Raw genomic sequence first — 122,108 nt, 5'->3', positions numbered from 1 at the left:
TGTAAAGAACACTACGTTGCACCTGAGTAGCTTTTGCACCTCTCAAAAAGACTTGTATGTTTCGAGCCTTGAAAACTCTTCCTGAAACTTGTTGATTGCTGAAACTCAGTCTTTGAAGCCAACTACAACCTTATTTGAACTGAACGAACTTAATGCTTCTTGCTCATGGTCCCTTGTGTACTGAGTCATGGCTATACACACTTGAGTTGTCACATCTTTTATGCCAATCTTTTTTGACAAACTCTAGTGGTAGACCACTCCCAAAACCTTTCCCTCCTTTTAAGCTTTCATTGTTTGATGAGTGAGGCCTTTTTCGGAAAGTCTTACATGTGCATAATGTTGAGAGTATCGGGAACGACAATGCTTGATCTTCATTCTTGCTAGATTGGGCACTCTATTGTCTAGCTATAGGTGGGGGGTGAGTGTTGTGATTATGATTTGGGAGAAATGAAAAAGGAAAAGAATAGACTTTTTGTGCTTAAGTGAATTGTTTTATTGGGATAAGTAGAGAAGCCTCTAGCTCAAGTTTTGAAAGTCTTGGCCCCCAGCCTAAAAAAATAAAAAAAAAAGGAAAAAGAAAAAAAAAACGAAAAAAAAAGAGAAAAGAAAAGGAAAAAAAAGAAAAGAAAAAGGGGCTAGCAAAGTTGTTAGGAGCTAAGAAATATTTTGAGGTTCTGAAAAAAATCCCTTGTAGATTTCAAGGAGAAGGAGTTAAAGTTCTTAGGATCTTTTGGTGAGAGATGTGAGTTGGGTTTGACATTTGGGAATGATTGTGTAATTGTATGTTTGGGAAAAGGGTAGAACAATGGAGATTGAGCATTGTAAGCATGAGTTGATCCCTTTCTTAGATATATTATGTGCAATGTCAAGTCTACTTGTTTCGAGAGTAAACCACCTTAAAGATCATATGTTTTGAACCTCTTGAATCACTTGAATAAAAACCTTCTCTTACCCAACCAAATGATTTGGACCAACTGACCATTTGCAAGAATTCACCTAATGTTTTGTGCTTAATGAATGTGAGAGTTGGTTGATTTGAATGTGTGGATGCTTGATGATGAGTGTAAGAGCAAAAAGAGTTGAGATAGGCCTAGAGAAGCTAGAGTGTAATAAGAGAGTGTGCTAGTTGTGTTTCTTTTGGCTATGTGCTCCCACCTTCAACCTCTCTCCTTATGAGTTCTAGAAAGTTCACTTGTGGACAAGTAAAAGAACAAGTTTGGGGGAGTTGATATCTTGCATATTTACATTGTTTTATCCATTCATCCATGAGCATTTTCATCATATAGATTAGGATTTAGCCATGTCTAGGTTGCATTTTGCATTCATTGTCCTTATTAGGTGTTGGAGTGTGCCATGGAGTGATTTGAGATGTTTGGGAGCATTGTGATCCAAAAGGAGGTGAAAGATGAGCATGGATGGAGCCTTTAGAGAAATCTCCTGTTGCTAAGATTTTGTGGAGACACAGAAAATTGAGTTAGCTTTCTAATGGAAGTGGTTTCAAGTCATTTGGAGATGTAATGAAGGAGTTATGATCAATTTACTAGAGGCATATCCATCCTGGTCGAGCATCGCAGAGTGACCTCTCAGAGCGACCTACCGAGGTCGCTCCCAGCCAGAGCGACCAGCCAGAGCGACTAGCTCAAGTCACTCCCAGCCAGAGCGACCAGCCAGAGCGACCAGCTCAAGTCACTCGCGTTTTGACGCGCCGAGACACGAAAAAACGCGTCGGGAGTGACCTCCTGGAGCGACTATGCTAGGTCACTCCGGGTGTTTTGCTTGGACGATTTTTTATGTTATTTCAGGGACCTTTTGGTCATTTGTTTTGATGTTTTACACTTTCTAAACCTAAGTTAAGTACTTTTGTAAGCCATTGGAGGCAAAATAATCTCTTTTCTAGAGGAGAACTAGTAAAAAACCTCTTTTGATTCAGATTTCATTGCTTTCATCTTGTGTTCTTGTTGAATTCTTATCTATTTCTCTACATGGTTAATCTAGAATCCAATATGGGTTTAAGAGGAATCATGGAGATTAGTGAGTAATCACCTTTTGAATTCATGGGTTAGGGAGATTAAGGGTGATTAGGTTAGAGCTAGGATGTTTTAGTGTAGATCATTCATATTTCCTTGCTAGTAGAGTAATCATAATGCATCTTCTGAGTTGGCCACTCAGTTGTTGATCCTTAGGCATTTCTCACCCGAAAGGTGTTCGATGAAATGCCCGAGACAACTCTCCTAGGCTTTTAGTATACTTTGCCAAAGACATTTGTTGTTAAAGGTGCTAAGATAGCTAATAGACTTGTTAGTAATGATTGCTTTCATATTATTCAACCAAAGACATTTGATGTTTGAGATGTGTTAGCAAATGAGCATTCATCTAGACATAGAGCTTGCTTAGAATTGTGTCTAGGCTTAAGGTTGATAGTTTGATTGATCATTTGCCATCCTTAGTTCGCTACTTGATCACCCAAGGTCTAATTCCTATGCCCATGAATTCTCTTTTCCCTTAGTCAAGAAAGTATCATTCTGTTATCGCTTTTTAGTTTTATTCATAGCTTAAAACTCATCTAAATCATTGGTTGCACTTAGATTAAGTGAGTACTTGCATTCTCAGTGCTTTGATATCCCTCAGAACTGGTTCGACAATCTTTTATACTACAACATTTGTCTTAGGAGCCTTGAAAACTCCTAACATCAATCGTCCAAGTAATTTATATGCCAGTTCCACAAGATGTGCTACGGGCATCATCACAACAGCAGGTATCTTTATACTTGGCCTGCAAAATTATAATATAGTATTTATCTGAGACGAGGTAAAAAAATGCTACCAATAGAAAGAAACATTAATTCCAAATGTGTTTTTATATGTACTTGCTAATCTCTTTGGTAAGAATTTTTCTTTGTAATCTACCAAAATAAATTTCGGAGAAAACAAAAATTCAAATTAAGAAACCAACTTCTATTAAGTTATCAATATGCATAAAAATTATATGAACTGAGTTCATGGGGGAACAAATGAAATATCTAACTAGGACTAACCAGGGGAAGAACCTTTTTGTAGCCTGTTTTAAAGAAACCTACCTCTCATAGCCAAGTCCTTCTAGAAGCAGTGACATAAACTCCCAAAACTTAATTGGCTCCATGTTGGTAATGAAGTATGCCTCCAAAGCCATCTTATCTCAATTAAGTTACATCATAGCCGAGTCCTTTTTGTAGCTTGTTGCAAAGTCCTAAGTTCTAGAAACGACCTTGCAAGTGCACCAGGGGAGGATCACGCACAGTTTATCATGTTTTTGTAAAAGAAAGTTGCCGGTTTGAGATGTGTTGGATGTGATTCAACATTGAGAATCTTTGTATCACCTGCATGGTTCCGTAATATTCAAGATACATGTTCTAAGGAGTGGGCAACAAAACCAAACCGACCCAACCGAATTCAAACCTACCCAAACCAAAGTATACGTCTAAACCATTTGGTTCAAAATTTTATCAACCCAAATGGTTCAGTTTGGTTTGGTTTTAAACCGAACCAAATCAAAAAACCGAAGTATTTTTTAATTAGATTAAATATATTAATAATATTAAAATTTAATATATTTAACCATTAACCTAAACAAGTAAACATAATTTTATACATTTTATTTTTAAATAAATAGAATAAATACAACTAAAAATATGAATCTTATACATTAACATCAAAACCAAAAATTACCTATGATATTTATATTAAGTTTGAAGATAATAATATAATATTATTGAATTATATATTATATATCCAAATGTAATGTTTGACTTTACATTTAAATATGAAGAAAATATTGATTTAGTGTCCAAATATGATTTGTTTATATTCCTATAAATTATATTTTTGTAACTGATCACGAAAAAAACTAAAAAATCAACCCGATCGAATAAACAAACACAAACAAAATCATATTAAATCAAACCGAACTAAAACCAAACCTAACACAAACCAATTTCTTTTTGTAGCTTGTTGCAAAGTCCTAAGTTCAAGAAACGACCTTGCAAGTGCATGAGGGAGGATCAGACACAGTTTATCATGTTTTTGTAAAATAAAGAGGCCGGTGTGAGATATGTTGGATGTGATTCAATATTGAGAATCTTTTGGAAGTGGACTGAAGAATGCTCTTGACAAGAAGAAGTCACGAGACTACTAGCTAAAGTGGTGGAAACATTCTTGGTGGAAAAGAGGGTTTCAAAAGAAAGGAGGTGTGAGGAGAGTCAGGTAAAACGACGTCACCGGCTTGGACTTCGTCTCACTCGTTAACAAAACCAGAAGAGAGAGAACGAGAGCCGTCTATGTCGATGAGTTCTTGAGCAATTAAAAAACAGAGATTGAGAGGTTAGAGAGTATAGAAAATGTTCTTCTAAACCGATTGAGCTGTAATCGTTGGTGAGCGAAAGTCTTTGTACAACCACTCCGGAGGTGATTTCCGTTTATCTATGGAACGTACTAACCGGATGCACCCATTAGTTAAGACAGCCAACTGGGTTATATTGTGTGTGTTCTTTGATTCAAGCTCAAGAAGAGAGGTTCTTGAAAACTATCAGTGGCGATCAAAAGGGACTTTAAAAGGAGACAAAGAGCTTAGAGTACACATGATTTACCCGCTTGGCGTCACGTAGAGACAAGCTTTGTACAAGTTCAAATTTGAGGGAAACTCGAGTTTAAGTACTCACATTCAACACAATCGTTGTGCTAAATTCGAGGTTGTTTTCGTGTAGTTTCATTTCAAACGCATCTGACAGAAATTACAAAGCAGGCAGTAATGAGAACGAATTCATCAAGTAATCAAAAAAAAATAAAAAAAATTGAGTACTGGAGAAGAAACAAAATATATTTTAGGAGAAAGGACGCCGTCGAGAGAGTGATAATGTGAGAAAATGCTTTTAGCCACCAAAGCCCACATCGGTAAAAAGAAAAAAATTCCTTGTTGTATATATAAGGTTTGCTCACAAGCCCACGTGGACTTGTGATCCGAGTGGAGACGATAAGTTGTACCAATTTATTTGGACCCCATAGTATGTGAGGGTATATATTCTGGGTAGCCCGATTCCAAATTGGCTGCGCCATTGTCTTCTTTCGCATGAAGAAGAGGGATCAATCAAGCTGGTTTCAACTGGACCATCATCTTTTAAAATTGATTTTGTTATGTTACATGGGAGTGTCAATTCGGGCTGGTCCGGTCAAGTCTAAACCCGCTAAGCCCGTAAATATTTGAGTCCAGTCCGGTCTGGAAATATTTTAGACCTAGAATTCGAAGTTCAGCCCAGTCTTTATAGGACTCTAAGGCTTTTTGGGTTTTTTTGGGTTTTTCTAATAATAATTTGTCATTATCATTTCTATCGTTTTAATACATGTAAATTTTCATTAAAAAGGACATTTTAAAATTTGTTTATTTTAAAATATAAAGTGAATTTAAACTTTTATTCTTTGTCAAAAATATTTTACTTTTTGTATGCTTTAAAAACATATTATATATAGAATAAGACTTGGGTGAACCTTTAAATTCACATGTCCACTTATTACCAATCAAAATGCCACCTAAATTAATAATAAAATAGATTAATTTTATTTAAAAAATCTGAAATAATTGAAAAAAAAAAATAATGCCAATTTTAATGATGCTAACGCCACTAACTAAACTCTAAACCCTAAACCCTAAACCCTTAACTCTAAATCCAAACGATAGACCCTAAACCCAACCCCTATATCCTAAACCCAAATCCTAAATCCTAAACCCAAACCTTAAACCCTAAACTCAAACTCTATATCCTAAACCCAGATCATAGACTCTAAACTCAAACCATATATCCAAACCTAATCCCTACACCCTAAACTCAAATCGTAAACTCTGAACCCAAATCCTATATCCTAAAGATTTGGGTTAATGTTGACGTTTTTTTAAGGTTTAAGATTTGGGTTTAGAGTCGAGGTTTGGATTTAGAATCTAGGGTTTGAGTTTAAGGTCTAGGGTTTGGGTTTAGAGTTTACGGTTTGGGTTTAGAGTTTAGGACTTAGGTTTAAGATATAGGGTTTGGGTTTAGGGTTTAGAGTTTGGGTTTAGAATTTAGGGTTTAGGGTTTAGATTTAAAGTTTATAGTTTAGAATTTAAGATTTAGGGTTTAGTTAGTGGCGTTAACGTTATTAAAATGCGCATCATTATATTTTTCAATTATTTTAGAGTTTAAAAAAAAATAATGTATTTTATTACTTATCTAAGTGGCATTTTGATTGATAATAAGAATGGGAATATAAGTGTACTATTTTTTCATATAGATCAGATACTGTCAGATGGAAATGTTCCTTAGAGATACGTCTTTTCTGATCAGAACTTAGTCTAGTAATATGGTTAACTGACAAAAAAATACAAACTACATTATTCCTTAATATCAACAATCTTTCGATCAGCATGGTTCTTTTCGATGATTCTTGGGATTATGTTAAGGCCGCCCTAATATATATTTATTTTCTCTGCCGCTTCGCTGTAGAGGTCTTTCATATGGCTAGGTGCCTCTAGGTCTTAATATAAATTTTAACATCTCTCTTCTTCGACCAGCCAACTAAACGATCATGATATCAGATTCTATACCTATTGAGCTCAGCCGCGTCTCTTACTCGCCATCGAAGAGCACGGTGTGTGGAGCATATTCTCTTTGCCTCAGCATCTGAGTCCATAGAGAAGCCTTCATCGTCTCTAGTAGTAACCCCCAAATTTCATATGAAGTTCCCTCCAGAGGGTATGCCTATCTATCATCTTGATGACCGACAATTTGCATATGGCTATGCCTCTGGTTTGATCTATTTCTATGGTATGTGGACCAAAATGAAGGCTGAAGATGGAGTTCCTGTGATACGTAACCCAAAAACGGGCCGGTATGAGATCTTACCTTATATCTATAGGTACAGAACAACCTAACTCTAAAAAGGTGTTAGCTATGGTACTTTCATCCAGTGGCGGAGCCAGAAATATTTTTGACTGGGGTCATAATATATAAATTTAATATATATATATATATTATTACAGAAATATATATTTTTCTTACAAAATTTAAAGGACATATAAAAATTTATACAGAAATTAGTGGGGTCAAATACTATATTTTAACTAATTATTACAATAATTTTTAAAAAAATACACCAAAATTTTTTTTTCTCCAATTTTAGTGGGGTCACCTGACCCCACACTATCCTCTCTGCCTCCGCCCCTGCTTTCATCCCATATCGTCCAAGTAATTTATATGCCAGTTCCACAAGATGTGCTACGGGCATCATCACAACAGCAGGTATCTTTATACTTGGCCTGCAAAATTATAATATAGTATTTATCTGAGACGAGGTAAAAAAAGGTTACCAATAGTATACTTCCAAATGTGTTTTTATATGTACTTGTTAATCTCTTTGGTAAGAGTTTTTTTTAATAATCTACCAAAATAAATTTCGGAGAAAACAAAGATTCAAATTAAGAAACCAACTTCTATTAAGTTATCAATATGCATAAAAAATATATGAACTGAATTTTCATGGGGAACAAATGAAATATCTAACTATGACTAACCAGGGGAAGAACATTTTTGTAGCTTGTTTTAAAGAAAACGTACCTCTCATAGCCAAGTCCTTCTAGAAGCAGTGACATAAACTCCCAAAACTTAATTGGCTCCATGATGGTAATGAAGTATGCCTCCAAAGCCATGTCATTTCAATTAAGTTACATCATAGCCGAGTCCTTTTTGTAGCTTTGTTGCAAAGTCCTAAGTTCTAGAAACAACCTTGCAAGTGCACCAGGGGAGTATCAGACACAGTTTATCATGTTTTTGTAAGAGAAAGTTGCCGGTTTGGGATGTGTTGGATGTGATTCAACATTTAGAATCTTTGTAAGTGGACTGAAGCATGCATTTGACAAGAAGAAGTCGCGAAACTACTAGCAAGTGGTGGAAACATTCCGGCTGGGAAAGAAGGTTTGAAAGAAAGGAGGTTTAATATACTCAGATGAGTCACGTGAGGAGAGTTAAGTAAAACGACGTCACCGGCTTGGACTTCGTCTCTCTCGTTACCAAAACCAGAAGAGATGTACTCATTAGTTAACACGGCTAAAACTGGGTTATAACGTGTGTGTTCTTTGGTTCAAGCTCAAGAAGAGGTTCTTGAAGACTATCAATGGCGATCAAAAGGGACTTTGATTCTCAGCAAGATGGAATCAATCTTTCTGACGTAAAAGCAGTTTACTTAACTGCTCACTTACTTAATCAAACAACATGATATATGGAACCGTTCTTGTCCAATCCCAGGGGGTAAACATCTGACTCTATAAGCTCTTGAGTCTGTGGTTCTGGCCAAGTTCAAGTCTTTATAACATGAGCCGGTGTGGAAGAAGGAAAGGCCTCCAAGCTTAAAAGGAGACAACGAGCTTAGAGCGCACAGGATTTACCCGTTTGGCCTCACGCAGAGACAAGCTTTGTACAAGTACTAATATTCAACACAACCCTTGTGCTAAATTTGAGTTTGTCTTCGTGTAGTTTCATTCCTAAACGCATAACTGACAGAAACTGTACGCAGCTTTACGCAGTAATGAAGACGAATCCATCAGATTACTAAAAGCAAAGCTGAAATTCCGTGTTGAAGAAGAAACAAAAGGAAATTTATGAGAAACGACGACGTTGGGAGTGATCTGTACGTTGTTTATAAATCACCAAAGCCCACATCGGAAGAAACAAAATTTTCCTTGCTGTATATATAAGCTTAGCTCACACTAAGAGTACGTCGAGCTTAGTAACGTGGGCTTGTGATCCTAGTGGAGACAATAAGTTGATGGAACTTTGGACCAGTTTCTATGAAGCGTACCGGTCTCTTGACCCGGGTGTGTGCGGGGTTATATATACTGAGCTCTTGCCCTCTTCTAATACGAGTGTGCATGCCAGTGTCTTCTTCGCGTACAACTTCAATCTAGCTGGTTTCATTGGACCATCATCTTTTAAAAATGCTTTTGTATCACCTGCATGGTTCCGTAATATTCAAGATACATGTTCTAAGGGGTGGGCAACAAAACCAAACCGACCCAACCGAACTCAAACCTATCCAAACCAAAGTATACGTCTAAACCATTTGGTTCAAAATTTTATCAACCCAAATGGTTCAGTTTGGTTTGGTTTTAAACCGAACCAAATCAAAAAACCGAAGTATTTTTTAATTAGATTGAATATATTAATAATATTAAAATTTAATATATTTAACCATTAACGTAAACAAGTAAACATTATTTTATACATTTTATTTTTAAATAAATAGAATAAATACAACTAAAAATATGAATCTTATACATTAACATTAAAACCAAAAATTACCTATGATATTTATACTAAGTTTGAAGATAATAATATAATATTATTGAATTATATATTATATCTATATATATAAAAAATTGTTGGTCTCTCTCCAGGGCAAGACACGTCATCAAATCGTTTCTTCAGAGTGCGACACGTGGCAAAAAATCGATCCGCTGCGTTTCATTAAACGTATGTAATCGTGTGGGGCTTATGTTATATATGGGCTTTGTGTTAACTTATTATAGTACGGCCCGTTTATTTATCTCCACCTAAATGAAACGACGTGTTTTCATTTAGGGTTGGCCCCATCTTCTTCTTCGCCTGTCCAGAGCTCACGAGGATTTGGTTTTTGCAAGCGATCTTTCATCTTCTTCCTCATAGTGCAAAAGGATAACAGTTACCGAATCTATTAAAACCCTCCATTAATCTATCACCCACGATCTGTATTCAATCCGAGTTCTTATTTTGCAAGGCGGTGAATGTTCAGCTATAAAAAGGTAAGCCTTTCCTACTTTCAGAATCATCCTATCGTTCGTTCTAAACTAACCAGTAAACTAATTCTGTGAACTATGGCTTAAGTTTCGTTTTTTTCTCTCGAATTTGCAGACAGGCCTCTCCTGATTTATGAAAAGGATGTCCTCCTCATCTTCCCTTTTCTTTCTTCCCACCACCACTTCAAACATTCAGATTCATCCATAGCGCTTCACCATACTTGCAGAGTTCGTCGAAGGTACATAGAATCTTAATTTAATACGACTGAGCTCCTTAGGTTCTGTATATGAACAACTCATGGCACTGGAAGGCACTTGAAGATTCCCAAAACAAAACTCTCTTTTCACTCTTGATCCATAACTGGTTAGAACTGTTGTCCAGCTTGCTCTCAATTTCTCATGTGTGTAAATTTACAAAACATAACTCTTTTTTATTCTTCATTAATCTAAAAGAAAGAAAGGAATCTTTGTGATATACAATTGTGATTGATCTTTTGCATGCTAATTTATTTGCATTCATATAGAATTGTTTATGGAGATATGAAAACAGAGTACATGCTTTTGATTTTGGAGTGGCTAGAGTTGAATCTCATAATCCAAAGGATAGATCTACCAAAGGATATGACTAGAGAAACTGGTACTCTCGGATACACAGGCTACGGAGGTAACACACAAACATCATTCTTTTAACATTAAAGCTTGCTTCTTATTATGGTTTCAAAATCTGTAATGCTTACACTTGTGTGGTTAGGTTCTTGATGGTAAGCCATACAATAGAAGATGTGATGTTTGCATCTTTGGGATATGTTTAAGGGAGATTTATTGTTGTGCTATGCCTTTTCCTGATCTCAGCTTTGCTGATGTTTCTTCTGCCGTTGTTCGTCAGGTAATTAAAACTCGATATACATACTTCTTGCATTTTGAAAAAAAAAATCTGGAGGGATGGTTTATCCGACTTATGCTTTGGTTTGATTATCTTTGGTTTACTGGTTTAATTGGTTTTTTGTTTTGTTGGTTTAATAGAAAAACTGAAACGAATTATTAAACCCATTCAAGTTGGAAATAATGTTAAGGTATATTTTCTAAAAATATAATATGCTTTAGTTAATATTGTATTTATGTAATAATGACTCTTAGCTTCGGTTGTGTTGTTTTGTTTGCTAAGATCATTTTAAGCAAAATCTAAAACAAATTTCACTTGGTTTTGATGTTTCAGATTTTAAAACTGAAAAATCAGTTGTTTTACAAACAAATTTCGTTTTGGTTATTCATGGCTTTGTGTATGCCAGTTAATGAGAATCTAAAATTATTTATTTTTGTTTATTTCGTTTAAGCAGAATATGTGACTGAAATACCGAAATGTTGTCCGACAACAGAGTTAGCATGCGGCGATCAATCAATTATAGATAAATTTGGATAGAAAAAAAGAGACCAATTGTTAGAAACCTATCAAAAAAATCACTATCCGAGTTGGAATAACCAGCTTTTGATGTTTGACAATTTATAGAAGTATATGAGAAACAATTATATTTTATCGTTACGACCTTAAAAACAGTATAGCACATGTTACTACTACAAGCAGATAATGAAGTTTGTTTCATAACTTAGCAAAATATATGTTAACCATGGTCTTAGAATATTATTTCAAAGATCAAAATAAATAAAAACAAATTATTTGAACTTCTTTAACAAATAACAAATGTCCCTTATGCAAATCTGCAATTATACCACACACAAAAGACTCATATGAGATACAAGTTCTAACCAAACATGAATGCAACTTTCATACCTTATAGATTAAGAAACAAATTTAAAATATATATTTGCCGTTCTCCTAAGCTATCCACGTGGAAAGTCACTCTCTGACAGACTGACACGTGTCTCTCTTCTGCGAAATGAGACGCATCACTTGAGCTTATCGGTACTGGATTTTATTTCTTTGGCTGGACTTGAGTTTAACTTTTGGCTTATTCTATGAACAATTGACAGGGTTTTTTACTCTTTAATATTGTTGAATGTGTTAATTATTTCTTAATACATAGTACATAAAAAAACACGTTACGATATGGACGTTATATTATCATCAAAGCAATCTTTACCCTATGTAGCTCATCCTGTGATAATTTATAAATTAGCAACGAATCTATGAGTTCAACAAAATTGCAATTACTTACGTTAGAATTTTAAGTATATAAACAGTCAACAGTAGTGTGTTGAATATTATATAATTATATTCATATGATTTAAAAGCCTTTATAAATTTTTATTTTTAAACATACACCAAAAAATTTATGAAAGTAAATATCTATTCAGATTCTCAACCACTTCAAATACCACCAACGCCAAAAAATTTTAATCAAGTGCACGAAAACTATAATATATTTAAAACTACAATAAATACATTAGTTAATGAAAACTCCTTTTAAAAAAATATTATGGATGCATACATAAATATTAGAAGAAATGTATAAAAGGAAATAAAAGTAACAATAACTTGAAAAACAAAATGTATAAGACTGAGAATATTTATGATTTGTGGTCTAAGATATATTCAACTTATTGTCCTAATCAAAGTGGAATAAACATTGAATAATAATTTTTTTTAAAATTATGTATATACATAGAAATATTTTTAGTGGTAGGGTATATTTATAATTTCCAATATTTGGCCAAATAAAGAAAAAGGAAACCTGCATGTATATAACCATGAAAAGAAAAGTACTTTAAATAACTTAATCAAAACAATAACCACATACAACTAAACCCGATGAACGTCCCAACCTCAAAAGAAAGATGTTATAGGAGCAAAAATCCCAAGACATCACATATAGTTTTGTACTAACAGCTTACCAACCAATTTAATTTACATAGTTCATTCAACAATAATCAAAGCAAGCAAATATTCCCAATCAAAACAAATATTGGTAGCTTCATAGTCTATTTAGTATTCAAATACATTAACATGTACAATATTTAACTAATATGTATATTTTTATATGATACAAATTTATATTAAAAATTTATTCTAACTATTTAAATTGTTTTTAAATTTTCATCCCGCCCGTAGGGCGGGCCGATCCTAGTATTATATATCTTAATGTAATGTTTGACTTTACATTTAAATATGAAGAAAATATTGATTTAGTGTCCAAATATGATTTGTTTATATTCCTATAAATTATATTTTTGTAACTGATCGCGAAAAAAACTAAAAAATCAACCCGATCGAATAAACAAACACAAACAAAATCATATTAAACCAAACCAAACTAAAACCAAACCTAACACAAACCAATTTCTTTTTGTAGCTTGTTGCAAAGTCCTAAGTTCAAGAAACGACCTTGCAAGTGCATCAGGGAGGATCAGACACAGTTTATCATGTTTTTGTAAAATAAAGAGGCCGGTTTGAGATATGTTGGATGTGATTCAATATTGAGAATCTTTTGGAAGTGGACTGAAGAATGCTCTTGACAAGAAGAAGTCACGAGACTACTAGCTAAAGTGGTGGAAACATTCTGGGTGGAAAAGAAGGGTTCAAAAGAAAGGAGGTGTGAGGAGAGTCAGGTAAAACGACGTTACCGGCTTGGACTTCGTCTCACTCGTTAACAAAACCAGAAGAGAGAGAACGAGAGCCGTCGTCTATGTCCATGAGTTCTTGAGCAATTAAAAAACAGAGATTGAGAGGTTAGAGAGTATAGAAGATGTTCTTCTAAACCGATTGAGCTGTAATCGGTGGTGAGCGAAAGTCTTTGTACAACCACTCCGGAGGTGATTTCCGTTTATCTATGGAACGTACTAACCGGATGCACCCATTAGTTAACACGGCCAACTGGGTTATATTATATCGTGTGTGTTCTTTGATTCAAGCTCAAGAAGAGAGGTTCTTGAAAACTATCAGTGGTGATTGTAGAAACTAGTGGGCCACAACTGATATTCTCAAGCCCAATATGCAGATCCTGCAACAAGTGAAGATTACGTTATTTCCTTTTATGACAGTGTCGGTCAAATACACAAAGTCATATAGGAATAGGAAATTTGTCTTAAGCCTATTGTAACAGGGAATTTAGAAGGGGTTATATATAGAGCTTTAGGTTGGGGTTAGTCTTTACGGTTCTAAGCTTTCTATTGTGAAGATACAAGCTTAATTACATATTCTAATAAAGAGAATACGTTTTGGTTACAGTTTTTATTCTAAGTTCTTAAAAGCACAAGTAGGTTAATTCCTTACAAGTGGTATCAGAGCAATCCAGGTTTTGATTGCAAGGGTGCTTGAACAAGAATGACTAAACCAAAGATTGAGAGGATCGACATAGATCGGTTCGATGGAACAGGAGATTTTTCGCTATGGAAGGTTCGGATGATGGCTCACTTTGGTGTCCTAGGGCTAAAGGATATCCTAACAGATGAGAAGCTTCTAATGGATTCACCAGTCAACAAGGAAGAAGGTGATGATACCTTGAAGGACACGGAGAAGAAAGAAGCTGAAGCTATCCCTACCATTGATCCCGTCAAGCTCGGGAAATCAGAGAAAGCGAAAGATCTCATTGTTGTGAATGTAGGAAACCAAGTCCTAAGAAAGATCTGCAACTGTGATACGGCTGCTGCGATGTGGACAGCTCTCAACACGCTGTACACGGAGACGTCCTTGCCGAATCGTATTTACCTACAACACAAATTTTACACTTTCAAGATGAACGATTCAAAGACGATTGATGCAAACGTTGATTACTTCCTAAAACTAGTGACAGATTTAAATAACTTGAGCGTGGAGGTTGATGAAGAAGTTCAAGCTATACTACTACTAAACTCAATGCCTCAGCGATATGATCAACTCAAGGAGACCCTCAAATACGGTAGAGACACTCTCAAGATTAACGAAGTAACCGGAGCTGCACGATCTAAGGAGAGAGAGTTATTGGAAAGTGGTAAGCTATCTAAGTCTCAAGATGAGGGCTTATATGTTGAGGATAGAGGAAGATCGTCTAACCGATCAAACAAAGGAGCCAACGGTAATGGGAAAGGAAGGTCTAAGAGCAGGTATGGGAGATCTAAATCTAGGCAGAAGTATGACAAAAACAATAAAGGTTGTTTCATATGCGGCAAGGAGGGACATTGGAAGCGAGAGTGTCCAGATAAGAAGTCATACAAGTCCGCTAATATAGCTGAGGAACCGAAACAACCCTTAGTACTAACTGTAAGTACTAAAGACACAAAAGAAGAATGGGTAATGGACTCAGGATGTTCTTTCCACATCACTCCAAACAAAGATGTCTTGTTTGACCTAGAAGAATTCGAAGGTGGCAGAGTTCTAATGGCAAACAATACACACTGTGATGTAAAAGGTATTGGTAAAATAAGGATCGTGAGACCCGATGGAACCGTGGTGGTTCTCAAGGATGTGAGATACATGCCGACTATGAGCCGGAACTTGATATCTTATGGGATGCTTGAGCGGTCTGGATGCCAATATGAAGGGAAAGACTTTATGATCAGGTTCTACAAGGACGGGAAGGAGGTCATATCAGGGAAGTTCAACGAAGGTCTATACTACTTACAAGGGACCGTATCCAAAGGAGAAGTTAACGTGTCAAAGGCAGAGATAGACAAGACAACTATATGGCATTCTCGGTTATGTCATATGAGTTTAAAGAATCTGAATGTGTTAGTAGAAAAGGGCTACGTACCGAAGAAGGAAGTGGACAAGTTTGAGTTCTGTGAGACGTGCGTCCTTGGAAAATCTCATAAGCAGAGCTTCCCCGCTGCAAAGCACACCACTAAAGGCATTCTCGAGTACATACATTCAGATTTATGGGGAGCTCCATCAACTCCAGAAAGTCTATCCGGAAGTAAATATTTCATAAGCTTCATAGATGATTACTCTCGAAAGGTTTGGATTTATTTTCTTAAAACGAAAGATGAAGCCTTAAGCAAATTCAAGGAGTGGAAAGAAGCTGTCGAAAATCAAACGAAGAAGAAAATAATGTGCCTACGAACAGATAATGGCCTTGAGTTTTGCAATCAGCAGTTTGATAAACTTTGCAAAGACTCAGGCATTAAGAGACACAAGACTTGTCCATATACTCCGCAGCAAAACGGGGTTTCAGAACGAATGAACCGAACAATCATGGACAAGGTTCGGTGCATGCTCGTGGAGACAGGGTTAGGGCAAGAGTTCTGGGCCGAAGCTGCTTCAACAGCCACATATGTGATAAATCGATCTCCTAACTCTGCAATTGATTATGAACTACCTGAGGAGAGATGGACAGGTACTAAGTGCGACCTGAGCAACCTTAAGAGGTTCGGGTGTTCGGCTTTTGTTCATAAGGTTCAAGCAAAAACAAGTCCAAGGGCCATAAAAGGAGTATTTATGGGATATCCGTTTGGTACTAAGGGATATCGTGTGTGGATTGAAGAAGATAGAAGATGTGACACTAGTAGGAACGTTGTGTTCAATGAAGAAGAACTCTACAAACACACGATACAAGATCCTAAGAAAGGCACTGAAGTTGAAGGCGTTGAAAAAGACGCAAAAGAAAAGAGAGTTAAGCGAGTGACGTTCAAAGAAAATTTGATAGACGGACCAACTCCTTCAAATGCCGATGACGAGGAGTTAACAGCTCCAGGTGGAGTATCTATCTTACCGGAAACGTCAAACAGCTCAGACGACAGCATGACCGAGGAAGAAGACGAGACTGTTTCAAACGCAGAAACAAATCTCGATGGGTACATGCTGGCAAGGGACCGAGTTAGAAGGCAAATAAAACCACCATCAAGATTTGAAGATGAAGATTTCGTAGCCTATGCACTAGCCGCAGCAGACGAGTTAGAAATTGAGGAGCCTAAAACCTTCACTGAAGCTATGACGAGCAAGAAACAAAAGCTATGGAAGAATGGAGCAGATGAAGAAATGGACTCACTCAAACGAAATCGAACGTGGATCTTGATAGAGAAACCTGAGAATGCAAAAGTAGTAGGGTGCAAGTGGATTTTCAAGTTAAAACCCGGGATACCAGGAGTAGAAGAACCGAGATATAAAGTGAGATTGGTAGCTCAGGGTTTCTCACAACAAGAAGGGATTGATTACAACGAAGTGTTTTCTCCGGTGGTGAAACATGTATCAATTCGCATAATGCTCTCACTTGTGGTTAACAACGACTACGAGCTCGAGCAAATGGACGTGAAGACGGCGTTCTTACACGGGGATCTAGAAGAAAGAATTCTGATGAAGCAACCTGAAGGCTATGTTAAGAAAGGGGATGAGAAGCAATCACCAAGGCGATGGAATCATAGGTTTGATTGTTTTATGAAGACTCAAAAATTCGTAAGAAGCAAAGAAGATCCATGCGTCTATATGAAGAATGTTAAGACGCCACAAGCTGTATTCTTACTACTATACGTTGATGACATGCTCATTGCCTCAGGAGATCATCAAGAAATCAGAAACATCAAAGAGAGTTTGAGCAAGGAATTCGAGATGAAAGACTTGGGAAAAGCATCAAGAATATTAGGAATGGATATCATAAGAGATAGAGCGAAGGGAACCCTAATATTATCACAAGAAGGCTATCTACGAAAGGTAGTAGAAACCTTTGGAATGACAGATGCAAAGGCCGTGGTAACACCAACTTCATCTCAGTTCAAACTAAGAAGTTTAAAACCAGAGCAAAAGGAAGAGGAAAGAAAACATATGGAAGATGTTCCATACTCAAGTGCAGTAGGAAGCATAATGTACGCAATGGTCGGTTCCCGACCTGATCTAGGTTTTGCTGTTGGATTGATAAGCCGTTACATGTCTGAACCCGGAAGAGAACATTGGGCAGCTGCTAAGTGGGTTTTAAGGTACCTAACAGGAGCAACAGGAAGGTGTCTAACGTTTACTAAAGGATCGAAGTTCAGCATTGAGGGATTTTGTGACTCTGATTATGCTACAGACCTTGACAGAAGAAGGTCAGTCACAGGATACGTGTTTCAAGTTTGGGGAAATACGGTAAGCTGGAGATCGGGGTTACAAGACGTAGTAGCCCTTTCAACAACCGAAGCCGAGTACATGGCACTAACCGCGGCTGCGAAAGAAGCTCTATGGCTAAGAAGACTATGCAAGGAACTCGGTTTTGATCAAGAAAGTGTCAAGATTAATTGTGATTCACAAAGCGCTATAGCCCTAGCAAAGAATCATGTTCATCACGAAAGAACCAAGCATGTTGACACTAAATATCATTTCATCAGAGATGTGGTTGAAGATGGCAGTGTTACTCTATCTAAAATTCATACTAGCAAGAACCCAGCAGACTTTCTAACTAAGGCCTTACCAGGGCAAAAGTTTGATCTCTGTTGTGAACTCCTCAAGATAGCTTGAGAAACCAGCACGGCAGGTAACTTCGTTATCGATACACCTCGCACAAGAAGAAGTAATAAGGTTAGAGCAAACAAGTTACTTCTTATCGATAACAAGGAAGCTCAATGGTTACAAGGAAGTTACCTGCTAGGAAGATGCGAGGCAAGGAGTTCTAAAGGAAAGGAGTTCTCAGCTCTAGGTGGAGCAGCTGAGAAAAGACCAAAACAGGAATGACTAACTAACGACATATGAGAGAACGTCTTAAACGGCAAAGCAAAAGCTGAAGGGAGACGAGTACCTCAAGCGGTAACAAAGAGGCTCGGTGGATCGACGGATAAAGATTAACGACATAGGAATGTCTTAAACAGCTAAAAACAAAGCTGAAGGGAGACATGAGTCGTTGATACAGCAAAGGAGACGCATACAAATTGCGCCTGCGAAGCTGAAAGAAGATCGGCAACACTGAGATGTTACTAAGGAATTTTCACTATCAAAACAGGATTAAAGCAGGGAAACTAAGGAGACATCAGCTAAAATTGAAGAATCGATGAACACTTACCGAAAAAAGGGGACGTCATATTTTCGGTGAAATTATCATCTCCGATGGCTAAAAAAAAAAAAAAAAAGAAAGAAGAAGTCGCGATCTTCTCTCATGATAGGTGAGGATCAGAGTGAGAGGCGCCGCCGAAGAAACCTCGGTGGTGGGTTCACGAGACAGAGATACGAAGGAGCTGAGCCGGAATCCTTAAAAGGAGAGATGCAGTGGTGGATCGGAGAGCCTTGACGAAGGATCTGTACGATTAAATGCCATCATCATTTTGGAATCACCATCATCGTAAGCGTCGCCATGGAAGAAAGAAGAGAGCTCTAGACGACGTCGATGATACCAAAGGAAGGAGACACGAGGAGAATAAATCATTTGGGCCCAAGGTGGAGTTTGTAGAAACTAGTGGGCCACAACTGATATTCTCAAGCCCAATATGCAGATCCTGCAACAAGTGAAGATTACGTTATTTCCTTTTATGACAGTGTCGGTCAAATACACAAAGTCATATAGGAATAGGAAATTTGTCTTAAGCCTATTGTAACAGGGAATTTATAAGGGGTTATATATAGAGCTTTAGGTTGGGGTTAGTCTTTACGGTTCTAAGCTTTCTATTGTGAAGATACAAGCTTAATTACATATTCTAATAAAGAGAATACGTTTTGGTTACAGTTTTTATTCTAAGTTCTTAAAAGCACAAGTAGGTTAATTCCTTACAGCGATCAAAAGGGACTTTAAAAGGAGACAAGGAGCTTAGAGTACACAGGATTTACCCGCTTGGCCTCACGTAGAGACAAGCTTTGTACAAGTTCAAATTTGAGGGAAACTCGAGTTTAAGTACTCACATTCAACACAATCGTTGTGCTAAATTCGAGGTTGTCTTCGTGTAGTTTCATTTCAAACGCATCTGACAGAAATTACAAAGCAGGCAGTAATGAGAACGAATTCATCAGGTAATCAAAGAAAAATAAAAAAATTGCGTACTGGAGAAGAAACAAAACATATTTTAGGAGAAAGGACACCGTAGAGAGAGTTATAATGTGAGAAAATGTTTTTAGCCACCAAAGCCCACATCGGTAGAAAGAAAAAAATTCCTTGTTGTATATATAAGGTTTGCTCACAAGCCCACTTGGACTTGTGATCCGAGTGGAGACGATAAGCTGTACCAATTTATTTGGACCCCATAGTATGTGAGGGTATATATTTTGAATAGCCCGATCCCAAATTGGCTGCGCCATTGTCTTCTTTCGCATGAAGAAGAGGGATCAATCAAGCTGGTTTCAACTGGACCATCATCTTTTAAAATTGATTTTGTTATGTTACCTGGAGGTGTCCATTTGGACTGGTCCGGTTAGGTCTAAACCCGCTAAGCCCATAAATATTTGAGTCCAGTCCGGTCCGGATATATTTTAGACCTAAAATTCGAAGTTCAGCCCAGTCTTTATAGGACTCTAAGGCTTTTTGGGCTTTTTTGGGTTTTTCTAAAAATAATTTGTCATTATCATTTCTATTGTTTTAATACATGTAAATTTTCATTAAAAAAGACATTTTAAAATTTTTTTATTTTAAAATATAAAGTGAATTTAAACTTTTATTCTTTGTCAAAAATATTTTACTTTTTATATGCTTTATTAACATATTATATATAGAACAAGACTTAGGTGAACCTTTAAATTCACATGTCCACTTATTACCAATCAAAATGCCACCTAAATTAGTAATAAAATAGATTAACTTTATTTAAAAAAATCTGAAATAATTGAAAAAAATAATAACACCAATTTTAATGATACTAACGCCACTAACTAAACTCTAAACCCTAAACTCAAATCCTAAACCCTAAACTCTAAACCCAAACTGTAAGCTCTAAACCCAAACCATGTATCCTAAACCCAAATCCTAAACCCTAAACCCAAACTTTAAACCCTAAACTCAAACCCTATATCCTAAACCCATATCATAGACTCTAAACTCAAACCATATATCCAAACCTAATCCCTACACCCTAAACTCAAATCGTAAATCCTGAACCCAAATCCTATATCCTAAAGATTTGGGTTAATGTTGACGTTTTTTCTTTAGGGTTTAAGATTTGGGTTTAGAGTCGAGGTTTGGATTTAGAATCTAGGGTTTGAGTTTAAGGTCTAGGGTTTAGGTTTAGAGTTTACGGTTTGGGTTTAGAGTTTAGGATTTAGGTTTAAGATATAGGGTTTGGGTTTAGGGTTTAGGGTTTAGAGTTTGGGTTTAGAATTTAAGGTTTAGGGTTTAGATTTAAAGTTTATAGTTTAGAATTTAAGATTTAGGGTTTAGTTAATGGTGTTAGCGTTATTAAAATGAGCGTCATTATATTTTTCAATTATTTTAGAGTTGAAAAAAAAAAGAATGTATTTTATTACTAATCTATATGGCATTTTGATTGGTAATAAACAGGGGAATAGAAGTGTACTATTTTTTCATATAGATCAGATACTGTCAGATGGAAATGTTCCTTAGAGAAACGTCTTTTCTGATCAGAACTTAGTCTAGTAATATGGTTAACTGACAAAAAAATACAAACTACATTATTCCTTAATATCAACAAATCTTTCGATCAGCATGGTCCTTTTCGATGATTCTTGGGATTATGTTAAGGCCGCCCTAATATATATTTATTTTCTCTGCCGCTTCGCTGTTTCATTTCACGATATATATATGGTAGAGCCGAGGTCTTTCATATGGCTAGGTGTCTCTAGCTAGGTCTTAATATAAATTTTAACATCTCTCTTCTTCGACCAGCCAATTAAACGATCATGATATCAGATTCTATTCCTATTGAGCTCAGCCGCGTCTCTTATTCGCCATCGAAGAGCACGGTATGTGGAGCATATTCTCTTTGCCTCAGCATCTGAGTCCATAGAGAAGCCTTCATCGTCTCAAGTAGTAACCCCCAAATTTCATATGAAGTTCCCTCCAGAGGGTATGCCTATCTATCATCTTGATGACCGACAATTTGCATATGGCTATGCCTCTGGTTTGATCTATTTCTATGGTATGTGGACCAAAATGATGGCTGAAGATGGAGTTCCTGTGATACGTAACCCAAAAACGGGACGGTATGAGACCTTACCTTATATCTATAGGTACAGAACAACCTAACTCTAAAAAGGTGTTAGCTATGGTACTTTCATCCCATATCGTCCAAGTAATTTATATGCCAGTTCCACAAGATGTGCTACGGGCATCATCACAACAGCAGGTATCTTTATACTTGGCCTGCAAAATTATAATTAGTATTTATCTGAGACGAGGTAAAAAAAGGTTACCAATAGTATACTTCCAAATGTGTTTTTATATGTACTTGTTAATCTCTTTGGTAAGAGTTTTTTTTAATAATCTACCAAAATAAATTTCGGAGAAAACAAAGATTCAAATTAAGAAACCAACTTCTATTAAGTTATCAATATGCATAAAAAATATATGAACTCAGTTTTCATGGGGAACAAATGAAATATCTAACTATGACTAACCAGGGGAATAACATTTTTGTAGCTTGTTCTAAAGAAAACGTACCTCTCATAGCCAACTCCTTCTAGAAGCAGTGACATAAACTCCCAAAACTTAATTGGCTCCATGATGGTAATGAAGTATGCCTCCAAAGCCATGTCATCTCAATTAAGTTACATCATAGCCGAGTCCTTTTTGTAGCTTTGTTGCAAAGTCCTAAGTTCTAGAAACGACCTTGCAAGTGCACCAGGGGAGGATCAGACACAGGTTATCATGTTTTTGTAAGAGAAAGTTGCCGGTTTGGGATGTGTTGGATGTGATTCAACATTTAGAATCTTTGTAAGTGGACTGAAGCATGCATTTGACAAGAAGAAGTCGCGAAACTACTAGCAAGTGGTGGAAACATTCCGGCTGGGAAAGAAGGTTTGAAAGAAAGGAGGTTTAATATACTCAGATGAGTCACGTGAGGAGAGTTAAGTAAAACGACGTCACCGGCTTGGACTTCGTCTCTCTCGTTACCAAAACCAGAAGAGATGTACTCATTAGTTAACACGGCTAAAACTGGGTTATATCGTGTGTGTTCTTTGGTTCAAGCTCAAGAAGAGGTTCTTGAAGACTATCAATGGCGATCAAAAGGGACTTTGATTCTCAGCAAGATGGAATCAATCTTTATGTTTACTTAACTGCTCACTTACTTAATCAAACAACATGATATATGGAACCGTTCTTGTCCAATCCCAGGGGTAAACATCTGACTCTATAAGCTCTTGAGTCTGTGGTTCTGGCCAAGTTCAAGTCTTTATAACATGAGCCGGTGTGGAAGAAGGAAAGGCCTCCAAGCTTAAAAGGAGACAACGAGCTTAGAGCGCACAGGATTTACCCGTTTGGCCTCACGCAGAGACAAGCTTTGTACAAGTACTAATATTCAACACAACCCTTGTGCTAAATTTGAGTTTGTCTTCGTGTAGTTTCATTCCTAAACGCATAACTGACAGAAACTGTACGCAGCTTTACGCAGTAATGAAGACGAATCCATCAGATTACTAAAAGGAAAGCTGAAATTCCGTGTTGAAGAAGAAACAAAAGGAAATTTATGAGAAACGACGACGTTGGGAGTGATCTGTACGTTGTTTATAAATCACCAAAGCCCACATCGGAAGAAACAAAATTTTCCTTGCTGTATATATAAGCTTAGCTCACACTAAGAGTACGTCGAGCTTAGTAACGTGGGCTTGTGATCCTAGTGGAGACAATAAGTTGATGGAACTTTGGACCAGTTTCTATGAAGCGTACCGGTCTCTTGACCAGGGTGTGTGCGGGGTTATATATACTGAGCTCTTGCCCTCTTCTAATACGAGTGTGCATGCCAGTGTCTTCTTCGCGTACAATTTCAATCTAGCTGGTTTCATTGGACCATCATCTTTTAAAAATGCTTTTGTATCACCTGCATGGTTCCGTAATATTCAAGATACATGTTCTAAGGGGTGGGCAACAAAACCAAACCGACCCAACCGAACTCAAACCTATCCAAACCAAAGTATACGTCTAAACCATTTGGTTCAAAATTTTATCAACCCAAATGGTTCAGTTTGGTTTGGTTTTAAACCGAACCAAATCAAAAAACCGAAGTATTTTTTAATTAGATTGAATATATTAATAATATTAAAATTTAATATATTTAACCATTAACGTAAACAAGTAAACATTATTTTATACATTTTATTTTTAAATAAATAGAATAAATACAACTAAAAATATGAATCTTATACATTAACATCAAAACCAAAAATTACCTATGATATTTATACTAAGTTTGAAGATAATAATATAATATTATTGAATTATATATTATATATCTTAATGTAATGTCTGACTTTACATTTAAATATGAAGAAAATATTGATTTAGTGTCCAAATATGATTTGTTTATATTCCTATAAATTATATTTTTGTAACTGATCGCGAAAAAAACTAAAAAATCAACCCGATCGAATAAACAAACACAAACAAAATCATATTAAACCAAACCGAACTAAAACCAAACCTTACACAAACCAATTTCTTTTTGTAGCTTGTTGCAAAGTCCTAAGTTCAAGAAACGACCTTGCAAGTGCATCAGGGAGGATCAGACACAGTTTATCATGTTTTTGTAAAATAAAGAGGCCGGTTTGAGATATGTTGGATGTGATTCAATATTGAGAATCTTTTGGAAGTGGACTGAAGAATGCTCTCGACAAGAAGAAGTCAAGAGACTACTAGCTAAAGTGGTGGAAACATTCTGGGTGGAAAAGAAGGTTTCAAAAGAAAGGAGGTGTGAGGAGAGTCAGGTAAAACGACGTCACCGGCTTGGACTTCATCTCACTCGTTAACAAAACCAGAAGAGAGAGAACGAGGGATCAATCAAGCTGGTATATATTCTGGGTAGCCCGATCCCAAATTGGCTGCGCCATTGTCTTCTTTCGCATGAAGAAGAGGGATCAATCAAGCTGGTTTCAACTGGACCATCATCTTTTAAAATTGATTTTGTTATGTTACCTGGGGGTGTCAATTCGGGCTGGTCCGGTCAGGTCTAAACCCGCTAAGCCCGAATATATTTTAGTCCAGTCCGGTCCGAAAATATTTTAGACCTAGAATTCGAAGTTCAGCCCAGTATTTATAGGACTCTAAGGCTTTTTGGGTTTTTTTGGGTTTTTTCTAAAAATAATTTGTCATTATCATTTCTATCGTTTTAATACATGTAAAATTTTCATTAAAAAAGACATTTTAAAATTTGTTTATTTAAAATATAAAGTGAATTTAAACTTTTATTCTTTGTCAAAAATATTTTACTTTTTGTATGCTTTAAAAACATATTATATATAGAACAAGACTTGGATGAACCTTTAAATTCACGTGTCCACTTATTACCAATCAAAACGCCACCTAAATTAATAATAAAATAGATTAATTTTATTTAAAAAAATCTGAAATAATTGAAAAAAATAATAACGCCAATTTTAATGATGCTAACGCCACTAACTAAACTCTAAACCCTAAACCCAAATTCTAAACCTTAAACTCTAAACCCAAACTGTAAACCCTAAACTCAAACCCTATATCCTAAACTCAAATCCTAAACCCTAAACCCAAACCTTAAACCCTAAACTCAAACTCTATATCCTAAAGCCAGATCATAGACTCTAAACTTAAATCATATATCCAAACCTAATCCCTACACCCTAAACTCAAATCGTAAACCCTGAACCCAAATCCTATATCCTAAAAATTTGGGTTAATGTTGTTGTTTTTTCTTTAGGGTTTAAGATTTGGGTTTAGAGTCGAGGTTTGGATTTAGAATCTAGGGTTTGAGTTTAAGGTCTAGGGTTTGGGTTTAGAGTTTACGGTTTGGGTTTAGAGTTTAGGATTTAGGTTTAAGATATAGGGTTTGGGTTTAGGGTTTAGAATTTAAGGTTTAGGGTTTAGATTTAAAGTTTATAGTTTAGAATTTAAGATTTAGGGTTTAGTTAGTGGCGTTAGCGTTATTAAAATGAGCGTCATTATATTTTTCAATTATTTTAGAGTTGAAAAAAAAAATGTATTTTATTACTAATCTATATGGCATTTTGATTGGTAATAAACAGGGGAATAGAAGTGTACTATTTTTTCATATAGATCAGATACTGTCAGATGGAAATGTTCCTTAGAGAAACGTCTTTTCTGATCAGAACTTAGTCTAGTAATATGGTTAACTGACAAAAAAATACAAACTACATCTAATCTATTAAAAGAGGAGTACAAAAATAGATTATCCCTTAGTTTTCCACTATATTTACAATAGCATGCCACTGAAGTTATTAATTAACCTATTTTTTAGGATTTTTGTCTTTTCTCTTCAATTAATGTATTTCCAAAATCAAATTCTAACTAAAAAATCATGGCAACATTTATATATAAACCTAAATTTTAATATTAATTGTCTTTTTTTTTTATTATACATTATTATTATAGATATGTGTGTTTGAAAATAATTAATTCCATATATACATTTCATAATTACATACATTATACGGTAATTATTTTACTAATTCCACATATACATAGTAAATAGTATACAAAAATTTTATTATACATAATCATAAAATTGTGATCCATAAAAATAGTTTATGCAACAATTTTATTATATATAATCATAAAATTTTGATCCATAAAAAATAAAAATACATTTATGTGACTTTACAGGTCATATTCTAAATAAATAGATGATATAACTAAGGGTTTACATGATAAAATAAAACTACTCAATATAAACTATAGAATTATTGTGTTTAGAAATGTCATATTAAAAATAAATTAAACGGGTAACTTTTAAAATATATATTATCACTTATACAAATAAATATTTATTTATAAAAAAAACTAACACCTGCGCGGGTGCGCGGGTCAAGCTCTAGTTATTCCTTAATATCAACAACTCTTTCGATCAGCATGGTCCTTTTCGATGATTCTTGGGATTATGTTAAGGCCGCCCTAATATATATTTATTTTCTCTGCCGCTTCGCTGTTTCATTTCACGATATATATATGGTAGAGCCGAGGTCTTTCATATGGCTAGGTGTCTCTAGCTAGGTCTTAATATAAATTTTAACATCTCTCTTCTTCGACCAGCCAATTAAACGATCATGATATCAGATTCTATTCCTATTGAGCTCAGCCGCGTCTCTTATTCGCCATCGAAGAGCACGGTATGTGGAGCATATTCTCTTTGCCTCAGAATCTGAGTCCATAGAGAAGCCTTCATCGTCTCAAGTAGTAACCCCCAAATTTCATATGAAGTTCCCTCCAGAGGGTATGCCTATCTATCATCTTGATGACCGACAATTTGCATATGGCTATGCCTCTGGTTTGATCTATTTCTATGGTATGTGGACCAAAATGATGGCTGAAGATGGAGTTCCTGTGATACGTAACCCAAAAACGGGACGGTATGAGACCTTACCTTATATCTATAGGTACAGAACAACCTAACTCTAAAAAGGTGTTAGCTATGGTACTTTCATCCCATATCGTCCAAGTAATTTATATGCCAGTTCCACAAGATGTGCTACGGGCATCATCACAACAGCAGGTATCTTTATACTTGGCCTGCAAAATTATAATTAGTATTTATCTGAGACGAGGTAAAAAAAGGTTACCAATAGTATACTTCCAAATGTGTTTTTATATGTACTTGTTAATCTCTTTGGTAAGAGTTTTTTTTAATAATCTACCAAAATAAATTTCGGAGAAAACAAAGATTCAAATTAAGAAACCAACTTCTATTAAGTTATCAATATGCATAAAAAATATATGAACTCAGTTTTCATGGGGAACAAATGAAATATCTAACTATGACTAACCAGGGGAATAACATTTTTGTAGCTTGTTTTAAAGAAAACGTACCTCTCATAGCCAACTCCTTCTAGAAGCAGTGACATAAACTCCCAAAACTTAATTGGCTCCATGATGGTAATGAAGTATGCCTCCAAAGCCATGTCATCTCAATTAAGTTACATCATAGCCGAGTCCTTTTTGTAGCTTTGTTGCAAAGTCCTAAGTTCTAGAAACGACCTTGCAAGTGCACCAGGGGAGGATCAGACACAGGTTATCATGTTTTTGTAAGAGAAAGTTGCCGGTTTGGGATGTGTTGGATGTGATTCAACATTTAGAATCTTTGTAAGTGGACTGAAGCATGCATTTGACAAGAAGAAGTCGCGAAACTACTAGCAAGTGGTGGAAACATTCCGGCTGGGAAAGAAGGTTTGAAAGAAAGGAGGTTTAATATACTCAGATGAGTCACGTGAGGAGAGTTAAGTAAAACGACGTCACCGGCTTGGACTTCGTCTCTCTCGTTACCAAAACCAGAAGAGATGTACTCATTAGTTAACACGGCTAAAACTGGGTTATATCGTGTGTGTTCTTTGGTTCAAGCTCAAGAAGAGGTTCTTGAAGACTATCAATGGCGATCAAAAGGGACTTTGATTCTCAGCAAGATGGAATCAATCTTTATGTTTACTTAACTGCTCACTTACTTAATCAAACAACATGATATATGGAACCGTTCTTGTCCAATCCCAGGGGTAAACATCTGACTCTATAAGCTCTTGAGTCTGTGGTTCTGGCCAAGTTCATGTAACGACCCGATCCCGGTTTTGGAGTTTGTTAGCCAGCTAAGTCATATGCATTTCCCTGTAAGATAATTATTTGCCTATAAATACCCATCTTCGCATTGATTTCTCCTTTTGGCAACAAAAAAAAAATAAAAATCAGAAGTTAGAGAGAAGAAGAAATGAGAGAGAGAGAGAGAGACTGAGAGAAAGAAAGATAAAAACCAATGCATTTTGCCACCAGAGATCGCCGGAGCCACCACACGCCAGGACATCGTCAAGCTCGTCATCACCGTCAACCGCAGCTTAGAATCGCCGGAAACCGCCGCCTTTTAAGCTTTGTTTTCGTCCGTTCAGTAAATCAGCTATATCTCCATAACCGTTGAGAATCTCTCGCATGCAAGACCATCATCGTGTTCCTCTCGTCGAGACGAAGCCGTAGACACCGACCACGCCGCAATCGGAGTTCAGACGAAGCCGTACGCGCCTCGAAAAGTTACGCCGACTGCGCGCGTTTTGTCCACGCGCCGCCGCCGGATATCGCCTCCGCCGTCGTCCGCCACCGTCCTCCGCCGCATCTCCGCCGCTGCCAGAAGTTGCCTCCGCCGCAGCTCCGCCGCCGCCGGGAATCGCCTCCGCCGTTGCCGCCGGCGAACTTTCCGGTAAGACGCCGCCTCCCTCCGCCGTCGAGACCGGTGACCGACACCGGTGACTCGCCGGTGACTCGGTCAACTCGGCCGAGTCAACTCGGTTGACTCGGTAAACCGGTTGGTTGACTGGTTTGACCGGTTTAAATTAATTTCGATTCGGTTAAGGTAACTGGTCGGTTATGTCAAATCGATTTCTGGTCAAGGGTTGACCGGATTGACCTTTCACCAGCGGGTTGACTTTTCCGCAAACCTTGACCAGTTCCGTTTTTTACCGTTCGAAAGGCGTTCTGACTCAGAATTTCGATCTGATTTCAGATATGGAGTCTATTTGAGCAGCTGGAGTTCATAGATACCACTTTTCTATTGCTAAGGTGAGGGTCTATTCCCGAACTCCTCTTACACGGCTTAGGACCTCGAATAAGTATAATTTATTTCTAATGTGTTCCGTCTGCTTGAAATCGAGTATGTCATTGCTTGTTTAGTTATTAGGTTCTTTGCATAAACCGGAATTAGGGGGCTAGATGATTCAATATTGACTGCTTCACTTAAATGTAAAATCTTAGCTAGAATTGTTTGAGACGGATACAGAGACGGACTTCTGTATGCCGGATTGTATGAGAGGCTATGGCCAGTCAGTCGACCGGCTGGACCGTAGTCTGGTGTGGTCGATAAAGCGTCTGAGGGCGGTGACACCGAGCACTCTCTCGGAAGTGTTGTTTGGCCTGTTAGTGGGCGGCGAGTGTGCACCTCGTTAGGACCATTGTTTGTTGCTTGGGTACTTTAGGTACCGTGTTTGACATGCATTAGAATTAATTTATATTTATTCGGAGTGCTATGTCCGGGTCCATGGATTTCGGGGTAGCATCCCCCATACCTCATTGGGCGATTCACCTATCGCTCACCCCTCACTCTTCCCCTTTTCAGGTGAGACAAATAAGTATGTGATATTTGGACGGACTTGGTGCTACTGGACTTTTCTTTCGGATTTTATTTGGGCTTGGGTGAGCGTTATTGGGTTTATGGGCTTTTATATTATGGGATATTGTTGGTGGCCCATCGTCCTTAGTGAGAAGGAGACGGATGTCACATTGTTGTATGATGACGCGTCGGGGGTGACACGCTGTCCTCCAGATAGGAGGTGACGGGTGTCGCAATTTTGGTATCAGAGCGGGGTTCCATCCCGGTTCCGTCCGGGATGGCGGTCAGGGGATTCGGTTTTCAACGTTCTTTTTTGTTTAAAAAAAAATATATTTATTTATATATTTCGAAATTCTTTTAGCACCATTTTGTCCAGTAATTACTAACTCAATGTCTCTTTCTATGACGATGTGTAAAATCATCGTCATTCGTCCTTCGACTGTCAGAGTTCTCGCCAGATATTCAGCAGTTGGGTGATGTCCAAGTTCGTCAGTTTTCTCAGGAGTTATCAGTTTCTTCGGTCATGATTTCGAGGTTATCCAGGAGTGGATATGTGACGTTTCTGCCACCAGCCCACTTCAAGCAATCGTTCCACGAGTTTTGTTACTGGAGATTATGTGATGTGAGGTATGAGCCATTGGTTGGCATGTGTACGAGTATATTATCTATTTTGGAGGTATATTTGTCTTGTGAACTCGTGGAGATCGCTTTTGAATTGGGATGCGGCAGCTTGCGTTGTGTGGATGTTGGAGTGTTACACTTGGTATGTTGCCAATTGTGGTAGTGTTGATCGTTCAGAGATGTGCCGGTTCGGATAGCTGACATATGACACTGGGAGCTATTTATATTCATGGTGTCGCACCAGTTATGCTTGGTGGAGTCGAGTTATCTGGAGCCCCTCAGAGAGATGGAGCAGAGTTTTATGATGTTATTGTTTTTTTTTTTTTGGGATGGATTGGTTGTCACGACATCGAGTAGTGTTGGATTGCCTGCACGAGTTTATATTGCTGGAGCAGATGGAATTTTTATTGCATGCATGCTACATACTGAGGAGTTATGGAATATAAGAACAAAGAAATTTTCGGCAACCATTTCGATGGTTAAGAATTATGGACAGCATGAGCTGCAGGATCTTCCGATTATTGCAGAGTATGAGGTTATATTTGTGACCTTTGGAACGGTCACTACAAGACACATGAGACGCTCTTGCGAATTGTTTGGAGCAAACATCAATGGTTTCACGAGTTTCTTATCATCTATCACGAGCAGGGATGACCGAGTTGAGAAAGCAATTGGAGGAACTCTTTGATAAGGGATTTATCAGATTGCTTACATCACCATGGAGAGCATCATTGTTGTTGTAAAGAAGAAAGGTGGGAGTTTCAGATTTGTGTATCGACTACATAGACTTGAACATGGTAACCATCGTATTGATGAGTAGTTATATGAGATTAATGGAGGTTCATCGTTCTCGAAGTTTGTCTTGGCATCAGGATACCATCAGTTTGCTATAGCTGAGGAGTATGTATGGAATGCAGATTTCCATTATGGATATTTTGAGCTCGTAGTGATACCATTTGGATCGACAAAGGGCACCGTTACATTCATGAAGATATGAATGACGTTTTCGTGAACATTTGGATAGGTGTGTGATTGTATTCATCAACGACATCCTGATTTATTTTGGAGTATAGAGGAGATTTGTGAGCATTTAGCAGATTGTGTTGGATAAGCTTGAAGAGCATCAGCTGTTCGCTAAGTTGAGGAAGTGTAGCTTCTGATAGAGGAATGTTAGATTTTTGGGTAACATGGTTTTGGAAGCAAAATTTTGATAGATCCAAAGAAGATTAATACCGTTCCGGGAAGGTCGAAACTTAAGAGCACTACAGAGATCTACCGTTCTTTTTGGGTTAACAGTGTACTACTAGAAGTTCATCAAGGGTTTCAACGTTATAGTAATGTTGAAGATACAGTCTACATGTAAAGACGTTAAGTGTGGTTGGATAGATTTTTGTTTGAGGAGTTCACTGAATAGAAGCACAACTAATGAAGACACCAATTTTGGTTCTGCAGAGGCTGAGGCTTACTCTGATGTGTCAGATACTGGCTTGGATTTAAATTGAGGTAAGAAGATTAAGTCATTCATATGCATCACGCCAGAGAGGTTGTAGTGGTAATTACGTTATAGTTTTGGAGATCGTAATTGTACGAGAAGGAAGTCCAGATTCTATGGGATCATTAGAGTCTGACATTTATCTACACATTAAAAATTGCAATTTGGCAGTGCAGTCGGAATGAGTTTGTAGCAGGCTACAGTTTGGATATCGCATGCCATCTGGTAAGGACAACCAGGTGACAAATGTCTTGGGTAGGCATATGAGCGACGTATTTGGAACAAAGGAAGGTCAGGAGTTTACTGGGACAGTTGCTAGTCTCAAATTGTGTGTCGTATTGTCAAGGGAAAGACATATTGCCTTGAGGATTGGAGCATGCAGTTTTGCTATGGAGGATACACCATGCGCAGGTTAGCGTTATGGTTTTCGTTGAATAGATCGAGATTGAGAATATTGGAGATCATACAGCTTTGAGCAGGACGTACCTATATCGAAACCGAGTTTGTGTGTTGGACGATAAGCTGTTAAGAAAAGGGATCTTACAGCAAACACATCACTTATGTTACTCTACCCATCGGAAATATTAAGGAGTTCAAAGATATTAAGCGTTACTATCATTGACCTATTATGAAAAGATTGTAGCCACATTGCGTCGCAAGGATATATAAGTCAGATAGTTTTCCATGAGGATTATATACGGTTCAGGTTATTGTTGAGCATGCTTTTGACAGAGTGGAATGAGACATGGTGATTATGAATATCGTTACTGGATTTTTAAATCACCGTATGTGGAAAGGATGCCATATGGGTAGTCATGGATAGACTTACCGAGTCAATCCATCTCCTAAATAATTTAGAAGGCAGAGAGAGCTGATCAGTTGGTGCAGATTTTCATCAACATGATTTTGAGGTTGCATGAAGCTCTTGTCAACATTGTATCGGATTGGGATTCAAAGTTCACCTCTACATTTTGGATTCATTCAGAAGGCGTTTGGGACAAGCGTTCACAGGAATACAACTTATTATCAACATACAAATGGTCAGAGGACTACTCAGAACTTAAAGGATATATTCAGGGATTGCGTCTTCCAATGGGATGGAAGTTCAGAAAGCATCGACCTCTAATAGAGTTTACCTATATCGACAATTATCATTCAAGCATTGAGATGGACAGTACGAGGCTGCTTATGGTAGGCTTTATCGTATACCACTTTGTTGGACCAAAGTGGGGGAGCGACATGAGTTAAAATTATTAATGGTTCAAGAGATGGAAGAGCAAATGGACATGCTCAAAGATTGGCTTTGGGAAACCAATAGCCGTCAGAAGATTTATGCAGCTAAGCGCCATAAGGATTTGGAGTTACATATGAGTTATCTAGTACACATGAAAATAAGGACATTTCAAGAGGGACCTAAAACTCAGAAGCTAAAGGAACCAAGGTACATGGGATTGTATCCTTCGAAGGAGCGGATTAGAGCAGTTGCTTGCAGCTGTTTTATTAGCAGTGTATCAGATTTTTACAACGTGGTTCATGTGTCAGCATTGAGAAAAGTTGAAAGAAGACCAGAATTATTTTGCAGCAAACGCCAAATCACCGCAAGAAGATTGTACTCGCCTTGTCAGCTAGTGTAGAATTCAGATCATCAAGCGAAAGCAGTTTAGAGAAAATCGACTGTGTTTGTCAGAGTATGTTGAGAGTGAGATGAGACCTGAAAAACCGAGCATATTGATTATTCAAGTTCGTTTCAATGATGTTGGGGAATTAACGGACGACTCGAATTCGGGGACGAATTCTTTGTAGTGGGGGAGAATTGTAACGACCCGATCCCGGTTTTGGAGTTTGTTAGCCAGCTAAGTCATATGCATTTCCCTGTAAGATAATTATTTGCCTATAAATACCCATCTTCGCATTGATTTCTCCTTTTGGCAACAAAAAAAAAATAAAAATCAGAAGTTAGAGAGAAGAAGAAATGAGAGAGAGAGAGAGAGAGAGACTGAGAGAAAGAAAGATAAAAACCAATGCATTTTGCCACCAGAGATCGCCGGAGCCACCACACGCCAGGACATCGTCAAGCTCGTCATCACCGTCAACCGCAGCTTAGAATCGCCGGAAACCGCCGCCTTTTAAGCTTTGTTTTCGTCCGTTCAGTAAATCAGCTATATCTCCATAACCGTTGAGAATCTCTCGCATGCAAGACCATCATCGTGTTCCTCTCGTCGAGACGAAGCCGTAGACACCGACCACGCCGCAATCGGAGTTCAGACGAAGCCGTACGCGCCTCCAAAAGTTACGCCGACTGCGCGCGTTTTGTCCACGCGCCGCCGCCGGATAACGCCTCCGCCGTCGTCCGCCACCGTCCTCCGCCGCATCTCCGCCGCTGCCAGAAGTCGCCTCCGCCGCAGCTCCGCCGCCGCCGGGAATCGCCTCCGCCGTTGCCGCCGGCGAATTTTCCGGTAAGACGCCGCCTCCCTCCGCCGTCGAGACCGGTGACCGACACCGGTGACTCGCCGGTGACTCGGTCAACTCGGCCGAGTCAACTCGGTTGACTCGGTAAACCGGTTGGTTGACTGGTTTGACCGGTTTAAATTAATTTCGATTCGGTTAAGGTAACTGGTCGGTTATGTCAAATCGATTTCTGGTCAAGGGTTGACCGGATTGACCTTTCACCAGCGGGTTGACTTTTCCGCAAACCTTGACCAGTTCCGTTTTTGACCGTTCGAAAGGCGTTCTGACTCAGAATTTCGATCTGATTTCAGATATGGAGTCTATTTGAGCAGCTGGAGTTCATAGATACCACTTTTCTATTGCTAAGGTGAGGGTCTATTCCCGAACTCCTCTTACACGGCTTAGGACCTCGAATAAGTATAATTTATTTCTAATGTGTTCCGTCTGCTTGAAATCGAGTATGTCATTGCTTGTTTAGTTATTAGGTTCTTTGCATAAACCGGAACTAGGGGGCTAGATGATTCAATATTGACTGCTTCACTTAAATGTAAAATCTTAGCTAGAATTGTTTGAGACGGATACAGAGACGGACTTCTGTATGCCGGATTGTATGAGAGGCTATGGCCAGTCAGTCGACCGGCTGGACCGTAGTCTGGTGTGGTCGATAAAGCGTCTGAGGGCGGTGACACCGAGCACTCTCTCGGAAGTGTTGTTTGGCCTGTTAGTGGGCGGCGAGTGTGCACCTCGTTAGGACCATTGTTTGTTGCTTGGGTACTTTAGGTACCGTGTTTGACATGCATTAGAATTAATTTATATTTATTCGGAGTGCTATGTCCGGGTCCATGGATTTCGGGGTAGCATCCCCCATACCTCATTGGGCGATTCACCTATCGCTCACCCCTCACTCTTCCCCTTTTCAGGTGAGACAAATAAGTATGTGATATTTGGACGGACTTGGTGCTACTGGACTTTTCTTTCGGATTTTATTTGGGCTTGGGTGAGCGTTATTGGGTTTATGGGCTTTTATATTATGGGATATTGTTGGTGGCCCATCGTCCTTAGTGAGAAGGAGACGGATGTCACATTGTTGTATGATGACGCGTCGGGGGTGACACGCTGTCCTCCAGATAGGAGGTGACGGGTGTCGCAGTTCAAGTCTTTATAACATGAGCCGGTGTGGAAGAAGGAAAGGCCTCCAAGCTTAAAAGGAGACAACGAGCTTAGAGCGCACAGGATTTACCCGTTTGGCCTCACGCAGAGACAAGCTTTGTACAAGTACTAATATTCAACACAACCCTTGTGCTAAATTTGAGTTTGTCTTCGTGTAGTTTCATTCCTAAACGCATAACTGACAGAAACTGTACGCAGCTTTACGCAGTAATGAAGACGAATCCATCAGATTACTAAAAGCAAAGCTGAAATTCCGTGTTGAAGAAGAAACAAAAGGAAATTTATGAGAAACGACCACGTTGGGAGTGATCTGTACGTTGTTTATAAATCACCAAAGCCCACATCGGAAGAAACAAAATTTTCCTTGCTGTATATATAAGCTTAGCTCACACTAAGAGTACGTCGAGCTTAGTAACGTGGGCTTGTGATCCTAGTGGAGACAATAAGTTGATGGAACTTTGGACCAGTTTCTATGAAGCGTACCGGTCTCTTGACCCGGGTGTGTGCGGGGTTATATATACTGAGCTCTTGCCCTCTTCTAATACGAGTGTGCATGCCAGTGTCTTCTTCGCGTACAACTTCAATCTAGCTGGTTTCATTGGACCATCATCTTTTAAAAATGCTTTTGTATCACCTGCATGGTTCCGTAATATTCAAGATACATGTTCTAAGGGGTGGGCAACAAAACCAAACCGACCCAACCGAACTCAAACCTATCCAAACCAAAGTATACGTCTAAACCATTTGGTTCAAAATTTTATCAACCCAAATGGTTCAGTTTGGTTTGGTTTTAAACCGAACCAAATAAAAAAACCGAAGTATTTTTTAATTAGATTGAATATATTAATAATATTAAAATTTAATATATTTAACCATTAACGTAAACAAGTAAACATAATTTTATACATTTTATTTTTAAATAAATAGAATAAATACAACTAAAAATATGAATCTTATACATTAACATCAAAACCAAAAATTACCTATGATATTTATACTAAGTTTGAAGATAATAATATAATATTATTGAATTATATATTATATATCTTAATGTAATGTCTGACTTTACATTTAAATATGAAGAAAATATTGATTTAGTGTCCAAATATGATTTGTTTATATTCCTATAAATTATATTTTTGTAACTGATCGCGAAAAAAACTAAAAAATCAACCCGATCGAATAAACAAACACAAACAAAATCATATTAAACCAAACCGAACTAAAACCAAACCTTACACAAACCAATTTCTTTTTGTAGCTTGTTGCAAAGTCGTAAGTTCAAGAAACGACCTTGCAAGTGCATCAGGGAGGATCAGACACAGTTTATCATGTTTTTGTAAAATAAAGAGGCCGGTTTGAGATATGTTGGATGTGATTCAATATTGAGAATCTTTTGGAAGTGGACTGAAGAATGCTCTTGACAAGAAGAAGTCAAGAGACTACTAGCTAAAGTGGTGGAAACATTCTGGGTGGAAAAGAAGGTTTCAAAAGAAAGGAGGTGTGAGGAGAGTCAGGTAAAACGACGTCACCGGCTTGGACTTCGTCTCACTCGTTAACAAAACCAGAAGAGAGAGAACGAGGGATCAATCAAGCTGGTATATATTCTGGGTAGCCCGATCCCAAATTGGCTGCGCCATTGTCTTCTTTCGCATGAAGAAGAGGGATCAATCAAGCTGGTTTCAACTGGACCATCATCTTTTAAAATTGATTTTGTTATGTTACCTGGGGGTGTCAATTCGGGCTGGTCCGGTCAGGTCTAAACCCGCTAAGCCCGTAAATATTTGAGTCCAGTCCGGTCCGGAAATATTTTAGACCTAGAATTCGAAGTTCAGCCCAGTATTTATAGGACTCTAAGGCTTTTTGGGTTTTTTTGGATTTTTTCTAAAAATAATTTGTCATTATCATTTCTATCGTTTTAATACATGTAAATTTTTCATTAAAAAAGACATTTTAAAATTTGTTTATTTAAAATATAAAGTGAATTTAAACTTTTATTCTTTGTCAAAAATATTTTACTTTTTGTATGCTTTAAAAACATATTATATATAGAACAAGACTTGGATGAACCTTTAAATTCACATGTCCACTTATTACCAATCAAAACGCCACCTAAATTAATAATAAAATAGATTAATTTTATTTAAAAATATCTAAAATAATTGAAAAAAATAATAACGCCAATTTTAATGATGCTAACGCCACTAACTAAACTCTAAACCCTAAACCCAAATTCTAAACCCTAAACTCTAAACCCAAACTGTAAACCCTAAACTCAAACCCTATATCCTAAACTCAAATCCTAAACCCTAAACCCAAACCTTAAACCCTAAACTCAAACTCTATATCCTAAAGCCAGATCATAGACTCTAAACTTAAATCATATATCCAAACCTAATCCCTACACCCTAAACTCAAATCGTAAACCCTGAACCCAAATCTTATATCCTAAAAATTTGGGTTAATGTTGACGTTTTTTCTTTAGGGTTTAAGATTTGAGTTTAGAGTCGAGGTTTGGATTTAGAATCTAGGGTTTGAGTTTAAGGTCTAGGGTTTGGGTTTAGAGTTTACGGTTTGGGTTTAGAGTTTAGGATTTAGGTTTAAGATATAGGGTTTGGGTTTAGGGTTTAAAGTTTGGGTTTAGAATTTAAGGTTTAGGGTTTAGATTTAAAGTTTATAGTTTAGAATTTAAGATTTAGGGTTTAGTTAGTGGCGTTAGCGTTATTAAAATGAGTGTCATTATATTTTTCAATTATTTTAGAGTTGAAAAAAAAATAATGTATTTTATTACTAATCTATATGGCATTTTGATTGGTAATAAACAGGGGAATAGAAGTGCACTATTTTTTCATATAGATCAGATACTGTCAGATGGAAATGTTCCTTAGAGAAACGTCTTTTCTGATCAGAACTTAGTCTAGTAATATGGTTAACTGACAAAAAAATACAAACTACATTATTCCTTAATATCAACAAATCTTTCGATCAGCATGGTCCTTTTCGATGATTCTTGGGATTATGTTAAGGCCGCCCTAATATATATTTATTTTCTCTGCCGCTTCGCTGTTTCATTTGACGATATATATATATGGTAGAGCCGAGGTCTTTCATATGGCTAGGTGTCTCTAGCTAGGTCTTAATATAAATTTTAACATCTCTCTTCTTCGACCAGCCAATTAAACGATCATGATATCAGATTATATTCCTATTGAGCTCAGCCGCGTCTCTTATTCGCCATCGAAGAGCACGGTATGTGGAGCATATTCTCTTTGCCTCAGCATCTGAGTCCATAGAGAAGCCTTCATCGTCTCAAGTAGTAACCCCCAAATTTCATATGAAGTTCCCTCCAGAGGGTATGCCTATCTATCATCTTGATGACCGCCAATTTGCATATGGCTATGCCTCTGGTTTGATCTATTTCTATGGTATGTGGACCAAAATGATGGCTGAAGATGGAGTTCCTGTGATACGTAACCCAAAAACGGGACGGTATGAGACCTTACCTTATATCTATAGGTACAGAACAACCTAACTCTAAAAAGGTGTTAGCTATGGTACTTTCATCCCATATCGTCCAAGTAATTTATATGCCAGTTCCACAAGATGTGCTACGGGCATCATCACAACAGCAGGTATCTTTATACTTGGCCTGCAAAATTATAATTAGTATTTATCTGAGACGAGGTAAAAAAAGGTTACCAATAGTATACTTCCAAATGTGTTTTTATATGTACTTGTTAATCTCTTTGGTAAGAGTTTTTTTTTATAATCTACCAAAATAAATTTCGGAGAAAACAAAGATTCAAATTAAGAAACCAACTTCTATTAAGTTATCAATATGCATAAAAAATATATGAACTGAGTTTTCATGGGGAACAAATGAAATATCTAACTATGACTAACCAGGGGAATAACATTTTTGTAGCTTGTTTTAAAGAAAACGTACCTCTCATAGCCAACTCCTTCTAGAAGCAGTGACATAAACTCCCAAAACTTAATTGGCTCCATGATGGTAATGAAGTATGCCTCCAAAGCCATGTCATCTCAATTAAGTTACATCATAGCCGAGTCCTTTTTGTAGCTTTGTTGCAAAGTCCTAAGTTCTAGAAACGACCTTGCAAGTGCACCAGGGGAGGATCAGACACAGGTTATCATGTTTTTGTAAGAGAAAGTTGCCGGTTTGGGATGTGTTGGATGTGATTCAACATTTAGAATCTTTGTAAGTGGACTGAAGCATGCATTTGACAAGAAGAAGTCGCGAAACTACTAGCAAGTGGTGGAAACATTCCGGCTGGGAAAGAAGGTTTGAAAGAAAGGAGGTTTAATATACTCAGATGAGTCACGTGAGGACTGAGGAGAGTTAAGTAAAACGACGTCACCGGCTTGGACTTCGTCTCTCTCGTTACCAAAACCAGAAGAGATGTACTCATTAGTTAACACGGCTAAAACTGGGTTATATCGTGTGTGTTCTTTGGTTCAAGCTCAAGAAGAGGTTCTTGAAGACTATCAATGGCGATCAAAAGGGACTTTGATTCTCAGCAAGATGGAATCAATCTTTATGTTTACTTAACTGCTCACTTACTTAATCAAACAACATGATATATGGAACCGTTCTTGTCCAATCCCAGGGGTAAACATCTGACTCTATAAGCTCTTGAGTCTGTGGTTCTGGCCAAGTTCAAGTCTTTATAACATGAGCCGGTGTGGAAGAAGGAAAGGCCTCCAAGCTTAAAAGGAGACAACGAGCTTAGAGCGCACAGGATTTACCCGTTTGGCCTCACGCAGAGACAAGCTTTGTACAAGTACTCACATTCAACACAACCCTTGTGCTAAATTCGAGTTTGTCTTCGTGTAGTTTCATTCCTAAACGCATAACTGACGGAAACTGTACGCAGCTTTACGCAGTAAGTGAAGACGAATCCATCAGGTTACTAAAAAGCAAAGCTGAAATTCCGTGTTGAAGAAGAAACAAATGGAAATTTATGAGAAACGACGTCGTTGGGAGTGATATGTTGTTTATAAATCACCAAAGCCCACATCGGAAGAAACAAAATTTTCCTTGCTGTATATATAAGTTTAGCTCACACTAAGAGTACGTCGAGCTTAGTAACGTGGGCTTGTGATCCTAGTGGAGACAATAAGTTGATGGAACTTTGGACCAGTTTCTATGAAGCGATCCGGTCTTTTGACCCGGGTGTGTGCGGGGTTATATATACTTAGCTCTTGCCCTCTTCTAATACGAGTGTGCATGTCAGTGTCTTCTTCGCGTACAACTTCAATCTAGCTGGTTTCATTGGACCATCATCTTTTAAAAATGCTTTTGTATCACCTGCATGGTTCCGTAATATTCAAGATACATGTTCTAAGGGGTGGGCAACAAAACCAACCCGACCCAACCGAACTCAAACCTACCCAAACCAAAGTATACGTCTAAACCATTTGGTTCAAGATTTTATCAATCCAAATGGTTCAGTTTGGTTTGGTTTTAAACCGAACCAGTATTTTTTAATTATTATAAATATATTAATAATATTAAAATTAAAATATTTAACCATTAACCTAAACAAGTAAACATAATTTTACATTTTATTTTTAAATAAATACAACTAAAAATATGAATCTTATACATTAACATCAAAACCAAAAATTACCTATAATATTTATATTAATTTTGAAGATAGTAATATAATATTATTGAATTATATATTATATATTTAATGTAATGTTTGACTTTACATTTAAATATGAAGAAAATATTGATTTAGTGTCCAAATATGATTTGTTTATATTCCTATAAATTATATTTTTGAAACTGATCGCGAAAAAAAACTAAAAAATCAACCCGATCGAATAAACAAACACAAACAAAATCATATTAAACCAAACCGAACTAAAACCAAACCTAACAACACAGACCACTTTCTTTTTGTAGCTTGTTGCAAAGTCCTAAGTTCAAGAAACGACCTTGCAAGTGCATCAGGGAGGAGACACAGTTTATCATGTTTTTGTAAAATAAAGAGGCCGGTTTGAGATATGTTGGATGTGATTCAATATTGAGAATCTTTTGGAAGTGGACTGACGAAGTCACGAGACTACTAGCTAAAGTGGTGGAAACATTCTTGGTGGAAAAGAGGGTTTCAAAAGAAAGGAGGTGTGAGGAGAGTCAGGTAAAACGACGTCACCGGCTTGGACTTCGTCTCACTCGTTAACAAAACCAGAAGAGAGAGAACGAGAGCCGTCTATGTCGATGAGTTCTTGAGCAATTAAAAAACAGAGATTGAGAGGTTAGAGAGTATAGAAGATGTTCTTCTAAACCGATTGAGCTGTAATCGGTGGTGAGCGAAAGTCTTTGTACAACCACTCCCAAGGTGATTTCCGTTTATCTATGGAACGTACTAACCGGATGCACCCATTAGTTAACACGGCCAACTGGGTTATATTATATCGTGTGTGTTATTTGATTCAAGCTCAAGAAGAGAGGTTCTTGAAAACTATCAGTGGCGATCAAAAGGGACTTTAAAAGGAGACAAGGAGCTTAGAGTACACAGGATTTACCCGCTTGACCTCACGTAGAGACAAGCTTTGTACAAGTTCAAATTTGAGGGAAACTCGAGTCTAAGTACTCACATTCAACACAATCGGTGTGCTAAATTCGAGGTTGTCTTCGTGTAGTTTCATTTCAAACGCATCTGACAGAAATTACAAAGCAGGCAGTAATGAGAACGAATTCATCAGGTAATCAAAGCAAAATAAAAAAATTGCGTACTGGAGAAGAAACAAAATATATTTTAGGAGAAAGGACGCCGTCGAGAGAGTGATAATGTGAGAAATGTTTTTAGCCACCAAAGCCCACATCAGTAGAAAGAAAGAAAAATTCCTTGTTGTATATATAAGTTTTGCTCACAAGCCGACCTGGGCTTGTGATCCGAATGGAGACAATAAGTTGTACCAATTTATTTGGACCCCATAGTATGTGAGGTTATATATTCTGGGTAGCCCGATCCCAAATTGGCTGCGCCATTGTCTTCTTTCTCATGAAGAAGAGGGATCAATCAAGCTGGTTTCAACTGGACCATCATCTTTTAAAATTGATTTTGTTATGTTACCTGGGGGTGTCAATTCGGGCTGGTCCGGTCAGGTCTAAACCCAATAAGCCCGTAAATATTTGAGTCCAGTCCAGTCCGGTCTGGAAATATTTTAGACCTAGAATTCGAAGTTCAGCCTGGTCTTTATAGGACTCTAAGGCTTTTTGGGCTTTTTTGGGTTTTTCTAAAAATAATTTGTCATTATCATTTATATCGTTTTAATACATGTAAATTTTCATTAAAAAAAGACATTTTAAAATTTGTTTATTTTAAAGTATAAAATGAGTTTAAACTTTTCTTCTTTGTCAAAAATATTTTACTTTTTGTATGCTTTAAAAATATATTATAAATAGAACAAGACTTAGGTTTACCCCTAGGGTGAATCTTTAAACTCACATGTCCACTTATTACCAATTAAAATGCCACCTAGATTAATAATAAAATAGATTCATTTTATTTAAAAAAATCTGAAATAATTGAAAAAAATAATAACACCAATTTTAATGATGCTAACGCCACTAACAAAACTCTAAACTTTAAATCTATACCCTAAACCCTAAACCCAAATCCTAAACCCTAAACTTTAAACCCAAAATGTAAACCCGAAACCCAAACCCTATATCCTAAACCCAAATCCTAAACCCTAAACCCAAACCTTAAACCCTAAACTCAAACCCTATAACCTAAACCCAGATCATAGACTCTAAACTCAAACTATATATCCAAACCTAGTCCCTACACCATAAACTTAAATCGTAAACCCTGAACCTAAATTCTATATCCTAAAGATTTGAGTTAATGTTGATGTTTTTTATTTAGGGTTTAAGATTTGGGTTTAGAATCGAGGTTTGGATTTAAAATATAGGGTTTGAGCTTAAGGTCTAGGGTTTGGGTTTAGAGTTTATGGTTTGGGTTTAAGATATAGGGTTTGGCTTTAGGGTTTAGAGTTTGGGTTTAGAATTTAGGGTTTATGGTTTAGATTTAAGGTTTATAATTTAGAATTTAAGATTTAAGGTTTAGTTAGTGGCGTTAGCGTTATTAAAATGAGCGTTATTTTTTTTTTTACTTATTTTAGGGATTTTAAAAAAAAAATGTATTTTATTATTAATCTATGTGACATTTTGATTGGTAATAAAAAGAGGAATAGAAGTGTACTATTTTTTTCATATAGATCAGATACTGTCAGATGGAAATGTTCCTTAGAGAAACGTCTTTTCTAATGAGAACTTAGTCTAGTAATATGGCTAACTGACAAAAAAATACAAACTACATTATTCCTTAATATCAACAACTCTTTCGATCAGCATGGTTCTTTTCGATGATTGTTGGGATTATGTTAAGGCCGCCCTAATATATATTTATTTTCTCTGCCGCTTTGCTGTTTCATTTCACGATATATATATGGTAGAGGTCTTTCATGTAAGCTCAGGGATCTGGAGCTTGATATGCTGGTGCATTGACACGAGAGAGTGTTGATTGACATGGTTCTTTGGAGTATGGCTCGGACATATTCAAAGAATGTTGAAGTTTGGCGTGTTGCTATTGTGTTACACATGGAGCCATACTCCAAAGAACCATGTCAATCAACACTCTCTCGTGTCAATGCACCAGCATATCAAGCTCCAGATCCCTGAGCTTACATTTCATATGGATAGGTGTCTCTAGGTCTTAATATAAATTTTAACATCTCTCTTCTTCGACCAGCCAACTAAACGATCAAGATATCAGATTCTATTCCTATTGAGCTCAGCCGCGTCTCTTATTCGCCATCGAAGAGCACGGTATGTGGAGCATATTCTCTTTGCCTCAGCATCTGAGTCCATACGAGAAGCCTTCATCGTCTCTAGTAGTAACCCCCAAATTTCATATGAAGTTCCCTCCAGAGGGTATGCCTATCTATCATCTTGATGACCGACAATTTGCATATGGCTATGCCTCTGGTTTGATCTATTTCTATGGTATGTGGACCAAAATGAAGGCTGAAGATGGAGTTCCCGTGATATGTAGCCCAAAAACGGGACGGTATGAGACCTTACCTTATATCTATAGGTACAGAACAACCTAACTCTAAAAAGGTGTTAGCTATGGTACTTTCATCCCATATCGTCCAAGTAATTTATATGCCAGTTCCACAAGATGTGCTACGGGCATCATCACAACAGCAGGTATATTTATACTTGGCCTGCAAAATTATAATATAGTATTTATCTGAGACGAGGTAAAAAGAGGTTACCAATAGAAAGAAACATCAATTCCAAATGTGTTTTTATATGTACTTGTTAATCTCTTTGGTAAGAGTTTGTTTTTATAATCTAGCAAAATAAATTTCGGAGAAAACAAAGATTCAAATTAAGAAACCAACTTCTATTAAGTTATCAATATGCATAAAAATATATGAACTGAGTTTTCATGGGGAACAAATGAAATATCTAACTATGACTAACCAGGGGAAGAACATTTTTGTAGCTTGTTTTAAAGAAAACGTACCTCTCATAGCCAAGTCCTACTAGAAGCAGTGACATAAACTCCAAAAACTTAATTGGCTCCATGATGGTAATGAAGTATGCCTCCAAAGCAATCTCATCTCAATTAAGTTACATCATAGCCGAGTCCTTTTTGTAGCTTGTTGCAAAGTCCTAAGTTCTAGAAACGACCTTGCAAGTGCACCAGGGGAGGATCAGACACAGTTTATCATGTTTTTGTAAGAGAAAGTTGCCGGTTTGGGATGTGTTGGATGTGATTCAACATTTAGAATCTTTGTAAGTGGACTGAAGCATGCATTTGACAAGAAGAAGTCGCGAAACTACTAGCAAGTGGTGGAAACATTCCGGCTGGGAAAGAAGGTTTGAAAGAAAGGAGGTTTAATATACTCAGATGAGTCACGTGAGGAGAGTTAAGTAAAACGACGTCACCGGCTTGGACTTCGTCTCTCTCGTTACCAAAACCAGAAGAGATGTACTCATTAGTTAACACGGCTAAAACTGGGTTATATCGTGTGTGTTCTTTGGTTCAAGCTCAAGAAGAGGTTCTTGAAGACTATCAATGGCGATCAAAAGGGACTTTGATTCTCAGCAAGATGGAATCAATCTTTATGTTTACTTAACTGCTCACTTACTTAATCAAACAACATGATATATGGAACCGTTCTTGTCCAATCCCAGGGGTAAACATCTGACTCTATAAGCTCTTGAGTCTGTGGTTCTGGCCAAGTTCAAGTCTTTATAACATGAGCCGGTGTGGAAGAAGGAAAGGCCTCCAAGCTTAAAAGGAGACAACGAGCTTAGAGCGCACAGGATTTACCCGTTTGGCCTCACGCAGAGACAAGCTTTGTACAAGTACTCACATTCAACACAACCCTTGTGCTGAATTCGAGTTTGTCCTCGTGTAGTTTCATTCCTAAACGCATAACTGACAGAAACTGTACGCAGCTTTACGCAGTAAGTGAAGACGAATCCATCAGGTTACTAAAAAGCAAAGCTGAAATTCCGTGTTGAAGAAGAAACAAAAGGAAATTTATGAGAAACGACGTCGTTGGGAGTGATATGTTGTTTATAAATCACCAAAGCCCACATCGGAAGAAACAGAATTTTCCTTGCTGTATATATAAGTTTAGCTCACACTAAGAGTACGTCGAGCTTAGTAACGTGGGCTTGTGATCCTAGTGGAGACAATAAGTTGATGGAACTTTGGACCAGTTTCTATGAAGCGATCCGGTCTCTTGACCCGGGTGTGTGCGGGGTTATATATACTGAGCTCTTGCCCTCTTCTAATACGAGTGTGCATGCCAGTGTCTTCTTCGCGAACAACTTCAATTTAGCTGGTTTCATTGGACCATCATCTTTTTGTAGCGTGGACAATAATTTAAAAACGAAAAATATATGTATATATAATATGATTTCATAAAAAAAGAAAGTTCACAAAATAATAATATTCCATTTAAAAGATATCTTTAAGTAACAAAAAATATATACTTTTGAAGTAATAAAATACTTTTTTAATCTACATCTTCTTAGATGAAAAAATATATTTGTATATAATGTGATTCATAAAAAAAAAAAGTTCACACAAATGATCTTGATATTACAAAAAGAAATATTTTTCTTTTAAAACATAACTTTACACAATACAAATATATATTTTCAAAGTAACTGAATTTTATATATATATCTATATATTTTCTTAGATGATTATACAAAATAATTAAGTAACATAAACATATATAGGTTTAATTGAAAAAACATATTTTATTATTATTGAAATGTTTTTTATGTTTTTTCATATATTTAGTTTACTATAATATCTTAAAATTATGGTAAAATAAATAAATTTTATTTTACTTATATAATTTATAAAATAAAATCACATTTTTACTGCATATTTTAAGAGATATTAAAAAACTAAAAATAAATTTTAGCAATAAACATATTAACAAATGAACATATTAGCACCTAATCCAACTTATATCTAAAATCATAGATGTAACTACAATAAGAATGTATAATTTATTAGCAACTAACCCAACTTATATATAAAATCATAGATGTAACTACAATAAGAATGTATAATTTATTTATTTTGTTTATATAATAATAATTTATTTATTTTGCTTATATAATAATAATTTATTTATTTTGTTTATTTTATAAATTTAAATTATATGATGACTTAAAACATATTAACAAATGATAAATAAAATATTAACTCACTGTTACAATTTAGATCTTTTGTAAAGTTTATATATATACATGAGACTTTAGAATATTATCATTATATTAATTTATGTAATTTGGAATCAGACATTTTAGTTTATTTTTTATTTCATTCTAATCACAATATATCTTAAATTATACCTAATCTTAATAAAATATACTTATGTATTTAAGACAACAACCAACCTAAAATTCAAATAAGAAAATTAATCAAAAATTAATATATTTACAAAAAATAAATTTTATAGTTGAATTCAAATAAATAGACAGAATCCAATATATCCAAATGACAACTAAATTGACTGTAAAAACAACAAAACCAATGAGATAAATATTTAATTAAAGTAATATGATATAATTAATATAAATTATACATGCAAATTATAAATTAATTTCAAATTTAAAATAAATATCAATTAATTATTATATTACATTTATTTTAAAAATATTTATGTCTGTGCATGAGCACGGAAAAATCACCTAGTATATTAATAGATTTCAGGTAGGATTTGTTATCAGCACCTGATCCGGAAAATTTGCAACCAAAATCGTTTAATGTTAATAAAATGGAAAATTCACAAATATTTCAGATAAAGTGAATGTACATATTTTTATAATTCAACTCGAATCTAAGCCATATCAAACACAATCTTTTTTTTGGGTAATATCACACAATTTTTTCAACCCTATTGATCATATTGCTACATAATATAACTCCCCATTACTTTTAGTAATTTCTACAATAAAACTGTTGAAAATATATATTTATAACTAACTATGTTACATGGAAACGGAATTGGGTATGTAGAAGCGAAAGTGTATAGAGGCGCAAACGCGAGATTTAAAAAAAAAATTGAAGCATATACGTACTGGAAGTGTATATTCCCTAATATAATTGCATTAATTGTCTTTCTATATTTTATTCAGTTTAACAATTTCAGTAATTATATTATTTTAATAATACATCATATCATTAATTATATTATCATAGTAATAATAATGCAGATTTTTATTTATTAGTTAATTAAAACAAATATATACACTGTCCTTTTGGTACTGTTTGTAAGTATGAATATCAGTATAAATAAAAATTATTTGGAAACATAGATAGCAGTTAAAAAAATATAGTTCAATGTTTCATCAACTTATTGTCTCCACTCAGATCACAAGTCCATAAATGCGGTATTATATACTACTAGGTCGTTTTCCGCGCTACGCGCGGATAATTGAGCTTTAAATTTTCTAGGGCAAAAAATCTGGATCCGAAAAACCGAATCAAACCCAATCCAAAAAAGTAGTATCGAACCCGAACCACAATTGTTTAAATATCCGAATGGGTTCAAAAATTTTGGTATTAAGAGAACTGAACCGATCCGAACCGAAGTATTTCGGGTACCCGATTATATCCGAAATTGATTTATATACCTATATATATTAAATACTTTTAGATTTAATATATATTAAGAACATCAAAATATATAAGATCCCTTTAAGTTGTCCAAAATACTTATAAATATATACAAATAGCAAAAGTACATGTCTAAAATAGTTAAAGTATACTCAAAACACCAATAATACTTAAAATATCTATTGATTCTCAATCCAAATATTCAAACCAAACCAATTTATATGTTAATTTTAGATACTTTGACATATTCTATTCGAATTTATATGTAATATATGGTTTTGTTTATAGATTTTGAAAAATTTAAAGTATATAATGAATTTTAAAAATTTAAAAATAATTTAAATGGGTTATCTGAACCCCAACCGAACCCGAAAAGATCCGAACCAAACCCGAATCGAAATTTAGAAATACCCGAATGTGACTGAAATCTTTGAACCCGAAACCCGAATAGATCCGAATCGAACCCGAATGGGTACCCGAACGCCCACCCCTAAAATTTTCTACAATTTTTCACTTTTTAGCATTTAACATATAGTATAAGATGGAGAATGATATGCGCTGATTTTGCTTGTTGATGTAGCTTTATTTTGGCCCTTTTAAAACTGAATAAGATTGAATTTCGTATGTTTTCCAAAATATCAAAACTGAGTTCATAATACATAAGAAAATTGGAGATGATGAGATGTTCATTTTATTTGGGTTTTCTTGAAGATCATCCTTTGAGTTATGTTGGTGTTTTTTGCTCGAACTCATGCATGCATGAAACTTGGCTCTTATTCTGTCTTTAAAATCATTAATAATTTTTATTGTGTTGTTAAAGTAAAATTGTATCACCAATGATGAAAATAACAATTGCTTCCTTGTAAATAAGATGTATTAGTTACAATGTATTGCATTTTTAAATTGTTGTTTTTACCTTTATATAGTTAACAGATAATGTTTGTCACCATGACAACTTCGTATTTCTAGTTATTTTTTCTTTGCAGCTTCTTAAATATAGATGTTTGGTTGTCCCACAGTGAAAGCTTTACAATTGTTGATCTATAATGGAGTTTCATATAAAATGGAACATATATTAGAAATATAAATATTGTGTTTTGCATGTACCTTATTTTAAGCAGACCAATTATAAGCTTTGTTCTAGCTTTTGGATTATGGCGATTAATTTATTGTGTCATAAGTATTTTTCAAACTATATATATGCTTTAGTTTGCGTGATTAGTTGATTATTTATAATTGATTTTGTTTGGGCAATATGACGATATTATTACCCCTGAAGGTAGGTGTTGTCTACATAAATGTTAACTACAAATGACATGAATATGCATACATATTGATTTGGAAAGATTTATTGGATTTTAAAATAATAATTTTTATAAACATTAAGTTGTCTGATAAATCTGTAAGTATCCCTAACTAACAACAATTATTTTTTTTATCAAAGAAAAAAATAATATATATTTCTGTATTTAGTAACTGATAGACTACATATTCTTACCTTGATATTTATATATGAAAATTGAATCCAAACAAAATGTTCACTAAATGCTAATTTATCATGTTTATAAAAGCAATTCTTTTAATAAATATATTTAATTTAGAATATTTAACTTTTTACAACTGAATTACCACAACGTATCCAGCATATCAAATACCAATCTTTTAAGTGTATAATAAAAATTCAACAATTTCAAATATTATGTCAACGTTAGTTTTTGTCTGTACATTTGTAAGTCGAACAAAATTTACACCATATATAGTAAAATAGCGGTGAATATGACTCTAGACATTGGATGTACATTTGTAAGGCAAACATAATCTACACCATATTCTGCTCAATAACTTTATAAAGATGAAACTAAATATATACGGACATGATGAGAAGCCAAAATTTTAATGTTAAAATCTTTTTAAAATAATGTAATAAAATAATAATAACTAAATACAATACTTATATAGACTTCTACCAAAAAAGATTGTGGAATTAGTTATATAAATCAATCGTTATTTGATTTATTCATATACAGAAAAAGAATCAACTCAGGATACAACACACAATGCTTCTGAAGATCTTAACAAAAAAAATTTATGAAGATTTTTTGTTCAAACTGTAATCAAAAGTTTTACAAGAAAAAATATTAGTTACATAAGAAAAGACGATGGTTATCATAAGAGAACTTTGAGCATGCTTCCAAGTTCCGTTGTTAAACCCTCGTAATTGTCTTTATTGTAGAATTACCAATCTCTGAGACTTCTTGTTCTAGAGAACTTAACATATCATCTTCTATTTTCATATTAGTTATGTTCTCTGAGTGTAAAAATGGAAGAACGATATCCCTGCATTCTTTGAAACCAAGAGCAATGAAACCCTCGATGCATAAAAGTGGACGTGCATAAACACAGCTGTGATGTTCTGTTAATAAAGTGACTGAGATCTCAGAGTTTTGTTATATGTTGAAGAGGAAAAGCATAAAATATCCTTCTTTAACAATGTACACTATACCCTCAGATCTCAGCTGCACAAAAAGACAATCCAATCTTCTCGAAAATTCCTAGTGAGCAAGAAAATCATGAAATATTTCGCTAGGCAGGAGTTCAGTTTATGGCATCAGAGAAGAAACTCACAAAGTCTTTTTTTTTCTTTTGCTGCAGAAACAAAATCTTCATATGCAACCCGAACCCAAAAAGAAACATTGAAATATTGTCCTGCTTCCTAATGAAACATAATGATATACAGTCGAAGATTTCAATTTTAATGACCAGGAGATCAATGTTCAGAACAGAGAGTATTATATTTGTCCCACAGATTCATTAAGAGGGTAAAAACGTGTCTCAGTTCTAATAAAACCCTTTTCTAATTCAGAATGAATGACACCAGTAGCTTGTGATGCAATTATTCTTTATAATCAAAATTGTCTACCAAATTACCTTCTAAACCCCAGAAAACCCATGCGGAGACTACTGACTGAAAACCCGCATGCGTGTATTGTTTCCTGCCATAGAGAACCGACGTTTTAGAAGGAATGAAGGATGTGTTTTATAATAATACTAGGGGAAGTCCGCGCTACGCGCGGGATATGATACTTTGTTCATATTATTTGTTTGGTTCCTTGATCTTCCTATCTATTTGTTGATTGGGACATGATATTTGTATATGTATGTTGCAGTTGTAGAATTTACAATGTAGAGTTCTCGTGTTTGTGGAACTAAATAAAGTATTTTTAATGTGTTATGTTGGTTTAAAATTGATTCTATTAGCATAAATTGACGATGATTTACACTTTTTCAATTAGCTTGAAAACCTGACTTAGTTATTGCCTTAGAAGAGAAATTTGTTGAATTTGATTATTATGCTTTTTGAAAGAAAATGGAGACCATTACAATACACTTCGGAAAATCTGAGATTAAATGATTTTGATGGTGAATGATAAAAATCATTTTGATTAAGAGAGAGAATATAAAATTGGGGAAAAAGATAAAAGTTTTTTGTTTGATAGATTTCCGTAAACGGTAAAACTGTTTTATAAAAGACAAACCAATTAAACCAAGACTCAAAATAGTCAAACCTAAACATTAGATAAACTCATGATGTTGAATGTTAATTCGGTATCTGAACTACCGCTGATTGCTTTACTTAGATATTTCCTTATATTATTCAGGTTGATAAATTATAAGGTGAGAAAGATAGCCTAAGGCAGTTTTGAAATATAATCGCTGCTAAAAACTGCAAAGTGTTTTTTAAAGTATTATCACCTAACAACTTGGGTGATAAAAAGAAAACTAAAGAACAGAGACAAAGGAGAAACTTTAGATTTGATCTTTAACTCCAGTCATATGTTGACATCGTGTTGTATGGAAGACATGATTTCGATTAGAAAGACCAAGTTTCTGATGCTTCTTCCAACAAAGACCTAAATGTAATGATAGATCACAACCATATTATTATTAAAAATGAACTTAGTAAACGTGCTTCACTATTCCATTGTTTAAGAGAATCTTTTCTCCTCGTTTACCTATGGTTTCCACTTCTTAATTGATAATATTTGATTGGTCCTTGATGATACCAATGAATTCAAGATTAGTCTTTCCACTTATGAAATCTCAATCATTCTGTCAGAAAGAACCGTATCAGATAAACCCTAAACGAACATAGACATATAGTTCTCACATCAGATTACAACTTTCTTCTCGTCCTTCTTCTCTTTCTCCTGACACCAAAACCCTTAGAGTTGGCGCCAGAGCTTTTTTATAATTTTAAATTAAAATTATAATTTTTAGTTACATTTGTATTTAACTATATCTTAAATATACTATGAACCGGTTAAATAATATATTATGGTAGGTGAATAAAATTTGCTTTTGTTTTATTCATTATGAACAAACTAAAATTATTTTATACTCATATTTTTCAATTTTCATAATTGAAAATTATATTCAAGAAAGCATGCTACATGAATAAAAGTTAATTAAACTTTAGATATGATCAAAATAGTTTTTTATCTTGTTCATTCAACTTTTTATGAAAAAAATATATAATTTACAACTGTCTTTTCTTTTTTTAAATAGCTTTAGAATAATTGAATTATCATCTCCAATCTTAAAAACAAATCTACATATAAATCGGTTATTTTTGGTTTAGTGATAAGATAGATATATCGATCTAACTTTATTGTCTAGTTTTGATCAATTTTTTGCAGAATTAAGAAAAAAAAGATTGGAGAACATGGCTTTTGTTTATCTATATTATTAAAAGAGAAGTACAAATATAGAATACCCCTTAAATTTACCATTTATTTACATTAGAATGCCATTGAGATATTGATTGAACCTATATTTAAGTATACTTGTCTTTTTCTAATGTCTTTTTCTAATTTAAATAATAGATTTCCTTAATCAAATCTTAAAAAAATATTTCCTTAATCAAATCTTAACCAAAATATTTCCTAATATATTTCATATTAACTATTTTTAATATTTGTTATTAATAAATAATAAAATATAAAATCACAAATCATAATCAATTTATATAACATATAAATAAAATATAAAATAGTTTATTCATATAATATTGGATTTTTATATGATACATTGTGATATAATAGACAATTAAAATCACAAAATATAATTATTCTAAGTAATAAATAAAATTGTTATGTTTTAAAATTTTATATTAACAATTATGTAATACATTTTAATTTACAAATATATATATATATATATATATATATATATTATACCATTAGTACAAAGAAAAAAATTTAAGTGAAAGCAAATATTTATACGGTCGCGGGTCAAGTTCTAGAAATAAACAACAATAGCGCAAAATTATTTTTCTTTAACAAATTTATTTTAATAGAAATTATAGTTCCAAATATGTTTATCTATTTTATGTATTTATAAATTTATTTTCTTTTTTTTTAAGGGATGCTAAGATTTTGAAATTGGAAAAAATTATGACCCACCTCTATATTATTTTAATTAGAATAAAATTTATATGAGAATATTTTATTAGAAGTTTAATTTTAATTTTTTTTATAATTGCAAAGATTAATTTTCAATATAAATTTATGTTTAAATACTACAAATAAATTATTTAATATAAACAAAAAGACTGAAAACATAAAATAAATACCCGTCCGGTCAAGATCTAGCTATCCTTAAAATTTAAAGCCGGTATATCTCAAAGAAAACCAAATCGGTGATCATTCAGAAGTATAAAAAATTACTGAGAAATAAATCTTAGTCACTGATAAATGATATTCTTAATAATTCAAGTTATATATGATGAAACTTCATTGTTCACGATTATATACAGAAGAATATGGAGATAACTGAGCATATACAAAGCGAAAATTGACAATCAAAATACAAAGTAAAGATATATAAATGATATGAAATAAATAAATGGGGATGAATATTACACAAAGCAAGGGAGATTACGTTGGTTGTAGAATTTTTAAGAAATGAGAACAGAAAAAGAGGTTTAAACTGCAACCTTCAACCGTAAATCACTTTGTACATAAGTGATCTCCTACAGGAGAAAATGGAGGCATCAACCTAAAACGTAACGCAAAAACAGTCTTTTTCCCCAAAACACGGTTGTTCCTGCGTAGTATCAAATGCACGACTTAAGAAGATACAGTCAAAAGGTCCAGGTGTCTTTGAGAAAACATGTAAATACACTCACATCATATTCTTCAAAATCTTTATCAGCAGTTTATGTGCCTCTTCCCAAGTTTGTCTCAGTTCTTAAACATCTATGCAATCAACGACCAGTCGCTTGCTCTTGATGCCAATGTTTCTAAAACGTCTCCTGGCAGAAATTATAGACGGCTGAAGCAGTAAGGTATCATTTGGCGTGTCATATCACCACATCACGAACACAAATGTCTGGAAAAGATGTTCAGATTGACTTCTTTGTTTCCCCTGGAGTCTTGGACATCTGAAGAAACCATAAGAGATCTTTAAGTGAAACTATAATTATGAGAGCACCAGAAAGGATATCTTTATTCAATACTTTACTTCACAGTAGCAGTTTCTTATGCCTAAGGGGACAAATCCATGTTTATTATGCATTTCTGGTGTGTTATGATCACTTCTAGTCGAAAGTATCTATCTATATCTAATAATTAGAGCTTAAACAATCAGATGCATTGGCTGTTCCAAAGAAACAAAGAAGCAATTAGAGATCAAAGGGAAAAAGCTTCACATTTTTGTATATAAGAAAGAGCATAGAAGCTGAGATAATACTGCTGCTGTGTCTTAAAGCTGCCAAGGATCCAACAGTTCGAATAAGTCTTGTTAAAATTTAAGCAGCCATATACTTTGAACCAACTGAAGAAACTCCAACTGCTCATCTACAACACCAACTCGTTTCTCAATCTAACGTAAAATGCAATCTAATCGGATCAGAATCTCAGTATATATCAAGAATAGATCATACAGTGCTCCACTAAGAGAATAAGAAAACTTACCGGTCAGAGGAGCGGCTATGATTGACGGTGAAGGCCAAGAAGGAAAACGGCGACTATCAAGGTGCCTGCAAAACATGAACAAATAGAAACAGAATCAACAAACGTACGCGAAATCATCTCCCACATAGGTGGAAAAAATTGATTTAAAAGTTCACAAAGAGCATATCAACCCACGTAAAAACTTTGGAGCTAGCCATCTCTGAGAAAATAAGTTTATTTTGTTGCTTGAACAGTGTGATAAGATGGTTTCGAGATGAGTAATGCTTACCTTTTTATACTCACTGATACAGCGCCTAGGTGATGAAAATCGCGCATTCAAAGCTACATCGTGGTTGATTGATGGAGAAGAAGATCAGACGTCGCAATAACACGAAGAATCCGAAACTGGAACCGTTCGGTGATGGAGAAGAAGATCAGAAATCGCAATAGAACGAAGAGAGAAGATGAGACGGCGTAAAGAGAGGATTAGGTCGCCACCTCTATCGGGCTGTCAAGATGGTATCTTCATCCACACATGAGGCCCATAACAATTAGAAAGCCCGCACAGATCGATTCACAAATAAATGAAACGGTGTGTTTTACCGAATGGGACACATGTCGTCTTTTCCTGCGTTGAATTGATGAAATGTCTCAACCAGAAAGGAGAGAAACTCTTCTTTATAATATTAGATGCTTTAATGTATATCTGTATATGTTATTTATCTTTTCACCAGAAGTGAAGTACGTCTGAAAACCTGGAAGACTGTATGTTGCCCTGATGAGGTGCCCTAGACACTTTAGCAAACGCCTAGCGAGTTCAAAGATTCTTCCTGTACTTCAAGAGGAAGTTCGGTTAACTCAGCATCAACCTACTTTCCATGAAAGGAAGCTTTATTTAAGTAAAGTACAGGTATGAAGCCTCAATGCATACAAATGATGTACTAAAGAGACAGTGATCCTGACCTGTGCTGAAACAACCACATGCCTAGACTGAAAATCCAAAGAAAGACCCTTAATTTCTTCCACATTTGTATTTTTCTCCGGCTCAGTAAGATCAGCTAGCAACATCTGACACATAGACCATAGGCTTCATTGTACGCAAGCAGAGATGCTTACAGCTTCCTTCTCGGGGTCACTCAATCCAACTGACGTGCATGTTCCCATAAAGAATGGCCGCCTGGATTCTTTCCAGAGCAGATTTTTCGGCTTCTCCTGTCTCATGCATAGAATGTCACATAACTATTGTGAAGAAAAACAAAGCGGATAATGAAATGGTTAAGAGCTAAGCTGTTGTTCACCTTAACTTTGGAATGGGAATCCTTAGCTTTGCCTTTCTTAAGTCTGTCTAGTCTGAGTAGCTTAGAAAATAAGTTTGAGAATGATGACATGAATGTCAGAGGTGGGATCAACCCTGCCATTGACATGAATAATGTCATTGTACTCAAAGCAGCGTACCACCTGATGAGAAAGCAAATCAGTTACAACACAATTGTCCAAAAAGGTACCCGAGCAATCAGTGAGGGAGAGAAATACGTGAAACATGGATGATGGAATCGACTTCTCAACGGCCTACTCACAATTGAATGGTACTCATCATCAGGTAGTCCCAAATGCTGAGTCTTTATCTATCAGCTTCATCTCAAAATCTGCGATTTTATCTTGCGTTGTAAATCATACTCAATTCATAAGAGGTAGTATAAGACTACACATAAGTAGAGATGAACATATATTTAACTAATGGTAATAGTATGTTATAACTACCGTATAAATCGTCTCTCTTGTGCAGTTTGCTTCGATTTCTTGAAAGGAATGGAACCTGAACTTCTGTTGTGCAATTAAACGCCGTGTATATAACAGAGGCGCATGTGGGTGTGTGATATCGGTTAGGTTGCACAAATCATAGCTTGAGGATATAAGGTTGTACCTTTTCGTGATCAAGAGCACCGCAAGGCAAAATGAGCATCCCAGCTTCTGCAGAATTCTGGGCTTCGCAGAAGTGAATCAAACTGGAAAGACAACCTGCAGAAACACAGAACGTCTTCGTCATGGAAATCAACGGAAGGGATAGCAAGGGACGATTTGGAGTCCTTTTAAGACATTGATGCATCAATTTTTTGGATTTTGAGTGATAATTGGAGGGGGACGTGTATGTTGTGAGCCTTATATTTATAATAATGAAAGAGATGAATAGTGATAAGCAGAAGCTGAAGAGTGTGTTGAATCTAGTGATTTCTGTTTTGAAGTCGGGATTTACTGATCTAGATTGTGGGGGAGGTGGAGATTTTAAAACGGCTGGAGGTTTGAGGTCGAAGAGATAAAATGAAAGGTCGTCGCCGGTAAAAATGAAGTTGTTTTGATATTTTAATTTTGGACCAAATTTTGTTTCTGTGACAGAAGTGAATTAAAAGACATGAATCGTTTGCAATGAAATTGAAGATGAAGAGTTGGCGATCATTTTCGTCGAAGTTGGACCAGGAGCTGGGTTTGATTGGGAGTGGGCCACTTCGATTAGGTTAAGCCCAACATATTTCTCCTAGCTCAACTTTAATTGGTCGCCTTGTGACATGGCAAAAACTGATAGGCTGATTTTTTTTGTCTACGTGGATAGCTTAACTGATCAGCATATCTCCCTTTTAGTATAGGTTAGATGGTTTGTCCAATTCTAAATTGAGTGGGTCAGTGTCTTCGGCGCAACAGATAGACCATTCACTGTGGTTTCAATTGGACCGTCCTCTTCTAAAATTGATTGTGTGTGATTTGGAACCTCACCAAATCTGGGATGTACTAAAAACTGGATATGCCTTGGCCATGGAATCAATGGAGTACACGGAAGCGGCACAAGCTCTTGAGCCCAGCATAACTGCCTTACAAGCGAGAGTATGGACACTCAAGACTACCAAAAAGATTAAGCACTTCATCTGGCAAGTGATCTCTAACTGTGTACCAGTATGTAGCTCGCTCTCCGATCGTCACTGCGACACGGATCGAGCATGTCCAAGATGCGGCGCGGAGGAAGAGACTCGCAACCATTTGCTCTTCGAGTGTCCGCCCTCCGTCCAAGCCTGGGCCCTTGCGGACATGCCGCATTCTCCAGGAATATTCCCGAGCGACTCAATATATAGTAACCTGAACCATGTCCTATAGCGCGGAAAGGAATATGCGATCCCGGATACTATCAGTGCGACTGTCCCATGGATAATATGGTACATATGGAAAGCTCACAACGACAAGTCTTTCAACGGCAAGGACATCTCCCCGCTAGAGACCTTCCAAATTGCCCGAGCAGAAGCCGAAAGTTGGCGCACAGCTCAGATCATCGATCAACCCCAAGAAGGCGCAGACGGTGAAGCCCCCCAGACCCTCCACCTCAAAACCCTGGTCCTAAATGCTTGATTGATGCTTCCTGGCACAAGGAAGATGAATTTTTTGGTGGGGGAATGGTCCTAACGACCGAGGATGGGATGACGACTTACGGTTCTTTCGCCAGTAACCGAGTCTTAACCCCCCTACATGCAGAGTTCCAAACTCTACTGTGAGCCATGAAATCCTCCATTCAGTTGGACCATAATTCCATGACCTTCAAGACAGACTGCCTCCAACTAGTCAATCTCCTTGAAGAAGACGACGAAGACAAATGGCCATCCTTGTTGGCTGAATTTGATGAGTTTCATCTTATTTGTTCTATGTTTACTTTTTGCTCCATATCTTTTACTCCTCGCTCACTAAACTTCCGAGCCGATCGCCTTGCATAAGGAGTTCGCTCTCGAAGTCTCTCTTTTTCCCATACAAACACTCAGCTCCCAAGCTGGTTGGCTTATGAGGCCAACCTCTTAGTAGCCACTTAATAAAATATGGAGCTTTCGATGTCTCAAAAAAAAAAGTTCTGTAATGATCAATGTTTTCTTATGTGTCATGAAACTGAGAAGGAGCATATAACCTGAGTTCTTGATTTATGTTCTAAAAGTTTCAAGTATTCGTGAACGGAACTTCGATTAGTTGCTAGATCTTGGTTTTGTGTTGGGGTTGATAATACTTCTGCTTCTCCATATTGGATCATTAGGGCTTACGAGGTTCACACACGGTTTGGAACTCCGGTCAAAATAATTAACTTTTTAGCGAGACTAAAAAAGAAGTTAAAAATTTTAACGCGCCAGGTAGGGGTCGAACCTACGGCCTTCTGCTTAGGAAACAGACGCTCTATCCACTGAGATACAGGCGCTTGGTTGATATATACGAACTAGTAAATTTAAGCCATACATATAATACACAAACACTCTCTTTTACTTGCTCATAATTTTTAGATGGAAAAAAATTGCGTGGCGCGGTATTTATATGTAGGGGTTTAATTTGACCATATAATATGTGCGAGGTTTTAAAATAATCTAGAAATAACAAAATTAAATAAATACTTTAGAAAAAGAAGACAATCATTTAAATACATTTTACGTTATAATTAACTATAGCAAGTATTAGTCGAAAACGTTTCAATTGTTTTTCAAATATATAAAAAAACTAAGTGTTTCATCCGCACGTGCGGACATAGAGATTTTATAATTACTTATTAATACATGTATTACTAATTAAAGAATTATAATTTTAAATTATTATTTATGTTTTCATTGAATATCTTATATATTACAAATTTTTAAAATTCATTCGTACACTATATTCATTATTAATAAATAATATAAAAATCTTAGAGGTCACTTAATATTCTCTTTCAATTATATAGAATTAATAATTTTACTTAATATTTAATTATGTATTTTCTGTTTTTAAAAAAAGATAACAACATAATATATATAGGAATTATCTTTTCTCTTAAATATATTTTTAAATTATGGATAATTTTATTTTTATTAGTTGTAAGCACTTATCTAATCAAATAAACACTAAATTCCTTATTTTATTTTATCTAATTTATTTAATTTATTCATTAAGGGTATAAACAATATTAATCGTGCTAACTTTTAACGTGAGAGTTTCGTTGCGAAAATTACTTCACAAATAATTGTTTTAAATTATTATTTATGTTTTCATTGAAAAGTCTTATGTATTCCAAATTTTTAAAATTTGTTTGTACACTATACTTATTATTAATAAATAATATATAAATCTTAGAGATCACTTGATATTCTCTTTCAATTATATAGAATTAATAATTTTACTTAATATCAAATTATGTATTTTCTGTTTTTTTTAAAGATAACAACATAATGTATATATGAATTATCTTTTTATTTTAAATATATTTTGAAATTATGGATAATCTTTATTTTCATTAATTGTAAGCACTTATCTAATCAAAGAAACACTAAATTTGTTTTTTTATTTTATCCATTTTATTTAATTTATTCATTAAGGGTATAAACGATATTAACCGTGCTAACTTTTAACATGAGAGTTTCGTTGTGAAAATTTACTTCAATTATATAGAATTAATAATTTTACTTAATATTTAATTATGTATTTTCTGTTTTTTTTTCAGATAACAACATAATATATAGGAATTATCATTTTATTTTAGATATATTTTTAAATTATGGATAATCTTTATTTTTATTAATTGTTAGCACTTATCTAATCAAATAAACACTAAATTCCTTTTTTTTATTTTATCTAATTTATTTAATTTATTCATTAAAGGTATAAACGATATTAACCGTGCAGCCGTGCTAACTTTTAACGTGAGAGCTCGATTCTAAAAATTTACTTCGCAAATAATAGTATAGATAGATTTTTTCTAAATTAAGAGTTTTTCTAAAATAAGTCGATTTCCTTTATTCCAATACTTCTTTCTACAAAGTGTATTTTATTTTTGGGCGTTAGGTTAAGACAAACCGGGTTTCCGAAACAAGTGTCGTGTATAATTTGCAGACGTGTCACAAGAGAACACTTAGACTTAGGTGGGGCTTATCTATTAGTAATACAAAAGTGGGGCCACTCTTGTTCGACTTTCGAGGTTCAATCTTCATTCCATCAATCATCTTCTTTCTTCTACCTATGCTCTGCTACGACTTTTAATACCTTAACCAAATCGAAGCTCACTCGAAATCAATGGAGATCAAGCCTGGTTTATCCGCTCTCGTCACTGGCGGCGCCTCCGGCATCGGTTGGATTTCATTTCCCGATTTCTTTAGTTTTTTTTTCTGATTCTTGATATATTTATTTTTGTCTTTTTGATATAAATGGTTTAGATCTTTTTTTTTTTTTTTTTGAGAATGAAATGGTTTTGTTTTTCTTCGATGGAATTGTTATCCTTAGATTTATTCGTACGAATCCGTTGTTGGTGACGTGTGTGTACTTTTTTTTTTTTAATTTTGCCTTTAGCTTTTATGCTGTACGAACACATCGTACTCTACCATGATGATGTAAGAAAGTTTTCAGAGCATATCTACTAGTTTAGTTCTGTTGGGAAACTGTTGCATGCAAAAAAAAAAAGTAAATAATACAAGTGTTGTGTTCTTTTTTGGGTGCTGTTGAAATATGTGTAGGTCGAGCTCTCTGCTTGGCTCTTGCAGAGAAAGGTGTTTTTGTAACCGTTGTTGATTTCTCTGAGGAGAAAGGGAAAGAGACGACTTCTCTTGTTCAAAAGGCCAATGCTCCATTCCATCCCGGTTTAAACTCTCCCTCTGCTATCTTTGTCAAATGTGATGTCACTAATAGAGGTCAGTCTCTCTCTCTCTGATAATGAGTAACAAAAACTCTTTTGTTAGTGTGTTGTATTTAATACTCTACAACATGTGAAATCAGGAGATCTCATTGCTGCGTTTGACAAGCACTTGGCCACATTTGGAACACTGGACATCTGCATAAACAACGCTGGAATTGCCAATCCTGCAAGATTTGATAAAGATGACAGTGATGGATCTAGATCATGGAGACACACTATAAATGTGGATTTGGTTGCTGTAGTTGAATCCACACAACTTGCAGTAAGTCTTCACTTCTTTTATCTCTTCAGTCAGTAAACTTCATACTATTACCACAAAAGTCTTACCACTCTTTCTGTGTAGATCAAAGCTATGAAAGGCAAACAAAAGCCTGGAGTTATCATTAACATGGGCTCAGCTGCTGGTCTTTATCCAATGTCCTTTGATCCTATCTACTCTGCTGCCAAAGGTTTGCTTGTCTGCTTATTATTTCTTCTCATATGTTCATCGTTGTATTTATTTTTTCTGGCTATTCCATTTCTACAGGCGGTGTTGTATTATTTACTAGATCATTAGCTCATTTGAAGCGTCAAGGGGTCCGAATCAATGTGCTTTGCCCTGAAGTAAGCATAATATCTCTAATGTCTCTCAAAATGTTTTGTTAAAGCTCTATTGAGCTGTTTAAATATGTATGTAAAGAAGCTTGGTCAGCTACATGGAAGTTGGGTGTCATGAGTAGGCCAGATGGGTTTAGATTTTTCATTTGACAAAATAGCTTACTGTTGCCTGAAGTTTTGGTTCTTGCACTTCTGTTGTGCAGTTTATCCAGACGGACTTAGCTGAAGCTATTGGTGCTTCCTTCCTTCAGGCAATAGGCGGTTACATGCCCATGGACATGCTTATTAAAGGTGTGTACGCATATCTGATTATACTTAACACTTAGATAACCTAAGGATCCGTGTGTCTCTGTTGGACATTTCATACTGAAGACACTAGAATATGGTTGATTGGTACAGAATGAATTGGAACACATGAATACTATTTTTAGTGATTGTTAATCTTTTTTTTTTATTATCTCTAGGTGCTTTTGAGCTTATAACCGATGAGAGTAAAGCCGGGGCATGTTTATGGATTAGCAACCGAAGGGGTTTGGAGTATTGGCCGACTCCAATGGAACAGGCAAAGTACTTGGTTGGTTCAGGTTCCCGCAAAAGAACTTCCTTTAAAGTAACTTCAACAATTCAACTTCCCCAAAGCTTCGAGAAGATGTAAGTTAATATGTGAGACCAGAACATGTTGTATTTCTATCTACATATTGATGTCTTACTCTCTGTCTCCTTCAGAATTGTACACGCCTTGTCTCATAATTTCCGTAATGCTACCCGCATAGTCCGGACGCCACTTAAGTTACCCATTGGACCACACCAAGTCCTTCTCAAAATCATCTATGCTGGTGTTAACGCAAGTGATGTAAGATCTCTATGCTTATCATATCACACACATAGCATGAGAGTATGATATTATGGATCCTTGTTGTAAACCATGAGTAGGTAAACTTCAGCTCAGGTCGTTACTTTAGCGGTGGCTCGCCCAAGCTTCCTTTTGATGCTGGATTTGAGGTAAACATACTGTTGAATTCAACTTCTCCAGGCTTTCTTGGTGGACTATGTTCAAAACTTGTTAAGGTAAAACCAGTTACCGATAGATCGAATCAACGTTCAAGAAACGAAGAAACGAGATTCACCTGTAGAAGATCTCGGGAAGAGAAGGATCTTCTCCAAAGAATGAATCGATAGATTGAAAGAGATAAGTCCAACTTTAGAAGAGTTTACAAGAATGAATTCAGATAATCGTTTACTACTATGACTTCATCTATTTAAAGGAAACGACTTGTAACAGAATCCATGGCGTAACTAATAAGAACTCGCCACGTGTTTCTTTCTTCTTCTTCACGCGTTTGTTTGTAACAACCTTCAACGGCTACTCTCGATCACTTATCTTCCTCCACGTGTCTCTGTTTTCCCCTTCATTATTCCCGTAACAAATCTCCCTCCGTTAAAGAACCTTGTCCACAAGGTTGAACTCAGGAAACTTCTTCTGTAAGTCATATAAAAACTCCCATGTAGCCTCGTCCTCTGGTTGATTCTTCCACTTAACCAAAACCTTCGTAGCCGCTCTGTCTTGGCGCTTAACCATCTTCCTCTCAAGACAATACTCAGGTTCCTTCGAAGTTGCCTCGTAGATCACATCCGGAAGTTGATTAGCAACACTTACATCCCCCACCAACTGTTTTAACTGAGACACATGGAACACAGGGTGAATTTGTGTCGTAGCAGGAAGCTCCAACTTGTAAGCGACCTCTCCCATCTTCTCCACAATCTTGTATGGTCCAAAATACTTAGGAGAGATCTTCTGTGAAACGCGCGCAACCACTGAGCGTTGTCTATACGGCTGAAGTTTCAAAAAGACCCAATCTCCTACTTCAAACTTCCTCTCACTCCTCCGTTGATCAGCCATTTGTTTCATACGATGCTGTGCTCGGAGTAAGTGAAACTTTAAAATCAGCAACATATCTTCACGTTCCTGTAGGCATTTAGCTACCACCTGAACATTAGTTTCACCTGGTAGATAAGGCAGATGCACTGGCGGTTGCTGACCATAAACGATCTCAAAGGGAGTGGTTAAAGCCGCCGAATGATATGTAGTATTATACCAATATTCAGCAAGCGGTAACCACTTAGACCACATCTGAGGTTTGTCACTAGTCATACACCTCAAGTATGTTTCCAAGCACTTGTTGACAATCTCAGTCTGGCCATCGCTTTGAGGATGATATGCCGTTGATAGATTTAGCTTACATCCTTGCAGCTGAAAGAGTTCCTGCCAGAAGTCACTGACAAACACAGCATCTCGATCACTTACAATCGATCGTGGAAACCCATGAAGTTTAAAGAAGTTATCCAGAAAGAGTTGAGCCACTGAAGATGCAGTATAAGGATGACGCAGCGCCAAGAAATGAGCTGCCTTGCTGAACCGATCCACAATGACCAATATCACTGTCTTGCCAAAAGAAGGAGGAAGACCATCAATAAAGTCCATTGAGATGTCAGTCCACACAGCTTCAGGAATTGGTAATGGTTGGAGAAGTCCCGGAGAAGCTGTTGTCTCATACTTGCATTGTTGGCAAACTACACAGTTTCGCAAGAAAGCCTGTATATCTTTCGACATTCCCTTCCAGTAGAAAATACCTTTAACTCTCTGTACCGTCTTATCACGACCTGAATGGCCCCCTTGGCCAGAACCATGCAACCATTCTAAGATTGTAGTTCGTAACTTCTCCACAGCCGGAACTACAATCTTGGACTTTCTTCTTAAGATTTCCAAATTCCAAGCAAAATGCTTCTTTGCTTTCGGATCTTTCTTCAACTCTTCAATAATCTGTTTTACTGCAGCGTCCAACTCATAAGCCTCTTGAATCTGTTTCATTAGATCACACTCAAGTACCGTCATAGCCATATGTAATACTTCAGATCCTTGTACCCTTGACAATGCATCAGCGACCAAGTTCTCCTTCCCCTTCTTATACTGAATTTCATAATCAAACTCCAGTAGTTTAGGAAGCCACTGTTGTTGAATCGGTGTATTCAATCTCTGCTCCAATAAGTATTTCAAACTCCTCTGATCAGTGCGGATAATGAAATGCTGCGTTAGGAGATAATGTCGCCATTTCTGCACCGCGAAGATCACCGCTAACAGTTCTTTCTCGTATATCGACAATGCGAGTTGTCTTCCTTTCAAGTGTCTACTAATATAGGCCAGTGGTCTTCCTTCCTGCATTAGAACTGCCCCTATACCAGTACCACATGCATCCGTTTCCACCACGAACTGTTTATCAAAACGTGGTAACGCCAATACTGGTGCGTCACATAACATTTTCTTCACTGTTTCAAATGACTCCTGCGCCTCATCATGCCAAGAAAAAGCATCTTTTTTTGTCAACGCTGTCAAAGGACGAGCAATCACCCCAAAATCCTTAACATAACGTCTGTAGTATCCAGCAAGACCAAGGAACCCTCTCAATGCTTTAAGATTCTTCGGCACTGGCCATTCAAGTACGGCTTTCACTTTACTTGGATCAGTTGATACACCTTTTGCCTCAATGAAATGGCCAAGATACTCCACTCTTGAAGTTGCAAAAGCACACTTACTCCTCTTAGCAAACAACTGATTAATCCGCATCAGCTCAAAAACTATTTGTAGGTGCTTCAAATGCTCCGAGAATGACGATGAATATATCAGGATATCGTCAAAAAAAATCAGCACAAACTTCCTTAGATATTCTTTGAACACTCCGTTCATCAACCCTTGAAAGGTAGCTGGGGCATTTGTGAGACCAAAAGGCATAACTCTGTACTCATAGTGCCCACTGTGTGTTCGAAAAGCTGTCTTATGAACATCAGTTGGATCCATTCTGACCTGATGGTAACCTGCTCTTAAATCAATTTTCGAATACACCTTTGATCCACCCAATTCATCCATCAAGTCCTCTATCAGCGGAATTGGAAACCTGTTCTTTATAGTCATATTGTTGAGTTTCCGGTAATCAACACAAAGCCTCCATGTATTATCTTTTTTCTTCACCAACACTACCGGAGAAGCATAAGCGCTTGAACTTGGTTGAACCGTACCAGCATCTAACAGTTCCTTGACCATTTTATCAATCTCATCTTTCTGATAAACCGCGTATCTGTAAGGCTTCTGATTCACCGGGTTTGAGCCTTCTGCCAACGTAATCTTGTGGTCATGGTTTTCTCTGTAAGGTGGAAGTGAAGTTGGTTCTTGAAATATATCATTATACTCTTCCAATAACTTTGCAAGGTTCAACTCTTCCTCCTCAGATTTCTTCTCCACATCCACTACATTCAAACTCCATTGTGCTTCCTCCATCTCGTCAGATACGTATATCAATTGTAACTGTGCCTCCTGTTCTCTCATCTGCTCAATACGTTTAGCTTTTACTTCACGCACGGATCCAGGTTTTATTCCATGCAACACTACCTTCTTCCTTCCCCATTTAAACTGCATCTGAAGCTCCTGAAAGTCCCACGTTATAGGACCCAAGGTGTGTAACCACTGCACTCCTAGCACCATATCATGACAGCCCAATGAGATCACCATAAAGTCAGCTTGAAAATGATGACCTTGAAACTGCCATTTAAACTTGTCAATCTTCCCACACACACCGATCTTACTGCCATCAGCTACAGAAACTTTAGTTCTTCCTGTTGGTTGGAGTTTACATCCCAACAAATCTGCAATCCTCTTGTCCATGAAGTTATGTGTAGACCCTGAATCTATCAACACGAACAAGTTTTTCTTCCCATGAACGCCCTTCACTTTCATTGTAGTGTAGTTGGATACTCCTGAAACCGCATTAACCGATATTTGAGCTAACTCTCCAGTTCCATTCTCTTCCTCACTCTCTTCTGTCTGCTCATTTCCTGTTACCAACTCCTCTTCTTCCTCATATTCCAACAGAAACAACTGCGTCTTCTTATGTTTGAGATAATGATCTGGTGTATACTTTTCGTCACAGTAATAGCACAGACCTTTTGCTCTTCTCTCACTCATCTCTGCACTAGAGAGAAACTTTCGCAGTGGAGGGTTATTATCTTTTCCCTTCACCGCTTCTTCCTTCTTGAAAGGTAATAATCCTTTAGATTGATTCACACCAAAAGAACTTGTCTTGTGACTACTCCATTGACTACCTCCCTGTTTCCTTGGGTGAGCTTTCTCATATAAGCGTCCCAATACCAAGCATTGACGCGTATTCTGAGGTTGAAACATGCGCACATGCATCTGCGTTTCAAGCCTTAACCCTGCCAAGTAAGCACTCAGCAAGTACTCTTCAGAAAGCTTCAATCTTGTCCTGATTAACTCAAATTTAGCATGATATTCAGTAATGCCTTCTGTCTCACGTAACTCCTTAAGCTCAGCCATAGGATCATCTAACACCTCCTCAAATCTCTCCTGCAACCATTCCTTATACAAAGGCCAATTCCTCAGCAGTCTACGCCCCTCCTCTTCTTGCATCAAAGCTTGATGCCAAGTCGCTGCAACTCCCGTGAAATGCAACGATGCAATGCCTACTTTCGATTCTTCCGGCGTAAAATCAATGTCAAACAACTGCTCCACTTTCCCAATCCACTCCTTGAGTTTTTCACCATCGAATCGGGGAAAGTCCACCTTCGTCATTCGAGACATTCCATGATAATTTGTGTGTCGCTGAGGTTGCTGATGTTCGTAGTGAAGATCATGCGTTCCAGAGTTTCGTAACGAACCACCATTAACGTTCCGAGTCTCACTCGTCGAAGGTCCTGGTTGACTCGGGTGACTCGTCATCAAACGAAATGCTTCCAACATCTCCGCTATGCTGCGCTCCGTCTTATCGTTCTGAATCGCTATCTTCTCGTTCTGTACAGCGATCGCCTTCTCCAAAGCTTCGAAACGGTTTCCGAAAGCTTCCTCCGCCTCGCGCGTCACCGTTTCTTTCAACAGCGCCTGGGCTCGTGTCTCCGCCATCGATTCCAAGGATGCGACGGCTCTGATACCACTGTTAAGGTAAAACCAGTTACCGATAGATCGAATCAACGTTCAAGAAACGAAGAAACGAGATTCACCTGTAGAAGATCTCGGGAAGAGAAGGATCTTCTCCAAAGAATGAATCGATAGATTGAAAGAGATAAGTCCAACTTTAGAAGAGTTTACAAGAATGAATTCAGATAATCGTTTACTACTATGACTTCATCTATTTAAAGGAAACGACTTGTAACAGAATCCATGGCGTAACTAATAAGAACTCGCCACGTGTTTCTTTCTTCTTCTTCACGCGTTTGTTTGTAACAACCTTCAACGGCTACTCTCGATCACTTATCTTCCTCCACGTGTCTCTGTTTTCCCCTTCATTATTCCCGTAACAAAACTCTGTACGTTGTTTCACTTAATTTGTCAGGGAGTTGGACTAATTGCAGCGGTGGGAGAATCTGTTAAGAATTTAGAAGTTGGGACTCCAGCTGCTGTTATGACATTTGGAGCATATGCTGAATACATGATAGTATGAGAGTTCCTAAACCTTTAGAGATTTGTTTCAAAGGCTTCAATGGTAATGCGATCCTGTATTAATTTGGTGATTTAGGTTTCTGCTAAGCACGTGCTTCCTGTTCCAAGGCCAGATCCAGAAGTTGTTGCCATGCTTACTTCAGGATTAACTGCTTTAACCGCCCTTGAAAAGGTACTGACGTGAGCTATGTTAACTATCTGCTTTAATCGAGTTATATATTTTTATCTTGCATCATTCAAAACGTAATGGATATGCTGTCTGAAAATTTTCATTGGCTTGTGGGATTCACAGGCAGGACAAATGAAATCAGATGAAACAGTACTTGTGACTGCTGCTGCTGGAGGGACTGGGCAATTTGCAGTCCAGGTATATACACAAGTCTGAAGTTGAATCTCTGATGGTTTATGTTCTGTAGCTAACATATAGGTTTTGTGAGATTCTCTATGCAGCTTGCAAAGTTAGCCGGAAATAAGGTGATTGCTACTTGTGGAGGATCAGAGAAGGCCAAGCTATTAAAAGAGCTTGGGGTGGACCGAGTCATTGATTATAAAGCCGAGGATATTAAGACGGTAGGTTTGTAATGTATTAGTATATGTGGTTACTAGAGGATTATATTATTCATGCTGTGATATAATCTTCATAGGTCCTGAAAAAGGAGTTTCCAAAGGGTGTGGATATCATATATGAATCAGTCGGTGGTAAAATGTTTGATCTGTGCTTGAATGCTCTTGCTGTTTACGGACGACTCATAGTGATTGGAATGATCTCTCAGGTTCCCTACCATTTTCACTTCCTTATACATCAGTTCTTGTGTTTTATTTAAGATTTGAGATTGGTAAAGTAGTATATATTATAAATTGGTATCTCTTGTCAGTATCAAGGGGAGAAGGGATGGCAGCCAGCTAACTATCCAGGGCTGTGTGAGAAAATTCTTGCTAAAAGCCAAACCGTGGTATGTTATCAGCTCTGGTCTCTACCTTTTTTTGTCACATTCAGTTCTAGTGTTTTCTTGACACTGTTGTTTCAAATTAAACTGCTACACCTAGAATGTTGATTTAAGGAACTTATTATGTTGGTCACTTGAACTGATTTGTTCCAAATGAATGTTGTTTTCAGGCTGGTTTCTTTCTGGTGCAATATAGCCAACTCTGGAAACAAAATCTTGACAAGTTATTCAATCTTTACTCCCTCGGAAAGCTTAAGGTAATATATAAAGCGTAAGCGTCTTACCTTTCCTTTGTTTACATATAGTTTTGTTCACCAAATCGCCTTCTTGTTGTCACCTTTGGTAGGTTGGGATTGATCAGAAAAAGTTTATAGGTCTAAACACTGTTTCAGACGCTGTTGAGTATCTGCATTCGGGTAAAAGCACCGGAAAGGTAAATAGTAAATCCTCTTTCTACCAACAGAAAAGTTAGAAGAACATAAAAGCTTAGGAACCTAGGTTTTCTTGGGGCCTAATGAACATGGAAATATACAAATTTTTATAAGGTCACATGGTTCAAGAAGCCATTTCCATATTGATTCGTAAAAGTCATTTGGAAGTTTCTCACGTTTGAAGTTAGGCAATTTATTATTCCCAAATTTGCGCAGGTTGTCGTTTGCATGGATCCTACATTTGAGCAGACAACGTCAAGGCTGTAAACGAAAACATGGAAAAATTCAAATCCAGTTTGAGATTCAGTAGTAGCTACAAAGTTGTTAAGCGTTACATTTAAGTGTGGGGAATAAGTTCTTTGATCTCATGTAGACTCTCCCGTTAATAAGCTTTCAACTCGATGGTCGTACGTTTGAGAGCATTATATATAGCAAATTTGATTCTCTTCCGTCTTTTAGATGATGATGGTGATTTACCTGATTGGTTCCCTGAGCCTGCTAAAAGCTCTATATAACCTACAAAGTTGTATTCTTCCACCTTTCATAAGTTGTAACACATTATATAAAACACAAGAATATAAATGGAATGGAATCCTTGTAAATGTGCTTTGTCCTAAAGTAAGAATACTCTCTCGCAATATATATAACGTTGGGATATGCATTTATCAATAGATCCTTACTTGAATTTTTGTTTTTATATGTTTTCACCAACCGAAACAAAATGTTCGTTACAACATCAATAATGGAAACTCTAATATGAATCTCAAACGTCTTTTGTCTCATTTTTTCTCATCACAAGCCAGATTACTTAATATATATTGATTGATATTCTCTCTTGATATTCAGGCATCAAAATAGCTAAGCCGGAAATGCAGAATAAATTAGGGGTAGCAATAAAATAATTAAATAATTAAACACAGCCAAATAAAATGTCAAGAGCTTAAATTGCAAAGCACCAGTGGTCTAGTGGTAGAATAGTACCCTGCCACGGTACAGACCCGGGTTCGATTCCCGGCTGGTGCATTTTGTTTTTTTTGGCACACACAATTTGTATAAAGCGTACATGTGGTCCAAGTTTAACTTCTTCAGTAAAGATTTGGATAAGGTACTGTTGCCGACACATAAGCAAAATCATTACCGGAGAAGATATTCCGGTAGCCATGCTCCGAAGAATAGCTCTTTCATATCCGCTTCGTTCGCATCCTCTCTTCATTCGCCACTTCCATCGCTATTACCAGCCGCTGTCACCTTCCCAAACCGCCGTCATCCTCTCCGGCCGCCACTACCTCCGCCTGCTATCCACTCCGACCAACACTACTCTACGTTGTATTTCTTCACAAACTTCATCAGATCTCGTCTCCGAGCATCCTCCATTCGTCAGGATTTACAAAGACGGTCGCGTCGAGCGTCTCGCCGGCACCGAAACCATCCCAGCATCTCTAACCCCACAAAACGGCGTCGTTTCGAAGGACGTCGTGTACTCACCGGATCATAACCTCTCCGTCCGTCTCTTCCTCCCTCATAGACCCACCGAACTCGTCACCGGTAACAACAACAAACTCCCGCTGCTTATCTACATCCACGGCGGAGCTTGGCTCATCGGCTCCCCTTTCTCCCCCATCTACCACAATTTCCTCACTGAAGTCGTCAAAACCGCGAACTGCTTAGCCGTGTCGGTTCAGTACCGCCTCGCGCCGGAGAATCCAATCCCGGCGGCGTACGAGGATTCGTGGTCTGCGATACAGTGGATCATCTCTCACTCAAACGAGTCTGGTCCTGTGGAATGGATCAACAAACACGCCGACTTCAACAGAGTTTTCCTCGCCGGAGACAGCGCCGGCGGCAACATGGCTCATCACATGGCCGTTAGAGCCGGCAAGGAGAAGCTTAACGCGAGGATCAAAGGGACTGCGATCGTGCATCCAGCTTTTTGGGCGAAAGAACCGATCGACGAGCTTGATGTGCAAGACGGAGAAGCGAGGAGGCGAGTTGCTGAAGTTTGGGAGAAGCTGGTTAGTCCGGGTAGCGTAGATGGAGCGGACGACCCGTGGTTTAATGTAGTCGGATCCGGGTCGGATTTTTCAGGGTTGGGGTGTGAGAAGGTTTTGGTTGCGGTTGCTGGGAGAGATGTGTTTGTGCGGCAAGGTTTGGGGTACGCGGAGAAGCTGAAGAAGAGTGGGTGGAGAGGAGATGTTGAGGTGATGGAGGAGGAAGATGAGGATCATTGCTTTCATCTCTTGAACCCTTGTTCTGAAAATGCTCCCAGATTCATGACCAGGTTTGTCGAGTTTATTACCGGGTGATAGAGTAGTAGATCGTGAATTAAACTGTTTCTCGACCTCATCATGTCTTAAAAGATTGAAAAAGTCAACTCTTCGATCTTTAAGTTTGTTATGCGACCACGTTTAAGAAATAAAATACATGAGTTACTACTATTGCGAAATTGGATAAATTCATCGCCAGGTTGATAACATTAGCATGCTATTTGTTTAAAATTTGCAAAAGAACTTGAGTTTTTATCGAAGTTTGGTACCAAGGCCATTCACCTAATTAATCAAAACAGTAGGATTAGTTGGTGCAAATACCTTTTCTGACCATATGAGACTTGTATTCCAATTTTAATTGCCGTAGCAAAATCAGCAACAGACTTTCGATTCCACTCTTGAATAGACAAGACGCATGTCCGTTACCTAATAAAGATTACACAGCAAAGCCTAAACTGTCACTGAACAATAATAATAAGCCTCAAAATGTTTTATGTCAGGCGAAGAAAAAAAAGACGCAAAATGTACTAACATATCAATCCAATTATATATTGTAAAGTGATCAAATGGTTGAAGTATCTACTAACAAGATGCATATTTTCACTAAGATCCACAAGATGTCTACAAGAGAGGCATAAAGACAAGACAAAACTAGCTTCCAAGTTGAAACCAGCTCAGCATTATATCATGTTTCTAATCAAAATTCAGTAGCAGAGGTTTAAAACTGTTAAGCGCAAGAGCAAAGGAGTAATCAATCACCTTAAGAGGTAGAGGATGGAGCAGTAGAGTCAGCAATGGAGAATAGATGCGAGCTTTCTTGATGATCTCAGCAACAACCCAATGCTTATTCTTGCTCAACGGCCTCGAAGGATCTAACTTCACCTACAACAACAGTTTGTGTCAAGAGATCAAACATTCACCAGCTAAAGACCGCAACTTTTCACCACATCAAAGACAATTTCGAAGAGCGGAAGAGAAATGAGATTGAGAGAGAGGATTGATTACTCGATCGCCAATGTTGCAGGAGTCTTTCTCGTCGTGAGCCATGAACTTGGAAGTGCGCTTAACGTAGCGATTGTAGAGCTTGTTGTGGAAGAGCCTGTCCACGGCGACGACTACTGATAAAAAAAAGAGATGGTCCAATTGGAGCCGGCTTATTGGGTCATAGTGGGCTCGGGAGGCACCGGCCCGTAATCCTTCCACCGTCGAAAGCGGGAGGTGGACGCTGCTCTGTGAAACCAGCCTCACGCAGTCTCCTCCGCTCTAAGAGTGTCCGAACCACAAGCCTTCGCTCGAGTCCGAACATTCAACTCCCGACTTGGAACGGGCAGGCCAGTAGATAGCCTTTCCGAGTCCGGCCCAAAGAGATCGGCCCAATGTCCCATCACCTTATCGTCTCCACTTGGATTACAAGCCCGCGTTACCAAGCTCGACGTGCACTGTGAGTGACCTAAACTTATATATAGAACAAGTAAACGTTTGTTTTCCCCGATGTGGGACTTTACTAGCTAAAAAACATTTCTGTTTCTACGACAGCGTTTGCTCGTATCTTCAGTTGCAGTCTGAATTATTAATCTTTGACTTAATTATTCATTCATCCTCAACTCTTACTTTATCTTCAAACGGTAACAAAACCTGTAATAACCTTCAGAGTTTGTGAAGTTGCCTCTGGGGGATTTGAAAATCCTGAAAACATTTTGATATGTTAATTGATGATATTACCACTGAGGTTGCGATAAATAACAGTGATGGAGAACCAATTCATCTCTACCTTATGTCACTGTCTTCTCCCTCTAGCTATTTAATTCTTAAGACTTGAACCGTTTTTGTCAGTTTTGCGTTTGAGATATATATTTTGGCTAGATTTTCATGTAAGCATTGCTTCAACAGATTGTTCAAAGCTTCAGATTCAGGAGGCATTTCTGCAAATGGAATGTAACTTGATGTTCCTGAGCAGGGCTGGCTCAACACTGATAGAGGCCCTAGGGCAAAAAAAAAAAATTTTACTCTATAAAATTTATATAGAGATAATGTTTAAAATATTTTTGTATATTTTGTAATGAAAATAAAACTAAATACATATCAAATAATTTTAGACCTTTTTCAATTTTATTTATTGTATTTATAATTTTTTTATATATAAAAATATAGATTTATAAAAAATTGAGCCACTTATTTATCTTCGGGGGACACGGGTTCGGACCCGGGACGATCGCACCGCTTGTCTCCGTTGTAAGCCGGCCCTGTTCCTGAGGATGGATGATACCACTTCTTGTTGTGATTTGCTCATGTCTCTGAAATTTAGTTGCAATCTCTGTTGTTGATGATCTAATTCTAAGACTAGATGTAGAACGGTCTGATTGTTTGTGTTAGTGCAGCAACCAGTGATGGATCCATGAGAGAAGATATTGACTTCTCTTTATAAGAAAAATCATTAGACAGACGCGATCAACTGATCATGCATTTAATCCTAATGATGAAGTTGATCATTAGGCTTCAGAAACTGTGTTATTATGTAGTTAGAGAGATCATATACTTTAACGAACAAAACAGTATCCATTCCACCCTATATATTATAACTTTACTGTGTAGAATCGGTAACCTTCAAACAAAATTTACAAGCAAATCAATTCTGAAGTTTCAAGTTTCAATAGCTTCTCTCTCTCTCTCTTCCCATATAATCAGTAGAAACATGTGTAGAATGCTCTCTCAAGTCTGAAGTGTGTTCCTTGAAAATTATATACCTTTCTGTACAGCTTTACTGGTCTGTCTTCAGACTAATCAACTGAAGTCTTAATTAGCTCGGGAACTTGATCCAGCAAACGATTCATGTCATCAGGGAACTCGTTCTTGGCTCTGTTGGTTATTCCCATGTCTTTTATGTTGCGAGACGAGACATAGAAAGCTTTTGTGTTGACTAGTTTAGTAATGCTTTTGTTTAAATGGGAGTTCAGTGGCTATGTGTTCTCTTTAAAGCTGTAATGATAATGCCTCAGGCTTAACATTAATATGCTTGTGGAACGCTAGTTACATCTGTAGCTGTTCAGAATGAAAGGCAATGATTCTCAAGTGATTCACTTGTCATAATGGTGCTCTAAGTACTAATCTTTGTTGAATCTGTGGTCTTCTGGTAGCCTCAGGAACTCTTGTGATAGCCTAAGACATACCCCTACGCTTTCAGGAGCAACAAAATCTATTTCCATTTTTAAAAACCAGTTTGAATAACATTTGATAAAAATAGCTTGCTTCACCGTCCACAGCTCTATATCAACAGAGAAACCCATATACAGTAGTAGATAATTTTTTGAATAAGGGAACTGTGTTGTTAGGTTGTAAAGCTTGTTCAGATTTAACGTCCTCTTTTCAGGCGTATTAGGATTCTTAGAGTTAAGAAGATGGTTTTTGGAGTGCTAACCACAGTAAAAAGATCGAGATTTTGCTGAGAAAAGAACTACTACTTTGTTAACATGAGACTATAGGTACATGGAATCTTGATCTACAAACTAATCAAGAGAAAGTACTTACTAAACCTTAATCAACAGAAAGCTACAGACAAAAGTTAGTCATCAGACAACTACATACTAAAACTTAATGAACAGACACTAAACTGAAGTGGGTCGACTTCTTCAACCTCAAGACTTTGTTCAGAGTTCTCTTAAACTGGGTGGTCTTTGTCGGGAAAAACCTCAACTTCAGAGGCTTTTTGTCTGAAACAGCAACAACATCCGCCGTTGGTTTCTTGTTGGAACTTGTTCGTCTGATTCTTAACTTGAACAGCTTCAACAGAAACGAGTTACTTGTCTTCTTCTCTTCTTCTTCAACTAGTGGACGAGGCAAGAAGGGATGAAGCAACAACTCACACGCGCTTCCTCTCTCCTCAGGGTTCCTTGAGAAACACGTTTGTATAAAATCCTTTGCATCAGAAGGCAAACTCTCAGGGATCTCAGGAGCTTTACCACAACGAAGACGAGACGCTAGAAGATCGAGATTAACTCCTTCCCAAGGAATCACGCCCGTGTACATCTCTAGTACCAAACACCCCACCGACCACACATCTATTCCTTTGTTGGCGAAGCCGTCACGGACAGACTCAGGCGGCATGTAGATGGGAGTCCCCACCCACGGGAACTCGCTTTCCCAGAATTTAGGAACCGCTCCCACCTCTAACGTGTTGCCGAAGTCAGAAATCTTGAGCTCGAACGAATCTTGTCTCGAAGGGAAGACAAGTAAGTTGTCTGGTTTGATGTCGCAGTGAACATAACCATGGTCGTGAATCGAGACCAAACCTTCGAGAATCATCCGCGTGAAATCTTTTACCAACGGCTCCGGCAACTTTCTGTCGGCGTAATGGTCCATGAAAGCGCTTAAACTACCTTCGGAAGCGTACTCGAGTTGCAGTTTGTGGACTTTGTTACAGTGATTGCTGAGACCTTGTTGGAGAGAGTCACCGAAACATGTAACGATCCTGGGACTTCCCCTGAGTTTGAGAAGAATCTCTAACTCTCTTTGGAGAGTGTCGTAGTCTTCGTGGTATGAGTTCTTGACGGCGGAGAGAAAGGAAGAGCCGTCGTCGGGATTGGTGTAGCGGACTAGGTTAACGTAACCGTAAGCGCCTTTTCCAAGAAATTTGATGAATTCTTCGTTTGACTGCATCTTTTCAATCTATCGGAGTTGATTTTCTAGGGTTTCGAAAAAGAATCGCTCTTAAAAGAAAATTGAAAAAGCTTTTTAGGGTTTTGAAACTGAAACACAATGGAGAAAACAAAACGTAAAGAAAATTGTGGAAGAGAAAGTGGAGCGAGTGAGAAGAGATGTGAGAGTCTTTTATAGATTTGGGTTCAGTTAAGTCGGTGACTTATTTGAACAAATAATTTCCTTTTCTGAGATACTAAAAAAAACGAAATTCGAAGCGCCGAGGAAATTAAAAAAGGAAAACCTGAGCGCGTTTGCTTTTTCTTTTATATTGGCCATTTATAATGTTAATCATAAAACTGGAGTACTATTTAAATATAATTTTTCCATGCAATTGTAGTTTGTCAACTAAAAGTTCAAATTTTATTTAAATGGAAAATTATGTGACAGAAAAAACTAAAATTATGTATTTTACAAATTTATAAACACAGAACAGAATTTTGTAAACTTCCTGATTAAAAAGAGTAATTTAGGTGAATATACATACAATATCATTAGATTCGTTAGGATTTTTAGCTTATACCGTGATACAATTATAATTATATATATATATATATACTAGGTGTTTTGCCTGCACATGCGGGCATAATCTTCTTATTAGTTTTTGTCTTACTAATTTAAAACCAACATAATAAGTTTTTATTTATGTTTTCAAATAGTTAAATCAAATATCAAAATATTGATATATGTTATATAAATATTTTTTCATAGATCAAACATCAAACTATATGTTAAAAAATACTCATATCTTAGAAATAGTTTAGAAAATATCTTTATATACATATTGGTATTAAATAATTAGCTATGTTTTGACCAAAAGATAAATAATTAGATATGTATGAACACTTATACACACACAGTTAAAAAACCAGAGAAATGCTCTGGTTTAAATGTTAACTTATTCATTAACTAAACCAATTGGTTAAGCAAACCAGGTCATTACAGTTTTATAAAAAACATAAAATGCTTCTACTCATTTTTTTCTCATTGAGAAAGCTTCGGTTCAAAATTTAACTAATTCATTAACTGAATCAATTAGTTAAGCAAATCGGGTTAAGTAAATTTTGTTGGTGTTATATAATCATAAATTTTGGAGAAATTAAATATTTTTTTAAAAATATACTATTGGTTGTAAATTTAAGGGGATAGTCCATTAAATTACTTAGAGACTAATTGGAAACAAATGTTATAAACAGTTTTAAGTGAACTGAAACATTAAAACAATTAAACCAATTAAACACCATAACTAAAATTAAATTAATTTTTGATCATTCTGCTCTTCACCTTATATATAATTTTCAATAACAAAAAAATGGATACAAAAATTTTGAATAGCGTAAGACAAAAAGATTGAATAATTTAAAATTATTTTATATTTGTCGATAGCTACTTATATGTTTGTGATAGATTATAAAATTTATATATTAAAATAAACATACTAAATATATAATCAAATTTTAAATTTAAACAAAAATCCGGGCGTAGTCCGGGCCGGCCTAGTAATATATATCTGACAGTCAATCTTTACTGAAGATGGGCAGTACGCAAGATTGAGTTTTGTACAACTTAATCAGTTGACTGGAAGAAAAACCGGAGGGAATTAGTTTATCCCTTTACATCCTCTGTGTGGGCTAGGGATGACCCATGTTGCAAAATTATTGCGTGGAAGACCTTCTTTAAGTTGGTAATTAACTTATCATATCTTGCTTGAGAGTTTGCTTTAATTTGTTGCAGTAGGTACTCTAGAGTTTTCTTAAGTCCTCAACAAACATAGTTCAGGTTTTCAACTTAAGCCTCATGTCCTCTTAACTCGTTGTTAATTTCTTGTAGTTGATCAGTCTCCTTATACATTCACTGTACCAGAAACGAAAGTTTTTTTTTTGTGTGTGTATATCTATTGAATATCTCTTCTGTCTACTGATTTTGGCCCTCTTAATGCAGAAATTCTCGCTTGCTCTCTGTGCTCGTCCTATCAGCAGATGTTGTTTTTCGTTAAAGCTAGACTTTAAATTACTCACTAACTGAAAACTGGTCTTGTTAATTTTAGCTTGGAACTTTAGTTTCTGAGTCTTTTAAAGGACGAAGCACTGTAGATAGTAGAATTTTAACTGCAACTTGATAGAGGAACCGTGCGATTGTTGAAATTATTTCTTATTTTCAATGAAAGTTGTAGTTTGATACTTTTCATTTGGTTTTGTCTTGTCTTGCTGCAGATGAATTGAAGTGCTGCCAGAGGTTCGATTTACAGATAAACAACGGTTTAAACAAGACAGAGTGGTCAGGGAATTGCTTCTGCAATGATGGATGCAATGTTGAACGTTGATGGATGGATATCTGAACAGATGGGTGGTCTCATGTTGGAGCTTTTTATAATTCTTAAAGTATTAGTTATTATTACTTGTATATTAATTAAATTTACTAATATTAAAAAGGTTTTGCATGGTTTACTATTTTTGTTCTAATTGTTAGTGTTTGTATTTATCCGAATAACGTTGAAGGAATTTTCAAATCAATTTTTTTTATTTGCCCAATTTAGCACTTGGATCATCAACTGTCATGAGTTGATGTCAACCCTAAAAATTCGGTCGAATCAGAACCGTTGGATCTAACTTTGAGGATGTAACTGGGTCCCACGTTCCCACCACTTCTCTTTCAGATCAATTTTTTTTCTCTGTTTTTCTTTTTGTAATAGTTGTGTTATTTGTTGCAGTAAACCACAATTGGGCATGTAGATCACGGGAAGACTGCTTTGACTGCTGCAATCACAAAGGTGATGCCTTTTTTAAACACGTGATGAGCGTTTCTAATTAAAGGAAAGGCTTTTTTTTCCAAGTTGATATAGGGATTCTACTTATTGTTTAGGTTCTTGCTGAAGAGAGAAAAGCTAAAGCTATTGCCTTTGATGAAATTGATAAAGCTCCCGAAGAGAAGAAGAGAGGAAATACTATTGCTACAGTCTGTCTTCTTCTTCTTCTTTTTCTCTCCACGCCAATGTTTTTTTCTCTAGTCTTTTTTAAATAATGTCTTGTGCTTGAGTAATGTCTTGTGCTTTTCTATGTCACAGACTGATAATGCTTGTGTTATGTCTTGTAGTGGGAGCATTGAGAGATTCATCACAGAGTGGAGCATTGGGAGCATCTCGTGGTAGTGGTCTGCATTATGTTGGTGGTTTTTGATGTAACAAGTACAGTTAAAAGCTTACATCAAAATTGCTAAAACCTTCCCTTTTACATGCAGGGCATACCACTCCCGCTTTGTTCTATCTTGCTTTGGGAGGGTCCTTGTTATCTTATATATACTCTGCTCCACCTCTTAAGGTAAGCTCTATATATACATTCCAGCGGTGTTTTGGAGTTTAGCACTTATCAATACATTTATTTGCAGTTGGGAATAGCGATTGTTTATAACTTCAAAAGTGTTGAAGGAGACAGAGCAATGGGCCTTCAGTCTCTCCTAGTAGCTTTTGGCACTGAGGCTGCAAAATGGATATGCGTTAGTGCTATAGACGTTACTCAGATCTCTGTTGCCGGTATGTAGTATGACTTCTATTTCTTGTGCTTGATCTTATGAACTAGAGGATCATTAGTGAATGTCTATTCTGGTTGTAGTGTATCTTGTAGTGAAAGTATTGTTTTTAAAACTCTTCTCCAAACAAGTGTAAAACAAATTCTCTCCTTCTCTATATAAAATCATCTACATTCCTTCTTTATTTTTTTTTAAGAACCCTTCATTGAGAAACTTCCAATGGAGCACAAAATCTATGGCTTTCTTAATTAAATTTCTTAACTAACTTTTATTATTAAATAAGTCATTAAGAAACCCAAATGGGGTTATAGGGATAATGATGGTCTTAAACCCTCCGAATCTACACAACACTCTCTCTTCTCTTCTCTCTCTCTCTCCGCCTCCATTATCTTCTAAAGACCAAATCTAATCCTCTCTCTCTCTCTCCCTCTCCCCTCGCTTCCACCATTAACAGAGAAGCTCCACAACAAGCTTTTCTCCATTACACCGAGAGAGAGAGGTTTTGAATTCCAGCAGAGGTGGTGAGTGAGTACTCCAGATCGGATCAGGATTCTTCAAAGATGCAGACGACAAACAACGGTCCAGATTCGTCATCAGCCGGAACAACGCCGCCACCGTTGCAGCAGCCGACTCCTCCTCCGCAGCAACAGCACTGGCAAAACCAGCAACAATGGATGGCGGCGATGCAGTACCCAATGGCGATGATGCAGCAGCAGCAGCATATGATGATGTATCCTCACCAATACGCACCGTACAGCCAAGGTCACTATCAGCATCCTCCTCAGTTTCACTACGCTCCTTATCACCAGCAGCAGCACCAGCAGCGTGGTGGATCTGGTGGAGATGATGTGAAGACTCTCTGGGTTGGTGATCTTCTTCATTGGATGGACGAGACTTATCTCCACACATGTTTCTCTCACACCAACGAGGTTATTACCATTCTTCATGAATCTTTTTTTTTGGTTCGGACAACGAAAGTGATAGATGTAACATCCGTTTACAGATCTTGAGATTTTGGAGATAAGTCAATTTAGTAATGATTTTGATTTAAAAAAAAATTAAAACAACTTTGTAGACCTATGTTTATGTAAATTATTTCCTGAAATTTGGGATGTATATGCCAATGTTTCACTTGACTATGTCCAAAACAGGCCATGCATTCCTTGTCATGAACTCAATGTAAAATTTAGAAACTTTTTTGTATGCTTTAGATGTAATAAGTGAACATTGTGTGATTGCGCAGAAGCCAAAAGGTTGACATTTATGGTAATTGGACAAGTACGTTGACTTTAAAAAGAACAACATTTAAAGTTCATTTTCGTAGGGCAATAAAAGTACATTTGCCACCTTTTAACATGTCACGAGACCGTTTCTCAATTGGTCGTCCTTTTCATTAATCAGACCAGTGTTCTGTTTAGCTATTAAAGTTGTTTTTTTTTCTCTTTCCTTTTTTAGCTTATGGTTTCTTGTTTTGTTATTAATGCAGGTATCTTCTGTTAAAGTGATAAGAAACAAGCAAACTAATCAGTCAGAAGGGTACGGTTTTGTGGAGTTTCTTTCGCGTTCGGCAGCTGAGGAAGTCCTTCAGAGCTACAGCGGTGTAACCATGCCCAACGCAGACCAACCCTTCCGTCTAAACTGGGCGTCTTTCAGCACTGGTGAAAAGAGAGCCTCAGAAAACGGTGGTCCTGACCTGTCGATATTCGTGGGAGACTTGGCTCCAGACGTGACTGATGCTCTACTGCTCGAGACTTTTGCTGGGTATCAATCTGTCAAAGGTGCAAAAGTTGTGATCGATTCCAACACTGGGCGTTCCAAAGGTTACGGCTTTGTCAGGTTTGGTGATGAGAGCGAAAGGTCAAGGGCGTTGACTGAGATGAATGGTGCTTTCTGCTCAAGCAGGCAGATGCGTGTTGGTATTGCTACTCCTAAAAGAGCATCTGCTTATGGCCAACAAAATGGTTCACAAGGTAAGTGATGGTTTAATCTTTATGACTAAAATGTTTTCTCTCTGTTTTGTGTTTTTTTTTTACAATTTTTAGTTATTTGTATTAAGCATTTACTTGAGTAGTAAGTTGTCTTAATGTTTTTAACCTAGCATTTGAAGTGATATGTATATTTTTATAATTAGCTCTGACATTAGCTGGTGGACATGGAGCGAATGGTTCAGTGTCTGATGGAGATTCAAATAACTCAACAGTGAGTTCTCTTAGCTGATTCCTCTGCTAACAACAATACACACCTCACTGCTCATTGTCCTTTTTATCACATTTCAGATATTTGTTGGCGGCATTGATGCTGATGTTACTGAAGAAGACCTCATGCAGCCTTTCTCCCAGTTTGGGGAGGTTGTTTCGGTGAAGATTCCAGTAGGAAAAGGATGCGGTTTTGTCCAATTTGGTAACAGGTACGAACATGAACTGTGCTTGTCAGCTTGCTCATCTGGTAGCGTGGGACTTTGCAAAGTGATGTGCCACTGGTTTTGACAGGAAGAGTGCTGAAGAAGCCATTGAGAATTTGAACGGGACAGTCATCGGGAAAAACACTGTCCGGCTTTCTTGGGGACGAAGCCCAAACAGACAGGTACATGAAAGCTTAAGTTGGATTAGTGTGTTTTGTCTTAATGGAGCCTTACATGCAGTTTTATTAGTATGGTCTATGTCAAAACTTAGTTTTAGATTACATTGGTGTCTTTGTTTTTCTTGTCTCCATGTGGTGGATAAAGTTGTAGAAATCCTTGAAGCCAAAGTCAATGGTTGACAATGGATAGTAGGTGTATTGTGGGCCATAATGATGTAGTGGAACTAACACATTCCTGTGTTATTTGTTGAATATTTTGATTGACAAATCAAATGCATGCCTCCTTGGCCCACTTGTCATCTCCCTGAACTTTATCTAATCTCTGAAACAGTTGTTGATCGTCCTGTGTTTTTAGGACTTTACAGCTATCCAGATATATAATGAAGCTAGTAGAAAACCACGTCATTATACTGTCTTATATAATATTGTTGTTGTCTTAGTTTCATGTCTTAAGTTGTTGTAATCAATGAACTAATTAACTTAATCTCTAAAATGAATGTCCAATACTTATCAACCCTTTCTGGGAATTTGCATCCATTACTGATTTTCAACTTTGGTAATCTCTTAAAATGACAGTGGAGAGGTGAAGCGGGACACCAGTGGAACGGAGGATACTCAAGAGGACAAGGTTACAGCAACGGATATGCTAATCAAGACTCAAACATGTATGCTACTGCAGCGGCTGCTGTCCCTGGAGCTTCTTGAAAGTGTTGGTTATGTCTCTATCAACAAAAGACCCTCGTGAGTCCTGGACTTAGGGGCATTGGTTTCTAAAACAATCCATTGGAATGTCAGAGGGATCCGATGATTAGTTGTTGGTTCAGGGGTTAGCTCGCAACAACAAAACTAAAAACTTCTAAAGTCCAAAGAGGGTTTAGTATCCTGGATTTGAATTTTGCTTATCTTGCTGTCTCAGTCTCTGCCAACATTTTCTTAAACTTGAATTTCATTCTCAGTTTCTTTTAAGTTTTATTCGTCATGTTGCATTGCTTTGATAGTTATTTTTTCAAGAAATTTATAGTAGAGAGTTAATAGGTTTGTGTACAATAAAGAGAAATTGATTCATTTGGAACAACAGTTAAAACTAAAAGAAGACAAAGACCAATCCTCAGAAAAAGATTCACTAGAGTTTTTGAATAACCGCCACAATGTGATCACTGATCACTCTGAGAGCATCAAGCAAAAGTTTTTCTCAGCTTCTCTAGCCTTCAATCTGCGAGCATCAAGCAATAATTTCATCAAAAGGGTCTATTTTAAAGACTGAGCAATGGTCTGGTTGTAATCATCATATCTCTAAGCACTGTCAAGTATCCAATCTGCCACAGCAAAATCTCAATACTACGTCAAATTATCTATAAGCACTCTTCTTGAGTCTTCTCACACATATCAGTAAGCTTCTTGTCGACACATTCTTTGTGACGTTTACCAAGCTCATGATATTACAGTTACAGAACTTGTTCCCTTGTCTTACCAATACTACAGCAAACACCCACAAAAAGAGATAACAGCTAAGTCTAAGAGGTGAACATGTGTTTTTGAAAAAGACCTAAGATTTGTAGTAAGTCAAAAAGGATTCGTAAAACGTATAAATAAAGCAAAGATGCAAAAAGCTATGCACATCTTGATTTACATCAGTCATGGCTGTCTATAGGGGAGATGAAGAAGCAAGCCAATAAGTTCAAAAGCGCAGCTATCTTGTTTAATAAGAAATCCAGACAGAGCCAACTGAGAAATCATATAGAGATTAAAAGCTAGAGAAGAACAGGAAAAAAAAAGAAGAACCGGTTAGGTTCGGTAATTAATTAATTTGCATCACTCGAACCAATTTGGGTAAGTAAATAAATTAGGGTTAACCGAACCGGTATGGTTTTGTGTTAGTTGGAAAAAGGGAAACATTGTAAGTTAATTCATGTTTAATTACTGATTAGTAGTGAAAAAGGAAATAGTCTAAGTTAATGACTGATTAGCGGATAAGTTAATTACAACAACAAAACCTATATATATATATACCGACCCGATAGATAGAGAGTGCTTACTTGCTAACTTACTTAGCACTCGACTTTGTCTAGTTTCTTCGCTCTGTAATATTGAAAACTAGGGTTTCGTTTTCTTCGACAATGGTGAAAAGAGGAGGAACGAAGAGGAAGGCAGAGATTAAGAAGATTACAGATAAAAGCTCAAAGGCTGTAACTTTCACGAAGAGAAGAGATGGTCTCTTCAGTAAGGCCGCACAGCTCTGTCTTCTCGGCGACGCTCAGATCGCTATCTTAGCAACACCCTCTTCTTCCCATTCCAACGTCTCTTTCTTCTCCTTCGGACACTCCTCGGTGGATTCGGTTGTCTCTGCGTATCTCTCCGGTCAAAGGCCCGCTCCTCCTCCTGTTCCGGAAGACAGCAAAGAGATGCGGGAGGACATCGCTGTTTGCATGGCTCGGAAGGAACTCGGTCTCGGCTACTGGTGGGAGGACGAGGAGCTTCTTGCGAGTAAGAGCCGGGATGAAATCATGGAAGCGATGGAGTCCATGCACATACTGTGGAAGGCTGCCGAGAGGTTGCGTGAGGATGAAGCTATTGATTTTGATCAAAGAGAAGGTTCGCTTGAGAAGATGGAGGACATGAGTAATGATCAAACAACGCTGATCAGTACAGAGGATGATCAGATCATCGCTGTTTGTGACAGTTTCTTCAACAACAACAACAACAACAACGCTGCTTCTTTATCAGCAACTCCTGCTGATGAGGATGATCATCATCATCAGATTGAGGCTGTTTCTGAAAATTATTGCAGCAACAACATGAACGCTCTGTTATCACCTCCGGCTGCTGCTGCAGGAGGAGGATTGAATGATCAAAACCTGCTTGATCTTGATCTAGCTAATCTTGATTTGGATACAATTTTTGAAGGTTTGGCCGACCTTGATGCTGAGTTTGTGGCTTCTCTTCTCATGTGATGATGAGTCAATGATTACTAGGTACTGACTAGTTCGTATGTTATATTTGAGGAGAGTCCGGTTTGATCTTGGATCAGTTTTTCTTTTTAAATCAGATAAGAGAAAACTGATGCAACTCAAACAGGTTCAGCTTCGGTAATGATATAACTGATAAGAGTTTCAGTTGTACTATTTTTTTAGTTCAGTTCAAATATTTGTATTTTTGTAGTCCATAATCATATGATTCTTTCTTTAATAAAATCTTTCTTTAATCAATGGATGACTTTTTTTTACACTTTTCACTGTCGTGTTTGTCTATATTCTTCTGATTATTGTGTTTGGACATATCACATCTTCATCTTCAGTTGCAAAACGTTTCTCATCTTTTCTCTTAGTTATTGATCTCTCTCGTTTCTTCAGTTACAAGAAGTTCAAAATTATAGACCAGCTCAAACAAGCTGAGCAGTGAGCTTTCCATTGTATTACTTAATCTTTACAAAACTGATGCTCTATGAACAAAGGCTGGATCCACTCTTAGCTCATAACCAACTCAAATGAGTACTAAAGATTCTCTGCTACATTTGTCACTAGTCACTACTAAAGCATCAATAATAACAATCTAAACAATTGCAGATTATCTTCACTACACACACTTCAAATTTTAGACAATAAGTTGAGAGGGGCCAGTTGAGTTTGGTGTCTTCTTGAAGATCTTAAACCTATCCCATTTGTACACCAACCGTGAAATTGACTTGGATGCAATCTTATTACTCTATATGTGTTGGATCCCTCAGGTAATTACATGTTCAAGTGCAAACATATAAAACATAGTTTTGCGTCACAGAGTGTTTCCAGAGTTAATAAGAAGCCAATAACAGATAAAGGTCAAAGATCTATGTACCTCAGACAACAACAACAACTTGAATGGAATCACTTGTGCAGTGTTTCAGTTCTAAGCCTTGAATTCACTTGGTGAAAATTATAGACCAGCTCAAACAAGCTGAGAGTGTTTCAGTGTTTCACTGTGGCTTTGAATTCACTTGGTGAAGATATTTTAAAGCTATTATCTAGTGATGATGATGATTCTGGAGTCACTTCTTCTGAGTATATTTTAAAGCCTGCTTGCATCTACAGTATGTAAATTGATTCCCTTACCAAAGATTAGTTCTTTTTTCTTTTTATATTGCTACTTAAGTGGGATACATGCCCTGAATATGAAACAAGTGTTGAAGGCTCCTCATTAGGATCTTCTGAAATGCATGGACATGGCCGAGACATGACATCATTCATTGCGTGCGTTTGTTTGCTTCTTTCATTGAGGAGATTTTGTCATAGGTGGTTCTAACTGAGTTATCGGTTCTAACTAAATGAAACTCATAATGACTCCGAGATGATGGTAAGCTGTTTCTTACCTACATTTGTGACTTGCAATTTTGCAAACAGTATCTATAGCGTCACTGGATTTACATTGTGATTAAGTATCGTGATAAAGCTATAAGCCAATCTACTCATTTGTTCAGGATGATAAAAACTTGACAAGAGGGTTTTGGTGTTTTGTTTGGAGTTCTTTTCTGTATAGATATCATCATGTGTCTGTGTGTATGTGCAAATATTCATTTGAGTCCTTGTAGAGTGTCTGAATCTCTCAAGTGCTCATTGATATCTACTTTTGCTTGTTCTTCAGAATTTCCAGATGAAGTAGACATACATCAGCCGCAAGAAAACGTTTTACAAAAGTACAGGGGTCTCAAATCCTTCAGAACCTCTTCATAGGATACAAACGTAGTTAGGTAACACTGATCTTGATGTGACGCTCACTGCTTTCCCTCTACTGTTGCTAATTTTTATTATTTGTTGGAAAATGCAGGAGTCTCCTACTCAGGCAGGAGTCAGGACTATGTCATATTTTTTGCTTTTGATAATGTCGCTAGAACCCAAAAAGCTTGTTCTTAAGCAAGCCGTGAAATTATATGTGATGATATAATATGCTTTGGTTACAAATCATTCATTAGTATGTGATGATATAATATGTATTTTGTTCTTCTTAACCTCCTATATTTTTATAATGTGTTTATGCTATTTCTTTATAAAGTGTTTATAGTGACTTTATACTATGTGTTTGTTCGTCAAAGATACTCATAAATTTTCAAAGATACCGCTAAAAGGTAAACACATGCATGCGTGGTATCATAATTAAATCTTAGATCCAACGCTTACTTGTACACTTCTAAGCCCTATGCGCATGTACAATATAAACGACCGACGACGAGATGGGCCACTGATTAGTACAGAAAGCATAGCGTATTGTGCCTTTATTCAGAAAAAAAGGTAGAATCAATTGATATATCTTCACGCTACTGGCCACACATACATACGTTCCGTACTCTAGAGGAGACACTATTAACACTTCCATTTCGTAGTAGGAACACCGACTCGATCAGTTTTGTTTTGATGAAAAGTAACTCATGAGTCCTTGTAAAACAATACTAGATCTTGACCTACACAACCTTGCTGCTGGTAATTATTTCAACTTTTATAAACATGCATACATATTTGTTTTACATGATTAGTGATATAAAATTTTATAGTTTACATGCAGTAATTTGATTTATTTTAATTATCGGTGGTATTTTTCTTATTAAATTTAACTTATATTTACGGAAAATGACACTTAATTTAATATTAACTTAGATATTTCATTGAGGGTATACTTGTATTTTAAATTATGGTCATACATCTATGTTAACCTATATGTAGGTTTTGGCTATACATACATGTTATATCGAATTATTTGTATGATTTAAATATTTGACTCAATAACCTATACTACATAAAACTGTTGTTTTATTTAAATTATTGAACCAAAAATGGGAGTGTATCGTCTTTGTCATTTTAAATCTGCATTTTTCTACATTATTTTTGTTTTATTGAGGTTTATTATGTTGTCTATTGGTTATCTAGATTTTAATATTTTGGTTGTATTACTTCATAACTCTTGGATTATTTTTGCAATCTTTCATCTATGATACATCACGTTATACAATTAAAATTTATACATGCCATTACATTTTATGATGAACTGATTGAAAATAAATATATTCATATGAAACATTTTTTTTAATCATTTCTCAGCCATTTAAGTTAATGACATAAATTAGTACAATACATATTGCATTTTAAAAACTGCACAAGATAAAATAGTACAAAATAATGGCATTAATGAATAATATATAAACTTAATCTATTTAGAAATAAGATTGATTACATTTATTTTCACAAATTATTCATATGCTCCTATTATTAAAATATAAATTAAACCGATCACTATATTTAATAACACAAATCGATGTACTATCAGAATATCATTTGTAAACCGATTGTTCATATTGATAGCACATTTTTAATCATGTGGTACAAATTTTTAAATTGAAAATCATATCTGTTAGGGATCCAAAATTAAATTGAAAAATATTATATTAAATTAATATCGTAAATTTAATACAAAATTCTACATGATTTTAATTATATTTACAAAATTATTTAGATATTTAAAAGGTTTGTTTCAGTGAAAATGGAATATATATTTTTATTTTAAACAAATATGAAATAAATTAAATATTATAAGGGTTTGTTTTAGTGAAAAACGAAAAATATATTTTTATTTTAAATAGATACGAAATTAATTAAATAATTAAAATAAAAGGTTTGTTTTTAGCAAAAATAATAAATTTATATTGTAAAAAAAGATACGAAAAGATTTTATTCTGATGCAAATCATTCAATTATTTATACAAAAATTCATTTAAACAACTTTTTAAGGGGTAGTCCAAATAAAAAAAATCACATATGAAATAAGTCATGTCTATCTTAATAGATAAGATGATTGAAGAATAAAGAAAAGTGATAGTGGTAGGATTATTATTATAGGCTAATGGATAGATTATTGCATGAAATGATTTATATATGTATTAGTTTAGTGAGACTGAATGATCAAAATCAAATAATTTCGTTCGCATTTTATATATTGCGTTATAAAGCATAATCTTTCAGATTTGATGTGTGACCCGATGAAATAAAAGTAAGAAGGGGCACAAACCAAATACTTGCCATTTTTTATATACTTCATACTTTAGTTTGTTGGAGTAATGTAAATTTGGATTTATACTTAGTTTGTTAAAATGATTACTTACACTTTTAAATAATTGTTAAAAATGGCGAAATTACAAATACTTGAACAATTCTACTATTTGTTACTTGTTAACCACTTACAAATTTTTTGATAATTATTTAACAATTTTCTTCTTTATTTTAGCTGCTTAAATTTTGCACATAAATTTAAGAAAAACTTATTTTGGTAAAACTCGAAGATAAACAAGAAACCCATTTGCTTAAGAACATCTTCATCCATCAATTTTCAGTAATGTAAATGTAGTAAGAAAAGTAATGGGAAAAGTAAAGCATTAAATCAAAAGAAAGAATGTGAAATCGTATACCATCCTAAACGGCGCCACTAGCAATCCCAACACTTTTTGATCTTAAATTCCGATGTTAACTACTCTCAGAATCTCAGACAATTCTTTCAATCTTGCACGTTTTCTCTTTAATAAATGTCAGATAATTAACGCGTCCATTTTCCCATTTTTATTTTTATTATATAAAGTCATTTTCTTCCCCGCCCCCGTAGAATAGCACCAATTCGTTAAACAAACTGAGGCCAAAATAGTAACTTCGTTCATCTAAAAAATCCTTTCTCTCTCTACTCTCTACCTCTCACTTCTTCCTTCACTCATCACTCGACTCCTTTTAAAATCTCTCTGCATTCTTGTCTCCCTCTCTCTCTCTCCTAAGCCTTTCCGCCTTCTCTCTCCTTTCCCCGGCTTCTCTGTTTACTTTTAGGGTTTTTCGATTTGTTCAAAACCAGAGTCCATGGAAATGGAGAAGAAGCAAGGATTTTTCTCAGCGCTCAGAGACGAAGTCATCAGAAGCTTTACTCCTTCTCGCTCCAGGCCACGTTCTCGTTCCGCGAGCCCGTCCCGCTCAAACTCGCACATGAAGGCTCTTCTCTGGGGCAGGAAGAAGCTACTCGCAAGCTCCGGCTGCAGCCGCACCGCCGCCGGAGGATATCACCTAGCTTCGCAGCCGGAGCCGTTAATCGGAAGATCGGAGAGCCTAAGACCTGTAATCGAAGGTCCCGATCCAGATAACGACGAAACTCAAACGGATTCGAAACGAATCGGGTCGGGTCTAGGTCACTGGGTCAAAGGCCAGATGTCACGTGCTCCCTCCGTGGCTTCAACGAGGTCCGACTTAAGGCTCCTCCTCGGTGTACTAGGAGCTCCTCTCGCACCTATTAAAGTCTCTTCCTCCATCAGAGACTCTCCCATCGTTAAGTCTCTCAACATTACTTTCCGGTTTGTTCCGGTTTAGTACTGGATCGATTCCGAATTTTTTTTTAAAAATTAGGATTTGATGATTGGTTTGATTCTTTCAGGAAACTTCAACTGCGCAGTACATTCTGCAACAGTACACGGCGGCTTCAGGCGGCCAGAAGCTACAAAGCTCCGTCAAAAACGCTTATGCTAATGGTAAGGTCAAGATGATAACCTCAGAGCTCGAAACTCCGACGAGAACCGTTCGGAATCGAAACCCGACAAAGCCTGAAACAGGAGGTTTTGTCCTCTGGCAGATGAATCCCGACATGTGGTACGTTGAGCTCTCTGTCGGTAGTAGTAAAGTTCGTGCTGGTTGTAATGGGAAGCTTGTTTGGAGACACACTCCTTGGCTCGGTTCCCACACTGCTAATGGACCAGTCAGGCCACTTCGTCGTGCACTTCAGGTTAAAATCGTAAACTGTAAATGAGCTTTTGTAATGAAACCTTTGTTGATGTTATGTTGAATGATTGATTAGGGACTTGATCCGAGAACTACTGCTGCTATCTTTGCTGAGTCGAAATGTGTGGGAGAGAAGAAAGTGAACGGTGAAGATTGTTTCATTCTGAAGCTGTGTACTGACCCTGGAACACTGAAGGCGAGGAGTGAGGGACCAGCGGAGATTGTGAGACACATTCTTTTCGGTTACTTCAGCCAAAGGACAGGTCTTTTAGTTCAGTTCGAGGATTCTCAGCTGACCCGGATCCAGTCCAACAGTGGTGATGCTGTTTACTGGGAGACCACGATCAACTCGTCTCTGGAGGATTATAGACAAGTGGAAGGGATCATGATTGCTCACTCTGGACGCTCTGTTGTTACTCTTTTTAGATTCGGGGAAGTTGCGATGAGTCACACTAGGACTAAGATGGAGGAAAGATGGACTATTGAAGAGGTTGCTTTCAATGTTCCTGGTCTGTCTCCGGACTGCTTTATCCCACCGGCTGATCTTAGATCTAGTTCTCTACTAACCGAGGCGTGTGAGTACTCGGATCGAGAAGAGAAAGGGAAAAGCTCGATCATGTTGGCAGCTCATAGAGCTAAAGTTGCAGCATTGGAGAAAGGAAACTTAGGCAATGACCACCCGGTATGGCAGATTGATGTCTGAGTAACAAGACCTCACGCCTTGAAATGAAACTTACTAACCCCTTTTGTTTTAGCTGCTCAAAAATTAGGTGTTTGATTAACTACTATTGTTTTCGTTGGATTGTTGTTTGTGTTTGTTATTTTTTTTCTGTCACCTTCAATGTTTTTGAGTAAGGAGGTGATAGGATTGATTGGTCTTTGATTTGCAAAAAAAAAGGGTAGTAGCACGAGAAGGAGAATTGCTGCTTACATGTTGAATTTGATTTCAATGGAAAATTTCACTGTTAAGTTATTTTGTTTAAACCGAACTAAACAGGTACATCTTGTTTGAATTCGAAATCATATTAGGTTGAAATGTTGTTGAGACATGAAATTGATGTGATAGAAAGACATTCTTAATGTATGTATTGTTAACTTTAGTGGTTAGAGATCGAGTTATGTTAGGTACCAAATACCAGTAGAGAAAGTGATAGTTATTAGGAAACATAAATGGGATTTTATGAAAGGAAGTGAAAGATGCTGGTTATTGAGAAAAGGGGTCCGTTCTTCTGCTTTTATAACATAAAAGTAGGCTTTTGGCACAACTGTCTTCTCTTTTCTCCTTAAAGCTTTCTTTTAAAGTTTTTTAAAGTGATTGCATCTTTATAACATATACATGAATGCATAATAACATATACATGAATCATGAATGCATAATAACGACGTCTTTGTGGATACAACATAGCTTAAACGTTTCTGGACTGAGACAAATATAATATTTGCTTTCACCTCATAGCTTGACTAAAATTTGGGATCATGATTTGGAAAAAGTCTTTGATATCCAACAAGACATTATTAAGAGAGACTAGGGGGTTTTCCGGGCTACGCCCGGATTTTTTCCTATAATATTAGTTTAGTTTTCTATTTATATTTTAAAATAGAACAACTATGATATACACTGAAACTTGTTATAGAATTATAAACATAAATGGAAATTTAAAAATATTTGAAATAAATTGTTGTGTTTTATTGAAGTTTTATGTAGGATATTAGTAATATTAATAAAAAGTTAACTAAATTATAAGTTAAGATATATATATATTCTTTATCTTGGTTATTTATTTTTATGTAAAACAATTGTAAAGCTTATAATTAGTACTGTATAAATTTTGATTGGTTTTAAAATTATTAAATTTCATTTTTGTATTTGTCTTTAAAATAAAGTACCACCGACTTGTATACCGGTTCTTTATTTGTTGACTTCTTAGATCTTTTATCTGTGCTACGCGCAGATTGTTTGGTATAGTTAAACTTTTATTTATTTAATTAATTTATATTTATTTTAATACTCTATATCGTAATTGTATAGTGATTTTTTGCCTCTGAACTCTCATACTTAAAGTTAAAGCCACTAAAAGATTTATAATCCTTAATAAATAAATATATTTGTTAGTATATAATTAACAATTAATTAAAAAGAAATTTTATTGATTTATAATTATCATTGTCTAAAAATAATTTATATTATGTTATAAAGTCTTCATATCTTAAATAAATAATTAGATTTGTTAATATATTATCGTAAATTAAAATGATTTTTTATTTGGTAATAATCATTATATAAAAATAATTTATATTGTGTTACCAAAAATAATATTTTACATCATTATTATTTTTTAAAATAAAAGAGATATATCTCTCTATATATATTGTATATAATTTTATATATACATAAGTGTTTTTAATATTCTTACACGATAAAGGACAATTTTATTATAATAAATAACTTTGTGATATGTAAAAAAATTGATATTTATTTTTTATTAAATATTTCAAATGCATGAGTATTTTTAAACTGTATTTTACGTGATAAAAATAATTTTGCTATGATAAAAAAACTCTGTATGGTTGATTTAATATTAAATATTCTGAACATATGAAAATAATTTATTCTAGTGATATTTAAATTGATAATATATTTATTTATATGAAATTATTGTGTTTGCAACCAATGTACCGTTGCAACAAAACTCTTTCTTGAAGTCCTTAAGTATCTTGCTGTAAAATAAACATGAACATGACTCTGAACCAATGTACCGTCGCAACAAAACTCTTTCTTGAGGTCCTTAAGTATATTGCTGTAAATATACTCTTTCTTCAACCCTTGGACTGTTGTCAAGCTTTTCCTACCATTGCGCTGCTGCACACGGATGTGGACGTACTCCTTTGTTCCCGCACCTGAGTCCTCAGCATTCGCATCAGCAAACGGGTCTGCAGGTAATTAAAAAATAAACTGATTAGCTAATGAGAAACATTAACCATAGCCCATGTTCCAAATATAAAAAAACTGTAATCAAAGATTTAAGATAAGTCTTAAATGGACAAATGAGGCAGATAAGCAGAGGTATAAAAACAATTTATATAGTGAAACAAAAAAATACTTTTAAACCATTATATTATAAAATAAAGAGAATATTCAAATTATATTGAAACATTAGAATAGTAAGAATTAAAAAAGCTAAAATCTCAACGTCGATCATTTACGTCGGTCATGCCTTAGACTATCTCCAATGTATTCCTCATTTTTTTGGAAAATGATTGGTTTGGGTTTGTTCGTGAATTTCAATGGGATGGTTGTTGATTTTTGAAAACATCTTTGATGTAGTGTTGAGGTAATCAACGCAGAAGAAGTACCTGATAGCGATTAAAATGATCAGAGAAAAATTGATGAGCTACAGTAGTCATAGTATAAGATACCAAGTGCTTCTTTTGAAAGCTGTAAATCATTAAGCATTCTAATGAATCAAAGTCTAAACAAAGAAGCATATTCTTTGCAAATATTAGACCAAAGCAAGAGTGGAAGTTCAAAATAAAACGACAAATCATAGTCTTGGCTCAATCTGACAACCATAATGCACCGAATGGAATGAGTGCTAGAAGCTTAATTTTCCATGTTTTGCACGCTTAGCCTTATGCGATTTGTCAATGGCACTGCCACTCCAATTTCTCTCATCAGCAATGAATCCACAGCCATTTGAAAATGCACTAACTACATTTGCAGAAGGCCCAACAACTACATCATCGGCAGCAAGTGGGATCTCAAGATGAACTAACGTTTTTAACTTAGCTATCTTAAGCTTTTATTTTACCTCGGCAGATTCCAGCTGTATGTAAGCAAAGATTTGCAGAATTGTCATTGGCTCAGCTTTAGTAACCTCCTCAGCATTAACCAGAGTAGCAATCCCTGGGTTAGAACTGAACCTGAGACAATGTAGAAAACAATAGATTTATCAGGGTCGCTGAAGAAAGAATGAATTCGAATATTACTTGGAATTGACAAACATAACACTGTTGGCTCTATAGTTACTAACCAGCTGAAGTAATCAATAGTCGGCTGGACAACTTTGTCTATGAAGACACGTGAGGATGCCACAGAACTGAGAGCTAAATTCCCTGCTTTTGGTTAACTCATTAAAAAAGACATGTTAGTGACGTGGTTTCACAAATGGCAACATATTGGTAAAGTCATAATTAACACATACGCTTGAACAGCAACGTAATTCTACGTTAGAAATCAACCTGAAATTTATGAGATATAAGCAATCAAAGTCAACAAAACGCTTTTTAAAACATATCAAGCAAGCATTGATATAGAGGTTGCGTGGAGAGAAAACTAAATCAATGTTAGACACTAACCTGAACTTGATGAGCTTTTAGTAATAAAAGTCTAATTTACAATGGTCACTCACTAACATAAGAACATCGATGCAGTGATTTCTTGAAGAGGACACTATTTGGCACAAGTATGTTTATTTCAAGTTCGAGATCATGAGTGAAAGCAAAATATCTAAAATAAATATCTTTAATATCCACACTACTGCCTATGCATTTTCAAAATACATCAGGTAGGTAAATAAGGATAACAGTACCAACAGATGACAAACAGCTTCGCAAAACAGTAAACGTGAGGATTAGCAGTGTTGGGTATCCTTAAGGAAGAAATAGTTACCTGCAAGGCGTTTTGTGTTCACCGTCGTGACTAAAAGCACGGTGGGATTGTTTTCACTGGGTGTGAACTACTTATAGAAATCTTTTGCAGCCTGGTGCCAAAGGTAAATCTTAACAGGTCCCCTGCAAAAAAAAAAAAAAAAAAATTAATAGAGGTTAAGTTATATTGGTTTGTGCGGCAAGAGAGTAAGCTTTGCACTAAAGAGAGAAGTCTTCATTCTATTAACAGGAAACACTTACCCTTTTGACTGTAAATGAACCAAAAAACGACATGTGATTACTGTAGTGATCACCCCTGAGCTGAGACCCTTGGATATCGTCATGAGAGTGGAACCTAACCTCTTTCCGTCAATAAAAAGGCTGATGTCGTCAAGCACTGAGAGAAAAAAAATTAAGCAAGAAAGTAATTGTTAAACTCTGATCAGTAACTCGATAAATCTCCTTGTTTCTGCTAGCGTAAAAATTCAGAAGGCTGTAAGTTGTTTCTGCTTTGGATGAGGCGAGTATCATGGAGCACGAGCGGAGGAAATGAACCACAATCCCCTAACGGAGTAGATATGTAACCCAAAATTCACGACCTTTTAATCTCATTTTGTATCAAACCCAAAATTCAATGAACTCATACCTGTTCGTCGCATTGGAGGAGCTCCAACCCAATAAAGGTCCTGCCTTTTGTAATGTTTCTTGACTCCCAGAAATGGATTAACCGAAAACGGAGCTCAGTTTGGCTGGTAATTGTGAGACGTCGCTAAAGACACAACAACGGGAGGCTAGCCGGTGGAGACGGGAGACTATACTGTGGATTCCATGGAGGTAGCTGTAGCTATAGCTGTAGCTGTGGAGACGGGAGGGGAAGAGATTAGTTCGTTCGTTCCATATTTAAGGTGAGAGCTAAGAACAAAACAATAAAGAAGAGATTAAAAAACGTCATTGATTGATGAAGAAGAGCAAGATGTAACGAAGATTACATAGCAATCATACCGTGAAGACGAAGTGGAATCGTCAATGCTGCTTTCCACACTTCAGATAAAATTAGGGTGGCGAGATTGGATTCGATCTGGGCCGTTTAAGAAACGAAAAGACAGCCCAAACAAAGAACCAGTTATGATCTTCTGTCGACAGGAACAGCACTGACGTGGCCAAATAATAGTTTCTGATTCGTTGATTTATTAATCTGACGTGGACAGCTTTAGACGGGAGTATATATCCCTTTTAGTATAGTATAGATTACAGTGAACATAACCGTTAACAAACACAAACATGTGGCAGAAAAAACAATCAAATGCCCGACAAAACTGGAAGATCTGTCTAGATTCTATTTACTGGTTTCTATATCATTTAGCTATGGCTCTACGGCAATAAGGGCAATCTCCACAAGCTATAAGCCAAGGGTTTAAGCACGATGAATGGAAACTGTGGGTACATGGCAAGGATATAAGCATGTCACCGTTAGTGAAACTCTCTAAACATATGCTGCAATCTCTCCTCTCGGTTTCAACACCGGCTGAGCTAAAAGTTAGCCGGTGTAAACCATTAATGGCACCTTGTGTGAGACCATGTGGCTTTTTGTTACATTCATAAGACACTTGAACCCCATCTGTGGAATGAAATGAGGATTCCATCTGTACAGACCTGTTGGTAGTCAAAGAAACGCCTCTCAATCTTTGGACAAGTCTTGCCCTTGCGAGAAGAACAGATCCAGGAAGCCTCTCGGATCCATTTAGGTTTCCTAAACTGTTACTTTCACTTTCCAAATACTGTGGAGTGCCTTGAACGTCACGAGCAGGTCTACGTTCCTTGGGACAAAAGAATAAAAAAGGGCTAACTTTAGTTTTTGAATAAACAAATAAGACTACTGAGATTATTACTTCAGAGGAAAACGCTAACCGGAAGGCCAAGATGGTGACAGAAGCGTTGGAGACGCGGCCGGGGAGAATCACAGCCGTCGGAATCGTGACGGTGATTATGATGATGGATTCCGTGACGGCGATGATGATGGTGTCGATACAGAGAAGGGTCTGATTCTAAATCCGGGTCGGATCTGCCCGGACGCGATCTTCGAGTAGAGAAGAGTTCTGATGCGCTCGTCATGCACCGTTCACCTAATGTTCGTTAAATCTCGAAGAAATGCAGAGACACGGCGAAGATAAGGATTAGGGAGAAAGAGAGAAGGGAAGTTGCGAGGAAAAGTAAAAGGAAACTGCAGTGAAAAAGGTTGATATGCACGATGACGTCATCTCACTCGCTGTTGTCGGAAAGACATCTTTTTTGAACATCAAATCCATTGTCGTGTTATAATTACTGTGCTAGGAAGCCCGAAGGTTTGGGCCTATACAAAGGAAGCCCAATAGTTAGGGCTTATTTGCTAGAACAACTAAAACTGAGGGGCCTTAAAAGATATAAAAAATTGATTAAAAATAACAAGTTGAGCTTATGCATTTGCATTCACCCTCGTGACTTCCCGTAAGTCTTCAAAAATATAATGTGTTGAAGTCTTCTGACGGAATCTTTTCCCATATCATTTTAAATATAATAATTCAAAAATAATCGTACATTTGTTAAACATTACAATGACAAATGAAACCAGTATATTGTTTAACGGTTTGGAGTGGCTGTTATGTTAAGAAATTTTACTCGAAAGGTTTATTTGTTGAATCATAAATTAAGGGGTTTCTATCCGAATGAAACATAAATATGATAAAGTGGAATAAAAAATTCCGGTAAACTATTCTAACAAAAGAAAAAAAAACAGATGAGTAAGTTCTAAACTATTGACGGAATCTACATTATACATAGTGATGGAGAGGAGATTAATGTAGAATTGAATATTAAATAATAAATTAACGGATTTTAAAATTAATAATTCAAAAATAATGATACATTTGTTAAACAGTACAATAACAAATGAAACCAGTGTATTGTTAAACGGTTTGGAGGGTTTATTTGTTGAATCATAAATTAAGAGGTTTCTATCCAAATGAAACATACTCTAGGGGATTTTACATTAAAAATCCTTAAAAGTGTCTATAAAGTTCCTTTATTGTCGTCTTCCTTTCTTTCTCCTCCGGTACATATATTATTTTTTGAAAACTAAAACTAAGATGTTGTCTTTTCCGGGAAATGTTTTATGTTCCTTCTGTTCACACAAACACCACCATGGCACTGCATCTACATGTTAAAGATGGAAGAAGAAGGCGTGAAAAACATGATGAAGTGGAGACCCGCTTGGCCTAAAACAATCGTCAAAGGCGATCACATTTTTGAGTTGATGAAGCAACTTTGCCTGCCTAATCAGTTAAATTTCAAGTCACGAGCTAATCATTGTGTCTCAGACAACTGCGATGGTGACTGGTAACAATTAAGTAATGAGTGAATCATCATGGTATATTATTTGATCCATCATGTGTGTTTTATTTTTTTCTTTTCCAAAAATATTATCATGTAGTTGTGTGTTTGTATCAAAATAAGAATGCTTACTTGTGGTGTAAGTTTTTATTATTATGTGATTGTGTTGTGATTTTAGTTTGTAATTGTTGTTATTTTACCCAGAAAAAACTATTGTTTTGTTAATATCTATGGAAGTATGTAATATAACTTTCTTCAAATAATATATGTGAGGTCGAATATAGATTTATAAGGTTTTTTTGAATTCCTCAAATTATATCCTAGTCATCAACATTCAAAAATTTTAATATTTATTATTAGAAATTATTTAGTTTTATAAATACGGAGCAAACGAAATGCTCATAACATAAATATGATCAAGTGAGATAAAATAAAATTCCAGTGAACTGTTCTGAGAAAAAAAAAACAGATTAGCAAGTTCTAAACTATAGATTGAATCTACATTATTCATAGTGATGGAGAAGAGATTAGTGTAAAATTGAAAATTAAGATAATTAATAAATGAATTTTAATTATAATAATTCAAAAGTAATAGTACATTTGTTAAACAGTACAATAACAAATGAAACTAGTGTATTGTTAAACTATTTGGACGAGCTGTTATGTTAAAAACATTTATTTGGATAGTTTATTTGTTAAATCATAAATTAGGGGGTTTCTATCCAAATGAAATACTCTAGAGCTTTTACATTATAAATCCTAAACAATGTCTATAAAATTCATTTATTGTCGTCTTCCTTTCCTTTTCCTCCGGTACATATATTATTTTTCTAAAAACTAAAACTAAAGATGTTGTCTTTTATGGGACATTTTTCATGTTTCTTCTATTCACACAAAACACCACCATAGCACTGCATCTACATGTTGAAGATGGAAGACGTATGTGTGAAAAACATGACGAAGTCGAGACCCGCTTGGCCTAAAACATTCATCAAATGCGATCACATATTTGAGTTGATGAAGCAACGTAACCTGCCTAAACAGTTAGATTTCATGTCACGAGCTAATCATTGTGGCTCCGACGACTGTGATGGTGACTGGTAACAATTAAGTAACGAGTGAATCATCATAGTCCATTATTTGATTCATCATGTGTGTTTTCCTTTTTTCTTTTCCAAAAATATCATCATGGCGTTATGTGTTTGTATTAAAATAATAATGCACCTTGGATTTTATTATTACGTACTTTTGTTATGATTTTAGTTTGTAATTGTTATTATTTTACCCAGAAACAACTATTGTTTTGTTAATATCTATGACAATATGTAATTTAAATTTTGTCAAATAATTTCTTTGGGGTCAAATATAGATTTATAAGTTTTTTGAATGACTCAAATTATATCATAGTCATCAGCATTCAGAAACTTTAATATTTATTTTTAGAAATTATTTAGTTTTATAAATGCGGACCAAAATAAATGTTCACAACATAAATATGATAAAGTGGAATAAAACAATTCCGGTGAACTATTCTAACAAAATAAAAAAACACAGATGAGTAAGTTCTAAACTATTGATGGAATCTACATTATACATAGTGATGGAGAGGAGATTAATGAAGAATTGAATATTAAAATAATAATTCAAAAATAATAATTCAAAAATAATGATACATTTGTTAAACAGTACAATAACAAATGAAACCAGTGTATTGTAGGCCTGGGCGTTCGGTCCACCGTTCGGTTTCGGTTCGGTTGAATCGGTTGTTCGGACTATCGGTTCATAGAGCACAAGTACCAATCGGTATATTCTATAATGAAGAATGGTTTTGGTTCGGAATCAATCGGTTTCGGATCGGTTCGGTTGAAGTAAACAAAATCCACTACCAACCGATAACACTACGGTTCCGGTGTGGTTTCAGTTTTTAACAACCAAAGTCAATCAAAAATAACCAAGCAAACCGAAATATACCAAACTTAACCAAACATCCGAAAATATCATTGAAACAATCTGAGTTCAAACACACCAAAACACAACTGAAACACAAGTTTTAGACACAACAAGCCAAGAAAATTTGTGTCTAAACTTAAAACCAACATTCAAACCAAGAACAAGTCTTCAAATTGCAAAAAAAAAAAAGATAACTTGAAACCGAGATAAAAAAAGATAGCCATGATCTTCTTAAGCTACCACAAAGCCTTAGTCTTCTACTCTTCTTCTGCAACTGGAACTCTTTTTTCTTCATACTCTGTTTCATACAAAGTTCAACTCAATTACTAAAAGTCTAAACCAAACATTCATGTTATAAGTAAAGAATATGAGGTGTGTAAGAATTTACCTCTTTCAAGCTTGTCCATTTCTTCAAGGTCATCTAGTATCTGAGGATTTGTAAGCACTCTTGACTCCATTTTTATGTCTTGCTTCATCCACTGCTCTGTGCACATCAAAACCTCCACCATATAATGCGTCAAACAGCTCCTGTGAGGTTCTAGAAGCCGACCGGATGTACTAAAGGCACTCTCTGAAGCAACTGAGGAGACTTGTATAGCTAGAACATCCCGCGCAATCTCAGACAAGATAGGAAACTTAACTGAGTTCTTTCTCCACCATGAGAGTACATCATACTCCATTCCAATCATCAAGTCAGGCTGTTCCACGGACTCCTTAAGGTATGTTTCCAGCTCATCCTTCTTTTCTCTAACCCCTATTTCGTTTAGCTTTTGCTTGTATCTAACATCCATCCTCTTGTAACCCACAAATTCATCCACAACCTCCATCCTTTCAACGCTTTGGTCTCTCGGCTGAGTTGATTGGTCAGACTGAGATGATTGGTCACTTGGATCAACCCTGGGTCCATGTCGTGAACTGTACTCTTTGAACAAGCTCCTCAAGAGACACATCAAAGACTCATACATCTCCTTATAGTCAACTGTATCCAGCCCATACAACTCTTCGAAACACAGCTTTGCAAGCTCCAACTTATTGCTGGGGTCGAAAACAGTGGCGACAATTAACATCATGTTAATATTCTTCATGCCATTCCAATACTTCTCAAACTTCTTCAGCATCTCTGTGGCTTTAGACCTCATTTCTGAATCAGAGCTTGTGGAGAGACCTATCAGATTAGTCGCAATGGTTACAATCTCACCGTAGCACCTATGGGAATTGAGTGAAGTTGAGGCCGAGACCACCAATGTCGAGTTGTAGAAGATGACCAGAAATCGACACAGCTTCTCAATAGCATTCCAATCCCTTAGCTGAGGAGGTCCTACCCTTTTTTCTCCATTTTCCAACTCGCTAAAATGATCATTGTACAGCTTGTCTTCTACTTCCATCTTTATGAAAGCCACCTTGAACTTCAGAGCTGTTGACAACATTAGGTAGGTAGAATTCCACCTTGTCTTGACATCCAACGGTAGACTCCCCCTTGTGATCTTACCAGAGTCAACTTTCAACTCAAAAGAGCTCAACCTGTTAGCATGCGATCTAACATAGGAGACAGCATTGCGGATAGCAACGACATTGTGATCTATTTCAGCCATTCCATCCTTAACTATCAGATTAATTATATGGGCACTACATCTCAGGTGTAAAAACTCCCCATCTAACACAAAAGCGTGATCTGAACCAAGGACAAAACTACTCTGAAACTTCCTCAAAGCTGAACTATTGGCAGTAGCATTATCGACAGTTATGCAGAAAACATTTATGATTCCCCATTCAGACAAGCACTCTAGTAAGACATTGGCAATATTCTGACCTTTGTGATCCGTGATGTGTTTGAACCCTATGATCAGCTTCTTTAACTGCCACAAAGGGTCAATGTAGTGCACTGTGATGACCATATAGCTCGCACCTGTATACATTGTTCAATAAAAAAACCCATGATCAGCTTTCTATGTATAAACGTATTGAGAGATGTCAAAAGTATAAAGTTTACCAGTTGTTTGAGAGACCCAAATATCTGTTGTCAAAGACACTCTTTGATTGCTTCTCAAGAACCATTTCTTGAGTGCATCTTTCTTTTCCACATACATTTTGTTAATATCTTTTCTCGCAGTTTTTCTTGAATGAGGAGTGTACCCAAACTTTACCTACAAACATAGAAAAGAGAAGACATTAGTTACAATTAAACATGATACTTGAAGATTATCATAAGTTACAAGAACATTAGACATTACTAACCTTGTGACAAAATTGTTTCCATGCTACGCTTTCAACGAATGATAACGGCAATTGTCCTAAGACAACCATCTGATTTGTAGCTTCTCTCAACTGACCTTCAGTCAACTTTGCCTTCTTTAATCTCCCTTCATCATCAATGTTTGCTTGCTGATCTTTTTGTCCAGCCGACCAAGCAAGATGGCTCTTACATTTCTCAAGATGGCTCCTTAGATTGGACGTCCCTGAGGTTGTGAGACACGAAAATGTGTTCTGACAGTAGTTGGAAACACACTTGTTTCGGTCTTCTGTAGTCCTTGTGTAGTGCTGCCAAACGTCGGATCTTGGAGGGAGAATACGCTTCACTTTGCTTGTCGCTCCACTAGCTCTCTCTGACTCTTTCCTTGTCTCTGTACTATTGGGAGCTTGAATGTTTCCAGCATCGTCTTTGTCTCGGCCAAATGATGATGTTGAGTCCATCTGAAAAAAAAAAAATTAACATCAAAACGTTAGACTTGCAAACCCCTGATCATAACCAATTCCATTTAAATCACAACGACATAACCTATTCGATTCAACTTAAAAAAAAATTAAGAACACAAAGAAGAACTGAAGAAACAGAAAGAAAATAACCTCTGATTGGATTCTCGATTGCTCGTGTGAAGAAGAAGAAGATGGAGACGGTAAGACATTTATATAGGCCAGTTTGAGATTCTTAATGACGATGATCAATAACCGAAGAGTTTTTTTTTTGGAACTAGGGTTCGTGAATCACGCCTCAGCTGTTCGCCTCACGCGTGAAAGAGAAGAGACCGATGAGTTCTGTATCGGTATAAATGAATGTATGTATATGTAATAGAAATATATAAATGGTCGGTATGTTTCGGTTACCTTGTCTTGATCTCGGTTTGAAACCGGACCGGACCATAGCCGAAATTTGTGGGCTTTAAAGTCCAATCGGTATTTTCTTTGGGTCCGCTACCGATCCAAAACCGATACTTCGGTGCGGGTTATACTATGGACTTCGGCTTCAGTATATTAAGCCCAGGCCTAGTGTATTGTTAAACGGTTTGGAGGGTATATTTGTTGAATCATAAATTAAGAGGTTTCTATCCAAATGAAACATACTCTAGGGGCTTTTACATTAAAAATCCTTAAAAATGTCTATAAAATTCATTTATTGTCGTCTTCCTTTCTTTCTCCTCCGGTACATATATTATTTTCTGAAAACTAAAACTAAGATATTGTCTTGTCTGAGAAATGTTTTATGTTCCTTCTGTTTACACAAACACCACCATGGCACTGCATCTACATGTTTAAGATGGAAGAAGAAGGCGTGAAAAACATGATGAAGTGGAGACCCGCTTGGCCTAAAACAATCGTCAAAGGCGATCACATATTTGAGTTGATGAAGCAACTTCGCCTGCCTAATCAGTTAAATTTCAAGTCATGAGCTAATCATTGTGTCTCAGACAACTGCGATGGTGACTGGTAACAATTAAGTAATGAGTGAATCATCATGGCATATTATTTGATCCATCATGTGTGTTTTCTTTTTTTCTTTTCCAAAAATATCATCATGTAGTTATGTGTTTATATCAAAATAAGAATGCTAACTTGTGGTGTAAGTTTTTATTATTATGTGATTGTGTTGTGATTTTAATTTTTAGTTGTTGTTATTTTACCCAGAAAAAAACTATTGTTTTGTTAATATCTATGAAAGTATGTACTATAACTTTCTTCAAATAATTTATGTGAGGTCAAATATAGATTTATAAGGTTTTTTGAATTCCTCAAATTATATGTCATCAACATTCAGAAAATTTAATATTTATTATTATAAATTATTTAGTTTTATAAATGCGGAACAAACAAAATGCTCATAACATAAATATGATAAAATGGAATAAAACAAAATTCTACTGAAGTGTTCTGAGAAAAGAAAAAAAAAAACAGATTAGCAAGTTCTAAACAATAGATTGAATCTACATTACTCATAGTGATGGAGAAGAGATTAGTGTATAATTGAAAATTAAAATAATTAATAAATGAATTTTAATTATAATAATTCAAAAATAATAGTAGATTTGTTAAACAGTACAATAACAAATGAAACTAGTGTCTTGTTAAACTATTTGGACGAGCTGTTATGTCAATAAAAATTATTTGGAGAGTTAATTTGTTAAATCATAAATTAAGGGGTTTCTATCCAAATGAAACACTCTAGAGCTTTTACATTATAAATCCTAAACAATGTCTATAAAATTCATTTATTGCCGTCTTCTTTTCCTTCTCCTCCGGTACATATCTTATTTTTCTGAAAACTAAAACTAAAGATGTTGTCTTTTATGAGACATTTTTCATGTTCCTTCTATTCACACAAACACCACCATAGCACTGCCTCTACATGTTGAAGATGGAAGAGGAAGGCGTGAAAAACATGACGAAGTCGAGACCCGCTTGGCCTAAAACAATCGTCAAAGGCGATCACATATTTGAGTTGATGAAGCAACTTCGCCTGCCTAATCAGTTAAATTTCAAGTCACGAGCAAATCATTGTGTCTCAGACAACTGCGATGGTGACTGGTAACAATTAAGTAATGAGTGAATCATCATGGTATATTATTTGATCCATCATGTGTGTTTTCTTTTTGCTTTTCCAAAAATATCATCATGTAGTTATGTGTTTGTATCAAAATAAGAATGCTAACTTGTGGTGTATGTTTTTATTATTATGTGATTGTGTTGTGATTTTAGTTTGTAATTGTTGTTATTTTACCCAGAAAAAGCTTTTGTTTTGTTAATATCTATGGAAGTATGTAATATAACTTTCTTCAAATAATTTATGTGAGGTCGAATATAGATTTATAAGGGTTTTTTGAATTCCTCAAATTATATCCTAGTCATCAACATTCTGAAAATTTAATATTTGTTATTAGAAATTATTTAGCTTTATAAATGCGCAGCAAACAAAATGTTCATAACATAAATATGATAAAGTGGAATAAAACAAAATTCCAGTGAACTGTTCTAAGAAAAGAAAAAAAAAAGATTAGCAAGTTCTAAACAATAGATGGAATCTACATTATTCATAGTAATGGAGAAGAGATTAGTGAAGTATTGAAAATTAAAATAATTAATAAATGGATTTTAATTATAATAATTCAAAAATAATAGTACATTTGTTAAACAATACAATAACAAATGAAACTAGTGTATTGTTAAACTATTTGGACGAGATGTTATGTTAAGAAAAATTTATTTGGAGAGTTTATTAATTGAATCATAAATTAAAGGGTTTCTACCCAAATGAAACATACTCTAGGGGCTTTTACATTAAAAATCCTTAAAACTATCTATAAAGTTATTTTATTGTCATCTTCCTTTTCTTCTCCTCCAGTATAAAGATTATTTTCTGAAAACTAAAACTATAGATGTTGTGTTTTCTGAGAATGTTTTTGTTCCTTCTTTTCACACAAACACCGCCATGATACTTTGAGTTGATCCTTTTGACCTAAAACAGTCGTAAAAGGCGATCAGATATTCGAGTTGATGAAGCAACGTCTTATGCATAAAGTTAGATTTCATGTCACGAGCTAATCATTGTGTCTCAAACAAGTGCGATGGTGATTGGTAACAATTAAGTAACGAGTGAATCATCATGGTCAATTATTTGATCCATTATTTGTATCAAAATAAAAATGCACCTTGTGGTGTAAGTTTTATTATTATGTGATTGTGTTGTGATTTTAAACTCTTGAGTAAACCCTGAACCCTTGGGGTTTAGGATTTACTCAAGGATTCAAGGTTTAGGGTTAAGCATTTAAGGTTTACTAATTTTTTTAATTTTAGTTTTAATGTTTATGATTTACCCAAGGGTTTAGGTTTTACACGTGGGTTTAGGGTTTATGATTTAGGGTTTAGGGTTTAGTATTTTGATAACGGTGTTAACACTATTAAAATTTTTTTTTTGGTAAGAACATAATATAGCTTCACAAAATTTCTTTTTAAAGATATTGAATCTTAAATAACTAAATCATATTTGTTGATGAACATACAGATTCACCCTAGAAGGTGAATCCAAGAAAAAACCATATTTAAATGATTATTCATATGAAAATACGTTAAACCACATTGCCAACAAATACAAACTTCTTAGAAAATGGCAATTAACTGTTATTCATGTCTTAGAAAAATGGTCATTGTTTTTCGTATCTTAGTTTTAAAATTTTTGTCAACTCTTACAAACTCTTTTTCATCTATGGAGTATATTTGGCACAAAAATATGAATTAGCTACTCGGACTCTAGATTAATATGAAAAACGTGTTTTGTTTGTGATTTGCAATATAACTAACTTAAGTTTATGAATCTATTTATTTTAATTTCTCCGTTGGTTTAACTAATTACATACGATGATGACAATCAAGGAGGCATGCAGTTGTCGGTTGATAGTCAAGTCTACAAGACTATAGAGCGCATGCTCTCGGAGAGAGAGAGAGAGAGAGAGAGAGAGAGAGAGAGAGAGAGAGAGAGAGAGAGAGAGAGAGAGAGAGAGAGAGAGAGAGAGAGAGAGAGAGAGAGAGATAGTTCAGTTTGTTTGTTTGTTTTTTTACTTTTTCTAAAAGCTTACTATAGTATAAACCAGTTTTATTATTAAATAAGACACTTTGTTATAAGTTTGACTATGTACAATAGTTTAAATACACAACACCCTCCACATCATCTTCTCTTTTTTCCACACCATCTTTTTTCTCTTGCTTAATAATTCAACACCCACTCATTTGTTATACTCTACAATGGTTTGTTTAATAAAATTCAACACCTTATCCTACTATTCTTATTTTCACATTTTTATTTTGTTCTATGTTTTTTTTTGTGATTACATATTAATAATAATTATTGGTTGAGATTGAATTACTAAATAAATGATCAAATAACTATGTTTGTTTTATTTTAAAATTTTAATAAAAAATAAATTATTAAATTAGCACACAATACAAATAATAAAACACACATAACATAATTAGTACAATAATTATCTTATTCCGAACATCCGCTTTGCTGCATACGCTTTGCGTTGTCGTAAGCGCTAATCCATTTTTCCAATTTTTGGTTCATGTTGTTGTAATGATTCCTGCAAGAAACTCAACCACGTGGAGGATTAAATGAGAAATGTTCATTACAATACTCATCAATTTTACCTCAAAACGATTTGCTCTTCTGGTTTCTGCCAACAATGTTGTATGTTCCATATTTAATTCATCCACCCAGTAGCACCAAATTTTGCTCAGTGGTCCATTTGACGCTTTTTCGGGTAGCATGGGTTGAACTGTCAGCACCACGAGTGGCTTCATTACCACCATTTATACCACCAAGAGTTATTTGTCTAGAAAATTGAGAAAATTTAGTTGCTCTAACATCTGAAGCAATTTCATTACCCGTCGGAGTAGTAGAATAAACAGGTGGGTGAGATGAATACGACATCGCCGAACTGTAATATTGATGATATTTTGGAATAGCTGACGGCATGAAAAACTTGGTGAAAAACCATAATTTGGTGTGTTTTGGGGTTGGTTGGAAGATTGATTTTGAAATGGATAGTTTTTGGGATTTGGATAGTTGAAAGGATAGCTAGAAGAATTCTGGTTATTATTAGAAGAGTTTTTGTTGGGATCTATTTCCTCAATGAAAATAGGATTATATAGAAACGAAAATTTATGAGAGGCTAAAAATAATTTTTTTTTCTGTGTCCAAATCTAATGAAACAAGTCTCTAGTTATAGAGTATGAAAAATAAAAAAAATTTGATATTTTTTTTTAAAATACATAATTTAATATACAATAATTGAATCAAATAATGTAGAAGGAGATAAAAAAATCAACACATCTAGCCAATTAAAAAAAATAATGACCGACAAACACTTTTGTCTCAACCAATGGTAGAAGCCCATTTCTGCAGTCTCTTTCCTCTCCAACCAGATTCAACACTTAACTTTTTAAACGAGTTGAATGTCAATTCAGTTTCAACACATCATTAAACATCCTCATTGCAACATGTCAACTATTGAATTTATAAATTTAATACACCATTGTAAGTAATTTTATATCAATCATATATGCCCTTGTATATATGATACAATATACATAATGTTCGTGCATATACTAAGGATGCAGAACAATTTGACAGATAAACTTGCGTTTGGTAGTTCAATACCCTCAGATTAGTTATCCAAATTAGTTTACATTTTTTTTTTAGTTTCATGTTGACAAAAAAAAACATAAGTTTGGTGTAGAAAATTTAAACTAAACCTAATAAAATACGTGTTAAATAAAAAATTCTAACAATAGCATACATTTTAACGATGAGAGCATCTTGGTTTATCCCTTAGGGACCGAAGATTATGAATGAAGTTGAAAAAACAAAGGGTTTGAATGCAACGCATAAGAATAGCAGAACCAAAAGTGATGCAGTTCTATCTGCAATTATTCCCCATTCACACATTAATATGCAGATTATTTTATGTGTTAAGAAAATTGTACTCCTTGAAAGGAAGAAAAGAGGTCGGGAAAAACACAGACGTCCAATGAGCAATTTTTTTTTTAATTTTTCTTTTGCCAATAAATACTACACTACACACAACTTTATTTCTTTCCTTATTAATTGTATAGTTTTTTGTCATCATTGTTAATTGTATAGATTATTTCATTAAATTGATTAACATTTAAACCAAACATAAATCACTTTAAAAGTATAATTTAACATTTTTATTTCTCATTCTTATGTAACAATTTATTGTTAGATTAATTTATTTATAGAAATAATGTATAAAATATATATTTTCTTATATATATATATTTTATAAATATAATTATACAAAATAAAATATATTTAGTTTGTATATTCATAAAGTTTCATAAAATCACTTTATATTTTTATAGAATAAAATATATTGTCTTATGTATATATATTGTTCATTCATATATATTATAACGCTTATTGTTAACATATAACGCATGAATGGATTATATATATGTTTAATGATTTTTTCTATAAAATGCTTCTTTTTTAGTTAAAATAATAATGATAATTATTTATATAATAATTTGTATAATAATTTGGACATTCAGATCATTTTTTTTCAAATATTTTTCAGATTTTCACCCATTTAGGTTCAGTTAATAACACTTTTGGTTTAGATATGTTTTATAAGACCCTAGAAAACTCATTCAGGTATTTGTTTTTACATTGTGGACTTGGTACAAGTCAATTTTCGGTTCGGGTTCAGTTCCAAATTCAGGTTAATGATTTTATGTTCAGCCCTAATTAACATCTTTGAATCTTAATTAGATCTTAATTTGGACTATAAAAACAACTAAAGGGAAATTAAATATTCTTTGTCATTTTAATTAATTTTCTATACTTTTTAAATTTCAATATATTTATTAGAATGATAATTTTTTTTTACGATTTTTTGTTGTAATTGTGTATACCTTTTATATAATGTTTAAACTTTCTTTGTATTTATTAAATTAATAAAAAATAATTGATAAGAATTTGTATTCTTGTTTTAGATATTTAATTTACAAAATTATTTTTAACATTTGGTTAAATCCTTTCTGGTAGTTGCAACTGAAGCTGAAGTTTTTGTAGGTTTAGGAAGAGGATCATTGTTTTCTTGATTCAACTTGGATTTTGTCTCAACGACTTGTGGGGTGGTCTCAGAGTTGTCGGCACCGGTTTTGCTTCTCTTCAGAGACATAGCTCTAGTTACTGGCCCCCTTCTGGTAGTTGCAACCAAAGCTGAAGTTTTTGTAAGCTTAGGAAGAGGATCATTGTTTTCTTGATTCAACTTGGATTTTGTCTTAACGACTTGTGGGGTGGTCTCACAGTTGACGTCTACAATATGTTCCAGCGAAGGTCTCCCCAATATTTCCCTCAGCTTTGATCTCAAAACATCAGTACTTCCATTTTTATCCGTCTCCTCTATCTGTGAAGCAACGTTTTGGTCAAGTTGACAAAAAAAAAACATAGGGTTGGTGTAAAAAATTTAAACTAAACCTAATAAAATACATGTTAAATAAAAAATTCTAACAATAGCATACATTTTAATGATGAGAGCATCTTGGTTTATCCCTTAGGGACCGAAGATTATGAATGAAGTTGAAAAAACAAAGGGTTTGAATGCAACGCAGAAGAATAGCAGAACCAAAAGTGATGCAGTTCTATATGCAATTATTCTCCATTCACATATTAATATGCAGATCATTTTATGTGTTAAGAGAATTGTACTCCTTGAAAGGAAGAAAAGAGGTCGAGGAAAACATAGACATACAATGAGCAATTTTTTTTTTAATTTTGCTTTTACCTATAAATACTACACTACACACAACTTTATTTCTTTCCTTATTAATTGTATAGTTTTTTGCCATCATTGTTAATTGTATAGATTATTTCATTAAATTCATTAACTTTTAAACCAAACATAAATCACTTTAAAAGTATAATTTAACATTTTTATTTCTCATTCTTATGTAACAATTTATTGTTAGATGAATTTATTTTTAGAAATAATGTATAAAATATATATTTTCTTATATATATTATATTTTATTAATATAATTATACAAAATAAAATATATTTAGTGTGTATATTCATAAAGTTTCATAAAATCACTTTATATTTTTATAGAATAAAATATATTGTCTTATGTATATATATTGTTCATTCATATATATTATAACGCTTTTTGTTAACATATAACGCATGAATGGATTATATATATGTTTAATGATTTTTTCTATAAAATGCTTCTTTTTTAATTAAAATAATAATAATAATTGTTTATATAATAATTTGTATAATAATTTGGACATTCAGATCATTTTTTTCAAATATGTTTCAGATTTTCACCCATTTAGGTTCAGTTAATAACACTTTTGGTTTAGATATGTTTTATAAGACACTAGAAAACCCATTCAGGTATTTTTTTTTTTATATTGTGGACTTGGTACAAGTCAATTTTCGGTTCGGGTTCAGTTCCAAATTCAGGTTAATGATTTTATGTTCAGCCCTAATTAACGTCTTTGGATCTTAATTAGATCTTAATTTGGACTATAAAAATAACTAAAGGGAAATGAAATATTCTTTGTCATTTTAATTAATTTTATATACTTTTTAAATTTCAATATATTTATTAGAATGATAATTTTTTTTACGGTTTTTTGTTGTAATTGTGTTTACCTTTTATATAATGTTTAAACTTTCTTTGTATTTATTAAATTAATAAAAAATAGTTGATAAGAATTTGTATTCTTGTTTCAGATATTTAATTTACAAAATTATTTTTAACATTTGGTTAAATCTCTTATGGTAGTTGCAACCGAAGCTGAAGTTTCTGTAGGCTTAGAAAGAGGATCATTGTTTTCTTGATTCAACTTGGATTTTGTCTCAACGACTTGTGGGATGCTCTCAGAGTTGTCGGCACCGGTTTTGCTTCTTTTCAGAGACATAGCTCTAGTTACTGGCCCCCTTCTGGTAGTTGCAACCGAAGCTGAAGTTTCTGTAGGCTTAGGAAGAGGATCATTGTTTTCTTGATTCAACTTTGATTTTGTCTTAACGACTTGTGGGGTGGTCACAGAGTTGACGTCTACAATATGTTCCAGCGAAGGTCTCCCCAATATTTCCGTCAGCTTTGATCTCAAAACATCAGTACTTCCATTTTTATCTGTCTCCTCTATCTGTGAAGCAACATTTTGGTCAGGTTGACAAAAAAAAAACATTGCGTTGGTGTAGAAAATTTAAACTAAACCTAATAAAATACGTGTTAAATAAAAAAAATTCTAACAATAGCATACATTTTAATGATGAGAGCATCTTGGTTTATCCCTTAGGGATCGAAGATTATGAATGAAGTTGAAAAAACAAAGGGTTTGAATGCAACGCAGAAGAATAGCAGAACCAAAAGTGATGCAGTTCTATCTGCAATTATTCTCCATTCACACATTAATATGCAGATCATTTTATGGGTTAAGAAAATTATACTCCTTGAAAGGAAGAATAGAGGTCGAGGAAAACACAGACGTCCAATGAGCAATTTTTTTTTTTAATTTTGCTTTTACCTATAAATACTACACTACACACAACTTTATTTCTTTCCTTATTAATTGTATAGTTTTTTGTCATCATTGTTAATTGTATAGAATATTTCATTAAATTCATTAACTTTTAAACCTAACATAAATCACTTTAAAAGTATAATTTAACATTTTATTTCTCATTCTTATGTAACAATTTATTGTTAGATGAATTTATTTAAAGAAATAATGTATAAAATATATATTTTCTTATATATATTATATTTTATAAATATAATTATACAAAATAAAATATATTTAGTTTGTATATTCATAAAGTTTCATAAAATCACTTAATATTTTTATAGAATAAAATATATTGTCTTATGTATATATATTGTTCATTCATATATATTATAACGCTTTTTGTTAACATATACCGCATGAATGGATTATATATATGTTTAATGATTTTTTTCTATAAAATCCTTCTTTTTTAGTTAAAACAATAATAATAATTGTTTATATAATAATTTATATAATAATTTGGACATTCAGATCATTTTTTCAAATATTTTTCAGATTTTCACCCATTTAGGTTCAGTTAATAACACTTTTGGTTTAGATATGTTTTATAAGACCCTAGAAAACCCATTCAGGTATTTGTTTTTACATTGTGGACTTGGTACAAGTCAATTTTCGGTTCGGGTTCAGTTCCAAATTCAGGTTAATGATTTTATGTTCAGCCCTAATTAACCTCTTTGGATCTTAGTTAGATATTAATTTGGACTATAAAAATAACTAAAGGGAAATGAAATATTCTTTGTCATTTTAATTAATTTTATATACTTTTTAAATTTAAATATATTTATTAGAATGATAATTTTTTTTACGTTTTTTTGTTGTAATTGTGTTTACCTTTTATATAATGTTTAAACTTTCTTTGTATTTATTAAATTAATAAAAAAATAATTGATAAGAATTTGTATTCTTGTTTTAGATATTTAATTTACAAAATTATTTTTAACCTTTGGTTAAATCCCATCTGGTAGTTGCAACCGAAGCTGAAGTTTCTGTAGGCTTAGGAAGAGGATTATTGTTTTCTTGATTCAACTTGGATTTTGTCTCAACGACTTGTGGGATGCTCTCAGAGTTGTCGGTACCGGTTTTGCTTCTCTTCAGAGACATAGCTCTAGTTACTGGCCCCTTTCTGGTAGTTGCAACCGAAGCTGAAGTTTCTGTAGGCTTAGGAAGAGGATCATTGTTTTCTTGATTCAACTTGGATTTTGTCTTAACGACTTGTGGGGGTGGTCTCAGAGTTGACGTCTACAATATGTTCCAGCGAAGGTCTCCCCAATTTTTCCCTCAGCTTTGATCTCAAAACATCAGTACTTCCATTTTTATCTATCTCCTCTATCTGTGAAGCAACATTTTGGTCAGGTTGACAAAAAAAAACATAGGGTTGGTGTAGAAAATTTAAACTAAACCTAGTAAAATACGTGTTAAATAAAAAAATTCTAACAATAGCATACATTTTAATGATGAGAGCATCTTGGTTTATCCTTTAGGGACCGAAGATTATGAATGAAGTTGAAAAAACAAAGGGTTTGAATGCAACGTAGAAGAATAGCAGAACCAAAAGTGATGCAGTTCTATCTGCAATTATTCCCCATTCACACATTAATATGCAGATCATTTTATGTGTTAAGAAAATTGTACTCCTTGAAAGGAAGAAAAGAGGTCGGGAAAAACACAGACGTCCAATGAGCAATTTTTTTTTTAATTTTGCTTTTACCTATAAATACTACACTACACACAACTTTATTTCTTTCCTTATTAATTGTATAGTTTTTTGTCATCATTGTTAATTGTATAGATTATTTCATTAAATTCATTAACTTTTAAACCAAACATAAATCACTTTAAAAGTATAATTTAATATTTTTATTTCTCATTCTTATGTAACAATTTATTGTTAGATGAATTTATTTATAGAAATAATGTATAAAATATATATTTTCTTATATATATTATATTTTATAAATATAATTATACAAAATACAATATATTTAGTTTGTATATTCATAAAGTTTCATAAAATCACTTTATATTTTTATAGAATAAAATATATTGTCTTATGTATATATATTGTTCATCCATATATATTATAACGCTTTTTGTTAACATATAACGCATGAATGGATTATATATTTGTTTAATGATTTTTTCTATAAAATGCTTCTTTTTTAATTAAAATAATAATGAAATTATTTATATAATAATTTGTATTATAATTTGGACATTCAGATTTTTTTCAAATATTTTTCAGATTTTCACCCATTTATGTTCAGTTAATAACACTTTTGGTTTAGATATGTTTTATAAGACCCTAGAAAACTCATTCAGGTATTTGTTTTTACATTGTGGACTTGGTACAAGTCAATTTTCGGTTCGGGTTCAGTTCCAAATTCAGGTTAATGATTTTATGTTCAGCCCTAATTAACGTCTTTGGATCTTAATTAGATCTTAATTTGGACTATAAAAATAACTAAAGGGAAATGGAATATTTTTTGTCATTTTAATTAATTTTATATAATTTTTAAATTTCAAAATATTTATTAGAATGATAAGTTTTTTACAGTTTTTTGTTGTAATTATGTTTACCTTTTATATAATTTTTAAACTATCTTTGTATTTATTAAATTAATAAAAAATAATTGATAAAAAATTATATTTTTGTTTTAGATATTTAATTTACAAAATTATTTTTAACATTTGATAAAATACACTAATTCGATAAATTAGCTTAACTAGTTAGATCTGTATTTATTTTGTTTGATCAACATTTGTTATGTTTGATCTGTGTTTTAGGTTTGATCTCCGTTTTGTTGATGTACATATCATTTGGAAGCCAAAATTGTACGAGAAAGGCCACAAAGCAGAGGAATATTCTTCTGTGGCCACGTCAGACTTCAGACTAGTATTACTGCAGTGCACCCGCACACATAAGATAAAGCCCATCCGTAATCCGAAACGAACCGTTGAGAGAAAAGAGTAAGAAGATCCTTTGTAACGGCTACTTCCCCCATTTGTATATTCCTTCCCCCAAAACTCAAAAAAAAAAAAAAACAGAGAGAACGACACCAAGAAACTCTTTCCTTCTCCTCTCGACACCAAGACACCAATATTATCTCTTCATATTCACCATTCTCTGAATCTTTATTCACTGTAAGCAATCAGATACACAGATCTGAGGAAAGATGATCAAAGCGGCCATTGATCTCGGCTGCTTGGACTTGGGATGCCTTTCAGTCTCTGACAAGAGAAGCGGCGCCGATCCTCTTCAGTTTTCCTCTTCCCCTTCGAAATCTGGGCAGGTAATTTCTTTTTTTCAATTCGAGATCGGTTTGAAGTTTCTTCCCGTTGAGGCTTTCTAATCGAATGTATCTGAATCGAAGACGTGAGGGTTTTGCCTAGGCTGGCGATTTTGATTGATTTGGGTTCTAGAAATTAGGGTCATGGTGTGGAATCGAATCGGATCTAGGGATTTAGTTGCTCGCCTTGGACGAATCAATAATTTTATACCAACTTAGCTGGATCTTGCTATGTTTGACTACTTAGTGTTAAACCTCTGTTTAAGGTGCTTATGTCCATATTATACATCTATGCAGAAAAAATCACCAAGAGAGACATCAACTCTTAGAAAATCACACTCAAAGAGGTCTTCTCAACGTAAGTCCTCACCTCTTGGCTGGTTTCCACGCAGAAGAGGAGGGGATTCTTACTTGAATAGGAAGATCAAGAAGCTACAGGTAAAGCTTACTGCTATTGATTAGATTAGCTACAACGCAGTGTATGTCCTGGAATGTTAATGTAAGGTGTTTGTGTATAGGAGGAGGTTGGTGGAATGAACCAGACTCTTGATGAGACTCTTGGCGACTCTAATCCACACTACTGCAGAATCGTAAGAGAACAGATGGCTGTTAGAGAGGCTGCAGGTAAAGCCATGGAGCTCCGCAAGGCTGCTCTTGTTGAAGCGTCCTGGTCTAGAATACTCCGAGCTGCTAGGTAATTTCAAGGCTTTAGCATCCATCTACATTATTATGTGCTACTTCTTCTCTTTTAACATATTTTTTTTTCCGGTTCATAGGATACCAAGTTTAGAAGCAGAAACTTTGATGGAGAATGCAGAAAAGGCTGCGGTGGAAGCTTTTGAAGCCGCGTCTGCTTTGGGAGTGATAATGCACGATAAACCAAACAGCTCAAGGAAGCAATATAAAATCAAATCATCAGGAGCACATGGAGGGGGCTCTCCTACTCATACCGTCACAGCTTCTTTTGAAACTGCATTTGATGTAGATAAAGAAGTTGCAGCTGCTGTTAAGGCTGCGTTTGCTAAGCTTGCAAATTGTCCCTCTCTCAGCAAAGCCGAGATTAGAGATCTTCTGAGGAAAATCAGCGAGAATCCTGATCTGCGTGATAATCAACATGAAATCACTGAGGTGTCTTCAGAATGTGACACAGATTCTGATTCTGAACTACACAAGGTTGATGAGGAAGTGGCTGAATGTGAGGAGACGTCATCTTTCAAAATGAGACAGCTAAAAGTCAAGAGGCGGCAGTCTTTTGGGAAGTTAAACAGGGAGAAGCTAGTGGATATGATGCTTGAGAGGCTTCAGGGCTTACAAGAAGATCAACTCTCAAGTCTTGCCTCTATAGTTGCAACTTGTGGTTTAAGTGAGGCATTGGCTGAAGTTAGTAATCAGAGGCTGCAGACCACAAACGTTGAACCAACTGTTTCAGATACTTCAACGGATACAAGATTGAGAAGAGATTCTAAATTTGGGTCTTTAACTGAAGGAAAAACAACAAGCGATGGAAAAGAGACAGAGATTCCGAGTCTGGACAAGTATCTAGTCAAGCACATGACCAAACTTGAAAGAGAAGTCAATGAAGCCAAAAGGGCTTCAAAGGATGTATTTGAAAAAGGCAGAAACGTTCCACAAGGTGTTGCAAGTGAAACTGTTCCAGATCTAGGAAGCATCCTTGTGAAACATTCTTCAAAGCTTGAGAAAGAGATCGAAGAAGCCAAGAAGAACCCTGGAGCAAATCTTAGGACGTACCAAAAGAACTCAAGAAGAAGCAAAGCGCCACTGGTTCCTGTCCCAGACTTGAAAAGTTTGCTAGTGAAGAAGCATGTCTCAAGATTAGAGAAGGATGTTGAAGAAACTATAAGGAACTGCGGGAACATGTATGAGAACGTGAAGAAACCAGGGAAACAAGATGTGCCTGAAGATTCCAGCCTGGAGAGTTGTATGGTTAAACATGTCTCCAAGCTAGAGAAAGAAGTCCAAGAAGCAAAGAAGAGAAACAAAGAAGATCTTGAAGTAAGAAATTTGGAAAAAGTTGAGAAAAGTTCTAGTTTGCTGACAGAAGAGATGGATAAAGAGAACATGGATTCGAACAAGAAAACTAAGGGGCAAGAAGAAAGCCTAGACAAGATCTTGGTCAAGCCGGTGCATAGATTGGAAAGAGAGAAAGCCGCTTCAGAAGCAGTTTATGGAAACCTGAGGATCAAACAGAGAAAACAAGAGTCAGAATATGAGAGTTTGGACAAAGTTCTTGTGAAACATGTGCCAAAGCTAGAGAAAGAGAAGCTAAGGTTCAAAGCAGAAAGGGAAGCGACCACAACTGTAGTAGAAGAGAAGGAGAATTCAAAGAGCAACAATGAAGAGAGCATGAAGACGGTGAAACCAATTCTGACCAGAAGACAAATGAGGGATAAAGAGATACAAGAAACATGGGGCGGTTTAGGTCTTGGTGAGTCAAAAAGACCCGAAAGCAAGAAAACAGAAGTTAATGAGCATTTGGGAGAAGAGACAAGACCGGTTCTTACCAGGCGACAAGAGAGGGACAAAGAAATGCTGGAAGCTTGGGGTGGGTTAGGACTTGGTGACTCAAGCTTGTTAACAGTTAACAATAAGCATAAAAGGAAACCAGAAAGCGAGAAGATGGAGACAGCAGCACCAGTGTTAACAAGAAGACAAGCAAGGGATAGAGAAATGCAAGAAGCTTGGGGTGGTTTAGACCTTGGGAACGCTATTCGACCGAGTCTGTCAAAACTTGAAAGAGAAAAGGTTCGTAGTTTACGTTTCTTGCATATTTTCAAAACACTTCTTTCTATTAGCAAACTAATCATTTGATCTTGTATCGGTTGTGTTTATGTTCTCTTATTTGCAGGCTGCGTGGATTAAAGCCGAGGAAGAAGAAAGGACTCGAGGAAACTAATGGCACTGAACTCAATGGAACAGAAAATAATCGAGAACAATGGTAACAAAATGTCAATGTCCACACGGACCTAGCTAGTTTCAAGATTATTGTGTAAATTCCAGTTGGTAACACTGGAACCGTGGAACATTGAATATTGTAAGAAAATTTATTTTGTGTGCGACAAACTTAAAATGTTCACATTAATGGTTGCTGAATATAAGACATGGGCAAAAATACTTTAACATCATTGAAAATCAAAGTTTGCGCAAAAAATTGCAAAACTCGTATTCTACTAATACTAAACTATATATACCAAATAAATTATCAAATTTAAGATGACACTAGATTTTGGTCCGTGCAACCGCGCGTGTTTGTTTTCATTTTTCTATACATAAATTATTGTTTTAGAATATAACATAAGTGGTATATATTTTTAACGTTAATCATATACTTAAATGTTTATATAGCTATTTCAAATACAATAATTATATATTTTATATGTTATAATTAATCAATTTTTTTTAAAAAAACGTATGTATTTGTCACTTATTATATATTTATCTTATTGTATTTGCATTTAATTATTAAGAAAATTAATATATTCATGAGAAAACATATTTAAAAATTATTTTGTATTTAATTTATGATAAAGTCTGATCCATCTTTCAAAGCTGGATTTCTTTTTACTAATATTTTTATGCTTATTTATTTTAAATAATATATTATTGTCTATACAAAAGTCTTAGATATGTTAATTTTTAGACATGCATTATATAGTTTGTTAATTTTAAGCCGTTCTATCATCATATTATATATTTAAAATAAATAATTTATATTTATTAAAATAAA

At 35.6% G+C, this 122,108-nt stretch overlaps 10 protein-coding genes, 5 long non-coding RNA genes and 2 other non-coding genes across 44 annotated transcripts; 10 read left to right on the top strand and 7 right to left on the bottom strand.

The window, feature by feature from the left end:
- The first annotated feature begins 2,516 nt into the window (after positions 1–2,516).
- On the top strand, positions 2,517–12,628 carry LOC108869273. Its single transcript, XR_004450463.1, has 2 exons — positions 2,517–9,835; positions 9,945–12,628. It is a non-coding gene; the product is annotated as an uncharacterized LOC108869273 (long non-coding RNA).
- A 5,506-nt stretch (positions 12,629–18,134) lies between these two features.
- LOC117127452 lies at positions 18,135–24,590 on the bottom strand. Its single transcript, XR_004450462.1, has 3 exons — positions 18,724–24,590; positions 18,463–18,606; positions 18,135–18,372 (listed from the first exon to the last, which is right to left on the bottom strand). It is a non-coding gene; the product is annotated as an uncharacterized LOC117127452 (long non-coding RNA).
- A 1,901-nt stretch (positions 24,591–26,491) lies between these two features.
- LOC103832921 lies at positions 26,492–46,541 on the top strand. Of its 3 annotated transcripts, XR_004450461.1 has the most exons (5): positions 26,492–28,975; positions 29,279–29,334; positions 29,888–34,450; positions 34,754–34,809; positions 35,363–40,921. It is a non-coding gene; the product is annotated as an uncharacterized LOC103832921 (long non-coding RNA). The 3 variants fall into 3 exon arrangements; XR_004450460.1 differs by lacking the exon at positions 26,492–28,975 and having other exon boundaries at positions 29,024–34,450; positions 35,363–35,717; positions 35,811–46,541; XR_004450459.1 differs by lacking the exon at positions 26,492–28,975 and having other exon boundaries at positions 29,015–34,450.
- Positions 46,542–54,634: 8,093 nt separating this feature from the next.
- LOC103832920 lies at positions 54,635–56,583 on the bottom strand. Of its 3 annotated transcripts, none has more exons than XR_001955650.2 (5): positions 56,057–56,583; positions 55,789–55,853; positions 55,524–55,696; positions 55,002–55,256; positions 54,635–54,919 (listed from the first exon to the last, which is right to left on the bottom strand). It is a non-coding gene; the product is annotated as an uncharacterized LOC103832920 (long non-coding RNA). The 3 variants fall into 3 exon arrangements; XR_001955649.2 differs by having other exon boundaries at positions 55,524–55,671; XR_626058.3 differs by having other exon boundaries at positions 55,524–55,582.
- A 3,330-nt stretch (positions 56,584–59,913) lies between these two features.
- TRNAR-CCU lies at positions 59,914–59,986 on the bottom strand. Its single transcript has one exon. It is a non-coding gene; the product is annotated as a tRNA-Arg (tRNA).
- A 1,632-nt stretch (positions 59,987–61,618) lies between these two features.
- On the top strand, positions 61,619–71,370 carry LOC103832919 (prostaglandin reductase-3). Its single transcript, XM_033277817.1, has 18 exons — positions 61,619–61,879; positions 62,262–62,435; positions 62,521–62,702; positions 62,784–62,889; positions 62,967–63,043; positions 63,241–63,328; positions 63,502–63,688; positions 63,764–63,890; positions 63,971–64,039; positions 69,433–69,534; positions 69,616–69,711; positions 69,832–69,906; positions 69,990–70,109; positions 70,184–70,312; positions 70,415–70,492; positions 70,657–70,743; positions 70,833–70,919; positions 71,134–71,370. The coding sequence occupies exons 1-18, from the start codon at positions 61,825–61,827 to the stop codon at positions 71,182–71,184; spliced, it is 1,890 nt and encodes a 629-aa protein (XP_033133708.1). The 5' UTR covers positions 61,619–61,824; the 3' UTR covers positions 71,185–71,370.
- On the bottom strand, positions 63,963–69,632 carry LOC117127451. The gene is made up of 3 exons (XR_004450458.1): positions 69,399–69,632; positions 64,636–64,643; positions 63,963–64,084 (listed from the first exon to the last, which is right to left on the bottom strand). It is a non-coding gene; the product is annotated as an uncharacterized LOC117127451 (long non-coding RNA).
- A 402-nt stretch (positions 71,371–71,772) lies between the features above and the next one.
- On the top strand, positions 71,773–73,352 carry LOC103832917 (probable carboxylesterase 4, mitochondrial). Its single transcript, XM_009109029.3, has one exon. It carries the CDS (start codon positions 72,078–72,080, stop codon positions 73,218–73,220), a length of 1,143 nt encoding a protein of 380 aa, XP_009107277.1. The 5' UTR covers positions 71,773–72,077; the 3' UTR covers positions 73,221–73,352.
- On the top strand, positions 71,870–71,940 carry TRNAG-GCC. Its single transcript has one exon. It is a non-coding gene; the product is annotated as a tRNA-Gly (tRNA).
- Positions 73,328–74,566, bottom strand: LOC103833230. The gene is made up of 3 exons (XM_033277494.1): positions 74,486–74,566; positions 74,187–74,444; positions 73,328–74,063 (listed from the first exon to the last, which is right to left on the bottom strand). Exons 1-3 carry the CDS (start codon positions 74,564–74,566, stop codon positions 73,875–73,877), a joined length of 528 nt encoding a protein of 175 aa, XP_033133385.1. The 3' UTR covers positions 73,328–73,874.
- Positions 74,310–80,269, bottom strand: LOC103833229 (mitogen-activated protein kinase kinase kinase 17). The gene has a single exon (XM_033277818.1). The coding sequence runs from the start codon at positions 77,832–77,834 to the stop codon at positions 76,770–76,772; it is 1,065 nt and encodes a 354-aa protein (XP_033133709.1). The 5' UTR covers positions 77,835–80,269; the 3' UTR covers positions 74,310–76,769.
- A 269-nt stretch (positions 80,270–80,538) lies between these two features.
- Positions 80,539–81,582, top strand: LOC103832916 (chlorophyll synthase, chloroplastic-like). 4 transcript variants are annotated; one of them, XM_009109028.3, is made up of 5 exons: positions 80,539–80,643; positions 80,736–80,828; positions 80,967–81,014; positions 81,111–81,190; positions 81,258–81,582. In XM_009109028.3, coding segments are annotated over exons 2-5 (282 nt in total). In that variant the 5' UTR covers positions 80,539–80,643; positions 80,736–80,827; the 3' UTR covers positions 81,411–81,582. The 4 variants fall into 4 exon arrangements, with proteins under 4 accessions (XP_009107276.1, XP_009107275.1, XP_009107274.1 ...); XM_009109027.3 differs by having other exon boundaries at positions 80,967–81,017; XM_009109026.3 differs by having other exon boundaries at positions 80,967–81,023.
- Positions 81,583–81,738: 156 nt separating this feature from the next.
- LOC103832915 (polyadenylate-binding protein RBP47A) lies at positions 81,739–84,996 on the top strand. Its single transcript, XM_009109024.3, has 6 exons — positions 81,739–82,327; positions 82,885–83,368; positions 83,530–83,597; positions 83,675–83,805; positions 83,888–83,981; positions 84,555–84,996. Exons 1-6 carry the CDS (start codon positions 81,959–81,961, stop codon positions 84,681–84,683), a joined length of 1,275 nt encoding a protein of 424 aa, XP_009107272.1. The 5' UTR covers positions 81,739–81,958; the 3' UTR covers positions 84,684–84,996.
- A 245-nt stretch (positions 84,997–85,241) lies between these two features.
- Positions 85,242–92,357, top strand: LOC103833228 (agamous-like MADS-box protein AGL97). Its single transcript, XM_033277819.1, has one exon. It carries the CDS (start codon positions 86,096–86,098, stop codon positions 86,927–86,929), a length of 834 nt encoding a protein of 277 aa, XP_033133710.1. The 5' UTR covers positions 85,242–86,095; the 3' UTR covers positions 86,930–92,357.
- On the top strand, positions 91,604–93,709 carry LOC103832914. The gene is made up of 3 exons (XM_009109023.3): positions 91,604–92,293; positions 92,400–92,744; positions 92,817–93,709. Exons 1-3 carry the CDS (start codon positions 91,835–91,837, stop codon positions 93,441–93,443), a joined length of 1,431 nt encoding a protein of 476 aa, XP_009107271.1. The 5' UTR covers positions 91,604–91,834; the 3' UTR covers positions 93,444–93,709.
- LOC103832912 (probable E3 ubiquitin-protein ligase RHY1A) lies at positions 93,518–101,687 on the bottom strand. Of its 21 annotated transcripts, none has more exons than XM_033277833.1 (9): positions 99,296–101,687; positions 98,390–99,204; positions 98,034–98,299; positions 97,649–97,784; positions 97,410–97,531; positions 96,772–96,853; positions 96,550–96,661; positions 95,945–96,094; positions 95,357–95,671 (listed from the first exon to the last, which is right to left on the bottom strand). In XM_033277833.1, the coding sequence occupies exons 1-2, from the start codon at positions 99,497–99,499 to the stop codon at positions 98,743–98,745; spliced, it is 666 nt and encodes a 221-aa protein (XP_033133724.1). In that variant the 5' UTR covers positions 99,500–101,687; the 3' UTR covers positions 95,357–95,671; positions 95,945–96,094; positions 96,550–96,661; positions 96,772–96,853; positions 97,410–97,531; positions 97,649–97,784; positions 98,034–98,299; positions 98,390–98,742. The 21 variants fall into 21 exon arrangements, with proteins under 21 accessions (XP_033133727.1, XP_033133724.1, XP_033133718.1 ...); XM_033277834.1 differs by lacking the exon at positions 95,945–96,094 and adding an exon at positions 96,095–96,473 and having other exon boundaries at positions 95,368–95,671; positions 96,943–97,531; XM_009109017.3 differs by lacking the exon at positions 95,945–96,094 and adding an exon at positions 96,095–96,449 and having other exon boundaries at positions 95,368–95,671; positions 96,943–97,531.
- Positions 101,688–118,029: 16,342 nt separating this feature from the next.
- LOC103832910 lies at positions 118,030–121,506 on the top strand. Its single transcript, XM_009109008.3, has 5 exons — positions 118,030–118,366; positions 118,661–118,801; positions 118,882–119,057; positions 119,140–121,126; positions 121,230–121,506. The coding sequence occupies exons 1-5, from the start codon at positions 118,250–118,252 to the stop codon at positions 121,275–121,277; spliced, it is 2,469 nt and encodes an 822-aa protein (XP_009107256.1). The 5' UTR covers positions 118,030–118,249; the 3' UTR covers positions 121,278–121,506.
- Positions 121,507–122,108: the final 602 nt, after the last annotated feature.

Source organism: Brassica rapa, chromosome A08, assembly GCF_000309985.2.
Source record: "Brassica rapa cultivar Chiifu-401-42 chromosome A08, CAAS_Brap_v3.01, whole genome shotgun sequence".
Taxonomy (NCBI): domain Eukaryota; kingdom Viridiplantae; phylum Streptophyta; class Magnoliopsida; order Brassicales; family Brassicaceae; genus Brassica; species Brassica rapa.
The sequence above is the reverse complement of the archived record's forward strand: the minus strand, read 5'-3'. Positions and strand labels throughout refer to the sequence as shown.

What these genes read in the sequence shown, in the direction of transcription:
- LOC103832919 (XM_033277817.1), top strand. Translation starts at nt 61,825, where the DNA reads ATGGAGATCAAGCCTGGTTTATCCGCTCTCGTCACTGGCGGCGCCTCC. An exon ending in CTTTAACCGCCCTTGAAAAG is followed by an intron (nt 69,712 to 69,831) that starts GTACTGACGTGA and finishes TGGGATTCACAG; the next exon opens with GCAGGACAAATGAAATCAGA. An exon ending in TGATTGGAATGATCTCTCAG is followed by an intron (nt 70,313 to 70,414) that starts GTTCCCTACCAT and finishes ATCTCTTGTCAG; the next exon opens with TATCAAGGGGAGAAGGGATG.
- LOC103832917 (XM_009109029.3), top strand. Translation starts at nt 72,078, where the DNA reads ATGCTCCGAAGAATAGCTCTTTCATATCCGCTTCGTTCGCATCCTCTC.
- LOC103833230 (XM_033277494.1), bottom strand. Translation starts at nt 74,566, where the DNA reads ATGGGACATTGGGCCGATCTCTTTGGGCCGGACTCGGAAAGGCTATCT. An exon ending in TTCCAAGTCGGGAGTTGAAT is followed by an intron (nt 74,445 to 74,485) that starts GTTCGGACTCGA and finishes GGACACTCTTAG; the next exon opens with AGCGGAGGAGACTGCGTGAG. An exon ending in CCTGCAACATTGGCGATCGA is followed by an intron (nt 74,064 to 74,186) that starts GTAATCAATCCT and finishes CTGTTGTTGTAG; the next exon opens with GTGAAGTTAGATCCTTCGAG.
- LOC103833229 (XM_033277818.1), bottom strand. Translation starts at nt 77,834, where the DNA reads ATGCAGTCAAACGAAGAATTCATCAAATTTCTTGGAAAAGGCGCTTAC.
- LOC103832916 (XM_009109025.3), top strand. An exon ending in TAGTGGTCTGCATTATGTTG is followed by an intron (nt 81,039 to 81,110) that starts GTGGTTTTTGAT and finishes TTTTACATGCAG; the next exon opens with GGCATACCACTCCCGCTTTG. An exon ending in ACTCTGCTCCACCTCTTAAG is followed by an intron (nt 81,191 to 81,257) that starts GTAAGCTCTATA and finishes ATTTATTTGCAG; the next exon opens with TTGGGAATAGCGATTGTTTA.
- LOC103832915 (XM_009109024.3), top strand. Translation starts at nt 81,959, where the DNA reads ATGCAGACGACAAACAACGGTCCAGATTCGTCATCAGCCGGAACAACG. An exon ending in CCAACAAAATGGTTCACAAG is followed by an intron (nt 83,369 to 83,529) that starts GTAAGTGATGGT and finishes TTTTATAATTAG; the next exon opens with CTCTGACATTAGCTGGTGGA. An exon ending in GACGAAGCCCAAACAGACAG is followed by an intron (nt 83,982 to 84,554) that starts GTACATGAAAGC and finishes TTAAAATGACAG; the next exon opens with TGGAGAGGTGAAGCGGGACA.
- LOC103833228 (XM_033277819.1), top strand. Translation starts at nt 86,096, where the DNA reads ATGGTGAAAAGAGGAGGAACGAAGAGGAAGGCAGAGATTAAGAAGATT.
- LOC103832914 (XM_009109023.3), top strand. Translation starts at nt 91,835, where the DNA reads ATGGAAATGGAGAAGAAGCAAGGATTTTTCTCAGCGCTCAGAGACGAA. An exon ending in CCATCAGAGACTCTCCCATC is followed by an intron (nt 92,294 to 92,399) that starts GTTAAGTCTCTC and finishes TGATTCTTTCAG; the next exon opens with GAAACTTCAACTGCGCAGTA. An exon ending in CACTTCGTCGTGCACTTCAG is followed by an intron (nt 92,745 to 92,816) that starts GTTAAAATCGTA and finishes ATGATTGATTAG; the next exon opens with GGACTTGATCCGAGAACTAC.
- LOC103832912 (XM_033277836.1), bottom strand. Translation starts at nt 99,499, where the DNA reads ATGACGAGCGCATCAGAACTCTTCTCTACTCGAAGATCGCGTCCGGGC. An exon ending in GTCACCATCTTGGCCTTCCG is followed by an intron (nt 99,205 to 99,295) that starts GTTAGCGTTTTC and finishes TTTTGTCCCAAG; the next exon opens with GAACGTAGACCTGCTCGTGA.
- LOC103832910 (XM_009109008.3), top strand. Translation starts at nt 118,250, where the DNA reads ATGATCAAAGCGGCCATTGATCTCGGCTGCTTGGACTTGGGATGCCTT. An exon ending in CCCCTTCGAAATCTGGGCAG is followed by an intron (nt 118,367 to 118,660) that starts GTAATTTCTTTT and finishes ACATCTATGCAG; the next exon opens with AAAAAATCACCAAGAGAGAC. An exon ending in CAAAACTTGAAAGAGAAAAG is followed by an intron (nt 121,127 to 121,229) that starts GTTCGTAGTTTA and finishes TCTTATTTGCAG; the next exon opens with GCTGCGTGGATTAAAGCCGA.